This window comes from Dermochelys coriacea, chromosome 25 (genome assembly GCF_009764565.3).
Source record: "Dermochelys coriacea isolate rDerCor1 chromosome 25, rDerCor1.pri.v4, whole genome shotgun sequence".
Taxonomy (NCBI): domain Eukaryota; kingdom Metazoa; phylum Chordata; order Testudines; family Dermochelyidae; genus Dermochelys; species Dermochelys coriacea.
The window spans coordinates 3406638-3546483 of NC_050092.1; the positions used below are offsets into that span (position 1 = coordinate 3406638).

Below are 139846 nucleotides of genomic sequence, written 5' to 3' on the forward strand. Positions count from 1 at the left end.
GACGAATGCGTGGAGGCAGACAATGTCAGAGTGCAGGAAAGCAAAAATGACCGGGAGGAGAGGTGGTGGGCTGAAGAGAATAAGTAGCGGGCTGAAGAGAGGGCTGAAGCTGAAAGGTGGTGGCAGCGTGATGAGAGGAGGCAGGATTCAATGCTGAGGCTGCTGGAGGATCAAACTAATATGCTCCAGCATATGGTTGAGCTGCAGGAAAGGCAGCAGGAGCACAGACTGCCACTACAGCCCCTGTGTAACCAACCGCCCTCCTCCCCAAGTTCCATAGCCTCCTCACCCAGACACCCAAGAACGCGGTGGGGGGGCCTCCGGCCACTTGGACACTCTACCCCAGAGGATTGCCCAAATAACAGAAGGCTGGCATTCAATAAGTTTTAAAGTTTTAAACTTTTAAAGTGCTGTGTGGCCTTGTCCTTCCCTCCTCCACCACCCCTCCTGGTGCTTCTCTCCTCCACCACTCCTCCCGGGCTACCTTGGCAGTTATCCCCCTATTTGTGTAATGAATTAATAAAGAATGCATGAATGTGAAGCAACAATGACTTTATTGCCTCTGCAAGCGGTGATCGAAGGGAGGAGGGGAGGGTAGTTAGCTTACAGGGAAGTAGAGTGAACCAAGGGGGGTGGGGGAAGGGTTCATCAAGGAGAAACAAACAGAACTTTCACACCATAGCCTGGCCAGTCATGAAACTGGTTTTCAAAGCTTCTCTGTTGCGCACCGTGCCCTCCTGTGCTCTTCTAACCACCCTGGGTGTCTGGCTGTGAGTAACCAGCAGCCAGGCGATTTGCCTCAACCTCCCACCCCACCATAAACGTCTCCCCCTTACTCTCACAGATATTGTGGAGTGCACAACAAGCAGTAATAACAGTGGGAATATTGGTTTCGCTGAGGTCTAACCAAGTCAGTAAACTGCACCAGCGCGCTTTTAAGTGTCCAAATGCACACTCTACCACCATTCTGCACTTGCTCAGCCTGTAGTTGAACAGCTCCTGACTACTCTCCAGGCTGCCTGTGTATGGTTTCATAAGCCCTGGCATTAAGGGGTAGGCTGGGTCCCCAAGAATAACTATAGGCATTTCAACATCCCCAACAGTTATTTTCTGGTCTGGGAAGAAAGTCCCTTCCTGCAGCTTCTGAAACAGACCAGAGTTCCTGAAGATGTACCTCATGTACCTTTACCGGCCATCCCACACTGATGTTGGTGAAATGTCCCTTGTGATCGACCAGTGCTTGCAGCACTATTGAAAAGTACCTCTTGTGGTTTATGTACTCGCCGGCTTGGTGCTCCGGTGCCAAGATAGGGATATGGGTTCCATCTATGGCCCCACCACAGTTAGGGAATCCCATTGCAGCAAAGCCATCCACTATGACCTGCACATTTCCCAGGGTCACTACCCTTGATATCAACAGATCTTTGATTGCATTGGCTACTTGCATCACAGCAGCCCCCACAGTAGATTTGCCCACTCCAAATTGATTCCCGACTGACCGGTAGCTGTCTGGCGTTGCAAGCTTCCACAGGGCTATTGCCACTCGCTTCTCAACTGTGAGGGCTGCTCTCATCTTGGTATTTTTGCACCTCAGGGCAGAGGAAAGCAAGTCACAAAGTTCCATGAAAGTGCCCTTACGCATGTGAAAGTTTCGCAGCCACTGGGAATCGTGGTCCTACCAGTCTGTGCTTGTTTCCCAAGCCCAGAATCGGCATTCCACCGCATGAACCTGCCCCATTAGCACCATGATGCCCACATTGGCAGGGCCCATGCTTTGAGAGAAGTCTGTGTCCATGTCCTCATCACTCTCATCGCTGCGCTGACATCGCCAACTCGCCTGGTTTCACTTTGCCAGGTTCTGGTGCTGCATATATTGCTGGATAATGCGCGTGGTGTTTAATGTGCTCCTAATTGCCAAAGTGATCTGAGCGGGCTCCATGCATGTTGTGGTATGGTGTCTGCACAGAAAAAAGGTGTGGAACGATTGTCTGCCATTGCTCTGACGGAGGGAGGGGCGACTGACGACATAGCTTACAGGATTGGCTTACAGGGAATTAAAATCAACAAAGGGGGTGGCTTTACATCAAGGAGAAACAAAAACAACTGTCACACAGAATGGCCCCCCTCAAGGATTGAACTCAAAACCCTGGTTTTAGCAGGCCAATGCTCAACCCACTGAGCTCTCCTTCCCCCTGGTATTTCAAGCAGGACTGAATCTCCATTAAACTTTTCAAGGTGCCCCTGACAGACCTCACTGAAACGATTATTGGCCGTTGATTTCACGGAGGGAGGGAGGGAGGGAGGGGGGAAGCAAACGAATACAAAACAAATCTGGTGTATTTCTTGTTTTGATCCACCCCATCTATCTTTTACATCTTTGGCTGGCAGCAGACGGTGCAGTAGAACTGCTAGCCATCCACATCTCCTTCCTGCTTGCCAGAAGATGGTACAATAGGACTGCCGGCAGGACTAAAGAGAATGACCTATTTTAGTCCCTGCACCCATATCTGCCCAGGTGCTCCTGACCGACCTTACCGAGGCATCCAGGAGCACCTGGGACATGATGATGATGGTTATCAGGCCTATTGCACCATCTGCTGCCACAAGGCAATGGGTTGCTGCTGCTGTGTAGCAATGCAGTACCATGTCTGCCAGCACCCAGAAGACATACGGTGACAGTGAGCTGAACGGGCTCCATGCTTGCCGTGGTATGGCGTCTGCACAGGTAACTCAGGAAAAAAGGCGCAAAATGATTGTCTGCTGTTGCGTTCACGTAGGGAGGGAGGGAGGGCCTGACAACATGTACCCAGAACCACCCACAACAATGTTTTTGCCCCATTAGGCATTCGGATCTCAACCCAGAATTCCAATGGGCGGTGGAGACTGCAGGAACTGTGGGATAGCTAGCCACAGTGCAATGCTCCAGAAGTCGACACTAGCCTTGGTACTGTGGAAGCACTCTGCCAAGTTAATGCACTTAATGCACTTAGAGCATTTTGTGTGGGGACACACACAATCGACTATATAAAAACGATTTCTAAAAAACTGACTTTTATAAATTTGACCTAATTTCATAGTGTAGACACACCCTTAGATGCTTATTTCAGGTAGGGTTTTAGGAGAGGTTTTTTTCCTGCCTGGTCCCTCTCTCTGTCCCGAGAGAACACAATGAAGAGAGCACAAACAAAAACTCCGCCATGCAGATTTGAAAGTATCTTCTTTCCTTATTGGTTCTTTTGGTCAGGTGCCAACCAGGTTATTTGAGCTTCTTAACCCCTTACAAATAAAGAAGGGATTTTATGCTACCCTTAGCTGCATGTTTAAACATGTAACATATCTTTGCAAAGGTTATGTTCTACTGAATGTATTCATCCTATTTGTATGCATGTATCATTTTTATATCTGAAGTTATGAGCATTGGCTCTATGCTTGTATTTAAAGCGTTTGCTGTAGGAAGTACATAAGGCAGATTTGGGCAACATAGTGTGAAGGGGTTATTCAAGTAATTGGGAGCACTAAACTAACAATGGACCTTCAGAGACGACAATCCACATCTGAGCTTTCCTGGGAAAATTCAGACTAACATGTGGGCAATGGCTCAGCCTGTAGAGAATTGAGTCATGCATGGACATGTGACTTACCCATGTGACTCCAAAACTCCATCTTGTAGCTGTGATTCTACACAGGGGGTGTCAAGGTTCCTTCTCCACTCTGAACTCTAGGTTACAGATGTGGAGACCTGCATGAAAGACCCCCTAAGCTTATTCTTACCAGCTTAGGTTAAAACTTCCTCAAGGTACAAACTTTGCCTTGTCCTTGAACCTTATGCTGCCACCACCAAGCATGTTAAACAAAGAACAGGGAAAGAGCCCACTTGGAGATGTCTTCCCCCAAAATATTCCCCCAAGCCCTACACCTCTTTTCCTGGAGAAGGCTTGATAAAAATCTTCACCAATTTGTGCAGGTGAACACAGACCCAAACCCTTGGATCTTAGGAACAATGAAAAATCAATCAGGTTCTTAAAAGAAGAATTTTAATTAAAGAAAAGGTAAAAGAATCACCTCTGTAAAATCAGGATGGTAAATACCTTACAGGGTAATCAGATTCAAAACATAGAGAATCCATCTAGGCAAAACCTTAAGTTACAAAAAGACACAAAAACAGGAATATACATTCCATTCAGCACAGCTTATTTTACCAGCCATTAAACAAAAGGAAATCTAACGCATTTCTAGCTAGATTACTTACTAACTAACAGAAGCTCTGAGATCTATTCCCAGCAAAAGACAGACAAACCCTTTGTTTCCCCCCTTCTCCAGATTTGAAAGTATCTTTTCTCCTCATTGGTCATTTTGGTCAGGTGCCAGTGAGGTTATCTTAGCCTCTTAACCCTTTACAGGTGAAAGGGTTTTGCCTCTGGCCAGGAGGGATTTTATAGCACTGTATACAGAAAGATGGTTACCCTTCCCTTTATTTTTATGACATGGGGAGAGGGGGGTTTCTACCCACAAGAGAGAGACTATATAAGACCCTGGAAACCCCTCCATTTTGTCTTCAGCTGGCTCAAGAAATAGCCTCTCCACCCCAAAGGATGCCTGAAGGAAACTGGAACAAAGGAGAATAACTACAGGGAGCGATTGCTGGACCCAGACTAGGAGGAAGTCTAGTCTGGAAAAGAAGCTTATTGGAACATCTCTGAGGGTGAGATTTACTTGCATTTAGTTTCTTACTGTATGAGGCTTAGACTTTCATGTTTTGTTTTATTTTGCTTGGTAATTTACTTTGTTCTGTCTGTTATTACTTGGAACCTCTTTGATCCTCCATTTTATATTTACTAAAATCACTTTTTACTTAACTCAGAGCAAGTAATTAATTCCTGGGGGAGCAGACAGTTGTGCATATCTCGCTATCAGTGTTATAGCGGGTGAACAATTTATGAGTTTACCCTGTATAAGCTTTATACAGAGTAAAATGGATTCATTTGGGGTTTGGATCCCTTTGGGAACTGGGTATCTGGGTGTTGGAGACAGGAGCACTTATTAAGCTGTTTTCAGTTTAGTCTGCAGCTTTCGGGGGATGTGGTTCAGACCTGGGTCTGTGTTTGCAGCAGGCTGGCGTGTCTGGCACAACCCAGCAAGGTACTGGAGTCCCAAGTTGCCAGGGAAAATGGGCTTAGAGGTAGTCTCAGCACATCAGATTGCAGTCCCAAGGGGGTTTCTGTGACCCACCCCATCACAGGAAGGTCTTCAGTCCCTTGGTTAGAATGCTCCCATTGGTATAAGTACAGAGGTTAGAGCAGGGAAGAAGCAAAATGGAGATGTCTCAAGGGCCTTTTATAGCTTTTGCCATGTGGAGGGAAACTCATTGTTTCAAACAAATCCCACAGCACAGTCTGTGGAAAAATACAGCACAGGATGGAGTTCAATGTCACATGATCTAGTCACATGCCCTTGCATGCTTCAGTGAGTCATAACAGGGGCCATTACTCATATTCTAGTTAGAACATCCACATGAAAGTCCATCAGGTGGGGATAAGCTTCTTTCATGGCCCATTGTGTTTGCTGATGGCCCATCACTCAACTACTCCATTCACAATGTGCTGGCTAGACTCCATGTAAAATACCTCATGAGTATTACCACAGGAGCAAACACATTTGAAATACAGGTACATGGTCAATATTCATAACTTCAGATACAAAAATGATACATGCATACAAATAGGATAATCATATTTAGCAAACCATCACTTTTCCACTGACACCTTCCATGACATAAAACAGCATTTCTCAAACCAGGGTCCGCAGACCCCTGGGAGTCCGCGAGGGTACTGCAGGGGGCCCCACTGATCAACTCCTCCCCCTCCCTTCCTCAACTCCTGCACGAGCTGTTCCCCGGCGTGCAGGAGGCACTGGGAGGAAGTGGGAGGAGTTGGGACAGGGCATGCTCGGGGGAGCGGGCAGAATCATGTCTGGGTCTGCCAGCCCCACTGATCAACTCCTCCCCTTCCCTCCCAGTTCCTCTTGCACACTGGGGAACAGCTGTTCAGTGGTGTGCAGGGGGCACTGGGAGGGAGGGGGAGGAGTGGGGACAGGGTGCATTTAGGGGAGGGGGTGGAAAGAGGTGGGGAAGAGGAGGGGCAGGGATGTAGTGGGGCAGGAAGAGGTTGGGTGGGGCCTTGGGGGAAGTGATGGAGTAGGAGCGGGGTCTGGGGCTGAGCAGGGGGTTTGGGGCTCCGAGAAAAATTTTAAATCAAAATGGGGGTAGCTAAAGTTTGCAACCTGCTGATGTATGAGATGTGTTGCATTCATATAACAATGGTAGCAACAATGATCTACAGGGTCATATTTTAATCATATAATGTCACAGAGATCACTGAGATCATTTAGTCTGACCTGCCCCCAGATCATTTCTAGCGCTAGGAATTTTAAAAGGTATCCAGTCTTGATTTAAACAACTGTCAATGAAGGAGAATGTGCCCCGACCCTTGATAAATTGTCCCAGTGGTTAATTACCCTCTTGCCTTGTTCTGCGTGTGTACAGCGCCTGGCATCACGGGGTCCTGCTCCGTGCCCATGGCTCGGAGGTGCCACTGCAGGATAAATAACTACTAGTAAAGGCAGTTTGTGAGTGCAATTGATGATTATTCCTGTCTCTAAAGGCTCAGCCAGCCAATCGTTGCACTTTCTAAGGCTCTGCCCTAATGCCTCTCTGGCTGCTTGTTCATTAAAACCATTAAGAGGCCACTGAAATCTCACAGATCAGGGGAGCAGGTTTATTTCTGGTCTGCAGAGCGGATGATTGCCTGCATTTCTGTCCTGAAAGGGGGGCGGGGGTAGGCTGGACCTGTGGTTTGTAGGTCAGAGGGAGCGAAAGAGCAAAATGAAACTGCACATCAAAATCCAAACTTCCACTTGCTGTATGGAACACCGTGCAGCTGTGTAGAGGGCATAGCCCGGCCTGCATCCTGATAGGGCTGCTGCAGGTCTGTGGGGTGGGAAGCGAGTGCTCGGGCAGCTGCACTGGCTCCCCCAGGTGATCCCAAAGGCTGGGGGCTATCTGGCTGGATTCTGGAGATGTGTCCAGGTTCAGGGGCCCAGCATGTCAGCGCCCGTCTTCAGCCAGGATCTAAAAGGCTTCACAAAGGGGGTAAAAGACTGGTCCCCATTTTGGGGATGACGGAAACAGAGGCACAGAGAGAGTAGGGGGAAGGGACCCACCCAGCAAGTCAGTGGCGGAGGGGTGGAATAGGTCCCAGGTCACCTGGCTCCCACTCCTGTGTCCTGGCCCCTGGACAGCTGCTGGCAGAGGGAGGGGGTGAGCGCTGTTGAGGCTGGAGTATCGGCATGTGTGTGTGCCCCTCATGTGGGTGCTGTGACAAAGGACCAAATCAGGGTCTCCAGGCAGTGGATGCCACTGCCCAGCTGAACACATATGCAGCATGGTAGCTGGAGCCCAGACCCCTGCCTGCATGAGCTCGAGGCAGGTCTCCTTTAGCCACAGCACTCACATGACTTATCACCGGGGTGGGGGATGAGCACACTCCCAGCACTGCTGAGACGCAGGCTTGGTGGCCATGACCGGTTAGCACTTGCAGGAAGGTGGGGCCTGGTGTTATCAGTGGCACGGCTCAAGCTCTTTCCCACTGAGGATTTCTAGGTGCTTTATAATTATCCATTGATTGAGCCTCCCCCTAGACCCATGAGCCAGGTCAGAGCCCTCGTCCCACGTTACAGATGGGGAAACTGAGGCACGGAGCAGAGCCCTGACTTGACCAAGGCCAGCCAGTGGGTCAGTATCAGCGGCAGAGCTAGAACCAGTGTCCTACGTCTGGGTTGCTCTGCCCGCTGGGCAGTCATTGGCGGCAGTGCAAAGGGAGGGTCAAATGGGTGAAGAGCACTCCCTGGTCAGACAGGGAGCGTTTCCAGCCCCTTTGCCCTGGAGGAAGTGACAGCCCAGGGGAACCAGTCTCTAGCAGAGAATCTCTGAGTTTGCAGTGTAACCAGGAGAAGGAACTGCACTTATGTCAGGGGTGGGGTGGGGGGTTATACCAGGGGGAGAACAGAACCAGGCTTAGCAAAAACGTAGAACAAATGACCAGAGCAGGGCTGAGAGACTCCTTCAGTTCCTAAAGCTGCGAGCCCCCTGCCTGTGCTGCAATGAACATAGGAGCTGCTTCCCCCATACCCGGGAGCTCACCCCTACATGGGGCGATGGAGGCTGTATGTACTGCCCTGCTGTTCTGTAGGGGCCTGGGAATTACCCTGATGAAAACCCGTTTCTGGTCCAAGGTCATCCAGGCTATGTGAACATGCTGGGAGCCAGGCAGAGACAGCAGCTCGTCCCCCCAGTGCCAGGGTTCAGCCGGCGGCTACTGGAAAACTCAGTGCTCACAGATACATAGAGAGCAAGGCCAGATGGGACTATTCGCTCCTTGGGTCTGAGCTCCTAGCACAGGCCAGAAGATTCCCCCAGCTCTCCCATGTGGGAAACTGCTACCCAATGCCCTACTGGTGCAGGGGACGTGTCTAGAGTCTAGACAGTGGGCTCAGCACAGAGATTGGGCAGGGCACCAAATCATATGAACCTGACCAAATCAGGGACTCAGGCTCCTGGCCTTGGCAGGATCCAGGGAGCTGAGGGGGCCCCTGACACAGGAGAAAGTTACTGAGTATGTTACTAAGTTACCTGCTGTGAAATGCCAGCGATTGCACTAACTCCTCTGGCCCCAACAGCCTCCTGCCAGAGAAGGCTCTGATCTGACTGTCAAGGGGCTCAGGCGGGAACAGGGAAGCAGAAGTTCCAGGAGTCAAGAGGGACTCAGAGTTGTTTTGAAGGGGGCAGAAGGGACCCCAAAGTTCTGGTGGATCCAGGCCTCTCATAATTCCCCCTCCCAAGCCAGTCACGGACTGGATCCAATCTGCAGGACCCCAAACTCATTATCAGGTAAGGGAGGTGCGGTGGGATGAGGGGTGTGAGCCAGGGACTGCTGGTGCCCACTGGCAAAGGGCATGGATACATCTGGGTTACAGGGGTCGCCTGGGTCTGGGGTCTAGTTCACCAAAGAGGGTTGTGCTGAATGCCTGTGTTACACCGGGCCTCACGAGTATTGACATGTCTGTGCAGTGAATATGTGTGGCATTACAGTTCCATACTGAAAACTGGATTCTTAAGGCCTGTGGGCTGGGGCTGGTCACCAGAGGGTGATAAACAGTTTCCTTGCAGGCAGGAGCGTGCACGGGGTGGGGTTGGGGAGTAGGGGCACAGCCCCCCCGGAATAATCAATGGGGGCATGGAACTCGTCTGAGCGAGGGGCTGCGGCGGGAAGAGCGAGCTCCTCTGGCCGAGGGGCTGCAGCAGGGGTACAGAACTCCAAAAGCCATCAAATGTTTATTCCTGGGCATTCCCTTGGGAGATCAGGAGCTGCTCAGCTCCCTGGATGGCTGCTTGCAGGCTGAGCGTCAGACTGCACATTGAAAGAAAAGGAGTACTTGTGCCACCTTAGAGACTAACAAATTTATTAGAGCACGAAAGCTTATGTAGCTCACGAAAGCTTATGCTCTAATAAATTTGTTAGTCTCTAAGGTGCCACAAGTACTCCTTTTCTTTTTGCGAATACAGACTAACACGGCTGCTACTCTGAAACCTGTCAGACTGCACATTGGAAGCCTATTTATAGTCTGAGCAAAATGCTGATCAAGTGATTGGGGTTGCTCCAGGGGTGATTCTCAACAAAACCAGCTGTGGGGGATGGGGATGTTCCCCCATTTACAAGTGAAGACTATGATGGTTGGCGCAGAGGGACAGCCAGTTCACTGCGGGACGAGCTGCCAGCTGGCCTGGCTCATCATGGGCGATCTGGCTGTTTAATGTTGGCCCCAAACCGCTGGGTGAGCAGGTCTGTACGAGGCAGGGGAATGTCGTGTTAGCTGCAGTGGGGCTCTCGAACTGAGGGGGTTTGATTTACTGTGTAACCCTTTGTTTCTATTGATTTCACTTGCTTCTTCTCGGATCTATGCTCTGTGTTAAATGAACGTCGGCCTGAGGCGTGGTGACCCTGCTGTGGGCCTGGTCCTTTGGGAGGCCTGGGGGGCGGGGTGCTCCAGGGGACGCTTGGGGATTGGAGTGAGCCTAGTGATGCTTCAGGATAGGAGTGAGCTTAGTGCTCACCTAGAAAGAGCCCGCAGGGCCCGGAGCCAGAAGCTCGTGCTGCCCGTGGCCGGTGGAGTCAGGGAACTGACCCCCAGCAGGCACAGATGAGGCCGCCTCGTGCTCAGGGTGGGTGGGAGTGAGGTGCCCCCCAGCTCTGGGCACCCCTGGGAAATGTCCCAGCTGTTAGGTGGGAAGCTCAGGAGCCTGATCCACTGAGCCCACCTCAGCCCCCATCAGCCCCTGCTGGCCACCTGAGGGCAGTGGGGAAGAAAAGGACAAGGGGGAAGGGACTGAGACAAGGAGGGGGGTGGGGGAGAAAGAGGGGCTGAGAGAGGCTGGGGCTGAGGGAGTGAAGGGGCGGAGCCTAGGACAGAGGATGGGGGAGGGGGAGAAGGGACCCTCTCTAGTTATGTTACCCAGAAAGTTCCTGGTGGCCCCTATAACCCCAGCAGCCCCGTCGGGCTCCGCACCCAGTTGCCGTTATGTGGCCTGATGGCTGCTCACGACTCCAAGTGGAGAGTGTGGCTAACGCAGCTCAGGGCTCCCCCAGACCTGCTGGACGCCCTCCCCCCCCCCCAGTCAGGAACGTCAGATCCCAGCCCTAGGGCTGCCCACACGGCTGAGCCCCTGGAGAAGGCCGGGAAGGTCTGGGCCCCTGCACACCCCAGATACTTCGGGAAGCAGCTGAGTCGGCTGGAATCCAACTACCAGCTGCTTCTCATTAACCCAAGCTGGGGCCAAAACGCCAGCCAAACACAGAGCCGGGGCAGCCAGAGGGTGAGACCCAGGAACCGTGGGGCAAAACAATAAAGGAGCCTGGGTTATAATGGAGGGTAGCTATGCTCCAGACCCCTTTGCACCAACCACTATGGGGCAGTGATGGGGGTGGGGAAGCCCCAGGGGGGCAGTGATGGGGGGAGGGCTGAGGGGAGGGGACAGTGATGGGGGGAGCCCCAAGGGGGCAGCAATGGGGGGAGGGCTGAGGGTGGGGGCAGTGACGGGGGTGGGGGAGCCCCAAGGGGGCAGCGATGGGGGGAGAGTTGAGGGAAGGGGAGCAGTGATGGGGGGAGCCCCAAGAGGGCAGCGATGGGGGGAGAGCTGAGGGGAGGGGAGCAGCGATGGTGGTTGGAAGAGCCTCTCAGCCCCGACCCCTGTCACCAGAACCGTCCCACGCTCCCTTGCTGGCACCAGTTGTAACCAGATCAAGGCTAAGTGTGTCTGGGCTCTGACCCTGGGCTCTGATTACAGGCTGTCTACAGAGCTGAAAGGCTGGTACGTTAATCAGAGAGTCTCCGAAGTTCTTAGCTCTCTTCCTTCCCTGCAGCTGCTGCCCCAGCGCTCCCCAGGGGCGGCAGAAGCATTGCAGGAGGCTGAGGCACGGTGCGCATGGGACAGGGCCTGTGGGAACTGTTTAACGGTCCTGCTGCTGCATTTTCCACAACTTTGGGAGCTCCATGGAGCGAGGACAACCCCGCTGAGCCCCTGGGTACGGACGTGGGCTGCTAGGCCCGGCCACTGCCTGTGATGCCACGGCCCCACTGCTATCTGAACGTCTGCCTGTGCTGGGACTTGCGCTGCCCAGCTGCTGTGCAGACGTCCGCGCAGAGACAAGGGGCAGGGCAGAGACTGTGTTCAGTGTCCCCAGGCCAACGGCCAGTGTGTTACATACCATGAACCTCCTAAAGGTACAGTGCCCCACACCTCCTATTTCCAAAGCATCTACGAGCAGCTCCCGAATCCCCCCACTTAGGGCCAGTGCCAAGAAGCATTCTGACTAGCACCACTGCAAGGTCTGTGTCCTCTATTGATCCCTGCTCTGCACCGGGTACCTGAGAGCCTAGTTGGGGAGAGGGTAGGGCTGGGGAAGATGGCTGCAGAGATGTAATGTACTCTGTGAAGGCTTTGCCTGAGCTCTGCTCAGATTAACCCATTAGCATCAGACATATCAATATGGTGCATGTTAGACGGACCAAGAGCTGGCTGACCCACAGCCTCTGACAGTAGCTGTCAGGCGGGAATCGTCACTTGGACTGTGAGCTCGTGGGGGGTGGGGACCATCTTTCTGTGCTGTGTCTGTACAGCACCTCTGGGGCTCTGGTCACTGACTGGGGCTCCTAGTGCTACTGCAATACCAATAATAATTACTAATCAGCAACCGGGGGGGGGGGGGAATGGGAGAAAATCCCAGGTACTGAAGGGCTCGTCCATCTAGCAGAGGGGCAGAACAAGAAGCTGCTGCTGGATAGATTCCAACTGGGAATATGGCACAAATGTTTAACAGGGAGGGTGATCAAACGCCCCAGGGCTTGATGTCTCCAGCCCAGCCTGGCTTCCCTTCTGGAGGTGTTGTAGCCAGACACAAGCTGGGCTCGGTATGGAGTGCCGTGTAAGGGCCTGCGCTATACAAGAGGTCAGATTGGCTGAATTAATGGTCCCTTCTGCCTTTCACAGCTCTGAATTGGGAGGGGACCATTGAAATACAGTGGAAGTAAAATCCCAGCCTCATGTCCACCGAGTCCAGCCAGCCCTGTTGGCACTCCATTGCCTTCAGCTCAGTTAGGCGAGAGATGAACTCAGCCCTCGGTTCTCAGCTCTACCTCTGTTCATCGTTCTGGAGCCCCACAGCCTGCAGCTCTTCTCGCTCACCCCAAAGGAAACCAGGAATAGCCCCCCAGAAGCCAATGGAGTCCCCCAGGGACAGGTCGTCCTATGAGGCAGGCACTATTTGAGGTGAGAATTTTTCCCCTTCCCCTGGCAGGCCTGTGAAGGCAGGAAGACTCTAGAGCTAGGTCAGGGATCACAGTGACGTAGGGTTGCCACCCGTCTGGTTTTCACCAGGACAGTCTGGGTTTCGGCTTGTGTGGCCGTGTGCCCAAGCCCTGGTGGCCATTTTATTTGCTCTGTGGAAAAGGTGACAACGCCGAAGTGGAAGGAAGGAGGCAGTGTAGCAGCAGCTGCTGCCTCCGGGGCCAGGCTGTTCATGCGGTTCACAATGGCACTTGGCCCTGCGCAGCCGCAGGTGGTGGGCAAGGTGGCCTTGGTTGTGCTGGTGAAGACCCTGTGAGCGATGGGAGCGGGGCCTTGGGGGAAGAGGCGTGGCGGGGGTGGGTCCTTGGGGGAAGAGGCGTGGCGTGGCGGGGCCTTGGGGGAAGAGGCGTGGCGTGGCGGGGCCTTGGGGGAAGAGGCATGGTGGGGCGGAGCCTTGGGGGAAGAGGCATGTTGGGGGCGGGGCCTTGGGAAAGAGGCATGGCGGGGCGGGGCCTTGGGGAAAGAGGCGTGGTGGGGGCACAGCCTCGGGGGTCCAGTTACCAACCATTAGATAGGTGGCAACCGTTCAGCGACTGGACACACAGAGATGGTCTCCTAAGTTCTGAGAAATGTGAGGCCTCAAGACAGCACTCTCATGTGCACCTATCCATGCACCACTCAGCTCCTCGTGTGGGGTCAGCGCCTGCTCAGCACCCTTTGCCTGCCTCATTGCCTGGTCCCTTGCTCTGGTTCTGGTTGGTTTACACACCCATTCAATTCTGGACTTGCCATGCCGATTCCAGGCCTTTTGGCTGCCTGTCTGCTCCCTGGCTGGGTGAAAACTGGCTCTTGGCACCCTCTTTTCTCACCCACATGGGAGCCAATAAGGTATCAGAATGGAAAGAGTTAATGTGCCCCTCACACACACACACACCCTGCTTTGCCGTTCTACACTCCCACAGATGTTCACTGACATGCAAATTCCCAGACACCCATGTATACATCCACCTACACACAACTATCTGATTACCAGATAATCTTCATCCAAGAATATTAAAGGAATTGGCACCTGAAATTGCAAGCCCATTAGCAAGAATTTTTAATGAATCTGTAAACTCAGGAGTTGTACCGAATGACTGGAGAATTGCTAATATAGTTCCTATTTTTAAGAAAGGAAAAAAAAGTGATCGGGGTAACTATAGGCCTGTTAGTTTGACTTCTGTAGTATGCAAGGTCCTAGAAAAAATTTTGAAGGAGAAATTAGTTAAGGACATTGAAATCAATGGTAAATGGGACAAAATACAACATGGTTTTACAAAAGGTAGATCGTGCCAAACCAATCTGATCTCCTCCTTTGAGAAAGTAACAGATTTTTTAGACAAAGGAAACGCAGTGGATCTAGGTTTCAGAGTAGCAACCGTGTTAGTCTGTATTCGCAAAAAGAAAAGGAGTACTTGTGGCACCTTAGAGACTAACAAATTTATTAGAGCATAAGCTTTCGTGAGCTACAGCTCATGAAAGCTTATGCTCTAATAAATTTGTTAGTCTCTAAGGTGCCACAAGTACTCCTTTTCTTTTTGCAGTGGATCTAATTTACCTAGATTTCAGTAAAGTGTTTGATACCGTGCCACATGGGGAATTATTAGTTAAATTGGAAAAGATGGGGATCAATATGAATATCAAAAGGTGGATAAGGAATTGGTTAAAGGGGAGACTACAATGGGTCCTACTGAAAGGAGAACTGTCAGGCTGGAGGGAGGTTACCAGTGGAGTTCCTCAGGGATCAGTTTGGGGACCAATCTTATTTAATCTTTTTATTACTGACCTCGGCACAAAAAGTGGGAGTGTGCTAATAAAGTTTGCAGATGATACAAAGCTGGGAGGTATTGCCAATTCAGAGAAGGATCGGGATATTATACAGGAGGATCTGGATGACCTTGTAAACTGGAGCAATAGTAATAGGATGAAATTTAATAGTGAGAAGTGTAAGGTTATGCATTTAGGATTAATAACAAGAATTTTAGTTATAAGCTGGGGACGCATCAATTAGAAGTAATGGAAGAGGAGAAGGACCTTGGAGTACTGGTTGATCATAGGATGACTATGAGCTGCCAATGTGCTATGGCTGTGAAAAAAGCTAATGTGGTTTTGGATGCATCAGGAGAGATATTTCCAGTAGGGATAAGGAGGTTTTAGTACCATTATACAAGGCACTAGTGAGACCTCACCTGGAATACTGTGTGCAGTTCTGGTCTCCCATGTTTAAAAAGGATGAATTCAAACTGGAGCAGGTCCAGAGAGGGCTACTAGGATGATCCGAGGAATGGAAAACTTGTCTTATGAAAGGAGACTTAAGGAGCTTGGCTTGTTTAGCCTAACTAAAAGAAGGTTGAGGGGAGATATGATTGCTCTCTATAAATATATCAGAGGGATAAATACAGGAGAGGGAGAGGAATTATTTAAGCTCAGCACCAATGTGGACACAAGAACAAATGGGTATAAACTGGCCATCAGGAAGTTTAGACTTGAAATTAGAAACTAAAGGTTTCTAACCATCAGAGGAGTGAAGTTTTGGAATAGCCTTCCAAGGGAAGCAGTGGGGGCAAAAGATCTATCTAGCTTTAAGATTCTACTCGATAAGTTTATGGAGGAGATGGTATGATGGGATAATGGGATTTTGGTAAGTAATTGATCTTTAAATATTCAGGGTAAATAGGACTAATCCCCTGAAATGGGATTAGATGGATGGGATCTGAGTTACCCAGGAAAGAATTTTCTGTAGTATCTGGCTGGTGAATCTTGCCCATATGCTCAGGGTTTAGCTGATCGCCATATTTGGGGTCAGGAAGGAATTTTTCTCCAGGGCAGATTGGAAGAGGCCCTGGAGGTTTTTCGCCTTCCTCTGTAGCATGGGGCACGGGTCACTTGAGGGAGGATTCTCTGCTCCTTGAAGTCTTTAAACCACGATTTGAGGACTTCAATAGCTCAGACATAGGTGAGGTTTTTCGTACGAGTGGGTGGGTGAGATTCTATGGCCTGTGTTGTGCAGGAGGTCGGACTAGATGATCAGAATGGTCCCTTCTGACCTTAGTATCTATGAAAAAACTACACACACACAGGTCAGGGAAAGTGTGAGATCCTTACTGAACGGGGGAGGCAACCTAGTGACAAATGATGTGGAAAAAGCTGAAGTACTCAATGCTTTTTTTTTGCCTCAGTCTTCACAGACAAGGTCAGCTCCCAGACTGCTGCACTGGGCAACACAATATGGGGAGGAGGTGAGCAGCCCTTAGTAGTGAAAGAAAACGTTAAGGGCTATTTAGAAAAGCTGGACATGCACAAGTCCATGGGGCTGGATGCACTGCATCCAAGGATGCTGGGAGACTTGGCGGAAGTGATTGCAGAGCCATTGACTATATCTTTGAAAACTCGTGCCAATCAGGGAAGGTCCCGGACAATTGGAAAAAGGCAAAAATAGTGCCCATCTTTAAAAAAGGGAAGAAGGAGAATCCGGAGAACTACAGCCCAGTCAGCCTCATCTCTGTCCCCGGAAAAATCATGGAGCAGGTCCTCAAGGCATCCATTTTGAAGCACTAGTCAACATGGATTCACCAAGGGCAAGTCATGCCTGACTAACCTGATTGCCTTCCATGATGAGATAACTGGCTCTGTGGATATGGGGAAAGCGGTGGACATGATACGCCTTGACTTTAGCAAAGCTTTTGATACAGTCTCCCACAGTATTCTTGCCAGCAAGTAAAAAAAGTATTTATTAGATGAATGCACTATAAGGTGGATAGAAAACTGACTAGATCATCGGGCTCAACAGGTAGCAATGAATGGCTCGATGTCTAGTTGGCAGCCAATATCAAGCGGAATGCCCCAGGGGTCAGTCCTAGGGCCGGTTTTGTTCAACAGCTTCATTAATGATCTGGATGATGAGATGAATTGCACCCTCAGCAAGTTCGCGGATGACACTAAGCTGGGGGAGAGGTAGACGTGCTGGAGGGTAGGGATAGGGTCCAGAGCGACCTAGACAAATTGGAGGATTGGGCCAAAAAGAAATCTGATGAGGTTCAACAAGGACAAGTGCAGAGTCCTGCACTTAGGATGGAAGAATCCCATGCACCGCTACAGGCTGGGGACCGACTGGCTAAGTGGCAGTTCTGCAGAAAAGGACCTGGGGATTACAGTGGACAAGAAGACAGAAATGAGTCAACAGTGTGCCCTTGTTGCCAAGAAGGCCAACAGCATATTGGGCTGCATTAGTAGAAGCATTGCCAGCAAATTGAGGGAAGTGATTATTATTTGTTAGTCTCTAAGGCCCCTCTATTTGTCACTGGTGAGGCCACGTCTGGAGTATTTTGTATTCCCTCTGAGCTCTGCCGCCTGCCATGGGCCCTGCCTGTTTGCTCCTCTGACCCCGTTCACTCTCCCCACCGTCCTCTCTGGGCCTCTCAACTCTCCCCTACCAGCTTCTCTGGGCCACCCCCGTCTCCCCTAATGCCTCCTTTGGGCCTTGTGTGTCTGTCCAGGGACCTTCTGCTCACCCTTTAGCTGGGCCAGCTCCATGCCCTGGAGTAAGAGCTGGATCCCTTCCAGTCTCTTCCCAAAAACCCTTTCATCTCGCTAGACTTGGCTGGGGGTGGAAGGCTCATCAGGGAGCAGCTGGCTCCGGGGCCTGGTGCCAGGATCTCTTCCATCACCATTAGCGAACAATGCCAGGAATCATTATACACACACAGGCTCTGGCTCTAAAACACTCTTGCTTGGAAACCATTTTTCTGTTTTCAATTTCAGCTTCTGCAGAGTGACCGAGAGGAGCAGAGGTGGGGACAGGACAGTTTCCATATTGTCCTCAGACAGGCAGCCTGGAGCATTCAGAGAGGTTGGAACCATAGTAATTACGTGTCACACAGACGCTAACACCATCAGCAGCATGGGGATCTCAAAGCACCATACACACACCAGCCCCGGCAGAGTGGAGGAAATAGTATCATGCAGGCAACACCCCCATGATCACACACAGCCAACCACAGGGGCTCAACTCTCTCGTGCCTCTCCTAAGCACTCAACCATGTTCCCCTCCCCAAGCCGCAGCAGAACGCAGGAAACCTGGCTAGTGGTCCCCTGTCCTCATCACTAGTCACCTCCCTCTCCCTGAGCGGGGGCTAGAACCCAGCATGCCTGGCTCCTAGGCCGGGGCCTCGTCCCCAGATTACGCGTCATCCTGGTTACAAAACTGACACACTTCCAAAGTGATCACACCCAGCCAACCTCTCAGTCTGTGCTTCAAAGGAAACCTGCCCAACACCCTCAGAGATCAGCCTGGGAGCTTCGATTCCTACCTCTGCTAGGCGCTAAAACCATGGACCCAAAAGATACCCTGCTCCTACGGCGCATTACCCTGCTGCCTGCTGCCTTCATTGCCCACTTCACTGGAAGGGTCTCCTATAACATGGGTGAACCCCCCTCATGCTTAACAATTGGTCCCCCCTTGTATTTAAGTCGTGGTGGGCATCTGCAATCGACCACCAGACCAGGAGGAGGAGGTAGACGAGCCTTTCTTCGGACAACTAACAGAAGTTTCCAGATCACAGGCTCTGGTTCTCACGGGGGACTTCAATCACCCTGACATCTGCTGGGAGAGCAATACAGCAGCGCGTGGACAATCCAGGAAGTTTTTGGAGAGTGTTGGGGACAACTTCCTGGTACAAGAGCTGGAGGAACCAACTAGGGGCCATGCTCCTCTTGACCTGCTGCTCACAAACAGGGAAGAATTGGTAGGGGAAGTAGAAGAGGGTGACAACCTGGGCAGCAGTGACCATGAGATGGTCGAGTTCAGGATCCTGACACAAGGAAGAAAGGAGAGCAGCAGAATACGGACCCTGGACTTCAGATAAGCAGACTTTGTCTGCCTCAGGGAACTGATGGGCAGGATCCCCTGGGAGAATAACATGAGGGGGAAAGGAGTCCAGGAGAGCTGGCTGTATTTTAAAGAATCCTTATTGAGGGCGCAGGAACAAACCATGCTGATGTGCAGAAAGAATAGCAAATATGGCAGGAGACCAGCTTGGCTTAACAGTGAAATCTTTGGTGAGCTTAAACACAAAAAGGAAGCTTACAAGAAGTGGAAAAAAGAAAAGCAGTACTTGTGGCACCTTAGAGACTAACAAATTTATTAGAGCATAACCTTTCGTGAGCTACAGCTCACTTCATCGGATGAAGGAATAAGCTCTCTAACAGAAACGTGGACAGATAACTAAGGAGGAGTATAAAAATATTGCTCGAGCATGCAGGGGTGTAATCAGGAAGGCCAAAGCACAATTGGAATTGCAGCTAGCAAGGAGCGTTAAGAGTAACAAGAAGGGTTTCTACAGGTATGTTAGCAACAAGAAGGTATGGGAAAGTGTGGGACCCTTACTGAATGGGGGAGGCAACCTAGTGACAGATGATGTGGAAAAAGCTGAAGTACTCAATGCTTTTTTTGCCTCTGTCTTCACAGACAAGGTCAGCTCCCAGACTGGGCAATACAGTATGGGGAGGAGGTGAGCAGCTCTCAGTGGTGAAAGAACAGGTTAAGGACGATTTAGAAAAGCTGGACATGCATCAGTCCATGGGGCCGGATTCAACACATCCGAGGGTGCTGAGGGAATTGGCTGACGTTGGAGTAGGTCCTCAAGGAATCCATTTTGAAGCACTTGGAGGAGAGGAAGGTGATCAGGAACAGTCAGCATGGATTCATCAAGGGCGAGCACTGGAATGGGTTTCCTAGGGTAGTGGTGGAATCTCCATTCTTAGAGGTTTTTAAAGCCTGGCTTGACAAAGCCCTGGCTGGGATGATTTAGTTGGGGTTGGTCCTGCTTTGAGCAGGGGGTTGGACTAGATGACCTCCTGAGGTCTCTTCTAACCCTAATCTTGTATGATTCCATGATTCTATGTTGGCTCTGGATTAAAGCTGCTCCTGGGGAGGCTCACTGGAATCAGCATCTCAGTCTTTCATGAACCCAGGGATTACTCTTCTCTCTCAGCTCTGGGCTCCCTATGGCTTGTCACTGCAGACATGAGAGTGGCTGAAGGGGAGGGAGATGTGATGAATGAAGCAAGAGATGGGCTGATGTGATGAATGAACAGACCCTGTGTGGGGCAGAGACACCTCTTCAACTTCACTAGAGTTTCTGGGGCGAATCTGAGAGGATTCCAGGCTTGACTCCTCTCACGGAGTCTCTGGGCGATGGTCTGGAACTGCTTCCTACGAAGCCAGTCAGGACTCTGGGGAAGTCTCCTTTCTGAGAGCAGACTGTCTTCAGGACACACAGCTCACACAACTTCCACCTTCGTGGGTCTGACCTCGGAGCATTCAGCATCCTCTGCCCCTCTGTGCGCTTCCCACAGCAAGTCCGCTCAGGCTCAGTCAGGCGTGACTCTCAGCCAGTCAGTAAAACAGAAGGTTTATTAGATGACAGGAACATGGTCTAACACAGAGCTTGTAGGTGCAGAGAACAGGACCCCTCAACTGGGTCCATTTTGGGGGGCAGTGAGCCAGACAACCACATCTGTACTTCACTGCATGTCCCCAGCCAGCCCCAAACTGCCTCCCCCTCCAGCCCCTCCTCCTCTGAGCTTTGTCCCTTTCCCGAGCCAGGAGGTCACCTGATTCCTTTGTTCTCCAACCCTTTAGCTCTCACCTTGCAGGGGGGAAGGACCAGGCCATCAGTTGCCAGGAAACAGGGTGTCGGCCATTCTCTGAGTCCAGACCCCTGCACACACCTGCCCTCTAGGGCTCTGCAATGATCATACACCCTTATCCCACCACCTAGATACTTAAGAACTGCATAGGGGAAACTGAGGCACCCCCACAATATTCAGAGGAAACATTAAGAACAGTCCCGCTTCATCACAACTCCTCTGCTGGGTTCTCCAAGGGAAGCAAATGTGCTGAGACCTTGCATGGACGGGAGCTGACCCTGGGCCTCCTGGGCAGGATTTCAGCCCTGAGCATCCAGGATCATCTTGAGAGGGTCTCAAGTCCTGGTGGGCGCTAGGGTTCGGATTCCTTGGGTATGCATTCCAAAGTGACGAGTGATTTGGGGGGACCCAACATGAGATGCCCTCAGGGGACTTGAGCACCCACCTAGAGAGAATCAGGGTCCTTTAAGGGATCACAAGTTGGGCCTCCAAAACCACTAGTTGCCTTGGGAAACCTGGGCTACTCTGCCTGGACTCCAAACCCATCTCACTCCCATTCACCCCACCCTGAAGCCAGTTTCCCCAGCTGCGGCAATCAGCTCCTTACTTATCACCTTCGCCCACCCGTCCTGGAGCTGGGACCTCCTGGATTTATCAATGCCCAGGCCAGATGGGGCCAGCCTGTCCTTCTGGATTCCCCAGGCCGGAGAAGGCTGCCCAGTCGTTCCTGTGCCCAGCCCAGGGCTCGTGTTGAGCTGGAGCATATTTTTTTCAGTCAGTCCTCAAGTAAGTATCCCAATTGATGGCAAATCCCACACCTGACTAGGTGAGTCATTCCCATGGCTAATCACCCTCCCATGTAAAACAGGCCTTGGATTTTAGTCTCAACTAATCTAGCATCAGTTTCCAGCCCCTGGATCTCACTCAGCCTTTGTCTGCTCCATTAAGGATGCTCTGCTCTCAGAGATCTTCCCCCAGGTAGGAGCTTAATCTCGTCCCAGCCAGGAAATAGCTTATGCGTCTTCAGCTTCCCACCGTGAGGCAGGTTCTCCAGACCCCAAATTGTTCTTGTAGCTCTTCTGAACCCTCTCTGATTTTTCCACTTCCTTCTCCTCCCATTCAGAAAGGACGTATTTCAATGGTTTTTAATTAGACATCTGTCTTCTACGCTGCCCAGTGACTGAGCTCAGTGACTGAGCCACCAGTGTGTCCATAGTTCTTCTCCTCTGGCTCTGCTCATCTGCTCCCCTCCTCTGCCCCTCCGCAAGGCTCCCTCTGCCCTTCAGTCTCATCATGTGGAGAGGCTGAGCCAGATGGGCCAGCAGGGCTGGGGAAAATGCTGGCCCTTTTCTGGAGCCAGGCTGGACATGGTCAGAGTGGCTAAGCAAGTCTTTTCCGCTGTATGCGGCAGGTTCAGGGACAAATGTGTCCTCTGCTCCACCAGGGTCCCTGGCCATTAGCCAAAACAGCCCAGCAGCTCCCAGAGCCCACATGGATCTGCCTCGGATCCCATCGGGGCCTTGTCTGGTGCAAACCAAACCCGTGGGCTGTGGGGCGGGGGTGTGAATGAGCGCTGGGGAATCGTTGGAGGCAACCCTGTGTGAGGGGCTCTTCCTGATGAGCCTGATCCTACAATCCCCGCAGAGGAGATCACCCCCTCGGTCTGCTCACCTGTCCCGAGGACAGCAGGGTCAGCCCCATGCAGAATGATGCTTGACACGGCCTATAGGAGGTGCTCAAAGTCAGCTTTGTCCCCCATGGGCAGGTGGGGAAATGGAGGCACGAAGAGGTGAAGCCACAGGTCTGGGGCTAGAGCTTGGATCGTCTAGCAGCCCTGCTCCTGCATCTCAGCCACAGGGCTGCTTGGCCGTTCTCCAGTGAGCCCAAGGGGCAGGTGGTGGTGGTGAGTAATAGGCACACTGAGCACTTCCCTTTTCATTCCACCCCTGCGGGCACCTCCCTGCTAGTTGCTTCTCCTCTGGGCCCGGCTGCAGCAGCCAAGGGAGAACAGCTGGGAGTGAATGCACCAGCCCAGCGGGTTGCAGGCCAGGAAGTGTGGGAGGGCACCTGGGACAGACAAGACTTGATGGAAGCAGAGATCCCAGGCAGGCCAAACTTTGGGGCGAGGGAGCTGTGAGCACTGGGCTAGCCTGGGGGAACGGGGCAGAGAAAGGGTGAGGGAGGGAGCTCGGCCTGACACTAGGGGCAGAGCTGGCCAGGGGTTCAAGCCAGGCCCCAGGGGCTGTGAGTTGCTAGTGTCCTGCCATCTGCCACAGTATTGTAGGCTGCACTGTTCACACAGGCCCTGCTCAAAAGTAGCATTTCCAGTGGGGCTGGGCACCTTCAAAGCAACAGAGATCAAAGGGTCCCATCCATCTGCGCCAGATGCCTTGGCTGCTCGCAGCACTGACTTCTGGCGGGGGGCTGCAGAGTGTCAGACCTGCCAGATCGGGATGAGGGGAAACACCCCGGTTGCTAGGCCAGGCCAGATAAATAGGAGCAGCATCCAAAGCAGAGTGACCTAGAAAGTGGGTTGGCTGCATCTCCGGCAGCATCAGACCCCAGGCGCTGTGACTGTGTTGGGAGTCACACGCTGCGAAGGGTCAGGGCTGGTCAGGGCTTGGTTGGGAGAGTGCCATGGAAAGCTTGCAGAGGGGTGGAGCTGCAGTAGGCGCCCTCCTAACTTCTGATGTGGAGTTAGGGGGTGCTGTGGAGTCGTTCACTGGGGAGGTATTGCCCAGATTTGGTCATTAAAGATCCCAGGGCACAAGAACAGCGATGTTACGCCTGGGGTCCTGCCGAGTTTCCTCCAGCCTTCCTATGCACAATTCCCCTGCAGTTTCACTTGCATGCACTACTCTTCAGTTCCTGGCTTAAGCTGATGAATGAGGCTGCTGTTCAACACCTGACAAGTCCCACCCCAGCGGCAGCTGTATTTCAGTGGCAGGCACCGTGATTCCCCTGGTTTATAAAACCCTCTGGGGAGGGTGACATTTGCTATAAAATTGGATGCTACTACTCTAAATCTCGTAGCTATTGTTATTTGCATTACTAGCACCCTAGATACGAACAGTTGTGCTTGGTTCTGCAGGCTGCTCAGAATAGCCCTGGCCTAAGGGGGTGAGGAACACTCAGTCCGCAGCCCGGTGGGAGCCCAGACCAGCAGCGTGCGTTCTTCGGGAAAGGGCTTATTCCATACCGGCTGCCCCCTCTGAGCTGCAGTGGCCAGCTGAGCCTGTGGGGCCTTTCTTGCCTTCTTTAGCTGGCCCCGGGGTTAGTGAACTCGCTTGGGACACGGGACACCTGGGTTCACGTCTCTGTTTCACTGCGGACTCTCTCGGTGACATTGGCCAAACCACTTCTTCTCTGAGTTCCCCAGGTACACAATGGCCCTGCCCTGCTTCATAGGGGGCTGCGGGGCTAAAGGCTGTGGGGTGCTCAGATGCCACAGGAGTGGAGGCCAAATAAATACCTGTGCAAACCTGTTTTCCTCGCCCCTGGTAGCAGCAGCAGGTCATGCCTTCCTGCCCCTCAGAGTTCAGATCTTCATCGTGCTGGGGAATGTGAGTGTCAGGGCCCAGGTCAGCTGATTGGGCCAAATGCAATGGGGCTAGAAATAGTTGTGAATGTTCCCACTCGGGCTGGAGCTGGGCTTTGAGACCCTCCTCTTGTGCCATATTGCAAAGGCCAAGCTCCAGCCCAAGCACGCAGGGCTACACTGCTGTTCTAGCCCTGTATTGCAACCCCCAGGCAGCTGACCCTGTCTCTGAGCCTCGCTGCTGGGGGGTTTCTTTTCTTACAGTGTAGACAAACACCCCAGTCTTTTGCTCTTTCTCTAGGAGGGAGAATTCAGTCCCTGGGCTTAGGACACAGGGGAAAGTGATGCAATGCAAGGTGTGATAATGGAGGCTAGTGTGTATGCACACCACTGCTCACTAATGGACAGGACTAGAACTGCTGGGCTGTGTGTCACAGACCCCGTACAGCTAAGGGGGATTCTCCGTGAGTTCAGCTAGCTGGGACATGTGCTTTTGGAGCAGGAGGATCTGAGCTGTGTTCGAGATGCTGGGAAGACACAAAACAGCCATAGGATGTGTGTAAAACTCCCAAGCCTGGAGAGCCCCAGCTGCAGTGGCTTTCTGCTAGGGCAGTGACAGCAGGGGGACTCTGAGCTCAGACTGCCTCTGATGGGAAAGCCCCCAGTTGCATCCAGCAAACTCCCTGCTCCATGCCTCGCTGGGTGCAATGTGCAGTGAACTTGGCCAGGTTTGATCTGAGTGCCCTGGCTTGGGTAGCGCCGTGCCTGTGGGGAATGTCAACTTGCAATTGCTGGGGTAGCTCAGCTCCACTCCGCTCCCTTTGGGAAAGCAGTGCTTATAACTGCCTCTCTCCTTGGGGAGTCACTGCCCTGTTAGGAGAGGCAAGAAGCAGTGACAGGCCTCGCGTATAGTCTCAGTCCCAGGTACTCCTGGCCGCTAGGCATTGCTGCTGCCTTCCGGTGCAGCTTGGACCCTGACGGGGCGCGGGGTGGAGGGGCAGGTTTCTCCCAGCTGTGGGGCAGCTCCAGGACGTGCTGACCAATGCTAAGTCTGTTCCCTGTTCAGCCTGGCTTGGGGCTTCCCAGCCACAGTGACCTGCCTGCTGACAGCTCTGGCTGGTCGAGTCATCGTCTGTCATCTGCGGGTGATCTGGGACCAGCTCGCAGGGCCCGTGGTGTTGAGCAGGGCTAGGGATGGACTGCCCTGCCCCGGGGCAGTGGGATTCACCACATCATCAACACGTGAGGAACCAAGATTAAGATACCCAGCGCTGCTCACGTAGATTTCAGGAGAAGAAAAATGAGGGAGTGGAGGGGCGGGAGAGGGAGGCAAGGTTACAGCCAAGCTCTTTTGCTGGTAAATCAAAGTGATTGTGCATTATAAATATGAGTGTGAGATAAGCTACAATGTTAACCTGCCTAGTGAGCCATCCAGCCAGCATCTCTCTACTTCATCCTAGTCACCCATCCAGCCAGCTGCCCATCAGACACACTGCCCAAGAAGCTGTCTGCTCCTATTCCCTTGTCCACCCAGCTGTCCTGACTGGGGAGCTTAGGCTGGGTTTGTCTGGGGTTGTGGCTAACGCCCAGCAGTGCAACCCTGAAGAGCTGGGCTCTCTCCCTAGCTTGCTGGGTGATCTGGGGCAGATCAGGGAACCTCCTCGTGTCTCCAGCCTGCTCTGCACTTAGAACTTAGCTGGACATAGCTACGGTGCTCAGGGGTGTGAAACACCCGCATCCCTCAGCATCGCCGACCTACCCAGTGTCAGCACGGCCAGGCTGATGGCCACGCCCTTCCCTTGCTCAGGGAGGTGGTGTTACTACCGCCGCAGAAGGATCCCTCTGCCAGGGCCCGTTGGTCTCCAGCCCTGCTCCGTGAGGCACTCGGGTGCTAGTGGGCTCCGACCTGCCACCCAGTCACCCCCTAATGGAGCCAGAATTAGAAGTTCAACTCAGTCAGAGGGCTCCAGGCCTGGGATCTGACTGGAGGAGCTCCAGAGTCCTGACTGAGTCTCTGCTTGTATTTAAACCGAGCTCAGGAAATTGTCCATGCATCTGGGTTCCCCCTGCTTAGGGCTGCTTCCCCTGTGGTGCTCCTGCTGCCTGACCTGGCTGCCTCGTGGTCTGCCCTCTGGCCTGTCTCTGGATAACAGGATCTCCTGGAATCTGACCCAGCCCGACTCCTGCTCTGACCACTAGGTTGTCCTGGGCATGCCAACATGCGGTTACCTTGGAGCTATGCCACCATAACCCCACCATGCAGACAAGCAGCATCACCATCTAGAAAAGCGGGAAGAGTGACACGTTTCATTTACAGACTTTTTGTAAGATTCAGTTAATTCCTGTTTGTTAAGTGCTTTGAGATCCTTGGGTAGCAACAGACAGGCAATGTATTTATATCACAACTGAAACAGAGACACACCCAGAGCTAGTGTGTGTGGGTGTGTGTAGGTGTTGGGGGGTAGTGTGTGTGTGTGGGATGTCGGGTGGCAGTGGGGATGGCGTGTGTGTGTGTGTGAGTGGTGTGTGGGTGAGGATGAGGGATGGTATGTGGGTGTGGCCTGGGGTGTATGTGTGGGGTGTGTGTGAGTGGGGTGTACATGGTGGGGTTGATGGGGGGTGACCTGTGTGTGTAGGTGTGGGGTGTGTGTGTGGGGGGTGTGAGTGGGGTATGCATGGTGGGGGTGGTGGGGGTGTGTGTGTGGTTGGGTGGGGGTGTCTGGCTGTCCAGACACACACATATGCAATGTACGTTTGGGGTGCGGACACACAAGTTGATCAAAAGCGGAACAGTTCTGTCCCCAGATATGGCCATTCCGAACAGGTTCAGCTGAGCCTCCAGCCAATGGCACCTGTTAAATTAATGCCAATTGAAATGTGATGGGAGTGCCGGGTACCGGGCGCAAAACAGAGCAAATGCTCCATCACACACCCACAAGGGAATACTTTGGGGAGGTGGCTTGCCCAAGACCAAGTTGCTGGGATTGGAATATAGCCCTGCAGCCCTGCCCTAACCATTGGACTAAACAGCCTGCAATTGACAGCCTCTGCACCTACCTGTGATCCTGCTCATTTACCAGCTATGTCAACTGCGCTAACAGGGCCATCTTTGCCCAGCCTGCTGCCTTCCTTGGGGAGACCTTGATTGTCACCTTCACTACCTTAGCAAATCAGGGTGCCGGGGCTCACCTGCTGGGGGATGTGCTCAGTCGACAATTAGAGGAATTTCTGACTGATAAATTTAGCTGTAGGCAAACACTCTGCATCCTTCTTCCCATGCAGCTATAGCAATGAAGCCAGCATTATTCAGGGTGCTTGACCCAGCCAGATGGTCCCTAGAACAGAGACTCCAATCCCACCTGGAACCTGTCTCTTCATTGGCATGGAATCCATTCTGACGTCACTGAATGTCCTAGGCTGTGAAGCGCCTTCTACAGAGCGATCTCTCTTCTTCCGGGTAATTAGTCATTGAGCCGATTGTTGGTGCAGAAGGGTGGCTGCGTAATTCATGATCCTTAACTTGCTGAAATCATTGGCAAAACTCCCCTTGACTTCAGTGCAAGCAGGAGCAGGTTTCAATGTGATCATTTGTTTCCAACGTGGCAGGGCCTGGGGGACAGGAACCAGGACTCCTGGGTTCTGATCTCAGCCTTGCCAAAGACTCACTTTGTGACTTCAGACAAGTCACCTGGGGCCCATTTCTGCAGCCTTTAATCATCTGAATGATCCTTACTCAAGAGTTGCAGAATCAGGCCCTCAGCTGCTAAGTACCTCAGTTTCCCTTCTGCACAATGGGTTTAACGATACTTCCCTATCCCATGGAGGGGGGGGGCTCAGTAATTGGCTTTGAGATCCCTGGGGATTTGGAAGGCAGTACTTTGCTATGATTCCTTGCTTCATTAATTGCTTTCACCAGCTGCTTTTCCTGGGGGGCGGTGGGGGGAAATGAATGCCTCCCCTCCGTTCTGCAGGATGAGGTTTTCCAGTCTATGCAGCACACTCTGTTTCCATCCCACCCCCTGTTGTGCTCCAGATGGGCAACTATTTATGGTCTTGTGATGCTTGCAAGACGGTGCCTTTCTGAGTCATTTCCTCACTCCTCGCCCCCCAGGACCCTCCACTAGGGTCTGCCCAGGGGTCCAGCTTCCTTTTTGCTGTAGGCTGTGGCATGTCACCACTGTGGGACAGTCCCAAGAGTGCAACTGAGCCTTCCCATGCACCTCCCCACTTGGTCCACGGCTTCAGTTCCCAATTCTCACTGTCCCATCCTCAGCTCCATCGCTGACCCCTGAACCCCGTCTGCCTCGCTCTCTCAGGGGAAGGAGCCAAGACAGCAGTTAAAAAGCTGCAGCCTCTCTTGGTCTGTCTCTCCTCCCCTCTGCACAGTCATCTCTCCCCCCACTCCCCCATCTGTGCTTCCATCAGCTGGGAAAGAGGTTCTTCAGCCAGCCACCCGCCAAGCAGGAGCGCCTCTCCTTTGTGGCACCACACCCCTTCTTTCCAGGGATCCCCCTAGGACCTAGCACGCCAAAGGTATGTGGAAAATAAAGTTGATTGGCACAGCGGTTTGAAAAAGAAAAAGGGCTTTGTTTAAAAAGAAACTTTAATTGTGAGTTACAGCCGCGGTGTGTTAATTTCACCCAGCTCAGAAGTTAACAACAGATGTTTGTGGTGGGGAAATATAGATAGAAACCAAGTCTGTTTGAGATCAGAGACTGAACCCAAGTGTCCGTCTGTGTGTATGCATCCCCTGCCTGGCATCCCTTCCCCACCAGCTGTAAAGATCTTCCACTTTTCCCTTTTATGGAACAGAGAAAAAATAAATAGGAATTCAGCCTCTTTCAATCACTGCCCGCCTGGATATCAGCAGGGTCGCTCTGTCAGAGCAGGGATGAAATCATGTGAAATGACTGGGTTTGCGGGAAGCAGTTTGTGACCAGCCTGTTTGGGCTGTGCGTGTCACTCATCTCATGCACGCTAGCTGTAGCTGTCTCTCTCTAGCTGAATTAAAGATGGACCCAAGTGCATGGTTTGGATCTGGAGCCAATTCCAGACATCCACCATGTTCTGATATGCTTGGTTCTGGCCCCTCTCTCCACGGAATCAAACAATTGAAGAGGAAAAGGCCTATTCACGGTTATTCCCTATGACACGTTCCCTGGAGCTTTGTCAGCCTTTGTTATAAAAGTCACACCATGGTGATCACAGCCTCAGGACATTCGTCCTGGTATCAAGCCTGAATTTTCATTTGCTTAATTTCAGCCTTTAACCCTCCCTGAGCGTGAGCTGAGCCCTCTCTAGCTTCAGTGCTTACAACCTTCAAATACTTGCAGGCTGTTATCATGTTCCTTGGGGTTGTCTCTTAGCCAAACCATAAACATTTCACTTTTGTAATCTCTCCTCGTCCGTCAGCCCTCCAGCCCCATAATCAGTCTTGTTGCTCTCCTCTGTGCTTGCCCCTGGATCTAGGCGGCAATATGCCCTTGGCTGAGTATGTCTAGTTAAGAGGGCTGTGACTTTCCCTTGGATTCTGAGGTCAGCAGCTGCCAGCCGAGTGGAACGAAAGGGGCTGGTTTGTACTAGCGACCCAGTGCAGGCTTTGAAGTGGGCGAGGTGGCTTATTGCAAGCAGGCCTGGGGGGCGATGCATGGCGGGCGCTCGGGGGAGGTCGATGTGACTGCTGTCTGTGCTGTGCTTCTATTCGGCTGGTTGAAGGCCATGAAGCTCGTGAGGCCAGCCGCTGCCCTCTGGGGTATCCCTGGGATTAGCACAGTTTGGCTCAGACCAATGCACATGAGCAGGACACCAGCTGCTCTGGCTGGCTTACAAGCGGCAGCGAGTGCTACACTGCTCTGAGCCCACAGGGCTGGCTCAGCCACGCAGCCCAGCACGGTCTCTCATGCGTATGGCTTCTCTCTGATGCACCTCCACGGATGGAGCCATGGGCTACCGAGGAAGAGATGGCCCAGGCTGGCAGAAAGCCAGATTCCGGCATGTGTGAGATGCTGCAATGGCCAGGGCTAAAGGGCCCCAGGGTGGGAGGGATAGCTCAGCGGTTTGAGCTTTGGCCTGCTAAACCCAGGGTTGTGAATTCAATCCTTGAGGGGGCCATTTAGGGATATGGGGCAAAAATTGGGGATTGGTCCTGCTTTGAGCAGGGGGTTGGACTAGATGACTTCCTAAGGTCCCTTCCAACCCTGAGATTCTATGATCTATGATGCTATGAGTCCAAATCAAAGCCCCGAGCCAGGCCCCTCCTGCTTGTATGGCAGGTTTGGCACTTGGCAGTGCAAGACAAGCCGCACAAGAACCTGGGGCCGAACCCCCTGGGGTTTGTGGTTTGGTCCCTCACTGTTCAGCACATGACCCCCAAACGCTGGTTTTATCTCCTGCCCTGGCCAGGCAGCTCCTGCTGAGGATGTGCCACGCAGCAGGACTCCAGCCCATAGCAAGGGGAGAGGATGTCAAGTTGGCCCTCCCTTTGCGTCTTTATTTTTGGCTTGGCAGTGTAGGGCAGTGGTCAGAGCAGGATTGCTAAGGGGGGTGTCCCCCATCCCTCTGGTGAGGGCCCTGCTAGTGCCTTCCCTCCCCAAAGTGAGTGCCCGCGTCCTGCGCCCCTCTTAGCCACCAGGGCCCAAACACACATGCAGGATGGGAGTCCATGAGAAATTTCCCCAGGGGTGGTGGAGAAAATGCCCCCAGGACCACCTGCAGAAAGCTGGGGACAGAGAGCTCTAAGAAGCGGGGCATATACTTGGTGCTGGCTGGCCAAGCCCTGGAGAACATACTGTGGGGGAGAGGCCTGCATCAGCTGGGACAGCTGGGAGAAGGGGCCAGCCCAGCCTCTCCCCGGTTTGGCTTACTGCTCCTTAGCTAAGACCTTTGCAGGGGCCAGGGGCCAGATTCTCCTGTCAGTCACACTGGCATCGGCCTGGAGCTGCGCACTGGCCCTGCTCCCACTTTGTACCTGTGGAAACGAGAGCAGAATCTGACCCAAGATGCTTTGTCCTTTGAGACCCATGGAGCCTCCTGAAGTCACCATGCTGCTCAGCAACATTGCAAGGGACAATGAGGCACAAGAGAAACCAGAGATGCCGGCAGTGCGCCTACCCACGCTCCTGTCAGTCGCTTTGCCTACCCACGCTCCTGTCAGTCGCTGCCCATGCCCATGGCAGCTGAGTGCCAGTGGAACTAGTATAACCGCAGCATGAGGCATCCAATGCATCCAATGCACCCAACCAACGCCTTTATCGGGAGAAAAGTGATTTAGAAAACCACACGGTGGATGATAAAACAAACCTGAGTCTGTAAAAGCCAAAGGGTGCGTGCACTAAACTTGGCTCGCTTTCCCCCAACAATGTCAACAGCACGCTGCGCAAGGAGTTAACACCAGCTGCAGTGCCTTGAAAATTCACCCTGGCTGTGTGTTTTATTGGTGTTAGACAAACATGAAGCCCTGGCAGCAAAGCACCCACACCTCTGCCCTGGGCTGCTGAGCAACTCCAGGATCCAGAGAGCCACACTCTACTCCCAGGGACCCTGTTCCTGCAATCAGCTCCATGCAGGTGAAGCCTCGTGTTCGTGACATGGATCTGACACCAAGAGCCAGGCATAGTTTTTGTATTGTCTCTACCAGCCCTCAATGAAACACAGCTTAGGGCAGCCTGTGAGTTCCCAGCTGCAACTAATTTGTTCTCACTGCTGGCCATTTGCATGGACCGCATTACAATGAGCTGGCTTAATTATGTTCCAGAGAGGGGGGTGTGACGAAGCGGGACTGTTCTTAATGTTTTCTCTGAATATTGTGGAGGTGCCTCAGTTTCTCCTATGCAGTTCTTAAGTGTCTAGGTGGTGGGATAAGGGTGGATGATCGTTGCAGAGCCCAAGGGGGCAGGTGTGTGCAGGGGTCTGGACACAGAGAATGGCCGACACCCTGTTTCCTGGCAACTGATGGCCTGGCCCTTCCCCCCCTGCAAGGTGAGAGCTGAAGGGCTGGAGAACAAAGGAATCCGGTGACCTCCTGGCTCAGGAAAGGAACAAAGCCCAGAGGAGGAGGGGCTGGAGAAAGTTTCAGTTTGGGGCTGGCTGGGGACATGGAGTGAAGTGCAGACGTGGTTGTCTGGCTCACTGCCCCCCAAGATGGACCCAGCTGAGGGGTCCTGTTCTCTGCACCTACAAGTTCTGTTTTAGACCATGTTCCTGTCATCTAATAAGCCTTCTGTTTTACTGGCTGGCTGAGAGTCACGTCTGACTGTGGAGTTGGGGTGCAGGACCCCTGGCTTCCCCAGGACCCTGCCTGAGTGGACTCGCTGTGGGAAGCGCACGGAGGGGTAGAGGGTGCTGAATGCTCCGAGGTCAGACCCAGGAAGGTGGAAGCTGGGTGAGCTGTGTGTCCTGCAGACAGGCTGCTCCCAGAAAGGAGACTTCCCCAGAGTCCTGCTCCCTTCGTAGGGAGCAGTTCCAGAGCATCGCCCGGGGACTCCTTGACAACTGGTGGCAGAGGTGGGATGTACTGCAGTAAGTGACTGGGGAGCAGTAAAATGAAGGACCAGGCGTGCTGAAGGCTCAGAGAGGAGCGGTTTCGGGGGGTGGTTAACCCCTGGGAGTGTGTGACTAGTGAGAAGGACTGTGCAGTAATGGGGTCCCCCTGGGGACTGCGGTGAGCAGTCTCAGGAGCGGAGGAGCCTGCGGCTTGGCCCTTGGAGAGAGAAGGACTTTTGCAGTAACATGGTTCCCCTGGGGATTGCAGCAAGAGGTCCCAGGGGTGGAGGAGTCTGCAGCTCGACCCTGGCAAAGAGGTGGTGACCTCGAGAACGGCTGGCACACTAGGGGTTCTCCCTGGAAACCGTGGGGAGCTGAGAGCACACAGGCCTGAGTCCACAACAACTTGGGAACAGCGGAGTGATGGCCTGTCACCATTTCCTTAAGAAGGACATAGTGACCCTGTGCAGAAAGAGAGGGTTGAGCGTTGGAAAGTTCACCAAAGCACAGTTAATCGTGCAGCTGGAGGAGGATGACCGCTCTAAGGAGCAGATTCCTGACCCAAATGGGGCTATAGCAGGATCTGGGAGCAGCTGGAGTGGTAGCCAGGCATCCCCAAGACTCCTGTCCCCGACCAGACGTGGGTCTTCACGATCGGGTTTCCCATCTGGTGATCGGAGACGGACGGGATTGGAGCTGAGTCCGAGGGAGCAAGAGGACTGGGAGAGACAGCGAGAGCCCGAGAAAGAGCTGCAGAAGCAGCAGCATGAACAGATGATGGTGGAGCGGAGAGGCAGAGGGGACCTTCCAGGTGTGAGTGGGGATAGACCCCGGGGTGCCAGTTCCGCAGGAAACCTCGAGACTAAATTGCTTCCCCTGGTTAAGGAGGGGGGGGATGTGGATGCCCACCTCACTGCCTTTGAGCAGGCTGGCGATTTGAACCAGGGGGACCATGAGGAACAGCCTCGGTGTCTAGCTCCCTTGCTGGGTCCCAAGGCCATAAAGTCCATCAGCCAGATGGGTGGGGAGGTGAACAGACTCCGACTCCTGACCCCAACCGATATGTCTGTGTGGAGTGTCCTGGGATCAGGCCCCTCAGACCTCCAGTGGGAGCGGAAGGTGATGGTCAATGGGGAGACGTTCCTGGGGTGGCGAGATCCTGGGACAGAGAGAACTGTTGTCAGGCCCCTGGTGGTGCAGCCTCAGATGCTGAGGGGCTGTGTGAGCTGTGTGAGGGTACCAGGGATGAAGCCCCTCGCTCTCCCTGTGGACCAGATCCCTGTGCAGACCCAGGAGGGTTGGGGCTGGCTGGTCCTTGGGGTTCTCCAGGATACCAGCTGTGAGACCCTGTTGTGGGGAGACTGTGTCTCTCTGGAACAGGATCCAGGCCCTGCTCCTGTTACAGCCAAGGGTTTGAATTTGAATCCAGGGAACCAATCAGCGGAGAGGAAAATGGTCAGTGAAAATGCAGATGACCTGGCTGGCAGCGAGGAGGAGCTGCTAGGCTCAGGATACCTGCCTGCCTGTAACCAGACCCCTGGGGCTGGGTGGGACAAAGACATGCTCCCCGCCCCCTTGCACACCAGAGAGGGGGCTCACTCTGGCTCTGATGCAGTGTAGAAAGCAGCGAGCTCACTGCCTACCCCACTGGGACAGCAAGGGCAGCGCTGAGCACAGTGGGAGCTGTGACCCCAGCTGAGTGGGGGGAGACACAGGCAGGGCAGGGGATCTGTTGGGAGAGGCAAGGTGCTTGGTAAGGAAACTCTGGATGAGCCTAGGCAGCCTTGTGAGCTGTGGCTTTGTCTAGTCAGCAGGGTGGGAAGGCGAGGAGAGTGGAAGATGCGTGTCCCTGTATGTTACCTGTTAGCTGGGTGGAGAATTGGGACAGTGAAGGAAACGTGCCTGTGTCTGTCAGGGGAATTGACTTGCCTGTGGAGGGGGCTACCCCGGTCTCCAAGCAGTTGTCTTTGAACAGCCCTGTGTGTTGGGACCAGGGGAATGAGATCCCAAGCTGTGTGTCTGGGAAAGGAGAAAGTGTCTCCAGCTCTTCTTTGTCTGTGGAGCAGACAGAAGGGGCCTTTCAGCCTGTGATGGTTGAGAATAGTGCGGTTGTCTCAGAGTTCGTTCTGGATTCAGCTAAAGCCCAGGAAGGGAATGGTCCTAAGTTTGTGTCTGCTCGGGAGAATGGCTCTGTATCTAGGTCGCATCCAGTTACTGTCTATGCAAAATCCCAGCGCCCAGACAATTCTGGTGCTTGTATTTTGCCCGTTGCTAGTGTGTTGTTGGGAAAGTGTGTAGCAACTCTGTCTAATCAGAGTGAGATCCTAGCCAGGGCACAAGGAGAGCAGAAAAGTGATTTGATTGTGTTACCTACTGAGGGCATGGAAACCTGTAGCAAGAAGGAAAAGATTCCTGAACTTGTGTGTGGCAAAGGGAAGGAGAAAGCTTCTAACCTTTTATCTAGGAAGTTTGTAAGCTTGCCTGAAAGGGGATTGTGTAGGAATCCATCTGATGGGCCAGAGGTAATTCTGGATGTAAGTGAGACCCAGAAAGAGTCTGTTGTTGCTCAGGAAAGTGTTCCTCTAGAGCAAGCCCTACATGAAGAGGGTAAGGGCAGAATTTCTGTGAAGGGTGAATTGTTGCATAGAAAAGCCCCTAGGGAAAGGAATCCTCATGGAGTCTTTGCAAGCAGTTTACTGTAACTGAAGGGTGTGAAAGTGATTTAATCAAGAAAGTTTCAGTTCCTAACAGCCAGAAATTTTCTGTTGTGAATGGATCCACTGACTTTCCTGTTGAAGGATCCAGTGTGGATAGCTTTGAGAAGGTCTCAGATGAAGTAAAAGCTGTTAAGAAAGTTAGACAGTCCTATAACCAAGTGGCTGTGTTTGGCCAGCTTGTTGGGGACACAAGATTGTTGAGAAAGGAATGTCTCCATGCTAATTCTGTAAGTGAACAGTCTGTGGCCCAGGTCAAGATGGGGGATCTTAACCAAGAGAGCCCGAATTGCAGACCTCCAGACTGGAGCGCTGGGAGAAGACCCGATCCCAGTTTGACCCCCGGGGGTTTTGGGGTGGCAAAAGGGCACGGGCCGCATAAACCTTCCCACATGCAGCATGCGAGTGCTATCCACCACCCCTGATCTAAGGGAGGGCGTGAAACTGGAAGGGCGTAAAACTGGAAAGGCCTGGTGTAACTCCCACCAATAAATGGGAAAGATGCTGGGGCATCCATGGGAACGTTGGTGGCTTCGAACTTCCCCAGGTCACCAGCTAAAGTGACCCCGCTCAGTTCGGTCTCGAAGGGGGGAGAGATGTAACAAAGAAGGACTGTTCTTAATGTTTTCTCTGAATATTGTGGGGGTATCTCAGTTTCCCCTATGCAGTTCTTAAGTATCTAGGTGGTGGGATAAGGGTGTATGATCATTGCAGAGCCCTAGAGGGCAGGTGTGTGCAGGGGTCTGGACACAGAGAATGGCCGACACCCTGTTTCCTGGCAACTGATGGCCTGGGTCCTTCCCCCCTGCAAGGTGAGAGCTAAAGGGTTGGAGAACAAAGGAATCAGGTGACCTCCTGGCTCGGGAAAGGGACAAAGCCCAGAGGAGGAGGGGCTGGAGAGAGTTTCAGTTTGGGGCTGGCTGGGGACATGTAGTGAAATACAGACGTGGTTGTCTGGCTCACTGCCCCCCAAAATGGACCCAGCTGAGGGGTCCTGTTCTCTGCACCTACAAGCTCTGTTTTAGACCATGTTCCTGTCATCTAATAAACCTTCTGTTTTACTGGCTGGCTGAGAGTCACGTCTGACTGTGAAGTTGGGGTGCAGGACCCCTGGCTTCCCCAGGACCCTGCCTGAGTGGACTCGCTGTGGGAAGCGCACGGAGGGGCAGAGGATGCTGAATGCTCTGAGGTGAGACCCAGGAAGGTGGAAGTTGTGTGAGCTGTGTGTCCTGCAGACAGTCTGCTCTCAGAAAAAGAAAAGGAGTACTTGTGGCACCATCGGAATGCATCTGATGAAGTGAGCTGTAGCTCACGAAAGCTTATGCTCAAAAAAATGTGTTAGTCTCTAAGGTGCCACAAGTCCTCCTTTTCTTTTTGCGAATACAAACTAACATGACTGCTACTCTGAAACCTGCTCACAGAAATGAGACTTCCCCAGAGTCCTGACTGGCTTCGCAGAGAGCAGTTCCTGAGCATCGCCTGGGGACTCCGTGACAGGGGGTCCTAGTAACCCCAGCTAAAGAGGCAGAACCATGCATTTGCGTTAGCTTTCAATTACAAGTCACAATAAGAGTCGTTCCAAATGTGTCGCCAGGCCCTTGGCATGGGCTTGGCATGGCTAACCAATGTAAATCGCTAGTGCCTGGGGGACATGGCGATCCATCGGGGCCCTGCAGGTCTGGGCGGTTCTGGTCTAGCCCAGGTCACTGCGAGGAGCCACGGGGCCTGCTCAGCCACCTCCTAACCCAGCCTGCTGCGGGGAGGGAGCTGGTTCTCATTCCGTACTCAGGCCCACGTGGAGCTGAGCCGGGCTGAGGAAATCTGCCATGGTGCAGCCAGCAGGGCACAGGGAATGACACTCTGTGGGCATGTGGAGGTACAGCAGGGGAGTGAGATGGCTCCCATGGGGGCAGGGCTGGCCTACCCCATGCAGGGTTACGCGACCCACTTGTCATTGTCTGGTCCAGAGCCAGGGGCAGGCTGCTCTGAAGCACGAGGCCCGCTCTGCCATGGGTCTTGGCGTCAGGCCCAGGTTTTCCGCCTCCCAGTGTCACCTTGGGCAACTCCCTTAGCCCCTGGGCCTTCAGTTTCTGGTCTGTGAAATGGGGCTATGGATCCTGCCTCTGCCTGGCTGGGCGGTTTAGAGTGTCAGCAGTTTGGGGGCAGGGCTGTGTACTTGTGCAGTGCTGGACCAGGTGGTGGAGGGTCTGGGCCTAGCCAGCCCTGACCACTAAATAGGCACACCTGGTAGTCCCATAATGGGCAGAAGGTGGAAGCCCAGGAAGGTGGTAGAGAGTCTTCAAAAGGTGAGGAAAAGCTCCTGCGGGGAAGTTGCAGACCAGGGGTTGCCCCAGGCAGGGAGGTTGGGGTAGGAGGAAGGGAAACCTTGTCTTGCAAAGCCGTGGGAATGGATTTGGACTGGGATTTGTGACTCTTATTTGCAGTTAATTTTATATTAAAAATCTAGTCCCCAAGGAGAGGTATTTTTGACCAAGGGAAGTTTTACTTAAACAGTCCAAGAAAGGAAACTGAGGCCGACTGCCTGTAGCGTGACCCTTGGCAATGATTGGGTACATGGGAGGTGGCCGACTCCAGTTACAAGTGCCCAGCACAATGGGATTTGAATCGCCACCGGGGCACGTACTGAAGTGTCTATCCTGAGCCATGGCTGCGCTGCTACTGAGTATGCAGCTGGGGGGAGAGGTGGGTTTGTACTTGGGTGCCTAACCCCCAGTGCTGCCACCACACTGCTCTCTGTAGCTGCTAGCAGAAGCAGAGCTAGAGTGTGCCCGGCTCCCTGTGCTGGAAATGGCACGTCCTGGTAGGCTGAGGGAGACTTGGACCAGGTTGACACTTAAACGTTTTGCCAGCTAAAAAAACTCCCACCTCTGACTGACATAGCCCTGCTGGCAAAGCCCTGGTGTGGACCCAGTTACTGGTATAAGTGATGCCACAGACACCCTCTTGCCGCGTCTCCACTGGCAGAGCTTGCCAGGATAGCACCGTAGCACCGGACCTTGTCTAGTGTAGACAAGACGTTGTAAACGCCTGAACTAAACATCCCGATCTCTGTCACAGCTCATTGCATCGTCTCTGTGCTTCCGTTCTAGGGGTGACCACGGGCCATCCCCGACTGCCTGGTAGGAGATCTTGGACAAGAGTGTGCAATGTCCAATCTGTTTCTCTTCCCGCAGGCTCTTCCCAGAAAATTTGAGCAGTGGGGAGCACCCAGAAAAGCCCCTGCTATGGTGCTAATCAGCAATGACAATAACCTGGACCTGTTTATGGGCTGCGGCTGGCGGAAAGAGAGACGGGGCTGCAGAGTTTCTCTGCTGGAGTGATACAAACTCCACGTTCAAGTCCTGCTTTTTTTCTTTTGTAAGCTCTGAAGCTCTGAGGGCAGGAAGTGAGCTTGTGGTGGAGAAAACCAAACAAACAAAAACCCAGAGCCTTAAGAGGACAGAACCTGTTTAAATAGCATGGGCCTGATTTCCCTCGCAGTCAGACACAGCTATAATCACACAGATTTCACATCTTTGACTCCTGACTTACGCCGGAGTGGGGGAGATCGGACTCAAGCCGATAATTCTGCTGTAAACATATTTCTTCACCCAGGGTACTAGCACTTAGCAATTCAAATGGGCAGAATTTTAAAAATTTCAGTTACCTTCTCACTGGTCAAGCTGTTTGGTTTTGCATTTTCAGGTCAGGTAACTGTCAGTTTCACTTTAGTGTATGGTTAGTTTCACTTTTAGGCTCTCTACTTGGCTTGTAAATATCACAGGGGAAAGTTTGTTTGTTGAATAATAACCATTTCCATTGCCATAAAAAACAACCATTTCTGTTTGAGCTTTGTTGTCTCTTACATTCTTTCCAAAATGCAGATTCAAACCACGTTGGCCCTGACCATGTGCTATTAACTTAGGGACCACTGGAAAATCAAAGTGCCCTGTCAAAACCTGGTAAATCCCTTATGCTGTGAGTTTGTGGGCAGGCCCACACAGATGTATAATTAATATATATTGTTTGGGTTAAGTCACATTGTCTGAAGTCACTGCTCTTCCAGAAAATCAGTGCCTGCTAGTCATACCAGTCTCCTGGTCTGAATGGCCCCAGATCTAGTGAGAAGAAAATAGGCAGAGGAGTCTGGACTGAGTGGCAGTTCCTTCTGGTAAATGCCATGGCTGTTGTTGAACCTTACCCTGGAATTGCTACAGGAGCGGTTAAAAACACCCATAAAGTGCTGACTGTAACCCTGGTTTAGTTTCATATTAGAAGGGCTCTAGGATCCTGCACCTTGTCCTAGGCTTTGGGAAACCAGATGCCAGGAAGCTCAGTCATTAGCAGGTGGGAGGAGCTAAAGCTTTTGGCGTTGGTAGCTGTTTCTGAGGCAGCAGGAGGTCCCAGCAGAGCCAGCGAGCGCGGGGGTGTTTGGGCAGAGTAGGATCTGTGCCTCCTGGTAAGTGTCCTTTCTTTTGTTTGCATCTCGCACTTTGTGAGGTTGTGTTGGGGGCTAGGCACCACAGGCTGGGTCAGGGGCAGTCACTGACTGTCAGGGCTGGAACTGCGGCAGGGGCAGTTAAAGAACAACAGTCAAACAGGCAGACAAGCTCTGACTATAAAATGGGTGTTGCTGGGCTCTCCAAGCAAGGCTTCATAGTAGGGTCCTTGGCGCCAGGCTTCAGGAGACCAAGCTCAGGTCCAGGATGTAAGCGGGTGCGTGGAGTGAAGAAAGCTGGTGATCAGTGCTGCTCTGGCCCTTCTCGAGTGACCTGGGGGGGGGTCCCACATGGAGCGAACATGGGGACGTTTGCACTGTGTGGGCCGGGCATGGCAGGGAGGGTGACTCCGTTAACAGTTGAGTTGACTAAGGGATTGAAATCTGAACAATAATAAAACCCTTTTACCTGAATAACTAACAGCCCACAAATGATATCCGTCCCTGCTCTGTGCAGGGTTAAAGCCCAGTCTAACTGCACAGTGTGAAGACCAGCTGCAGACTAGCCATGGCACACGGCTTGTCTTGTGGCCACCTGGCTTATGTAAATACCTGGTGCAAACAACTCAGGGACCTCAGAGCCCAGAGGCAGCATCAGGAGGTCAAAGCTGCTGGCCTGAAGGAGCAGAGACTCCAGGCTCTTTATTGACCTGGCCAGAAGGGCATTGTCAGGACTAACTTCCCTGATTCTCCCGCTGGGGAAGCCAGTCTCCTGACGAACGGGGCTTAAATTTATCAGGCATCGGGGAACATTTTTGGGAAGGGAGAGCCTCTGCAGAAGGGCTGGGCTCCACCTAAGTCTAAGTCAGGGATCAGCAACCTTTGGCACGCGGCCCATCAGGGAAATCTGCTGGTAGGTTGGGATGGTTTGTTTACCTGCAGCATCTGCAGGTTCGGCCGATCACAGCTCCCACGGGCCGCGGTTCACCGTTCCAGGCCAATGGGGGCTGCAGGAAGTGGCACGGGTCGAGGGATGTGCTCGCCACTGCTTCCCACAGTCCCCATTGGCCTGGAACGGCGAACCGTGGCCTGAGGGAGCTGCGATTGGCCTAACCTGCAGACACTGCAGGTAAACAAACCGTCCCAGCCCACCAGAGGATTTCCCTGATGGGCTGCGTGCCAAAGGTTGCCAATCCCTGGTCTAAGTGGAACCAGACTGCTGACACATGACGTCACTCAGGAGGAATGTTTGACCCAGGAGCTGGTGGAAGGGTGGCGGGAGCTGAAGAGCTCACACATCAGAATGGTATCTGGGCATCCAATTAAAGGTGTGGTGTAAACTACACCCAAACTAGAGCAGGAACAGATACCAAAGCAGAGGTCAAAAGTTTGTAAACTCAGCGGGGTGTCAGACCAAAGGGTTAAATATAAACTGGCATCTGGTCAAAACTAAACCCTAGAAATGTCTGTGCGCAAATGCAAGAAATGTAAAACCAAACCTGGGGCCCTGGAATGCCTGGGAACGGACTCGGACCATTGCAGAGATGTGGCAGAATGACAAAAATACAGGAACTAACTGAGTCAGTTTGCAGCCGGGGAGATTTAGGTTGGATATTAGGAAAAACTTTGAAATGCTTAGGCTAGCTCAGCATTGCCCAGGTGACCAAGGCAAGTTGTAGAATCACCATTGCCTGAGGTTTTTAAGGACAAGTTGGACAAGCTCCTGTAGGGATGCTTTAAGTTGACTTGGTCCTGCCTCAGGGCCAGGGGGGGATGGATGAGATGACCTCTTGCAAGCTCTTCCAGACGGGCATTTCTATGAAGACCAATGGGCTAGGGTAATACCTGGTTACAAGCCGGATGAAGCCAAAGAGGTGGGGGCGCAGATCTGAGGCATAAAGAGTCCACAGTATTGAGGGAGAGTGGAATTCTGAGTGGAGAGGCCCGCCCAGTTGCATCTGTGTGGATATAAATCCCAAGTTGTAGGAGTGTGTCACTCCATCAGTGAGGCCGCATGACCGGGCTCCAAGTCAAGGAAAGGAAACTAGGGACAAGGCAGCAAAACCCAGCAAAACAATAGTAATGGAGGACTTCAGCTACCTGCCTACGAACTGGTCACACAGCCCAAGGGCGAGATAAACAAATCTTGACACTTTCAGTGATTCCTTCATGGAGCAGCGAGAGCCAAAACGTGAGAGGAGAGGCTGTGCTTGATGATGCCGAGGTAACTGACAGGAGCTAATTCGAGAAGTGACAGTAGCTGAACCACTCAGGAACAAAGACTGCGATATAATAGTCAACATCCCTGGGGCAGGTAAGTGCCAAACGGTGAACTCGAGAGAGGGTGAAGGGCCCAAAGCTGGAAGTAACAGAGTTGAATCCCTAGAGGTGGCCTGGATGCTACATAGGAATACAACTAGAGTCTCAGCAGACACGTGTCCCAGCAAACCAACAGAGCTACATGGCAGCATCAGGAGCGTGTTTCAGGCAAACAGAAATTCTGCCATATTTGATAGCCTGTCCCCGTGAAGCCAATAATCAAGAGCACAAAGTACCACAGGCGATAGGAGAGGGGGAAATCAGAGGGGCCAAAATGGAGTCTGAAGAGTAAATAGGTAAAGGTGTAAAAACCAGCCACGAGCAAGCCTTTAAGTCTATCAGAAGCTGGAAGACTGGGAAAGACTGGATGAGCCTGCTGGATCACCAGGAATTAATGGGAGCAATTAAGGGAGATAAGGATGTTGCTGAGAAGCCAAATGATTTCCTTGCATCAGTCTTCACTGCTGAGATGTCATGGGAATTCCTGCCCCGGGACTGATCTTCTCTGGCCACTACGAGAGAGCTGCTGGAGCAAACTGATCATTTAAAATGTAATACTGGACCAGACCTACGCTATGAGGTAGCTGAGCTGCTAAAAAAATGGCTAATCACTTATTAAAAACACCTGCTGTTCCAGAGACTTGGAGGGAGCAAATCTTGGACTTCTATTTTGAAAAGGCTCTGAGGTGCTCCATATAGACCAGTCAGCCTCACCTCTCAGCTGAAAAGCTAGTTAAAAACAGAATGACAAAACACTGTGGAGATCATGCCACGATAGGGTCAGACCAGGAGGGATTCAGCTAAGGAAAATTGTGTCTCACTGATATCTTAGACTTCTTTGCCCATGTTGGTACAGCAGTGGGTAGAGAAGAACCAACTGACATAATTTATTTATACTTCCAAAGAAATCTTTTTTAGCTGCTAAAGAAGCGAAGTCACCAGGGGGTGAGACGCAAAATATTGTCACGGGTCAAAAACTGTCTCAAAGTCAGAAAACAAAGACTAGGATTCAGTGGTGAATTTTCATCATGGCCGGAGGTGAACAGCAGGAGTCACATGAGTTCTGTGCTAGGTTGGAGTATCCAACATGTTTGTTAGTGATGTAGAAAGGGGGGTGAGCGGGAGGGAGGGTGGGAAATCTGCCCAGGACAATCAGTAAGTTAGGTGAGTCAGGACAAGAGAACATGGTGAGGGAACTTCAGAGAGGAACCCTGCATGGAAACAGGCCACACAATTACCTAGGGAGGTGGTGGAATTTCCATCCTTAGAGGTTTTTAAGGCCCGGCTTGACAAAGCCCTGGCTGGGATGATTTAGTTGGTGTTGGTCCTGCTTTGAGCAGGGGATTGGACTAGGTACCTCCTGAGGTCCCTTCCAACCCTGATCTTCTATAATTCTAATTACAAATGAAATTCAGAGTCAACAAATGCAAAGCAATGCACGTTGCAGGGGGGAAATAAATTACCCGTGCACCATACAGTGTCCAAATTAACTGTGTCAGCTCAAGAAAAGGGAGCCATTGTCGTCAGCTCAGTGGAGACTCCTGCTCAATGTGCAGCTGTAGTCAAAATAGCGAGCACAATGTGAGGCTGCATAAGGGAATAATACAGAGAATTTTCTAATGCCTTTATGTAAATCAATGGTGCAGCCTCGCCTGGACACTGCGTGCAATGCTGGTCACTGTGGCTCCACAAGGATATAGCGGAACTAGAGGGGGTTCAGACAAGGATGAGGAGAATAAGCAACAGCTTGGAAAAACCTCCTTAGAGGAGAAATTGAAAAGGCTGGGATGTTACCCCAGTAAGGAGACGAATAAGAGGGGACGTGATAAAAGTCTGTAAATAATGCCTGGTCTAGAGAAGGGAGCTCTGTTTTCCTTCCCTCACCATAGCACAAGAATAAAGGGACATTCAATGAAATGAAAAGATGAGAAATTCCAAACCAATCAAAGGAAATACTGTCTCATGCAATGTGTGATTAAACTGGGGAACTCACTGCCACAAGAATTTAACAAGATTCAAAAAGAGATTGGACATTGGGTGAAAATGATCATGACATTGATAGATTTCATGATTCAAAAGAAAGAAAGGCAGAATGTCTTTGTCCTCTGGGAGCCCTGCTGCCCCCCCCAGGCTCCAGGCTACTTGCTCCCAGCATGCTGCTGCCTGGGCTCCCCTCTTACCACTGGGAGCCCTGCTTCCCTCTGACTCCCCACTCTGAGTATGGCTGCCAGTCGCAGGGAGTTCCCAGAGCTGTCTGGGCGCAGCTGGTCTGAGCAGAGACAATAGCAGTGTGAAATGGACAAGGATGTCAATTTCTCGGCTGGTAGGCTCTGTGCTGTGAAATTGAGCTGGAGCAGGGCTACAGCAGGGGCTGTCATCCTAGGGTAGATGGGGGGCTCTAGTGGCTGTCAGTGCCCCACACTTGGCTCTCAGTGCCCCACAATGCCCCACTTCAGTCAATGCAAGTGTTCCTGTGTGGATGCACTCCACCGGCAGGAGGAGAGTAGGATGGACACCAACAGCCAATTGAATGACCTTAATTAAGTCAACCTAGTTTTGTAGAGTAGAGAAGGCCTAAGGCACATGAGTCACACGTAGCAAGGAAGATAAAAGGTAGTGAGAAGAGGTTATTTGAATATATTAGAATGAAGAGAAAGACGAAGGAAAGTGCAGGGTCCTCTCCTTAGTGGAGAATGGGAACTATTAACTGATGACATCAAGATGGCTGAAGTGTTTATTGCCTATTTTGCTTCAGTCATCACTCAAAAGATTAGTGGTAACCAGATACTCAGCACAATTAATATTAACAACAACGGGGAAGGAACACGAGCCAAAATAAGGAGAGGACACGTTCAAGAATATGTAGATAAATTTGATGTACTCAAGTTGGCATGATCTGATTAAATTCATCTCACTTTACTTAAGGAACTAGTCTGAAGCAATCTCAGAACCGTTGGCAATTAACTTGGAGAACTCCTGGAAGATAGATGAGGTCCCGGAGGACTGGAGAATGGCAAACACAATACTTGCCTTTAGAAAGGGGACCAGAGAGAATCCGGGGAATTATAGGCCAGTCAGCCTGACTTCAATATCTGGAAAGATACTGGAATAAATCAGTGAACCATCAGTTTGTAAGCACCTAGAGGATAACAGAGTTATAAGGAATAGTCAGCATGACAGAGCAGCCTAATTTCCTTCTTCAACTGGGTTACTGGCCTAGTGGATGGGAGGAAGCAATAGATGTGCTAGATCTGGATTTTATAGGGCTTTTAACCCAGTCCCACATGATATTCGCATAAGCAAACTAGGGAAACATGGGCTAAAAGAAATATCTGTAATGTGGGGGGGGCACAATTGGTTGAAAGACTGTAATCAACAATTAGTTATCAATGGTTCACTCTCAGCCGAGGAGGGCGTATACAGTGGAGTCCTGCAGCGGTCAGTCCTGGGTCCGGGACGAGTCAATATTTTCATTAATGACTTGGATAATGGAGTGGAGAGTATGCCGTGCAGATGACACCCAGCTGGGAGGTACTTTGGAGGCCAGGATTAGAATTCAAAATGACCCTGACAAATTAGATAATTGGTCTGAATTCAACACAATGAAATTCCATGGCGACAAGTGCAAAGTGCACTTAGCAAGGAAAGCAGGCGCACAACTACACAATGGGCAGTGACTGGTGAGGGGGTCCTACTGCCTCTCTGCTCTTGGCAAGTTTTTGCCTAGTTTTGCTTTAAGCCATAAGGATACATTTCAGCCTCATAAATGTATAAACGAAATTATAACCTATAACCTCACTATAACATTACTGTAACAATTACTATAACATCACTATAACAACCATGCTCAGTGCATTATGAGCCTTCCGAAGACACCCAACATGAGAAACTTTGCATTGGATACCACACAATCATGTTATAAAGATGAACATGGGGGTTTAGGATGTTCCCCTGAGGTACAGAGCGTCACACCCAGCAGCTTATCCCACATCTGCTCCTAGGGGTTCTTACATCTTCCTTACATCTTACATCTCAGGTTCCTGAGCTAGCTGGACCTGGGGTCTGAGCTCATCTGGCCCTCCCTCTGGTTCTGCAGTGGCGCAGGTTTGGGGGGCAACCTGTTCTGCCCCATGCTCCCAAGCTGTCAATCTGGCATCTTTCCCCAGCATGTAATTCACTTTCAAACACAGACAACTTGCTCCATAGCATGACAGTCTGACGGGGGATGGGAGGCAGATTTCCCAGAGAAAGATGGGACCTTGCTGTGGCATGTGTTTTTCCAGGCTGGAGCAGCTCCTGGCATCTGGAATGAAAACAGTGAATTCCTAGCATTCAGCCCCAGAGCCGACAGGGCTCCTGGGTGGACTGCAGAGCAATGGGATGGGACAAACCCTGCAAAGAAAATAGGGACTCGAGCAACATCATTTGGATCCAGTTCTCCAAGGCCCCAGAGATGGGAATGGTTTGGGCCCTGGGTTCTGGCCCCGCTCTGATTTAGTGGGGAAATGGTCTCTCTTGGGGGAGCAGAACTCTGGTGAGGCTCCAGGCCAGTGAATTCCTTTGCCGTGAATATTGATGGGGTTAAAAATGCCACAGGAATCTCAGCATGTAACTTACCAATAAGGCCAGTATATGCAGAAAGCGCCATCCCTGGGAGTAATCAGATTCCAGCATCCCCAATGGGCAACATGTCACCATGCCCAGCTAGCCGCATGCCATTGCTTCAGGCTGGCCTGGATTGGGGGTGGGGGGCAGACGGCAGTTTACTTGTCAGGGGATGGCGTTCACAGCACGTCTGCCCTTCTCCAGCTCCTGTCATGCAAGGAGCTCAACACATTTTACATGGCTGTATCATTATCCCCGCAGCACAGCTGGGGAAACTGATAAACCCATTGTTTCATGTTCTCTGTGTATGTATATCAATCTCCCCTCTGTTTTTTCCACCAAATGCATCCGATGAAGTGAGCTGTAGCTCACGAAAGCTTATGCTCTAATAAATTTGTTAGTCTCTAAGGTGCCACAAGTACTCCTTTTCTTTTTGAGGCACAGAGCAGGCTCGTGAATTGCTCTGAGGTCAGTGGTAGAGGTGGGAATGAGATTCAGGAGTCTGAGGCTGTGAGTACAGGGCCGGCTCTAGGTTTTTTGCCACCCCAAGCAAAAAAAAAAAAAAACAAAAAAACCCCCCTGGAATGCTGCCCCTGGAATTGTGCCGCCCCAAGCACATGCTTGGTTTGCTGATGCCTAGAGCTGGTCCTGTGTGAGTAAGCGTTTGCGTTAGGTTGTGAGGGAGGTTCGTGTGTTGTGTTTCCTTATCTAATGAGTGGGGCAGGCAGTCCCTTATGATGCTGTGGGTCCGGCCCTGGCAGTGCAGATGTGACAAGTGGGCCTTTGGATGCAGTGAAGAGGGGTCCCAGCATGAGGTGTTTCCTTACTGGTGAGGGTTGGTTGTGGGGTGGAACTGGGGAGGATGTCCTGTTTTCTTGATGCCTTTTTGTTTGTGTATCAACCAATCATACCATACACTGTCCTCCTCAGTAATAATCCCCCGTGGCACTAATATAGCACTTTCCGTATCAGTGTCCAAAATCTACTGTACAGAGGGGCATCGTGCCAGACACTCAGACACTGGCCGACAAGTTGCAGAAGCTGGGTTCCATCTCCAGTTCAGCTTCAGATGGGCTGTGGGATGACAGCCAAGTCACTGCCCTGCTCTGTGCCTCAGTTTCCCCACTTCTAAAATAGGGCTAATGGCACTGACAGGTAGACATCTGGCCTATCAGCACAGTATCTGAGCACCTCAGAGGCTTTAACAACCCCTCTGTGAGGCAGGGCAGGGCTATTTGCCCCATTTTACAATGGAGACTGAGGCACAGGGAGATTAAGTGACTTGCCTATGGGCATATAGGAAATCTGTGGCAGAGCTGGAAATTGAACCTCACTTTTTTGATTCCCAAACAAGCTCCCAAATCACTGGACCATCCTTCCTCTTTAGGGGGGCCCATGGATGAAAAGAACTAGACATGGTTAGCTCATTTCCCTGCAGGTGCATTGTATGCCTCTGTGAACTCTCTAGCCAGCTGCGGTGGTGCTGGGGTTTCTGGGATGCACGCAGAGAGGCAGCGAGGCGGACTGCAGCTCGCACGCATGTGTGTCCCTAGCCTTATCTTTCAAACAACATCAACTGTAAGTTCTGTGGCTGAAACTCTGCATGGAGCCATAGCATCACCAGACTTGGCAGCGTGAGACAGTTTCCTCTGAGAACCGTTCTAGCATCTCTGCCCTGCACACTGACCTTTTTTCCTATGAACTTTTTTATTACTTTTTTAAAAAGACAGAGAGAAAAAACAAGCAGAATAAAATACACATCAGCGGCTCATAATGTATTAACTAGGCGCTACCTAACCTTAGCTATATTTTAAACAGTGAGTTATAAATGATATGAATGGTTAAAATATAAATTAATGATCTGTATAACACAATTTGCAAACAAACACATTTGGCTTATAAAAATCCAGCCAGGTAAAAAAAACATTATTAAAATAAGATGTGACATTCTAAACCTTGGGGGAGCGTCCTGTAACCCCCACATTCCTCATTAATATACAATTGTAATATTGCATATAAAGCATGCCATGTGAGGTATCGGGGAGATGTTATGATCGGCTGAAACCCACTGTTCAATCTAATTTGTATATCTTTGGGGCATATGAAGTTACAGAATTGTGTTGTATGGTTGTCACTAAAACATGCAGGAAGTTGGGGAATCAGGTTAGATATAAGCTAAAGCTATAGGGAAATAAGGAAAGTAACCAATGCCCGGGCAGGTGTCAAAACAATCATCAACAACCATTCTCCAGCAAGGGAGTTACAATTCAATGACACCTGCATGATGCCACACCAAGGGAATTGCTCAACCTTGCCTGGGGACTCAGCAATGCCCCCCAGACATGCATTCTCCAAGCACATGGGACTGAGGATATAAAACAGAACACAGGGGACCCATGCTTGGCCTTTCTCCTGCCCCTACCTATACTGAAAGCAACAAGGAAGCTGAGAAGACCAAAGACTCCAACAGAGGAGACTGGCCCAGGTTTCAAGGGTGAAATTTATGTATTATGACCTGCAATATCCAGTGGGGTGAGAAAAACTGTTTAATCTAGATGTTGCCCAGTCTAATAGGGTTGAGAGTTTAGACTGCATGTTTATATTTTATTTTATTTTGGTAACTAACTCTGACTTTTTGCCTATCACTTAATATCACTAAAAATCTATCTTTGGTAGTCAATAAATTTGTTGAACTGTTTATCTTTACCAGTGAATTTGCCTGAAGTGTTTGGTAATCTGCTCAGGTTGCAAAGGCTGATGTATATCCACTCCACTTTCCATTGATTCCAGTGAACCAATTAATAAATCTGCACTGCTGCTCTTGAGATGGTATATTCCTGGGGTACAGGGCTGGGAGCTGGGGGGACTTGGCTGGTGCCTTTCTCTGTGTGATTCATGAGTGGCTCTGGGAGCATTCATGCAATCTAGCTGGCTGTGGGGCTCCACATACGGTTGTGCTAAGTGATCATAACGCCTGGAGTGGTTTGCTGCTGGTCACTAGCCAGGCACTGTGAGAGACAGCCCAGGCCAGAGAGAGTTCAGGGCGCACAGCAGTCCCACAGTCTCAGGCTGCACCCCGGGGATCCCATCACAGTGGCGCAGCGAGCAGAGTGAAATACACAGCTTGGTGTACTGAGCAAGATTTGCACTTCATACACCGGTGTAAAGATTTTAAGTGAGGCTTTAAGTGTGGTGGCTAAGGATAGTCAGGAGGAGGCTACCGGTTTGTTATTTTCTGTTTGCTTCGGTGGGGAGAGGGAAGTAGGAACAGAAAAGCAAATGAGTGAAAGCAGTGAAGCCATTGTGACATTGGAGCTTTTTAAACTGCAGCTTGCAGAAAAAGAAAGAGACCAAAGCCTATTGGAACTGAAAGAACTGAAGATAAAGGAGAAGCAGGAAGAAAGAGAGTGGGAGGAGAGAGAAAGAGAGTGGGAAGAGAGAGAGAGAAAGTGAAAACACCAACTGGACCTGCTAGAGAAGCAGAACCAGAGCCCAGTGATTCCCATCACTCCAAAAATCCGCAGTTGGGACTATTTATGTTCTGCATACAATGAGGCAGACGAAATTGCTGATTACCTTTGAAAGGTTGTGTGCAGTGCATGAAATCCCTGGTGCCAAGAGAGTTCCTACCCTGATTGCAAAAATTAACTGGTAAAGCTCTAAGTGTATTCAGTGAAATGCCTATTGAGGATGCTTTAGACTATTGTAAATTCAAAAACACTGTTTTGCAAAGGTTTCAGATTACCCCTGAAACATATAGAGTTAAATTTAGGAATCTTACGAGGGATATCGGTATGAGTAATGGGGAATATGTGAACAAAATGAAAGATTTGATGAGAAAGTGGGTGAGGGGCAAAGATGTTACAGGCTTTGGGGGAATGTTTGATCTTGTGGCTCAAGAGCATTTCATAGGCATATGCAAGGCTGATGTAAAGCAGTGTCTGTGTGGGACAAAACCGTAAAGTCTGTGGAAGAGCTGGTGACTCTAGCTGATGCCTTTGAACAGACCCAGGCATCTAAACCGTCAAAACGGGATTTTAAAAGTGAAGGGAAGGGAGGGTCCCATTTTATCCCTATTAAGAAGGAGGGAGGCTGGGAGGCTGTATACTCACCTCCCCAGAACCATGCCTCTAACCCTTGTCCCAAATCTCCTGTAAAAACAGAAGAGCCCCAAAGGTGCGATGAGTGTAATTCCACTGATCCCCTGAGGAATAAGCGCCCTGGGCTGGGAGGAAGCAGGCAGCCAATAGCCCATGTTAGCTCTGCTGCCCTCACCACAGAACCCCCCAACCCCCCCAAGCAATTGAAACCTACCCATCAGATTGGTTTTGGGAGATTAGCCTTCGCAGAACCAGATATGGAGCATGTTAAGTTTGTTGAAATTAGTGTCAGGGAGTAGTTGGGGCAGAGGGATACAGGGGCCCAGATCTCTCTGGTTAAGCAGAATGAGGTCCCAAAGGCCAGTGTGCTACCAAATGGCAGGGATTGTGGGGGTGGGAGAAAGCAGATTCCTCGTACCACTAGCTGAAATCGATGTAGTTTGGGAAGGTTTGGAAAGTGTTTTGACTGGGGGGGGGGGGGGAATACTGGAACACCTCCTAGTCGACCTGCTCCTGGGTAATGATTTTTTCTGTGTAGCTCAGGTTAAAGTGTTTGCCTGCAGCAGGAAGGAGTGTTATGCTGGGACCCCCGAGGGAAAGGAGAAGGTCTCAGGAACTGCTGAGGGAATGGGAGGGAGTCTCCTTGATTCTTCGGCAGCGAGGGAAGCCGCATGCTTCCAGGTGTGTGGGGGTTGGTGGGTTGAGACCAGCTCCTGCCCTGCAGCTGGAGGGAACATCACCTCAGGAAGGGAAGCGGGTGTGATGCCTGCAATGAGAGACCTGTCCTGGTTGTTAGCTGCCCACAGGCTGCAGCTGACCCAGAGACAAACCCCGCACTAGGGAGCACAGGGAAATGTGTCCTAGAGGGGAGCCCACAGAAGAGTGACAGAGGAATCCCATGCGCTGCTACAGGCTGGGGACCGGCTGGCTAAGCGGCAGTTCTGCAAAAAAGGACCTGGGGGTTACACTGGGCGAGAAGCTGGACATGAGTCAGCAGTGCGCCCTCATTGCCAAGAAGGCTAACGGCACATTGGGCTGCATTAGTAGGAGCATTGCCAGCAGATCGAGGGAAGTGATTATTCCCCTCTATTCGGCACTGGTGAGGCCACACCTGGAGTATTGTGTCCAGTTTTGGTCCCCCCACTACAGAAGGGATGTGGAGAAATTGGAGAGAGTCCAGCGGAAGGCAGTGAAAATGATCAGGGGCCTGGGGCACATGACTTACGAGGAGAGGCTGAGGGAACTCGGCTTGTTTAGTCTGCAGAAGAGAAGAGTGAGGGGGGATTTGATAGCAGCCTTCAACTACTGAAGGGGGTTTCCAAAGAGGATGGAGCTCAAGTGTTCTCGGTGGTGGCAGATGACAGAACAAGGAGCAATGGTTTCAAGTTGCAGTGGGAGAGGTTTAGGTTGGATATTAGGAAACTATTTCACTAGCAGGGTGGTGAAGCACTGGAATGGGTTCCCTAGGGAGGTGGTGGAATCTCCTTCCTTAGAGGTTTTTTAGGTCAGGCTTGACAAAGGCCTGGCTGGTGATTTAGTTGGGGTTGGTCCTGCTTTGAGCAGGGGGTGGGACTAGATACCTCCTGAGGTCTCTTCCAACCCTAATCTTCTATGATTCTATGATCTCAGAAGGGGGCTGGAGGGGGCTTGGAAGCCCCACAGGGGTGCTGGGGTTCAGGGCTCTGAGCGGCTCTGCTTGGTAAACCCCTGAAATAGCTCACAGTTCCCCAGTGGGCTGCGGACCCCCGGTTGAGAACTGCTGCTCTGTACCACAGGATTTTCTGCTGGATTAATCTTAGCCGGAGGCACAAGAAGCAGGTCAGAGCAATGGCTGAAATTTGTTTCCATTGCTTAGCAGAAAATAATCAGCTTAGTTTCTCCTTCATTTCTTTTTAGGGGATCCAGGTTTAGTTCAGATTTGCTGGCCCTGTGTGCTCATCGTGTGGCCACAGATCCTGGCAATCAGGGGGCTATTGGAGAAGTGAAAGCAGTTCAGGGAGTCCGGGGCCCTGCAGACTGTATGGAAAAGGCCTCTGTGCAGTTCCGGGGCCGGGGAGAGGGCAGATGGGGTTCAGCTAGGCCTGCCGTGGGGTGAAGTTTCCGCTCCCCCTTGCTGGGGCAAGAAGCTCTGTGGAAGGTGAGTGGGTTGCAGGGGGTGAGGCAGAGGAGGATTGGGCCCCACAGGGCAGCACTGCAAAGACAGCAATGCGAGGGGCAGAACTGCTGGTCTGGAGGAGGATGTTTCCAGGTGTCATGGAGCTGCAGGGCTGGAGGAGGCCCTTGCGCTGGCAGTGCTGAGATGGTGTGAAGGGCCAGAGTAGAGACTGGGGTAGAAATGGAGAGAGACCGGGGTGGGATTTTGCCTCCTGTTCCAGGGGCCCTAAACAGGTTGCAAGGGGCTGGCAGAGAATCCCCCATGTGCATGCACTGAGCCTGCCCACCCTCCCTTTTCCCCCTGCCATCTTGGGCTCTGTGTTAGCATCAGCTGGAACGTGGACCCAGGCAGGAGGCAGGCCTGTGGTTAGCAAGGTGGTTTGTACCATTTGCGTGTGTGAAAGCAAAAGCAAAAAAGTAGTGATCTGTGGCTGCACTAAACCAAGTGAGAGTATGGTGGGAGGGGAACATGAGATGTTGTGAGGTGAAAGTCAGCCAGCCGATGGTGAGCTAATCGCCTGGATCTCGCTTGTCAGGGCCAGGATCTGAATGCAGCTAGATCTGGATTTCGCAAAGTTCTCTCGGGTTCAGTCTGCCCATGGAGATGGCTTGAAGGAACCGTGAGGTCCTTTTCCCTTCTAACTTTCTGCCAGGCTCTGAACTGGCACCTGTCTCTGCAACGGGCTAATCAAAGCCCCTCTGATCATAGAATCATAGAATATCAGGGTTGGAAGGGACCTTGGGATGGTCAAAATCTGGCTCAGAGATTTGTGGCTAATGCCAGTCTCTAGTTGGGATGTCTGGGGCCTGCTTTTCCATTGCCTGGTCCCAAAGACTGCACAAGACGCAGGGCAAAGAGAGCACATGGCACTAGTGAGCCAGAAAATCACTTCCTTTGCCGAGGTGCCGGATGCCAGGCAGGGGCAAATTGGGCCCAGGTATTCTCTCCAAATGAGCTTTCCTGAGTAAATGCTGATTAAGAGCCTCAGGTCCTGGCCCGACTTTCGTAGCTGGATCCTTCAGGTAAACCCACTGCCAGCTGGACGTGTGTGCGGGGAGCAAGAGCGGCTTGTGCATTGGGGTCAGGTGAACGACAGGATAGGATACTGGATGAGGATAGACACAACTCAGTGTGACCAATGTGCTGGCCAACTGATGCTAAGCACCCGCTCAGCCTGCAGTTCCAGTACCAGAGCAGGAGCGGGCCCTCCATACCATTCATTGTCAGGGGGTGGCAGCCGCACTCAGAGGGTGGGACAAACGGCTGAAATGTGGAACCTCTGAATTTTGTTGCGTGACTCCCCGCAATTGACGGAGGATAAAGATTTTTAACTGGAGACCCCGTGGGTAAGGCTGTTTTCTCACTGGGTAAATTCAATCAGTTTCTTTTTAAAGAAAATTTAAAAGAACAAAGACTATCACCCACAGCCATGACACACACCTCCCAGCATCACCAGCCAGCTGTGATGACTAGAACTTCAACTTTCCAACTTGGACTGATACCAGGTGAATTACAGAGTATTTGCGAGCTTTGCTGGGGACCAGCCCTTAGGGCTGACTTACAACAGGCATTGCCAAGTGGGGTGAGCTCCTAAAATACTGGAGCTTGGAAATCCTGGGTTCTGCTGCAGGATCTCAGAGCAGCATGTGGCGTAGTGGTTTGATATGGCCTGATCACAGCACCTGTCTCTGGCATGCTCCGTCTGAAAGGCAGTGTAAAGCTTAGGTTTGCTGTGTTAGTGAGCTGCGTTCAGCTCCCGGCTCCGCCTGGAGTGATGTTGTGCAATCTCCTTGTTCTTGTAAAATGGGGTGGTAGCTGATCCTCTGCTGCCTTCCAGGGTTGTGTGTGAGCTCGTGCTCGTAAACAGGAGCTGTGAAGTGAAGGAAATACAAGCAGTGCTCAGCAGAGGTGACCCCGTGCTCTCTGGGCTTCCAACCCAGCAGCCCTTCCTGAGGCTCCATGGGGGGCCTGTGTCTGTCTCTGGGCAACAGTCATGCAGAACATCCCACAAAGCCTGGTACATGCGGGAGGTCTGGGGTCCTCTCCCCTCTTCGCCTCCAAGGCAGAGCTAGAAACCCAGAGCAGCCCCCACCCTGGTCGGGGCCTGGGACTCTCAGACCCAGATCTGTGCAGCTAGTTAGGCATTGCTGTGCTCGGCACTGCCACGCTGAACAGATTTAGGAAACAAACTCCCATTTTCCACAAGGATTCCAGCACTTTGGTGTGTACACACCAGACCCTGGTACAGCTGCTTAGGATGCAAAAACCCGCTCGCACTACTGCTGCCTCCCCCTCTGTCTGTTTCACCCCCTCTTGTATCTTGTCCTAGACCAAGACTGAGCTCTCTGGGTAGGGATCACCTTTGCGCGGCATCTTTGTAGAGCACATTGTGTGGCGTCTTTGTACAGCACCTTGCGTGGTGGGCCTTGAGCTAGGACTGTACTTGCGATGCCGATGCAAACACCCTGGGCTGGGTGCCAGACTGACACATGGAGCAAAAATGAAGCGACTGGTGTTAGTTCAGAGCTCGAAGGCAGGATGGAAACCAGCGAAAAGGCACCAGAATGAGCCAAAACCAAACCGCAACTGTCCGTCTGTGGAGAATACGGCCAGCGGGCTCCCAGCTCTTAGCCGAAGCAGGACGTGCAGGAAGGAAATGCCCATGGCACAATCTGCCCGGGAGAGGTGAACAGGCCCTTCCTGTCCTGTGACGCGAAGTATGCTTGGGACCTTATTCCAAAAAGTCGTGGAGATTTAGCCAGTTACAGGGGACTAGACACAGAGCGTCAGCATCAAGACAGACACGTGAAGTTAGACATTACAATCTGAAAATCAAGAGAGGAGCATCCGTGCCCTGGACTGGCACATTTGGGCTGGGGTTGGTGCCCCATGCCCTGGACTTGGGGCGTGGACACTGGGCTGGGGTCGGTGCTCCATGCCCGGGCTGGCACAATGGGGTGTGGACGCTGGGCTGGGATCTGTGTCCCATGCTGTGGGCTGGCATGTTAGAGTGTGAACACTGGGCTGGAGTCAGTGCCTCATGCCCAGGCTGGCATGTTGGGGTGTGCAGATTAAGATGGGAAATCCAGCACATGAGTGTGTCCGTGTTTTGACCCTGCCTGCATGTGCCCGTGTGGTCCCAGCCAGGATGTGGTCACTCACAGAAGGCCATGTGGGCGCCTGGCCTAATGGATCTGGGGATACTTTAGTACTGAGGCAACATTTGAACTAATCCCAGCCTATTATCAATGCAGTGAGGAGATTAGCGAGGTCTTTCTGCTCTAAACAACAGCAGCCGGCTGGCCCCTTGTCTGCCCCAAGCAGAAGTCATCAGCACCCAGAGAGCTGGGGATGCTAGCCGGGGGGGGGGGAGAGGGCTGGTGGGCAAGGATTATGGCATGGCCCATATGCCAAGGGCTGTAGCCCCAGGTGGTAGCTGTCCAGGGGTAGCCCAAAGTGAGTCAGTAGCTGCACTCGTCGCTCCTGCAGTGCCAGGCTCCCACAACAGGATGCAGGCGTGGGCTGGGGGAGGCTCCCAGCTGCTGGACTCAGCCTCTTCTGCAGGCGTCATTGCCCAAGGGCCAGGGCTCAGCTCAGCCTTCAGCCTGGATTCCTCACATTCCCCAGCTGTGAGCCAGATGACAACTTTCAGCATCGACCTCCCTCCGAACCAATTGGCAGCCCAGTGTCCTGGGCCGTTCATTCCAGGCGCCGTGCCAGGCTGACGAATTCCAGACGGGGTTGCTGGGGAATCGGAGCCGTGCTAATGGGGTGCCGCATCCTGGCCACGAGACGTTCGGGCACCTGATCCCTGAGCCTGGTTTTTATCCTGTGAGCGACGCACCCAGTGCCTGGACTGTCCCCTGGAGACGACTTCCTAAACTTATCTCTGCCAGCTTAGGTTAAAAACTTCCCCAAGGCACAAATTCTTCCTTGTCCTTGGAACAGTATCGCTGCCAACACGTAGTGAGTTAGACAAAGATTTAGGAAAAGGACCACTTGGAGTTCCTGTTTCCCGAAAATATCCCCCCAAGCCCCTTCACCTCCTTTCCTGGGGAGGCTTGGAGTACACAAGGTGAGCGCAGACCAACCCCTTGGGTTTTTAGGACAATAAAAACCAATCAGGTTCTTAAAAGCAGAACTTTATTATAAAGAAAAAGTAAAAGAAGCACCTCTGTAAAATCAGGATGGAAGGTAATTTTACATGGTAATCAGATTCCAAACACAGAGGATTCTGTTGGGTGTGGTGTGCACACCTGGCAGTCCCTGCCCCAAAGATCTCACTGGCCAAACAGCACCAGATGCTTGGCTGGAGGAGCTGTGAGCACTTTTCAAATGATGCTCATCCGTTCCTCCTCACGACCCCCCACGTGCCCAGAGAAATCACCATGCTCATCGGCTGCTATTTAGAGCTGGCCACAGGGAATTAAGAGTTTTGCTTAATGAACAGGATGAATCCGTGCCAGAGTCAAGAATAAAACCCAGGCATCCTGACCTGCATTCGCTCTGCTCTAACCATTAACTCCACTGCCCCTCAGTCCTGCTTTATGTCCATTTCCCAACATCTCCTGGGTGGGGATTTGGAGCTGGGGTCATAGGTAGAGTCTCAGCTGCCTGGGGAAGTTGCCAGCCTGGGCTGGATTTCAAAACCCTCCTGCTCAGGACACCTTAGAGACTAACAAATTTATTAGAGCATAAGCTTTCGTGAGCTACAGCTCACTTCGTGTAGCTCACGAAAGCTTATGCTCTAATAAATTTGTTAGTCTCTAAGGTGCCACGGGTACTCCTTTTCTTTTTGCGAATACAGACTAACACGGCTGCTGCTCAGGACAGTTCATCCTGCGAGAGACACAAGACCTGTTTGTGATCCGGCTGTCAGTGGACTTGCTCCCAAGTGTGCCAGATCAGAACCCGGGAAGCTGGGCTTTGAGACTTCAGGGCAGGGTCATCCCGGGGCTGGTGTGTGGTGTTGGGGCCAAATTGCGGCTGCATTTGCAGCTGCAGCTGTAGGGAATTTGCAGCTTCGGTGGCTCTGAATCATAGAACCTCAGGGTTGGAAGGGACCCCAGGAGGTGTCTAGTCCAGCCCCCTGCTCAAAGCAGGATCCATCCCCCATTTTTGCCCCAGATCCCTAAATGGCCCCCTCAAGGATTGAACTCACAACCCTGGGCTTAGCAGGCCAATGCCACTGAGCTGTCCCTCCCCCCTGAAATGTTTCATGGTTTCATGTCGAACCCGCCAGATTGTTTAGGTTGGAAACGCCCCCCCTCCCCCCCCCAGCTGAACAAATGGAAATGTTTTCATTATTTTATTCAAAAACTTTTCATGTCAAAATTCCCTTTAATCGTTTTTAAATGCTCACCTTGTCAACAAAATGTTTCCCGTTGAGCCAAAAGCGGTTTAAAATGTTTTGCTCTGTTAAAAAATGTTGTTTTTGTTTTGACCTCAAACAACTTTTGCCCATTTTTATGAAAAATCCCGTTTGTCCAGCACTCAGCTGCTGCTCAGCCTGCTGCCAGCAATCTGCTGCCTGTGTCTCCAGCAGTTTCTCTCCCTGCCTTCTGGGGGGCTTGCAGCGTGTCGGCGTCCCAACACCTGCCTGGATTCGGCCCACTGCCTTTACTGGAAGGATTTATTACAACAGCACCAGGATTTATTTTCCTTCCTGATGGGGGGGAGGGCCATAAATGGAAGCAGATGCTGCTCAATTTAAGGCAGATGCAGCTGAATGTGGTTAAAAGCTGGCTCCGCTCCCACCCTCACGGGGCCTGGTGTGTTGCACTCACTGAGCCACGGAGGGTCACCAAATGCAGGATGAGCTCAGGCTCAGGGCTGACACAGGGGCCCATTTAAACAGGCGGGACAGTTGAACCTTGACAGCGTTTGCCATCCCCTTTGCCCCCAGCTGTGCTGTGAGTGATGTGTCAGCAGAGCAGTGTGAGGACCCTTATTAGGAAGAGGGGAGTTAGCTGCTTTGTGCCTAGGTGGAATTCCCCCTGCGGGGCACTTGGATGCACCAGCCTCCTTCCATCTTCACTAGGCTGCAGTGCAGCGTTGCTGTGCTCTGTTCCAGCCCAGAGGTGGCTGCATGGTTGGGGTGCACAAAGTGAATCCGGCAGGTGCAGACCAGTGTCAGAGGTGTGCACCGAGCAGGGTCATGCCAGTGCTGGGTAGGAAAACCTGGGTCAATGTGGCCTCTAAACACTACCAAGCATCTGGAAAATCTGAACCAGTGGCACGGCACAGAACACAGGTCCCTGGGCCAGTCCCCTTCGCTGAGAAGCTGCTTCCAAAGATGCAGAACCCAAGAGTGACGTGTGCACAGCTGGTCTGATGGCCTCCCCAGGTGCCGTTCTGCTCTCCCAGCCCCAGGCCAACACCTCTGGTTGCAACAGGGTGAGTCCTGATTTACCGCAGACTCTGGGCCTCCAGGAAGAGTCGGCTAGTCCCACCACTGCAAACCACGGGAGAACAGTGCGCCTGGGGCAAGCTCCATCTGCAGTAGGGGGGCTGGGCTGGGCTGGGTTGGCTCGGCTCGTGGCTGCATCCTCGAGCCAGCAGAATGGCACCAGGGTGCTGGGCAGGGTGTAGAGGCAGCTCCTCCATGCCTCCTCCCCCACATGGCTCACACCCCAAGCTAGTGCATAACTAGGGCACTGCAATGGCTCCCTCAGCCCACTCCCCAGACCTTGTGCACTGGAACCCGTGGAGCCATGTCACTGTTAGGTCCTGGCGTTCTGCACATGGCCCTTTGAAAGGGCTCTGCAAAGCCAGGCTGCCATTGCACCCTGCGCTCAGTGCAGGTTGCTGCAGAAGAGCCGCCCACACGGCACTCTCCCCTGGCCACCTTCCTGTTCTCCTCCCTCCTCCGCCTAGTCTCTCAATCTGCAATGATAAGGTCGCTCAGCTGGGAGCATTCTTGGCTCTTTGTTTATGAAATGAAGGCATGGGGAGCCAGCATATGATGCTCAGACTCATTCGCAGAGGACAGTCAGAAAGATTCATGTATCCGGCAGAGCAGCCTCCAGAACAGCGCTCTCCCCAGAATAGCTGCTTCCAACGCCAACCCAGCCTGCCGCTCCCAGACAACTGGCTTTGAGAGACGCGGAGAGGGCAGGGTGTCGGGACCGCTGGGCGCAGGAGGACCTGATGAGCCCTGGATTGCCCTGTGAAGGGACACTGGGGTCTTATTGCCAGCCCGAGTTTGGCTCTGTTCAAGGACAGATTTACAAGACTGGGGTCGAAACTGAAACCTCACAAATGCAGATTAAAAATCCACTTAATGAAACTAATTGAAGAGGGGGGTTTTGTACCGATGTAAACCAGGGCTTGTCTACATGGGGAAATTGACGAGTATCGCTCCCTGTAATGAGATGCTGATTCCAGAAGTGGGTTAAGCTAAACCAAAAGAAGGCACTTGGTCTGCAGAATAAGTGTGTCCACATGGGGAGCTATTCTGGATTTGCTCTAGCAGTTTAAATTCGAACCCTACCTTAATGCAGATTAATTTCCCCAGGTTCCTGAATTGGATTTTAAAATGGAGAGAAATTCTGGGAGCCAGCAAAGATTTCTGCCCAGTTAGTTGCTCTCCATCTTCTTGTCCAGCCTTTAGCCTGGATTCAGCTCCTGGCTCAACTGATGGCTGCAAGGTCTTGGGCAAGTCAAGACTTGCTCTCTGCCTCAGTTTCCCCATCAGTCCTGATACTTGACTTCCTAGGTCATAGGGCTTTGCCAATGGATGTTCATAAAGGCCTTGTGAAAGCACGGGCAGCACTCTCCAGCATGTTAACTGGTCCGACCCTCCAGGGCCAGTCTCGGACCAAGCCAGGCGAGTCAGTGTCGGACTCCCATGGAGAGCCCAGGTTGCTGGTTGCTCAGGTGCTTCAGCAGGGCTCCCTGAACCTCCCAGTGTGGTCAGCCTCTGAAAGCTGAGCCCAGCAGGGCAGAGGAGTGAAGCCAAGTGTCCTCCTCCAGCCAAGAGCCCCTGAGGGAAGCTGTGTCACAGGCCATGGGGCTCGGGAACCAGAGCAGGCAATGAGCTGCACAGCTGCCGTGAGTAGGACTCCGGACGGGGACCTGGGTTTGCTTCCCCTCCCCTGCTGGGCCTGACCTAGTGCAATCGTAGGGAGCTGGGCTTGGCCCGAGCAGCACCCAGCACAACTGCTCTGGGCTGGGGCTCTGGAGCTAGTGCCAGAACCCCCCACCCCATGGACGGGTCCCACCCCAGAGCCCAGCTGCTCTCTAGCACCCAGCACTGTGTTGTATAAGTCGTGCCCCAGCTGCCCAGCACAGGCTAGAGTTAGAGGAGCAGCTCCATCCTGGCAGCCCCTGTGTGCAGGTGGGAGGGGTCCAGGTCCTGCAGATGGAAGGTCTCTGGCCAGACAGGCAGGAGGCCAAGTGTGACGCTTGCCATGTCCTTGAGCCAAACCCCAAGGGCTAGATTGGACCCATGCTGGGGGTCGGGGAGGGGACTGCCCAGGGAGAGAGCACTGGGCCCCTTCTCGGCTTGTGGGATTTCGAATGGACTCTAACCCAGCAGTAGCAGGTCACTGGTTGAGGATCCAGCCACACCTCTCCGGGAGTCATCACTGCTTGGACAAGGAGAGGGTTAAACAGGAGCAAGGACCCTCCTTTGGGCCCCGGTATTCAAAACCAACCCTAATATCCCATCTTTGCAGTTGTCTCCCGCTTACAGCCACTGCTCCAGTGCTGGGCAGGGAGGGCTGCGGCCACACCCCTCTTCTCTAGCTCATGGCCCCTATGTGGGACGCTGCTGCACCCACTGTCCCCCGGCGGTACTCACAGGCCAAACCCCCCAGCTCTGGGAGCCATGCCAAGGGCTACAGCCTGATGGAGACTCGCAACCTCAATCGCTCTGGCTGATGCCCCTCACCATGGTGTCTGGGTGCTAGACAGCCCCCCAAGCATTCGAATGCTGAATAGAAGATACAGTCTGACAAAGCTATCTCCGATCTGAGCTCCAGTCGGGCTCCTAGCTTTGCCAGGCGTCAGGCACAAATGGCTGAGCTCGGCATGGCCCCTGCTTAGCCCAAGCCCATCCATCTGAGGCTTGGTCAGAGCGCTCTGGGAACTTGGGCCTGACGCAATGTTCCTGGGGCTCAGGGAGGCCCACGGTGCAGTTTTGTGTGGCCAGGGTGTTTGATTAATCGACCGGTTCCTGGCAGGTGAGCTGACCTGCTCCCAACAGACTCTAAAATCCCCCCCCCCATAGATCCCCCTGGAGGATTGGACGTCCCACATGGACCTCCCCCACCTCCAGGCCCCCTCAGCCACACCCCTCTGCTTGCATCTGTCCCGGCTTTGGCCCTTCTGGTTACTCCCTATCGCCCCTTTCTAGGACAAATGGAAAGAAACAGCTTGTGAGCGTCCCGGGACGGGCGCATGAGCTCGGCCAGAATCCAGGCGTCCATCACAGTGAGCGGCCTGGATTATTTAGGGGCTATTTGACAGCAAATGAGCTGAAAACAAGTTTCTTTAAACAATGCACCAGTGGGGATTAGTGCAATTGTGTAAACATCCCCAAATGACTTTCCTTCAGGGAACGTGTTGCGTGCGCAGAGAGGGGGCTGCTAATGCAAACCAGCTGCTCAGCCTCTCCCAGAGAATCGCCATCTTCCCAGGAATGAACACATGGTGCCGGGTCGGTTCCCCAGCCCCACCCGGCCCATCAGCACAGGGCCTCTCTCTGGATCTCCTTCTCCAGGAGCCTGCCCAAGTGGGCCAATTGGCGGCAGTTTCCATGATGCTGAGACAAAGGGACTAGACTGAGACACCCTCCCCCAGACTCATCCCACATGGGCCCCCAAGCGGCCTGTTGGTGCAGGATTGGAACCAGCAAGCTAGAGGGAAAAGATGCCGTGTGCCTGTATGTCAATGCCCCAAGCAAGCCAGGTCCCCCTTTGCAATGTTTTTTCCTGAAAGCACAGATGCTCAGAACTCGCTCGTTCCAGCTGTAGCTCCCAGGGGCCTGTTACTGCTTTCTGATCTGACTGGCTAGCCAATCGTCAGGGTCCTTTAGGAGGGGAAATAGATGATGAAGGCAGGTGCTTCTTTTGTGCAATCCTGTTTATTTTCAAGAGGATGTAAAGTCCTGTTTCCCTGCACACTGCAGGAATCAGAATCATAGAATATCAGGGTTGGAAGGGACCTCAGGAGGTCATCTAGTCCAACCCCCTGCTCAAAGCAGGACCAATCCCCAGCTAAATCATCCCAGCCAAGATTATGTCAAGCTTGACCTTAAAAACTTCTAAGGAAGGAGATTCCACCATCTCCCTAGGTAACGCATTCCAGTGTTTCATCACCCTCCTAGTGTAAAAGTTTTTCCTAACATCCAACCTAAACCTCCCCCACTTTAACTTGAGACCATTACTCCTTGTTCTGTCATCTGCTACCACTGAGAACAGTCTAGATCCATCCTCTTTGGAACCCCCTTTCAGGTAATTGAAAGCAACTATCAAATCCCCCTCATTCTTCTCTTCTGCAGACTAAACAATCCCAGTTCCCTCAGCCTTTCCTCATAAGTCATGTGTTCCAGCCCCCTAATCATTTTTGTTGCCCTCCGCTGGACTCTTTCCAATTTTTCCACAACCTTCTTGTAGTGTGGGGCCCAAAACTGGACACAGTACTCCAGATGAGGCCTCACCAATGTCGAATAGAGGGGAACGATCACGTCCCTCGATCTGCTGGCAATGCCCCTACTTATACATCCCAAAATACCATTGGCCTTCTTGGCAACAAGGGCACACTGTTGACTCATATCCAGTTTCTCGTCCACTGTAACCCCTAGGTCCTTTTCTGCAGAACTTCAGCCGAGCCATTCGGTCCCTAATCTGTAGCAGTGCATGGGATTCTTCCGTCCTAAGTGCAGGACTCTGCACTTGTCCTTGTTGAACCTCATCAGATTTCTTTTGGCCCAATCCTCTAATTTGTCTGTATCCTATCCCTCTGTATCCTATCCCTACCCTCCAGCATATCTACCTCTCCTCCCAGTTTAGTGTCATCTGCAAACTTGCTGAGGGTGCAATCTACGCCATCCTCCAGATCATTTATGAAGATATTGAACAAAACCGGCCCCAGGACCGACCCTTGGGGCACTCCACTTGATACCGGCTGCCAACTAGACATGGAGCCATTGATCACTACCCATTAAGCCCAATAATCTAGCCAACTTTCTATCCAACTTATAGTCCATTCATCCAGCTCATACTTCTTTAACTTGCTGGCAAGAATACTGTGGGAGACCGTGTCAAATGCTTTGCTAAAGTCAAGGAACAACACGCCCACTGCTTTCCTCTCATCCACAGAGCCAGTGATCTCGTCGTAGAAGGCAATTAGATTAGTCAGGCATGACTTGCCCTTGGTGAATCCATGCTGACTGTTCCTGATCACTTTCTTCTCCTCTAAGTGCTTCAGAATTGATTCCTTGAGGACCTGCTCCATGATTTTTCCAGGTACTGAGATGAGACTGACTGGCCTGTAGTTCCCAGGATCTTCCTTCTTCCCTTTTTTAAAGATAGGCAGCGCATCCGGCCCCATGGACTTGTGCTCATCCAGCTTTTCTAAATAGTCCCGAACCACTTCTTTCTCCACAGAGGGCTGGTCACCTCCTCCCCATGCTGTGCTGCCCAGTGCAGCAGTCTCGGAGCTGACCTTGTTCGTGAAGACAGAGGCAAAAAAAGCATTGAGTACATTAGCTTTTTCCACATCCTCTGTCACTAGGTTGCCTCCCTCATTCAGTAAGGGGCCCACATTTTCCTTGACTTTCTTCTTGATGCTAAGATACCTGAAGAAACCCTTCTTGTTACTCTTAACATCTCTTGTTAGCTGCAACTCCAGGTGTGATTTGGCCTCCCTGATTTCACTCCTGCATGCCCGAGAAATATTTTTATACTCTTCCCTGGTCATTTGTCCAATCTTCCATTTCTTGTAAGCTTCTTTTTTGTGTTTAAGATCAGCAAGGATTTCACTGTGAAGCCAAGCTGGTCGCCTGCCATATTTACTATTCTTTCTACACACGGGATGGTTTGTCCCTGTAACCTCAATAAGGATTCTTTAAAATACAGCCAGCTCTCCTGGACTCCTTTCCCCCTCCCAGGGGAATCATGCCCATCAGTTCCCTAAGGTTGTCAAAGTCTGCTTTTCTGAAGTCCAGGGCCAGTATTCTGCTGCTCTCCTTTCTTCCCTGTGTCAGGATCCTGAACTCGACCATCTCAATCAAACAGCAGGAGACCGTTTCTTTGGTCACAGTTCCAAGCACCTCTTAGCCAGCACGCGCCCAAAAGCTCCATCTTGGCTTTCTGCCTGGGGCTTTTTGCTCCTCCTTGTGTTTCTGCTGCTTTTCTCTTGCACACAGCTGCAACTTAATCAGTCCCCCACTCTTGTCTTTTGTTATCTGACCCCTGGGGAAGCCCCCGGTGCATCTCCTACTCCAGCCTTCCCTGTGCTGTACTTTGGGTTGTTGCTCTGATTGTTTCATAAAGGAGCTTAATTGTTTCCTACCTTTCTCCTGAACGAAGGCAGCTGTTATGCCCACCAGTTTCAAGGAGTTTGCACCCAGCTACCAGCATAAGAGGCCTTTACAATGGCAGCCCAATACCATCTCCGCTGCACAGCGAGGAAGTGACTGGAGCGAGGCCACACAAGTGAACCCAGTCCCAGGCTGTGTGCAGCTGTTAGTACGATAGCACCTACGGGCCAGCTGAGGATGGAGCCCGTTGTGGCAGGCACTGCACTTACAAAGAATAGCTAGAGCTGGCCCTGGCATTGAAACAGACCCGACCGACCTGCGGAGGGGGAAGGGGCGTAACAGGCAAGCAGAGCGATGGTTGCAAATGTCATGTTGTTAGTGCTGGGATTTTGGGGGTGGGGGTCACTAGATGGGGAAGAAAGGAGGGATCAGGGCTGGGGAGAGGGAGGGAAGGCAAGGCGGGAAGTCGTGCCAGCAGCCAGTGAGCACAGGGAGAGAATGGCCTGTTGGAGCCACTGGATGGATGGCATCACCTGTGTACGAGGGTCCCTGCTGTAGAATTACTTCTAGGGCTTCTCTGGGGGACACTCCTCTGGGCTTGCTTTCTTCCCCAGCTCCCCTGGCTTGGGGCTCATGGGGAGCCCCTGAGGGTGGGGAGAAAGATGCTGCCTCCTTGTAGCTGGAGATGGTGGCGTCTTGGAGCACTGATCCACAGGCTGTCTGGAGTGACCCCAAACAGGAGCCATCTCCTGCGCTTCCAGCCCACTCCCCACCTTCCCCAGCACAACAGCCTCGCCCCTCCCACGCCCTCAGGGCAGCGACTTGCCCCCTGCACTAGGGCATCAGGGTACCAACGGGCACAGAGACAGGGGCTGCAGCTAAGGTTGCACAGAGCGTGAGTGCCAACACATGGAAGAGAACCCTATCTAGCTTTAAGATTAAACTTGATAAGTTTATGGAGGAGATGGTATGATGGGATAACATGATTTTGGTAATTAATTGATCTTTAAATATTCATGGTAAACAGGCCCAATGGCCTGTGATGGGATGTTAGATGGGGTGGGATCTGAGTTACTACAGAAAATTCTTTCCTGGGTATCTGGCTGGTGAATCTTGCCCATATCCTCAGGTTTCAGCTGATCGCCATATTTGGGGTCAGGAAGGAATTTTCCTCCAGGGCAGATTGGAGAGGCCCTGGAGGTTTTTCGCCTTCCTCTGTAGCATGGGGCGCGGGTCATTACTGGAGGATTCTCTGCTCCTTGAAATCTTTAAACCATGATTTGAGGACTTCAAAAGCTCAGACACAGGTGAGAGGTTTATTGCAGGAGTGGGTGGGGGAGATTCTGTGGCCTGCGTTGCGCAGGAGGTCGGACTAGATGATCAGAATGGTCCCTTCTGCCCTTAGTATCTATGAATGTAAAACCCAGGAGTCCTGACTGGCCCCTCTACCTAACCTCTCCGAGTTGACACTGGGACCCATAGCATGGAGCTCTGTAATGCACTGGCTGAGTGAGGTGGGGACCCAGCTGGTGGCTGGTCCCGCTAGAGAATAAGAGCCTACTACTTCTGCCAGTGAAGGATCTGTTCCGTGAGCTTGAGCGGCAGAGGCTTGTGCTTTTGGTGCCAAAGATCCTGCTGCCGGCACTTGACTGGGGGGTTCCTGACACTTTTACCCGATGTGGGATATCGACCGAACTGAGCCCCAGCCCTTGGCATCTAATGGCACAAGCTGGTGCTCTGGGAACCACTGCATTAGGCCAGCAGGAGCCACGTGGGGAGGGCACCGTGGGAGTGGTGCTGGGAGCTGCTGGCCGGGTGAGCCAGGTGTGACACTGACTTGTCCCCTTTCTCCCCGAAGGGCTGGCAGACCAACCTGGGTACCTCCTGCTGCTTCTCTGGTGAACGAGTGAGTTGGCAGGAGTGAGGCTGGCACGGGGCAGTGCCCAGCCCCCAGGAGAAGGCCCCACCAGGCTGTGGAGCCCAGCTATAGGGAAGCCTGAGGCTGGGCTGCAGAGATGCCGTGTATGTTGGGGGAGCTGCCCTGCCCGTGGCCAGGGATGGAGGCCAATGGCAGCCTGGCCAGCGAGATGGGCTCGTGCTTCCGCAGCGCCAACCTCAGCACCAACCTCAGCGAGAACGGCAGGAAGCTGATTGTCTCACGCTGGTTCTCCACTGCCTTTGGTATCATTGGCCTTGCCTCCAACCTCTTTGCCCTCTGTGTGCTGGTCAGCTCCTCCCGGAAGATGCACAGCCGCGCCCGTTCCTCCTTCCTCATCTTCCTCTGCGGCCTGGTGGTGACGGACTTCCTTGGCCTGCTGGTGACCGGGACCATCATCATCTCGTACCATTTCACCAAGTTCGACTGGATGGTGGTCGACCCTGCTTGCTACCTCTGCAACTTCCTTGGCCTCTCCATGGTCTTCTTCGGCCAGTGCCCGCTGCTGCTGGGCGCCACCATGGCCGGGGAGCGCTTCTTTGGCATCAACCGCCCCTTCTTCTACTCCACCAGCATGTCCAAGCGCCGAGCCTGGTTCATGGTAGGCATGGTCTGGGCCTTCTCCTTCTCCCTGGGACTCCTGCCCATCCTGGGCCTGGGGGACTATACCCTGCAGTATCCCAACTCCTGGTGCTTCATCACTCTGCTGCATGATGCCAAGAACGTCACCTTCTGCCTGATCTTCGCCCTGCTGGGCATCCTGGCCGTAGGCCTCTCTTTCCTCTTCAACACGGTCAGCGTGGTGACGCTCTGCCGGGTCTACCATGACCGCGAGCCAGTGCAGAGGTGGCGGGACAGCGAGGTGGAGATGATGGTGCAGCTGGTGGGCATTATGATCATTGCCACCGTCTGCTGGTTACCCCTGCTGGTAAGGCCCCCCACAGTGTTGGCTTCACAACTGGGTCACAGATGCATTCACCTGCTGCATGCTGCCTAGCTGGCGGAGTCCCCAGCCCCTGCCACCCTGGATCCCCCAGCTGCTGGCTTTCCAGCCAGCATTCGCTACCATGGGCCAGGACGCGAAGGGATCAGCAGGGCTCTTTATGGCCTTATTTTAGCATTCCAGTCAATCCCAACCCGCAGCCCCCATTAGCCCAGCTCTGGGCTCCCCCCGCCCCAGCTCTGCCGGTGCCCCTCACTCCCGACCGCAGCCCCCATTAGCCCAGCTCTGGGCTCCCCCGCATCAGCTCTGCTGGTGCCCCTCAATCCCAACCTGCAGCCCCCTGCTAGCCAAGTCCCGAGTCTACATGGCAACAAAGCCCCGAGGGCAGCACTTCTCAGAGCCTGGGTCACATGACTTGGGCTTGCGGGGCTGGCACACGCGGGCTAAAACCAGCTACCTCCATGTTCCCACTGGGGCTGGAGCTGGGTTGTGAGTCCCTCCCCCATCCCCAGGTTTCAGAGCCGGGCGCCTGCCTGAGCCCAAATGGCTTGGCCTCATGACAGGTGCCTGGCTGGTGCTGAGCGTCAGCGCCACGTGGGGGCGGAGGGGTTGCAGTGTGTGTGTGGTGGGGGGTTTGCAGTTCGGATGAACCCTTCGAGCTTGGCTCAATACACTGTGCCCTGGGTGTGCCCCCAAGCCGTCGGTGCCCCTTAGCCCGGCCTGCTCTCGCCAAGACTCCCAAAGCCCCCTCCCACATGCCCCTCACCCAGCCCCCCTGCAGCTTGGCCCCCCATCAGCCCTGAGCTGGGTTCTGCAGTAGGGATAAGCAATAATCAGCATCAGGATCTGGCTGCTCCTGCTCTGGCCGGTTCCCACCACCCCACCACAGCCACTACCTTGGCTTTAGCTCCCCTCTCCTCACTGGAACCCCCAAACTTCTGCAACACCTCCCCCCTGTCCTGTCCAACCTTGCTCCCCGCCTTCCCCCAGTCCTGTCTGACCCCCACCCCCGCGGCCTCCTTGACCCCGTCCCCTGGCCTGCTGCCCCATCCCTGTCTGTCCAACAGCTGCTCCCTTATCCTGACCTCACTAACCCCACCTCCACTATCCCACCCAATATGGACAAAGCTGAGCACCTGATGGTCCCTCCTGTGCTGTTCCCAACCCCTCCCTGGGCCCACAAAGTGATGATTCACCTCCCCTCCCCAACCCTTCACAGCCAGGCTGCAGCCCAGTTCCCCCAACAGGATCCCCCCAACACCTCTGTGCCTGCCTCAGTTACAGCAACGCCCCCCCTCTGCCCCCCGCTGCAGCTACAACTGCTAGACTCCCCTCCTGCCCCCCCCAACACTGCTAGTCTCTGCATAGCCCCCTGTCAGGGTTCCTTCCCCACTCTGAACTCTAGGGTACAGATGTGGGGACCTGCATGAAAGACCCCCTAAGCTTATTCTTACCAGCTTAGGTTAAAAGCTTCCCCAAGGTATAAATTTTGCCTTGGCCTTGAACCATATGCTGCCACCACCAAGCCTTTTAAGCAAAGAACAGGGAAAGAGCCCACTTGAAGATGTCTTCCCCCAAAATATCCCCCCAAGCCCTACACCCCCTTTCCTGGGGAGGCTTGAGAATAATCCTAAACAATTGGTTACAAAATCATCAAAGACCCAAACCCCTGGATCTTGGAACAATGGAAAAATCAGTCAGGTTCTTAAAAGAGGGGTTTTATTAAAAAAAAAAAAGGTAAAAATCATCTCTGTAAAATCAGGATGGAAAATACTTTACAGGGTATTCAGATTCAAAACACAGAGGATCCCCCTCTGGGCAAAACCTGAAAGTTACAGAAAACAGGAATAAACCTCCCTCTTAACACAGGGAAAATTCATATAAAACAAAAGATAAACTAACCCGCCTTGCCTGGCTTATCTATACTGGTTGCAATATTGGAGACTTGGATTAGGATGGGTTGGAGAAGATGGATTCCTGTCTGGCCTCGCTCAGTCCCAAGAAAGAACAACCACCTAAACAAAGAGCACAAAACAAAGCCCCCCCCCCCCCCGATTTGAAAGTATCTTGTCCCCTTATTGCTCCTTTGGGTCAGGTGCCAGCCAGGTTAGCTGAGCTTCTTAACCCTTTACAGGTAAGAGGATGTTGCCTCTGGCCAGGAGGGATTTTATAGTCCTGTGTACAGAAAGGTGGTGACCCTTCCCGTTTTATTTATGACACCCCGTCCCCAGCCATGCCAGCCTCAAGATCTCCACAGCATAGTTCCCCCACCACCAGCCCCCAGCACTGGGCACCTGCCCACTTGCTGGTGCTTGATTTATAACTACCCAGCCTCCTTGGCCACTGTGCCCTGCCTGCCTCGTCCAGCGAGGTGCCCCCCACATCCAGTGTGCTCTGACCCACTGCCCCCCCAGTGCGCCCTGCCTACCCCCATTTGCCCCCTCCCCCGCTGGGCCCTGCCTACCCCCATTTGCCCCCCATCTCCCCCCACCGTGCCCTGCCTACCCCCATCTGATCCCCACCCTCCCCGCCAGGGCCTGTATACCCATCTACACCCACCGCCGTGCCCTGCCTACCCTCATCTTCCCCCCCACACTTCCCCGGTGTGCCCTGCTTACCCCATCTCCCTCCCCCACAGTGTGCCCTGCCTGCCTTGTCTGGCTAGGTGCCCCTCCTACCCAGTGTGCTCTGCTTACCCCATCTCCCCCTGCCATACCCTGCCTACCCCCATCACCTACCCCACCTGGCTAGGCACCCCCCACCTCCATGTGCCTCAGCCCCTCAGGTGGGAAGGCATGGACAGACAGACAGATGCTGTGTGACCACATGTGGGGGGATGGACAGATGGACGGGCACTATGTGGCCCCAGGCAGGTGGCAGAATGGCCAGGACATGGGCCATGGGGCATGACACAGCCATGGTCCCAGGACCACTGAGCCCCCCAGCCCGCACCTGTTCCTCCCCCTAACCTCTCCCCTTCCCCTCAGATATTTATCATCCAGACGGTCCTGCAGGAGCCCACCCCCAGCTTGCTGCCCCGACAGATCCCACGGAAGACCGAGGAGATGCTGCTGATCTACATGCGCATGGTCACCTGGAACCAGATCCTGGACCCCTGGGTCTACATCCTCTTCCGCAGGGCTGTGCTGAAGCGCATCTACCCCAGCCTCAAGACATGGCCCTCCATCGTCTCCCTCTACCCCTATTCTCAACCCCTCGCTGCGCAGCAAGTTCACTCAGGAGTCCGTGCTGCAGTAGCGGAGGGCATCTGGGCAGACAGTGAGCAACGGGCCCAGAGTAGGCACTGCCAGGGCCACCTGCTCAGGGGGGCACGAGGGGGAGACAAGCCCCAGCCCTGGACTCAGCCTGCCCCAGGGACAGCAAGTTTGGGTTAGCACCTGCACCAATGTTGCCTCCAATCTCTGGACCCGGCTGCCTGGCAGCAGGGAGCTGTGGGGCTGAGCTTCCGTGCCTGTCCTCTGCCAGGAAGCATGAGGTTGGATGCCTCAGCCCCATCCTGGATGGTCCCAGCACCCACAGCCCATGGTTCTCCTTGGGGTGGGTACTGGGAGCCCCTGGGATGGAGATTCCCTCCCCCCGAATTCAACCATCCTGACTCTTGGCTTTATAACTTGGGCAGAAAAAGCTACTTTAAAAACCCACAATCCTTGGAGTAGGAGCCCCCCCCCCACCTGCATCCACCACCAGTGTATCCCCCCCAGACTGCAAGTGCACCCACTGGCGCCTCACTCACAGGCTCATCCCGGCTTCCCTCCCGGTGTCTGCTGACATGCTGCGTCCGCGCCAGAAGGGCTGGGTTACGGCTGGAATTTCCTGCCCGGGCCTTGGCTGAGTGTCGAACTCGGTCCGATGGACAACAGCCCCCGCTGCTGCTTGGTAGGGAGCCATTGTCCCTGCAGCCTGGGGAGGGCTGGGGGGGTGCAGGAAGGAGACGGGGCTAGCTAGAGGGGCAGGATAGGGATGGGGGCTGTCCAGAGGCAGGAATGGGACAGGCTGGCTGAGGAACGGGGGCTATCCAGGGACAGGATGGCAGAAAAGGCACAAGGTGGCTGGGGTGGGGGGGGCAGGACAGGGATGGGGCTGTCCAGGGGTAGGGGGCTGTTGGGAGGGCAGGAAGGGGACAGGCTGGCAGGGGGAGGGGGACAGGGGGCGGGAAGGGGAAAGGTTGGCTGGGAGGCCATTGATCACACTGGACCTTGGCATCCCCACAGCAATCCGCACGCTCATTCCAGCAATAAAAGCCTCATTGGTTCCACTCTTGGCGCCGGGCTCTGCCCAGGGAAGGTGCGTGGCAAACACCTGGGAGTTGCTTTTTAACAGGCTGTCCAGGCTCCGGGCCCTGAGCAACTCTGGCCGCCTGGAGAGTGGCCAGGCACACCCGGTCCTGGTGCTCCACATGGGGAAGAGACTTTAATTCACACTCCTTAAACCTCATTGAGGTTGGCGTGTCAGCGTTAACACTAGGGAGGAGAGAGCTCCCAGCCCCCCCAGCCCAGGCATTCTGTGGTCCTTCCCCCACCTGACAGGATTTAACAAACCAGGGGCCTTGTGCTTTGGGTTTGGGGCCCGTTAGGTCGCTTGCCTTCCACCTTTCCCACTGTTTCCCCCACAATCACAGGAGCCAGAAACTGACCTTTTTTGTTTGTTTTTAATGAACCCCCAGATTGTTCCACAATCCCGGCCAGGAGCTGGGGCTCTGAGAAACTCGTTGTATATCATGAGTTGTGAGCTCACATGGTGACTCCTCCCCGCTCCAGGCTCTGCGGAGCCCAGGACCGGCTCTCTCCCATCAGCTGCGGCTCCTCATCTCAGCCCTCCCCGTGCCCCGAGAGATGGGCAGCGAGACTCAAGGGGCCCAGGGCTTCCAGAGCAAACGAGCAGAGAAATACAGAGGCTTTGAACAAACCGAAACCATCAGGCTCTCTCCCCCAATCACTGCCAGTGGGCACGGCTCCTGCATCCGCCAGGGTAGGGCTAGGGCCTGCCCCCACCCCATGTGGAGTAGGCAAGGTGGCCAGTGTTGAGCAGCCTGTGGCCAGGGCAGCCCTTCACCCTCATGGCCTCCCTTGAAGCTGCCCCCCCAGAATGGCCCCCGCCAAGCAAGCCGGCTCCATGGGGCTGGCCAGCACCTGATCTGCGCCCCAAGGCAGGGCGGGTGCTGGAGCCTGCCTGGCCCCGAAGCCACAGGTCTCCACAAGAGAGGCAGCTCCCAGCAGTCCTGCGGAGCTGGCATCCCCACCACGATCTGCTTGGGGGAGGGGCTGAGTCCCCTCCCTCCCCCTGATTGCCCCTCATGCCAGCAGGGGCTGGCTGCTGCCTTCACACCACTCCCCACCTCTGCAGGGCCGGTGAGACAGGTCCTTGGGCCCCTTTGGTGCCAGACAGCCAGGAAGTGCCACAGCCGCATGAGGGCACCTGGTCCTTGGAATTCGCAGGGGGCTCCTGGCCCTACCCGCCCCCACCAAGCACCGCCAGCCCAGCCCTGGGAACGACCTGGGGGTCCTGGCCCTGACCCCCACCCAGAATCCCTGACCCAGCCCTGTGAATGACAGGGGGTACCAGTCTGGGGCACAGCCTGGGCTTGCTATGGGTCCTAGGGTGGGCAAAGGAGCAGCACAGAGATGCTTGGCCATGCAGTGGCCAACAAGCCCAATGGGCCCCTGCCCCCAGAGCCAGGCCCCTTTGCCACCCTGTCCCCTCAGGCCCCCCATCTCCCTCGCCACTAGAGCTGGGCCCCTGTCCCCTCGCCCCCAGAGCGGTCCTCTGCCCCTCTCACCCGCTGGCTAGTGGAGGGGAAGTCATCAGAGCAAAGGGCGAGGAAAGGGTCAGAGTCACACCAGCTCCACGTCCCCACATGAGTCCTGGACTGTCCCCCCCTCCCTAGGGTTTCCCCAACTGCTCCCTGGGTTCAGCGCCAGCCCTGGCCGCTGTGCAGAGAGTGGAGGAGGGAGGCAGCGATGGACAGTGGCTCCAGGGAAGGCCCTGAGGAGCTGCCATTACTTAGGCTCATAGCCAGGATGGGCACCGCGGCCTGGACTAGCCCCGGCCTGCAGGGACTGCTCCTGCCCCGGGCCCACCACCCCATCTGACTAGGGCCTGAGGCAGATCCTCTGGGTTTCCCGGACGGGCCCTTGCCAGTCCCTGCCCAGCTGGGCATGGGGTCTCTCTGGGGCAGGAAGACGGGGGCTGCTGCTGGGACAGGAGGGAGCCCATGGCCAGGGGGCAGACGTCACAGGCCAAGTGCTCTGCCCCCTCCCCTATTTCCTGCCCCCCTTGGCTCCGCAGATGGCGGCCCAGACCTCGGCCACGAACTCGCCCGGGAACGCGAACTCGCCCAGCACTGAGTCCAGGCTCTTGGCAAACTCCGCTGGGCTCAGGCACTCCCGGGCCACCTCCACCATGGTTGAGGCTATGGAGAGAGGACAGAGCTCAGCCGGGGAGTCAGGGCTATGGGCTGAATCCCGATGCCCCCGGGACAGGCCCAGGGGCCAAGGGACCTGCTGAGAAGGGCAACGAAGCACTGGCCCAGTCTGCCCTCCCCAACCCTGCCCTCCCCCGTGTCACCAGGGCCCAGCCCCGGCACTACCCCACGCCAGCCCTTGCCCTCCCCATGTCACCAGGGCCCAGCCCCGGCACTCCCCCACACCAGCCCTTGCCCTCCCCAGAACCCTGGGCCTGCCCTCCCCACCTCCCTGGGGCCTGGAACCCACCCCCTCCCCGCCCCTGCTTACCCAACTCCACGTCCCGGATGCCCATGTAGCTCTCCAGCAGGTCGTCCACCCTCCGGGCAGCCTCCTTCTCCCAAGCGCTGGGCTGTGGGCAGGGGCCAGGGCAGCAAAGTCACTGTTGGTTCAACCCTCTCAGCCCTAATTGCTGCAGGGGGCTGGATTAGAGGCCCTGGGCCAGGCCCTCCTGCCAGCCCGGTGACAGCCCTGGGCTCCTGGGCACAGGGGAGCCAGCTGGGGCACTGGTACAGGAGGTACCTTGGCCAGTTGAGTCCTACTGTGCATTGGGGGGGGGGGGTCCCCTGACTCAACCCAGACCAGCTTTTTGCTTCTTGTTAGTTTTGGGACCCCCCCAGAGTCACCCCCCCCACCCCCGGTGAGAGGGTGCTGCCAAGAATTGGGGGCCCTCTGGAATGGAGAGCGGCTACACTGCTCAGGCCCTGAACTCTGACCTCCAGGCGGATAGCGGGAGGCCAGGACAGGAAACGTCCCCTTTGCAGCACCAGGGTGGAGCAGGGAGCTGGTACCTGCCACCCCAGCCCTGCCTGGCTCTGCGGCAGCCAGCGAGTACACACGCGGGTCTGTGTGCACACACCAGGCGCACACATGAGCAGGGGCATCTCTGGGGCCATGCATGTTTGCACCTGACTGTGTCCCCACTGGCATGGGTCATGGGCGGTGACTGCATGTACAACACCATGCGTACATTGGACTGACTGCACCCACCCTGTGTGAGCACGTGTCACGTGTGCACATGCAATGTGTAGTCACTGCACCCGTGCCCAGTCACTGGCTCCCTCACCCTGCAGGTCCTGGAGCTGCCTTCTCTTGCTAGGACGCCTGGGTCCTTGGCAGAGCTCCTGTGAACAGTGATTCCAGGCACTCCCTGCAGGGAGCCAGAGCTGGGGGCTGGGCCAGGGGGAGGGAGTGGCAACAATCTGCTTTGGGGAATGGCCGTGTGCGCCCCCCAATCTCACAGCCCCCCCAGGGATTTCACTCCTTACACGCATCTTCCCCCTTCGCCTCCTCCCCCGCTTTGGTCCCTAACTTACCACCTCCTCCAGGCTGGCGGTGCCCCAGGTGCGCAGCCGCAGGGTCTCCTTGCCACTGGCCACCTTGCCCTCGCCTGGGCACTTGCTGCTCTTGGTCCTCTGCCCGATCATATCTGGGACACAGACGGGGATGAGGGGGCTGTTCAAAGCGGGTGCCAGGGCAGGCACAGGGTCCTGGTGTCTTTTCCTTGTGCCAAAGCACCATGCCCAGCTGGGGAGCAAAGACCCAGCTCCACCCAGGACACTCCCTGAGCCCCAGGCAAGCCCTGGGCAAAGGGGCCCTGTCCCAAACCCCCATCCTCCCCCACAGGAAGTCCCAGGAAGTGACTGACCTTTGGCAGGGCATGGAGGTGGATCGGGCCCACTGGAGTCTCTCTCACTCTGTGGGGCAGGAAGGGGCTCTGTCAACTGACCTATCCAAGGTCTAACCCCAGATGGGAGCCTGGAGGGACCCCAGGGAGAACAGCCCAAGCTCCGTTGAACATTGCCCCAAAACAAGCACAAGCCCTTCTCTCTGCATCACTGGAATGCAGCCACCTCTGGGGTGGAACCTGGCCACTGATCCACAGCAGCACATTGCCAAGGTTGTGTGAGGACCAAGTATCCCTTGGATGCCTGCAGCCTGCGCGTGACGGGGGCAGTGTGGAGGGCATATGGGGAGGGCAGTAGTGAGGCGTAAATCAGTGTCGGGGGACATGGACTATGGTGGGTTGTGGAGAGGCATGGAGGATGTGGGAGGGCAGTTGAGTGGTGGATGGAAGTGGGAAGGATTAAAAGCTGTAGCGAGGCTGAGAACGGCATTAACTCATTCTAGCGATTGCTCAGCCAGTGCAGGCAGCCCCCGGCCCCAAGGAGTGCACAGTTGCCTTGATCCCCAGGCTACGCAGTGGGTGGAAGCAGAAAGGCCCCGAGCCAGTCCCAGGCCTGAATTAATGGGATTCGAGCTCCTTCCCCAATTAATACAATTAATTCCCACCTCAAACTAGGGTTGCCCACTTTCTAATCACAGAAAACCAAACATCCTTGTTCATTCCCATCCTGAGGCCCCACTCCTGCTTCAAAGGCCCCTGCTCACTCCATCATTCACTCACTCGCTCGCTCATTTTCACCAGACTGGGGCAAGGTTGCAGGAGTGGGTGAGGGCTCTGGCAGGGGGTACAGGCTCTGGGAGAGGATGAAGGATTTGGGGTGCAGGAGGGGCCTCTGGGGTGCAGGGTGGGATCAAGGGGTTTGGAGTGCGGGTAGGGGCTCAGGTCTGGGGCAGGGGTTGGGCACGGGGGGGGTTCAGGATGCAGGCTCTGTGAGGAAGTTTGGGTGCGGGAGGGGGCTCAGGGCTGGGTACGGGGTTGGGGTGCAGGCTCTGGGCAGCGCTTACCTCGGGCGGCTCCCAGAAGCAGCCGGCATGTCTGGCTCCTAGGTGAAGGGACGGCCAGGGATCGCTGCGTGCTGCGTCCACCTACAGGCGCTGCCCCTGCAGCGCCCATTGGCCGAGGTTCCAGGCCAATGGAGCTGCAGAGCCAGCTCTCAGGGTGGGGGCAGTGCACAGAGCCCCCATGGCTGCCCCTGTGCCTAGGAGCCGGATATGCCGGTCGATTCCAGGAGCCACACGGAGTCACGACAGGCAGGGAGCCTGCCAGCCCCGCTGCGCCGCCAACCGGACTTTTAACGGCCTGGTCAGTGGTGCTGACCGGAGCTGCCTGGGTCCCTTTTCGACTGGGCGTTCTGGTCGAAACCCGGATGCCTGGCACCCCTACCTGAAACTAGGGGCCAATGGCCGGGCCCAGCCCCAGCCCCGGGGAGTCACTCAGCCCCCAGCAGCACCGGTTACAGGCCTAGCTAGGCTTCAGCCCAGGGCCCAGCCATACTGTCCATGCACCCCTAGTGGGAGACACTGACATGGGCCACCCAATGTTCCCCCGGGGAGCAGGAGAGAGGGGGCTGGCAGAAGCCGGTGGGGAGAAAGGGGAAATGGAAGAACACCAGGGCTGCGCCACGGCTTCCTGATGATCCAGCCCAGCAACCCGGCTTCCAATGCTGGGATTGCAGCTCCACACACATGTGCATGTGCACACGGCACTGCATAGATCTCCGACCAGCCCGAGCAGGTCCAGTCGGCATGTGGCTCTCAGGGGCACTCAGGTCGGTCACGCCCCTTGCAGGAGGGGCTACCCAGGGCGACAGCCTCCCCCTGAGGGGATACAGGGACTCGCTCACCCAGCAGCCTCTGTGCCAGGCCAGGCCCGGCCTGAGGAGTCACAGGGGCCCCATGGCGTCTCCGAGGGGCTGGGTTCGGTCCCTCTGGAAGCTCCTCACTGGAGGGAGGCAGAGATTCCTGGGGGGATCGCAGGGACACGCCCAATGCTAGCGTGTGGGGATGCAACAGGCTGAGCAGCAGCTGCTTGGCTTACTCTAACCCCAGACGTGGATCCGTTCCCTCCACCCCATGTCAGCAGCCGCCCATGGGGCCCCAGGAGCTATAACCCGGCTGCGAGCCCCGAGTGGATTCATCGTGTGACTGGGCGATGCCATCTCAGAGCCCAGATGACTGCCCGGTGCCCGACACTGAGTCCAACTACGTCATGGACCATCTCGCATGCGTGTGTGGAGGGAGGGGAGGGGGGGTACTTGGCGGGATCTGGTGCCGCGTGGCTGGCCTGATACAGAGTGCAACCCCCCAGGGGCCCGGGCCCGAAGATCAGAAGGGAAAAGAACCCAGGTGCGAGGCCCCCCACCTCCCTTCCCACCAGGGCAGCCCCCACGGCTCAGACCCAGCAGCCGCATTCGGGTGGCGGGGCCAGCAGGGCAGGGGGAGGCTTGGGCATGTCCGAGAATGATGCTGCCCAGGGTCCGCGATGAAGAGTGGAGGGTGACGCAGGCCAGGGCTGAGAGCTCTGGTAGATCTGGTTGGAGACCCAAGGTGAGAGGGAAGGAGGGGCCTGCGGGCTGGGAGTGAGTGGCATTCTCAGAGCTGCGTAGAAGCGTTTGGCGGTCCAGGCGGTAACTGTTTAATGTTCTCTGTACCGTTTGCTGGGAGATGGGCTGCAGGGGTAAAGGGCTTTCCCACCTCTTAACATCATGGTCCGACAAACCCAGGCCGGATGTAGGAGGGACTCATGGGGCAGAGGACTCTGAGCGGGGACCCAGGATTGGGGCTCAGTGCCCAGTTCCGCCTTAGACTCGCTGGACCTCAGACCACATCCCCTCCCTGCACCCATCTGACAATGGAGAGGCTGCTGCCACAGTCCTAAAGCCTGCCACAGTAATGCCCCTCACTCACGACCCACAGCCCCTGCTGTCCCAGAAGCCTAGGCTCCCGTCCAGCTCGCCAGTGCCCCTCACTCCCGATCCGCAGCCCCCTCCTAGCCCAGAACCTGGGCTTGCACAGCTCTGCCGGTGCCCCCACTCCGACCCGAAGCCTGGGGTCTCACTGACGAGATTCCCAGTTATTCTGAATGCTGGTTCTGTGATAAGGGCAAATCGCAGCAGATTGTGACGCTCAGGCAGCCGGTTTAACCCCCATCCCCTGGGGTCAAGGCCAGGGGCAGCAAACACTTGACCCTGCACCGCAGAGTGTCTGGTGTGCGCATGTGTGTGCGCATTTTTGTGTAACTCACCAAAGGCCCGTTTGGGCTGCACCAGCCGCAGGGTGAAGGGCTGGGCCCTGGGCAGCTCCCGCAGCATCTTGGCAACATCATAGTGGCGGCAGCCTACGATGCTCTGGTCGTTGATGGCCTCGATGCTGTCGCCCACGCACACAGTCTGGACGCAGTTCATGATGCTCCCGTCCTTGATCCTCTGGAGCGCGGGACATGCCGGTCAGTGGGGGCGGGGGAGCGTGGGACATGGCCGGCTGGGGGGTGGAAGGGGGCGTGGGGACACAGCAGGGCTGAGCTGCTCCTGGTCCTTACACATGGGGGGGTATCCATGCAGGTGCCTCCCAGCCATCAGGACCAGCGCTACTGGGCAGGGGGATGACCTTAGAGCTGCACCCTGGGCTGGGGCTGGGGAGTGACAACACTGGGATGTCCCTAGCACAACAGCAGGTGTTTCTCCAGCCCCCACCCCCAGTTTTGTAGGGCAGGAGGCACAGAGCGGTGCCAAGAGCTGCTTGTGAACCGCCTGGAGCAGTGACCGCCTGTCTGGTGTGACAAAGTTCCTGCTCTACCTTGGTGGGTCTTGCGCTTATTGGCAGATTTCCTCGGGGAGCTCATGGCAGCCCTCAGCTTGGCTGTTTTTCTGAATTCACAGTCCAGGTCAAATCCTCCTGTGTCTGACCAGGAGTTGGGAAGATTTGCAGGGGGAACCCAGGCCCGCCCTCTACTCTGGGTTCCAGCCCAGGGCCCTGTGGATCGCAGCTGTCTAGAGAGCCTCCTGGAACAGCTGCGTGACAGCTACAACTCCGTGGGCTACTTCCCCATGGCCTCCTCCCAACACCTTTATCCTCAGCACAGGACCTTCCTCCTGGGGTCTGATGATGCTTGTACACCTCAGTCCTCCAGCAGTCCACGTTCTCACTCTCAGCTCCTAGCACCTCTTGCTCCCAGCTCCTCACACACACACCACAAACTGAAGTGAGCTCCTTTTTAAAACCCAGGTGCCCTGATTAGCCTCCCTTAATTGATTCTACCAGCTTCTTGATTGGCTGCAGGTGTTCTAATCAGCCTGTCTTAATTGTCTCCAGAAGGTTCCTGATTGTTCTGGAACCTTCCCTGTTACCTTACCCAGGGAAAGGGGACCTACTTAGCCTGGGGCTAATATATCTGCCTTCTATTACTCTCCTATAGCCATCTGGCCTGACCCTGTCACACTGGGAACGATGTTGGGCTTGGCTCTGGGGCCGGGCAGCACCCGGTGCAATGGGGCTGGCTGGCATCTGGGGCCTCAGACCCTGCCTGAAATCAGCCCTGCTCTGCCTCCATGACCCTAGACTAGCCTGGAGAGAACCCAGCCCCTGGGAAGGGCAATGTAGGGGGGCTCCCCTCCCTTCTCTGCAGGGGGAAATCACCATGTCCAGCTGATCAAAGCTTCAGGCTACTTTCCCTGGGGGGTTTCCTTTTATGTGGGGGGGTATTTGCCCCTCTCCCCCCATCTGCAGGGCTCTGACCCCCTCCCCCAGCTGCAGGGCTCTCTCTCAGAAAAACTCTCTCCCCGCATATTTTTGTCTTCAGCTGAATTCCCCAGCTCCTCAGGTATCACCCTGCTGGCCCCACCCAGCCAATCTCCTGGCACCAGCACCAGCTGCTTCCAAGGAAGGTGCGAGAATCCCTGCAGGCAGCTGTACAGTAACTGGTCCTGGGCCCTGCTGACCCCCCCACCCTCTGGCTAGAGGCTGGCTCGTGCCCTGAAACAGGGGGACTGCAAGTTGAGAACCACTGCTCTGTAGCCATGTCCACGCCCTTTTCTGAGTCCTGCCACGCTCTTGGACTCCCTGGTATCTTGTGGCAGCGAGTTCCACAGGCTGCCAGTGGGATCCACAGGGATCACCTTGGATCAGTTTCAAATCTGTTGCTTTTCCATGTCATTGCCTGACCCCTGCTCTCACCCCATGAGAGGGGGAGATCAGAGGCCCCCACTTTGCCTTCTCTAGAGCAGCCCTGCTCTCCGAGCCTTTCAGCAATGCTCTCTCAGCTGCCTCCTCAAACGAGGCAGTCTCTGTTTGGTACCATTTCTTCCATGTCCCCACTCATCCCCATCTGATTCCATGTCCTTGTAGCCTGCCCTGGGGGATTCCCTGCTGTGTGCAGTGAATGGGACATTTACATTGTGTGGGGAGGTGATTTTAATGAGAATAAACATCTGTAAACTCTCTGCTCCTGGCTCAGGAGTCCCAGGGCCAGAGTGCGTGAGCCGCCCGATGGGCCATCTCCTGGAAACCAGCCTTCCCTGCCCCCTGGACCACGAGCCCCGCCCTGGACTGTCTGACCTGAAAAGTCCCCTTGCTCTCACCCCTCCCCCCAAAGTTTTGATTTTTCAGCAACAAACAGAAAACAGAAATATTTTGATTGAGAAATGCCACCTGGTGCCTCATGGGAGTTGTAGTTCAGTGTTTGTTGTTCCCACCGTCCTTTATGGGCCAGCCTGCCAGGTTGGACTACTACTTCCACGATGCACCAGGCTCTCCCCTCTTGGTGAGACATCATGGACTCATGTCAGAGTCACAGTGCATCATGGGAGATGGAGTCCAGCTGGGGAGTAAGGAGAATGAGAACACGAAACACCCAAACTGCGGCTCCTAGGAGGCCCCACGGCAGGGTTCCCAACTCCAGACAGTTTGGGTGTTGGGGGTGCAGTTTTTTTAACAAACACTGGAGGTTTCCCACAAGAAGCCGACAGCCACTTTTCACCAAAAACCCAATTTTCCATTTAAAAAAACAAACAAAACATAAAATCACCCTCCTGAAGGATAATTCTTGGCTGTCCCTGGCACAATCCCCCCCCCCTCCACTGCGGCCCCTCCAGCCCATGGCCCTCACCCACCTTGATGAAAGCGTAGCCTGCCCCGTTGTCAGTGATGGTCAGCCCCAGTGCATCCTCCGTCTTGGTCACCTCCACCTCCTTGGTCTCGCCCCGCACATGTGCGAAGATGAAATCCTCCAGGCCGATCTGGCCCCCTAGCAGCTTCTGCATGTCCACCTTGTGGGTGTTGAGGGTGCAGAAGAGGATCTGCCGGAGAGCAGCTGCCTCACTGTTCTGTCCAGCGGGGTTGGGAGCTTGGAACACCCTCCACCCAACAGCTCAGCGGGGCAGTGGCTGGCATGCACCAGAGGGGCACAGAGCACCCAGCACCATGATACCCCCAAATGTGGGTGGGAAATGTACCCCTTTTTACCCATTTTGAGTTGCCGACCCTGGAATTCTGCTTTTTGCCTTGGAGGGACAAGTTGGTTCTGGGGCTTATTTTATCTATTTTTGTGCATTGATGATCACGTGAAAGGTGTTTGCTTCAAGGAAAGGGAAATGGGCCAATCAGGGAAGTGAGCCTTGCATTTGTTGGAGACGTTCCCATTCCCTACTGCAGCTGTCTGTGAAAACGGAGGCCCACAACCACACATAACAACCCTGAATTATTATTGATCATTGCTTCTGTCATGGCAGCGCCCTGAGCCAAAGGCCTTTTGGGTGATCATCACTGTGCAAAAATAAATGAATAACCCACAGAGCTGAGCTGTCCCCACCCGGCCTTCCTTGGAACTCCAGGGTCTGCAACTCAGAATCGGCAAAATTAGGTGCATTTTCAAACCACAAACATGATGGGCTTTTGTTGTTTTGTTAAAAGAAAAGGAGTACTTGCGGCACCTTAGAGACTAACAAATTTATTAGAGCATAAGCTTTTGTGAGCTACAGCTCACTTCATCGGATGCGATGAAGTGAGCTGTAGCTCACGAAAGCTTATGCTCTAATAAATTTGTTAGTCTCTAAGGTGCCGCAAGTACTCCTTTTTTTTGCAAATACACACTAACACCGCTGCTACTCTGAAACCTGTTGTTTGTTGTTACAGAAGCAGGTTGGCTGTCAGTGAATTAACCAGATTGGACTCAGTACATTTCCTTACCCTGGGGGACCTCAGGCAAATTTCTTAGTTTCCCCATGCCTCAGTTTCCCCATCTATAAAAATGGGGATAACCATCCTTCCCTGTCTGGCTTGTTTAGATTTCACACTCTTTGGAGACAGGGCCTGGCTGACAATGTTTGTGCAGCGCCCAGCACAATCAGGGCCCTGGGTTTGTTTGGGGCCTGTAGGATGCACTAAAGAATAACTAGGATGAATTTCTGAGACATGGATCTGGTCTCCTGTACACTATGTTGCTAGAGCTACAGCTGAGGTCGCAAGCTTGACCCCGACAAGATGGAGGGGCAGAGGCAGGCTCTCTCCAGCCCAGGGCTGCCTGCAGAGGGCACCTGCAGCAGCACGGATTATTGTGGCCCTACCCAGGGTCGTGAACTGAGCACGAACAGGAACACACAGGAGCTAAGGGGCAGCCCCAGCTCTGCCCACACGAGAGCGACAGAGACTCACTGAACCGGTTTCATGCAAGCCACTGAGCAGCATCAGATGGTAACAAGTGAGAGTCACAACTCGCCTGGGCTGGATCGAACCATGTTAAAGGCGACAGGTCCAGCAGCCCATTACTGATCCCCCAGGCCACCAGCACCCCGACAGGACAATCCGTGGAATAACGTGCCTCTCCCTAGCACCATTCAGCTGAGGATCTCAAAGCTCCCAGCCCCATAGGGGAGGCAGACAACCACGGCATAGGTAAACCTGTGCCAACTGGTCTGGATAGCCCAGGTTTCTTGGCTAAGGAACAAACCAGCCAGAGTTTCTTCATCACCCCTACTGATTGCACAGCCACTTCTAGGCGCAGATCTTTTGAAAGGCGGGTCAGATGGGAAAATTGAGGCACTGAGGGGAGATGTGTCTTGCCCAGGGTCACAGAGAGAGTCAGGTGGAGCTGGGACTAGAACCCAGGGCTCCCGCCCACCGCGGGCTTAGTCATGACGGTACAGGAACGGCATGTACCAGATGGACCCTGGAAGGCAGCCCAAGCCCTGGCAGATGCTATGGCACCATGGAGGCAAGCCCTGCAGCTGTACCCAGAGAGCTTGGCCTTAACCCTGTGGTGACCAGAGCCGGCCAGCTGGAACATGCAGGGCTCCAAAGGCTAAACAGCAGACTCCTACCCCACCCCACCCCAGATCGAGGGCAGAGGGGAGCTTTGGCACTGGCACAGGTGTGTCAGGCTCAGGTATCCTGGCTCTTCGGTTGGGTTAGGCACTGCCCCGCCCCCCACCCCATGCTGCTCCTGCCTCACCTCAGTGGGGGAGATGTCGAAGACCTCGGCGATTTTGGCATACAACTCCTTCACATTGGTGAAGCCCTCGATCTTGCCCGTGGGGCTGCCGTGGGCCAGCTGCGTGTGGAAGACCAGCCTGGGCCGGACCCGCAGGGATGGCTGCGAGCAGGCAGCGGGGGCACTATTCCCAGCTCTCCCCACTTCAGGCGGGGCCTCCGTGGCCCCCTGCTCTGGGGACACCCCGTTCTCCATGGGCTTCTCCTCCTCCTCTTCCTCGCCTGCCTTCTTGCTTCGCCAGCCTGATCTCCGCAGCATCTTGCTGCCCTTCTTTCGGGGCCACAATGGCAGCTGCCCCTGCTGAATTATAGATCTCCCCAGCTCTCAGCCCAGGGAATCTGATCCCGTGAGCGCAGGTAATTCAAGGAGTGTCAGATGAGCTTCCCTCCACACAGGCAGAGCTCCAAGCTGCAGGGACCTGGGGAGCGGGAAGAGCCAGCAAGCAAACCCCTGGGAAGAGCAGCTGTGCTGAGGGGTTACAAGGGGCAACAGGGGTTTGGCTGTTCCACCATCGCAGCTTCCAGCTAAAGGCCAGTGTATGTTTACCATCAGGAGAGCGACCCTATAAAAACAATACCTTCTTAAGCACTTATGATGGGTCACTGATAGGGACTGAACCAGCAATTTGGGGATGTATGTGCACAAGCTTTTGGCACCTGGGCTGTGGTCACTCCAAGGAAGTAGCATCTTACACACCTGGAGGGGAACAAAGGACCATGCTAGGTTCCCAGCGATTACATACTTCTGCTGGCCAGGGGCACGGCAGCCCAAGCACCGGAGATGGACAGCTGTTCAAACCCCACTGCCGGTCCCGGTCCTGGCCAGGAAATGCACAGGCAGCATTGGGCCGCGAAGCAGCCTCCACTCCTGGTGCTCCAGAGCCATAGAATATCAGGGTTGGAAGAGACCTCACCTAGTCCAATCCCCTGCTCAAAGCAGGACCGACCGCAATTAAATCATCCCAGCCAGGGTTTTGTCAAGCCAGGCCTTAAAAACCTTTAAGGAAGGAGATTCCACCACCTCCCTAGTGGACCCATTCCAGTGCTTCACCACCCTCCGAGTGAAAAAGTTTTTCCTAATAGCCAACCTAGACCTCCCCCGGTCTGGCCAGGCCCGAGGCAGTAGCAGATTCCTAAGCCTCTTACAGGGACCAGCCCCTGGAGGATGTCCCCGACCCCTGGCCAATGTTAGCAGGTGCAGTGTGTGGAAGTTATGGCTTTCGAGGAGTGAGTTTTGTAAACAACCCCTCTCCCAGCTGGTTTCAGCCCACATGGTGCCCTGCCCCAAAGGGGACTTTGCCTGAATTGCTTGGCAAGAACAGTGGGTTCGGCTTTTCACCTCAGAAGCACGGAAAAGCTGCACTGGTCTCAAGGTTGAAGTTATCTGCATCAGAAGGCGGCGTTCTGGTCCAGCGCTGGGGTTTCTTCTTGGATGGGAGAGCAGCAGCTGAGCTCTCTGCAAAACTCAGACCAAGGAAATCTAAACAAGAACTTTGAGTTCCGGTGGGAATTTTAATGATAAGGCAAATATTTCACACGGCTGTGCTCTGTCTCTGCCCCTTTCTGTGTCTTCATGACAGACCTGCAGCCTTGGCTGACACCACCAAGTCCTTGGCCCTGCAGGAACTGCCTGGATGCAGGACAGCTAGAAGGATTCTGTTCCCTCTTGTGCACCAGAAAAAGGGACAACCAGGGTCCAACTGCAGAACCAGCATTGCTGGGGCTGCTGAGGGAGGCAGGGGAACCCAGCTTGACCTTCAGATCCTTGGGAGAGTTTGGGCAAAAATAAAAAGGCTCTTCTGCCATGCGAGTTGAGTCGCATTGATCTGGAATCGTGGAGACACCAATCCGTTGACCCAAGGGGACATTTGTGTTGCATCAACAGGACAGCCACTTAGATGGGGTCCCCGCCTACCAGGGAAGTTTTAAAGTCATTTACTCTCTCTCTCCAGTTTCCCCACATGCAAAGTGGGCAGTGTGAGGCCTAATCCACTCAGGGAGCATGGAACTCCCGTGGGAGCAAACTCCTGTGAACAGCAGTGGCAGAATTGGGTGTTGGTTACCGGTTCTGTGACACTTTGAAGCTCTATGGATCTGTGTACTAGGGGGCACTTGTCCCTTCACTATCTCTGCTCTAGAATCACATGCTGCTCACAAACACTCCACTTCCCTCACCCTGATCTTTGTCCAGCAGCCAGGTCTCTAATCTCAAGTCATGTGTCTTGCCCAAGGTCACACAGACGTCTGTGGCACAGCCAAGGAGGGGCCCAGATCTGCCAATTCCCAGTCCTGGGCTTTAGCCACAAAACCTTCCAGCCTCTGGGATGCTCATCTTCAAAGCCCTTCGCAAATATTGTCATTCACCTCTGAAAGAAGGTTAGTCAAGCTAGACACATGCTAGAAGCCTCATTGCTTGGGATACTGAACGCTAGCTCAGAGCAAGCACTGCTAAGAACGACTGGCTGATTTCTGGGTGTGCACCATCCTTCCAAAAGACACTCTTGGTGCAGGGCTCCGGGACTAGAGAGAACGGCAGCTACAGAGCAGCAGCTCAGGAATGGGGCCTGTGATGGCTCTGACTGTTTGTAATCTAGGGCAGGCCCCTGCACCCCAGATTTGCACCATGCCAAAGGAGGACATAGCCAGGGGCTGAGCTTCTTCCTGGTGTCCCTGCCGAAGTCAGGAGACAGCAAGGGGTTCGGTTGTTCCAGTAGCTAGGTGTCACTCGGTGACCATGCAGGGACCACGGCTGTGCCGCTACAGCCACTTACCTAGGGTGACCAGATGTCCCGATTTTATAGGGACAGTCTGAATTTTGGGGTCTTTTTCTTATATAGGTTCCTATTACGCCCACCCCCGTCCCGTTTTCTCACACTTGTTGTCTGGTCACCCTACACCCACCCAACGCACTTTGCCCATGAACCACTTTCACTCAGGGCAACAGATTGGGTCTCCACCCCATTTTTATTTGTATCAAATGTCTCCCTGGCCGTTCCCAGGCACTGCAGGCTGCAGCCGAAGTGGCGTGACACGGAGAGGCTTACATAGACCAGAGCAGTTCTGGCTGTCGCTCCATAGCGGACAGCATTAGCTCCAAGGGAGAGGCTACTGTGAACTGGAAATTGCACTTTTTTTACGTGCTAGTAAGAAAATAATCTCTCTAATTACATGATCCAAGATAAGTGACTAACCCCACTTACCAGGGTTCACTGAGTTAAGACACAGAGACCCAGAGCTCTGCAGAACTGGGATGGGCACTGCAGGCCCGAGGGCAGCTCCTGCACAAGGGGAACTTTTAAGCCACTGACCTTACTCAGGTGATGTAGAATGAGAGGCACTGAAAATGCTGCTTGGCAGGACCCAGTGGGTGCAGCTCCCAGAGTGCATTCAGACCCATCACTGGAGTATCTCAGCACCCCACCGAGGCTGGGGAATCTGGCCTCACAGCCCTCGGGAGGCAGGAAAGGGAGCCACTCTCCCCTGTAGAGATGGGCCCAAGGTCGGTGGGAGAGCTGGGAGTTTTCGCAGAGCTCCCACGCCATGGCCCATCCCCTTGTAACTGAGAAGCTGTTCTCAGCCACGCAAGACCTGCTATTCCAGGGGTTTGCAACCTTTTCTCATTTACAGACTCCTACAAAATCTTGAATGAAGGTGCAAACTCCTTTGGAAATCTTACCCAGTCTGTGGACCCCTGAAAACCACCGTGCTATGGTAACGGCACCCTTTCATGGACCCCTTAGACATAGTCGGTGACTGCCCAGGGGTCCGCGGAGCATAGGTGGAAAAGCACAGTGTTACTGGCGGAGCAGGGCTGGGGCTGGAATGCTGCCAGGTGCCATGGTTGGGGACAGGCATTTCTAAGTGGTAGCACATACAGATGGTACGTCCCCAGGGAAGGACGGATCCTGCCACATCCCCGCAGTGCACAGCGCATACCACGCTCCTTGCAGACGAAGCTGCTGCTCGCTGTGACCGGAGCTGGCAGTGCCTGGCGCTAGAAGCTGCAGGCAAGTTGTCAGCATCACCCTGGCACAGCAGTTTGGTCCCTATTCTGACCAGCAAAATGCCTGGAGAGGGGCTGGGATCAGATCTAACACCCTCAGCCCAGAGCGTCACACTCCAGCCCCATCTCTCACGGGCCAGACCAACAGAGAGAGGGATTAGCAATGTGCGTCCCGAAGCAAGAGGGCACCATGTGGGGTTCACCCATCGGAAGGAGGCTCCGGGAGGGAACTGAGCGACTCTTCTCTGCTCACCCAGAGGTTTAGTCACAGTCAACTTCAGACTGGATTAAATAACTTCTTTGTAAAAATAAATGAAATGTCCGAGCCGGGACGGGCCCCCTGCCCCAGCTGTGAGGGCGTTTGGAGCCAGACCACATCTCTAGTCTTTATGGCTGACTGGCAAGTGTTAAGAGGTGATCCCACGTCTGCACTGCAATTAACAACCCGTGGCTGGCCTGGGCCAGCTGACTTGTGCTTGCAGGGCTTGGGCTAAGGGGCTTTCGGGCTCAGTGCTCTGGGACCCTCCCACCTCAAACATCTGCACCACAATTACACAGCCCTGTAGCCCAGATCCCGTGAGCCCGAATCAGCCAGCATGGTCCAGCTGTGGGTTTGAACTGCAATGTAGACATGCCCTCAGTGGCCATCTCTGGTGCGGCGTCTGCAGGATTAACCAGGATGGAGTGGGGCTCCCACCCTGTCCATGCACAGAGAATGGCGCCCTCCCGCCAGGGCACAGCTCTCTACACCGCACTGTCCCACCTCCCCAGAGCTCCGGGCACCTACTGGGCAATTAAATGGGTGCTGTCTGCCCACCCTCAGCAGCATCTGCCCCTCCCAGCCCCTGTGGGCTCAGGACAGGATGGCAGGGAATTGAACACGATAACCCTGGAGACTCATGCCTACACTTCGTGGGGTATGACTACACTGCAGAGTAACACAGGTGATCTGCACCCAAGTCTGAGCCCAGGCCAGCCCAGCCAGGGCGAGTAGCACCTGACCTGTTACTGTGCCCGCAATGGCATGGCTCTCACCTGGGTGTCATGAGGACATCAGGGGCTTTTTCCAGGTGCTTTGTGCTGCAGTGAGCTGAGCCACTCTAGGGATCTTTCCCAGTGAAGCGTGGGAGAACTTGTCTGTCCTACTGGGCACACGGGGGGAAACTGTGTGAAGTCGCTAGAGGACTGTCAGCACTGAGTGATTTTGCCTGCGTCCCCACTGCAAAGCGGGCAGGTTCCCAGCCGAGTGAAAGCAGCACCCGGGCCAGCAAGCTGCGGTTGAAAGCACCACCAAACTCAGAGGACAGGATTGTGTGTGGACAGGAGTGGGCTGAGGTTCCACTGGAGTAAGAGCTTTGGTTAACTCAGCAGTGAACACAGACCCTAAGATTAGATAAGGGCCCATCTACACCACAGACTCAAATGCAGACAGGGACCTGTTCCGGGCAGCAGGACTGTAACCAGACTGATCAGGCTGGTCCCGGCACAGTTCTGACCGAGCTGGTCCCATCCACACTACAAACATGCCCCTTAGCTAACTAAGGCAGAGGACCCCATGCTGAGAACAAGTGAGCTGGCCTGACCCTGGCATGCAGACATGGCTTCCCCAGGCCCCCTTGGGCAGGGCTCAGCAGGGCAATTCCCATAATACTCAGCCATGCTATTTTAGGGGTAGGGGAGCAGAGCTCCCACCCCACTACACAGTGCCAGGATCACAGCGCTCATCAAAGAGCAACAGCCCTCATATGACTCAAGTGTGAGCGCCTGAGTCTGTAGACAGCCTGAAACAACTGCTCCAAGGGGGTGAACAGCCCCATTCACTGCAATGGGTTAACTCTGAAACCTAACAATGGTAGTTTCAATGCCAACACTGAACCATTTCACTGCTGATAGCTTGGGCTGGGTCTACAGTAGACTTGTTTGTGTGGGGGGGAAGGAGGAACCCATCTATTTTTGCCCAAATATTGATGCAGCTCTAGGGGAGGTTGCACTAACGTAGGCAGGACAGTGGCATTATCATTGTTGTGTCCTCTTCTGCTCAGCATAGGTCTAGGTGACGTGGGTAAGGGCAGCAGTGCCTGGTCTACACCAGCACCCCCCCAGCAACGAGCACTTCTGCCCTGCCTTGGCAAGACAGACTCCTCCATCACCTTGACAACTGGAGGGTGGGGCCAGCCCGAGATACGCCTGATTTACTGTCACAGTGAGCGGCCAGGGGCAGCTTCTGGTCAGCTTTAAGGCTGTGTGGTTTAATTTAATGCAACTGCTGCAGGATTTTCAGCATTACTGAACAATCTTGGGGCCTCGCTGGAGAATGGAGGGCCAACTTGCAATGGGGCACGCGGAGCCTGCAGCACATCCAGTCATACCACTGGGGCGCTGCACTAAGCCCTAGCCCTGGCAGTCAGCGAGCCAAGGGCTCAGGAGGAGCCAAAAAGTGACCCTGCAAGCTGCCTTGCTGTCCCTGCTTGGCAGCCTGCCCCCCAAGACCCCACAGAGGCCTGGCCCACAGTTCTCAGCTGCACGGAAGGACCAAGAGTTACTCAACCCGTTCAAAGGCCTTCTCCAGCAAAGATCTGTGCAAGGCGGAGGTGCTGAGCCACAAGGCTCCAGCGGATTCCAGGTGTCAGGGCGGGTGGGAGAAGGTGGCTGAGGGTCCCAGTCTGAGTCAGCGCTGGGCCGCAGGACACATCAGGCCTTTCATAAGTGTTCACTAAAAACAGGAAGGAAAAACACGGCCTGCTTAGGCACTCGCAGCTCATTCAGCAGCTCAGGGGGCAGGGGACAGTGGTGTGGGGCCAGAGGGACTGTTCCTCCCCAGAACAGGCAGTGCCCATTCACTGCCACATGAGCCTGCCTCCAGCCCACCCTGGGGATGCCCCCGCGGGAGACAGGGAGATTTCGGTCTCCATGGGACTGCCCACACGGGTGACAGTTCACTCCAGGGGCAGATGCTGCAATGCAGACACCTGTGCCCAGGAAACTGAGTCAGAGCCAGCAGCCCACTTCACATGAGTCACCGAGCAGCTGTGGGACAGTGGCCAAGTCCAGACCCTGCCAGGCAGTGCTGGGCTCCAGCCAGCGAGCTCAGGACAGCTCTAGCGGTCAGCATGCAACTCCCTGGGCCCCAGGTCAGCGAGATGGGGAAGAGCGGGGAGGAAATCCCAGCAGGGAGAGGGACACCAGGACATCCCTCCCCCACACAGCTGCCATTTAAAATGGGGGCCTCCCCTGGCCACGTGAGCCCCAAAACATGGAGTTACAAGCACCATATATGGACCCTTCCAGTCACAGATCTGCTCAGCTCTGAGCTGGTCTGCGGGTGCACTGGGGGCGTTTGGGCTGCTCTGTGTCCCAGGAGGGGGTGGTTGGCTGCGAGGGGCTGTCAGAACGGGCTTGGGGCTTAGGCAGAGTGCAGCCATTCAGCGAAGATCTCCCCGCAGCCCCTGGCACCGGGGTTTCCCAACTGGCACCACCACAACAGGGTGTGGCATGCTGTAGGGGACCCACATGCCTCCCTCATCCCCCAAGAATGGTCCAGGGAGAAGCCAAGCATCAGGGCAGCCTGGGTCAATCCCAACACATCCTGCTCTCACCTGCTGAGACCTGGCTCTCCCCCCCCCGCCCCCACACCCCAATTCTGGCCTCACCCACAGAGTTCTGGGTACTGAGCACCTGCCAGGATCAGCCCACAGCTGCCATGGCCAATGCCCAGGCCAGGCAGGTCCCAGGACCTCCAGTCACCGAACCCTGCAGGAGAACCCCAGCCCTCCATCCTCAGGCCCGGCAGGAAAGAGTCCCCCGCTCACCTGGCTATCCGGGAGAGGATCTCCTTGATGCGTACGACCAGCTTCTCGTGCTGGAGCGGGTTGCTCTCGATGGCGCTGTGCAGTTTGGCCATATAGAAATCCAGGGTGCCCAGCGTGGGGGTCTCTCCAGTGCCTGGGGACAGGGGCCCGGTTAGCAAAGCGCAGGAGCCCGGCCGGAGTCCCAAGCCCAATAACCCCAGAGGCCAGCTGCAGCGATGCACCGGCAGCCCTGTAGTGGGTTAGGACTGGTACTCTACAGAGGGGGGCAGGATGCTTCGCCTGTGGCCCTTTCCAGGGCGTTTCCATACTGGGTGGAGAGCTCAGCTCTGAGGCCCAACCCCTTTGTTCCCTGCAACATCTGGGTCAAAACCCAGTTGGCCATTCACCCCCAGAGTGAGTTTACCACACATGGGTGTGTTGGGGAGACCCCCACGCCAAGGCTGCGTCTGCTCTGACACAGACACTTTCTCCACCCTCTGCCCCCACCTGCTGGCTGCGTGCTGAGCCAGCCACACTCCAGCCTGGGGGGATGGGGGGGCTGCACTGCCACAGTCTCTTTTCTTCAGTACCACCATGGGGTGCTTTGGGATCTTTTGAGACTAGAGGGAAAGGGAGGGAGATTTCTGAGGCCCCAAGCCCCATCTCCAGCCACCCCCCATGTGCAGAGTATCAGACGCCCGGGCTCCCCCTTCTAGTGACAGCCCAGCCGACAGCCAGTGGACTGCTCAGGGAGAGGCTCTCTGTAGGCAGTGTTCCCATGATCCTTCTCTCTCTGCCTCCTGGGCTCACCTGGGATGGGGAGGGAAGCAAAGCTGGTGGTCAGAGCCTGCCGGATGGACTGGAGCTGCTGCTGCAGGGCCAGCGTCTGCCTCTCCTCCAGTGCCAGCTCCTGCTCCAGCTTCTCTTTGGCGCAGCTCATGCTCTCTGTGTGCTTCTGCAGAATGGCGTTCTGCTCCTCGAACTCCGTGTTCATCTTCCGCAGGCGCCGCAGCTCGGCCTCCCGTGCTGCCCCACCGCAGACAGGAGGGCGGATCAGTGCAAAGGAAGGGGGAGAGCCCAGCTCCCCCCAACTTGAGACAGACCTGGGGCCAATGCAGGACTCGCACAGTGGTGCCATCAACGACTTCGGTTACGGCAGAGCCCAGAGGCCCCAGCCAGGATCAGGGCCCCACAGTGTTAGGTGCTGCCCGTGTTCTTGGCTCATCAGCCCCTGCACCTGGCCCCTGCTGGGCCAACTGAGGTGGAAGTCGACTCCAGCCAGGAAGCTGGGATCAGCGACTCTGTTCTGAGGGCTGCCTGGCACCCTGCCATGAAGCTGACAGGATCAGCAGGCAAATCCACAGGCTGCGACCCTCCCACCCCAAACTCGCCTTGGGGCATTAGGGGTCTCGTTTGGCTTGCTGAGAAGGATCAAGCATCGACCAGCCACATGGGCCAGGGTAGGATCAGCTACTGCAAGCGCCAGGGGTCTATTTACACCAGGGATCCTGGGCCTGCCCCCTGCTGGGAGGTGAGAGCACTGGGCACCATAGTCTCTAGCCTCCCCCTCCCCTGGCCTGGGCTGTGTCGCTGATAGTATTCTAGGGAACCCCACTGTGCTAGGCGCTGTGCAAACAGAATGCAGGACGGTCACTGCCCCAACAAGTTAAATCCTCCCCTCCTCTAGGCTCAGTACCTTTGTTCTGGTCCAAGAACTCCTCGGTGAAGATGGGCACATCAAACGTGGAGAAGCCGTCCCCGCAGCAGTCCCCGCCCTGGCCGGGAGCGATGCAGGTTAACGGCCAGTGGCCAGGACAGATCAACTCTAGCCCAAGGGATGAATTTCCCTTCGCCTGGGAGGGGTTCTTGCCCACCTTAGGTCCACACACCCGGCCCCTGCTCTGCTTCAGCTCAAGGATGGGGGAAGGCAGCGGGGTATAAGGGCTCCTGCCAGTCCCAACATATGGCCCTAGAGGAGCTGGTGGGTCCCACATGGGCCGGGCGATAGTTCCGGGCTCCCCACAACTGGCCAGGCCAAGCCACAGTCCCCAGCCTTGGTAGCTGGAAGAGGAATTTTAAAAGATGCACAATAATTCCAGCTGTTACAGGCTCAGCTCCACTTGCCTCAGCTGAGTAGCTCTGTCTAATCCCAATCTGCAGCCAAGACCCCCTCATGCCCGGGCAGGGTCATATGCAACAAGTCTGCCAATGGCCTAAAGAACATTAGGAAGGTGGCAGGGTACAGACAGGCAGCCCCTGGCCCAGTCAGCGGGTGTGTGGGCACAGGGTGGGACAGACATGGACTGAGCAAGCAGCATCACCGGGGAGGAGGAGGGGGCATGAGACATGCACTGAGCTAAGGGCCATACAGCACCAGCCGGACACACGTCACACCAGCACGGCACTGCCCGGCATGGAGTCAGGCCCCACTTCACCACTGCCACCCCGAGCCCCTGGCAGAGCCCATGCAGCTGGACAGGATTTACCACCTCATGCTCTATGAGGGACTCTGCGCTCCTCAGCTTCACTTCCCCCAGCCTGCACCTGGCAACCCAGCCCTCCCCTGGGCACTGCTGCCCTCACAGAGAGCCGCCAGGGTCCCTACCTTGTGCGGGTGCCCGTTCAGCAGAGTGTTCACAGACACAGAACCAGCATCCTCTGGGGGCACAAAGCAGTCAGAGGTTACTTACCTCATCCTGCTGTGCCAGGCCCACCCTGCCAGCCCACAGCATCGAGGGGGACGCTTCCAGCCTCTTCCCCACCCGTGTCAGTGGGGGGCAGGGCAGAGCGCACCATGCTGTGCTCAGGGGCCCAGCCCCACACATCCCCAGCACCAACCTTTCTTGATTTTCTTCTCCTGGATCTTCTCCGTGCACATCTTGTAGGCCTCTGACTGCTGGTACTCCCGCAGCTCCTTCATGTACTGCTGCTTCTCGCGCTCCGCCTCATCCAGGTACCTCTGAAACCACTCGGGGTCAGATGGGCACGTCCCACAGCGCATGGAAGCGGGGGCGAGGTGCAACCCTAAACATCACCCCAGAGGCTGGATTCCAGCGAGCTGCCCAGCAAGTATTCAAGGGCGTGACTCCAGGTGTCAGGGCCCTGCTCCCTGCTTTCCGAGCAGCCAGTCAGGGGGCTCAGTGTATGCCCTGCAGTTATGGAATGGACCAGACCCCAGACCCACAGCACAGCAGCCAATTAGGGTACGCCCTGCAGACCCTGGTCCAGCCTCCCTCGGACGCAGCCTATCCTACTCGAGGTGCAACCCTCAACCGGCTCAACAGCCCAAGCGGGTCTGGAGCACGGCTGTGACCCAGGTCCCAGCTGGATGTGGCTGGGCTAATGCAAGGTGCGTCTCCCCTGGACACCCCTCCACCTCCCCCAGTACCTGTTTGTCTGTGGGCTGCAGTTTGCTCCATTCGGCTCCTAGCATCTTGGTGATCTCTGGGAAGGGCAGGTCAGGATGCTGCATGCGGATCTGCTCACGGCGCTCATTCAGGAAGCGGACATAACCAGTCACTGGGGCCTTGGGGCCGTTGGGCAGAATCTTCTTCCTCTTCTTCCCTTTGGGCCAGCCCCTCTTCTTCACTGGCTGTCATCCCGTGGCAGGGGAGGGAAAGAAACCAACCAACATGCTGGACTGGATCTCACTAAGTGACTGTGTCCACAGCAGGAAGAGAGGGACAGAGCGCCATGCAGCCCCGTCATTAGCCCTCCCGAGCCCAGGGCTCCTGGCCTCTCTTCCCAACCCCGTGCTGCAGCCACAAGGCCCCAGCACCATCTGCGGCAGCCTAGCACGCTGCACAGCTACACTAGGACTATTGCAGGGTAAGCGAATGCATTTCTATGGAAAGGACTACGCACAAAACCCCAGCAAAGCAGCTCCCTGCAGTGCTGTAAACCCAGCTGTCCCAGCATTGTGCGGCTGCATTTGAGCCACCGCAGGGGTCCTGTGCTCAGGGCAGGCTGGGAAAGCAGAAGAGCCAGATTACATCACAGAGGGGCTCACCTCCTCCTCGCCATGGGGCTTCTCGCTGCTGGTCCGGGGAACTTCCCCCTTCTCCTGCTTGATGGCGACCAGGAAGTTTCCATGCTGGCCTTTGCCGGTGGCATGTCTGCAACCAGAGAGCTTGTGTCACATTCAGTGAAGGAAAAGGCTGAAGCGCAACTGCAGACACACTACTGGGCTGGCATTGCTGGTGCACACTGCTACGCCCATCAGCACCTCCTGCCGGGAGGGCCTGGGAATGCAGGAGCACTGAGCTTTCCACGCAGCCAGCGCTCTCCACAGCCCTTCACAAGGGTGACTCCTACCGGGGGAAGCTGGGGTTGAGGTAGCAGATGGCGACTCCCTCCCAATGCCAGAGCTCCCACACCCTTCCCCACAGAAGCCCTTGCTGGGAGAAGCTAGAACTGTAATAAATAAGGGGCTCCACAAACCCCACCAAGACCAGCATGGCACAGGGTAATTTGGGGTACTCCTGCACACAGGTTACAGCCCAAGTCACACAACTGAGAACTGGATCTGAAGTTATACTCCTCTGGGTACCAATTCCAAGGGCCATCCATCAGTCCTTGTAGCCAGCGCATCCACTAATCTGTGGCTGGAGACAACATTCCACCCTCCCTGGCATAGAATGGAGAGAAGGAAAGGCCTGGTACTGGTGTATCATAGAGGAGAGTTTTGCCTTCATCTGGAGCATCTTACACAAGCCACAGCCCAAGGCAACCCAGCTCCCGCAATCAGATATGCCCCGAGGGAACCCCAGTGGTGCTCCACCTCAACAAATCCAGCTACAAGATCAGGAGGAGTGAAGGCAGGAATTAGAAATCAAAAAGCAATCCATAACAAATGCAAAAACAGGGAAGTAAATAGCAGCAGTTATAACTTAGCAGTTATGAAGTACAGAAAATTAATAAGGGAAGCTAAAGACATCAGGGAAAAAACCATGACTGGCAAGGCTAAGGACAATAAGAAGGAATTTTTTTAAGTATTTAGGGACAAAAGAAATCCTAGCAAAGGTACAGACCCATTACTAGATGGAGAAAATAAAACTGTTAATGATGATGCAGAAAAAGGCAGAAGTGTTCTGTTCTGCATTTGGAAAGAGGCAGTAGGATATCGTGCACCATATGAGCATGATGAAGTACTTTTGAGTCCCTTAGTAACTAAGGAGGATGTTAAACAACATCTGCTGGGATAAGTATTTTTAAATAAGCAGGCCTGGCGAACTTGCACCAAGAGTCTTAAAAGAGCTGGCTGATGAGATCTTGGAGGAGATGTTAATTTTTAGTATGTCTTGGAATACCAGGGAAATTCCAGAAGACTGGAAAAGAGCTAATGTTGTACCAGTATTCCAAATGTGCAAGTGGGATGAATCAGATAAATATAGGCCTGTTAACCTGACATCAATCCTGGGCAAAATAACGGAAAATACAAAATGATTTAATTGATAAAGAACTGATGGCTGAGAACGTAATTAAGGCCAGTCAGCATGGGTTTATGGAAAACAGGTCCGGTCAACAAGCCTGATTTCATTCTTTGAGATTACAAGCCTGGCTGATAAAGGTAATTGTGTAGATGTAACAGACTTTGGTGAGGTATTTGAGTTTCTACTGCTTGACATTCTGATTGAAAAACTAGTAGGCTCCACTATGTATAATGCAATAAATGGATTAAGAACTGGCTAAGTGACAGATCTCAAAGATTTCAGAGTAGCAACCGTGTTAGTCTGTATTCGCAAAAAGAAAAGGCGTACTTGTGGCACCTTAGAGACTAACAAATTTATTTGAAAAGGAGTACTTGTGGCACCTTAGGGACTAACAAATTTATTAGAGCATAAGCTTTCGTGAGCTACAGCTCACTTCATCGGATGCATTCACGAAAGCTTATGCTCTAATACATTTGTTAGTCTCTAAGTTGCCACAAGTACTGCTTTTCTTTTTGCAAATACAGACTAACACGGCTGCTACTCTGAAATTTGAGTATCTGATGAAGTGAGCTGTAGCTCACGAAAGCTTATGCTCAAATAAATTTGTTAGTCTCTAAGATCTCAAAGAGTAATTGCCAATGGGGAATGACCATCAAACAGGGGCGTTTCTAGTGGGGTTTCACAGGGACTGGTACTAGGCTTGATGCTATTCAACATGTTCATCAATGATCTGGAATTAAATATAAAACCAGTGCCGATAACATTTGCAGATGACACCAAGATTGGCAGAGTGGTAAGTAAAGCAGAGGACAGGGCAGTCATACAGAGCGATCTGGAGCACCTGGTAAGTGGGGCCCATTCAAACAAAATACATTTTAATACAATCAAATGCAAAGTTATTCATCTAGGAACAAAGAAAGCAGTGTCTGCAAAAGGGTTTAGGGGTCATAATGGAGAAGCAATTCAACATGAGCTCCCAGTACAACACTATGACAACAAAATCTTTGATGCGATCCTTGGCTGTACAAACAGGGAGTAGTGAGCAGGAGCAGGGAGTTGATTTTACCTCTGTATGTGGCATTGGTGAGACCAACACTGGAACACTGCGTCCAGTTCTGGGGTCTACATTTTAAAAATCTCTTGAAAAATTGGAGAAGGTACAGAAAAGAGCCACAAAAATGATCTGGAAAAACGCCTTGCAGTGGGAGACTTAAAGAGCTCAATCTGTTTAGCTCATCACAATCAAGAACTGCCTTGATAACAGCCTACATGTAACTGGGGCGAAAATACCAGGGACTAACGGGCCGTTTAATCTAGCAAAGAGGGGCAGACCAAGAACCAGTGGCTGGAAACTGAAGCCAGACAAATTCACATTAGAAATCAGGCCCAACGTTTTAACAGTGAGGGTGATTAATCATTGGAACAAACTACCACGGCAGCCTCCACTTGTTGATGTCTTCAGATGAAGGCTGGCTGCCTTTCTGGGAGATGCATTAGCCAAACAAGCTATTGGGCTCAATCCAGGGGTAACTGGGTAAAGGTCTCTGGCCCTTGTTATGCAGGAGGTCAGACTAGATGATCTAATGGTCGCATCAAACTTAAGCTCTGTGAATTCATTACCTAGATTTGACTGCTGTCAGGCACTGTGGGGCCTGTCAGCATCACCATGACCACAACAACAGTCAGCCTGTTGCAGTCTGGTAGGGGGAAAAAACCTGCAACACTTACAAGATCCCAGCGGCCAGCTGTTTTGCAGCATGCGACATGACCAATTTCTGCAAACACCAGCTAAGAGCACCGGGAAATGCTCAAGCAGCTCAGACCAGGCCACCTGTAATGCGCAATCAAGTTTCATTATGGACATTTCAGCAACTGAGAAGCAGGGAGCAAATCCCAAACCCAGCAGCAACTGAGCAAGCTACAATCCTGCCGAAACAAGGTCCCAGTGCCCACCTGGCACATCCCACTCAGGAGGAAGTATTGTCTCCTGCTCTGGTGGCTCAGGACTCTTGGGTTCTATTCGCAGCTCACATACTAGCTTATTGTGTGACCCTGGACAAATAACTTCCCTTATCACCTCTAGAAACAAAATGATAAATGTGCAAAACAAAACAAGGCTATTTAAATTGGAACCTTAACATTGCACAGAAAAGATATTCCAGAGATACAATAATTTAAAGCAACATTGGCACAGCACTGCATACTTAACAGTCTGACTAGCAGCTGCTTTTCTGTGGATGTTGCTTGGGGAATTTCCCAATTGATTTATTTCAGTTTATATAATAAAGGATGCTCATTTGAAGCTCTAGGTGCCCTGATCCACAACCCTACTAAAGTTCACAAGCGTAACACTCTAATGTGAATTACAAATTGCACTCTCAAAGTGCTTCAAGGGCTTCTTAAAGCTGGGGAAACTGGGGACCGGAGGCATGGAATGACTTGTGCAAGGTCACCCAGTGAGTCAGTGGCTAAGGCAGAAACAGAATCCAGGCATCCTGGCTCCAAGCCCCTGCCGTGAGCAGGGGACACAACTGGTCACTGCAACAGGAGAGTCAGAGACACACCCAGGAGAGGGGAACTGGGGAGACGGGGGGGGGCAGAGCTCCCCATCCCGCCCGTCTTATACACCTTTATTGACTAACAAGGTCAGACTAGGGGAAGAGCACCCAGCACTGCCCCCCCTCCCCCCCGCACCATCTGCAGCAGCTCCATCCCCAGGGCTCCTTTTAGCCCCCAACCCAGGATCCCCGTTCTCCCGCCAATCCCCCCACCTCCTCCCAGTTCTACCTCCAATCCCACAGCCCCCCCACCCCCAATCCCCCACCTCCTCCCCAGCCCCCCACCCCCAATCCCCCCGCCTCCTCCCCGGCCCCCCCCTCCAATCCCCCCACCCCCAATCCCCCCGCCTCCTCCCCGGCCCCCATCCCCCCGCCTCCTCCCCCACCCCCCTCCAATCCCCCCGCCTCCTCCCCCCCCCCCCCTCCAATCCCCCCAGCCCCCCTCATGGCCCCCCCCACCCCTCCAATCCCCCCACCCCCAATCCCCCCCGCCTCCTCCCTGGCCCCCCACACCCCTCCAATCCCCCCGCCCCCAATCCCCCCACCTCCTCCCCGGCCCCCCCTCCAATCCCCCCGCCCCCAATCCCCCCACCTCCTCCCCGGCCCCCCCTCCAATCCCCCCACCCCCAATCCCCCCGCCTCCTCCCTGGCCCCCACACCCTCCAATCCCCCCACCCCCAACCCCCCGCCTCCTCCCCGGCCCCCCCCTCCAATCCCCCCACCCCCAATCCCCCCGCCTCCTCCCTGGCCCCCCACACCCCTCCAATCCCCCCACCCCCAATCCCCCGCCTCCTCCCCGGCCCCCCCCCTCCAATCCCCCCGCCCCCAATCCCCCCGCCTCCTCCCCGGCCCCCCACACCCCTCCAATCCCCCCGCCCCCAATCCCCCCACCCGTTCTCCATCCAATCCCCCGCCTCCAATTCCCCGGCCCCCCACCTCCTGCCCGTTCTCCCCCCACACCCCCAACTCCTCCCGCCTCCAATCCCCCAAACTTCCCTGACTCAGCAAACCTGTCCCTCAGGTTCAACCGCCCTTCCCTGCTGCCTCCGCCCCGCCCGCCATCGTTATGTTAATAAGCTGCCCACAGCTAGGACTTGGATTGGTCACCCTGGAGGTAATATGCAGATAAGGCAGACGGTGATTGGCCGGAGCGGCCTTCGTCAGAGTCAGAGGGCGGGACTACGGCAGCGCGCGCTGGCTGCGTCAAGTTCGCTTGCGCGCGACAGGGGCCCCAACCAATCAAGAATCGGTTTCCGGAGCCTCAGCCGGAGGGAGGGTCTTAAAGGGCCAGTTACCAAATGTAATGGACTCACCTCCCCCTTCCCCTGCGCAAGCCCCAGCCAGAGTCTGGGACCCGCCTCTCCCAGGTCACGGGGGGGAGGGGTAGCTCCGTGGCTTGAGTATGGGCCTGCTAAACCCAGGGTTGTGAGTTCAATCCTTGAGGGGGTCATTTAGGGATCTGGGGCAAAAATTGGGGCTAGCTCCTGCTTTGAGCCGGGAGCTGGACTAGATACCTCCTGAGGTCCCTTCCAACTCTGATATTCTATGATCTCCCAGCCCTCTGACACACAGGGCCTGTACCCCCCCCCGGCAAGGTCTCCACCGACACCAGCCAAGATCTGTACCTGCTATCCCCCAGCCAGGGTTTGTACTCTCCTCCGCCAGAGCCCTCAGACAGGACCTCCCAACCCCCAATATGCCTTCCCCATACAGCCAGGACCCCCTAAACTTGAAGAGACACAACATTTGCTTGGTTCTGGACAAGCCTCCAGCATTTTGTGAACCTGCCTCAAACTGCACATGACAGTCTGCCATTTTTGGCCTTGGCTGAGAGTCAAAGGAGCCCCAGAAAAGTTAAGGCAGGGGGTGCAAACCTCACAGGGTGGGAAACGGGCACCAGAAGCTCCTGGGCATCCCCGAGAACCAGAAGCACAGAGCTGTGCACAGACACAACGTCAATACCCAATGGCCGCAGTGGATCTGCCTCCAGGGCTCTTTTTAAAACCATCTTCAAGGCACAGATACAAAATACTCACTTGGTCAACGTCTCGTGCCGTGCTAGTAACACGACAATGCCCCAGCCCAGATGTGATCCTTCCCGGGAGGACCTAGGTCTGGGAGGCTCCTTGCTACCACCTGCCCTTAGCGCGAGGAAGCCTCGTCAGTGCCTGCTGGGAGTCAAGTCCACAACTCTCTCTCTCCCCAAGTTAGCGACTGCACACTCCAACCCCCTGCGCTCTTCAAGCGTCTCCCTGGAGCCTCCAGCACCTGGTTCACTGGATAATTGCAGTATTCACAGATTCACTGCTTCCAAAGAAACAGTTTCGCCTCAGATCACCAGGTTCGCTTTGGATCACCGCTCTGCTTAACACACAGCTCTCAGATCTGTTTACAGTGAAATCAGGCCTCGGGTTACTTAACAGAGCCCAAAAAGAAAAGGAGTACTTGTGGCACCTTAGAGGCTAACAAATTTATTTGAGCATAAGCTTTCGTGAGCTACAGCTCACTTCATCAGATGCATTCAGTGGAAAATACAGTGGGGAGATTTATATACACACACAAAGAACATGAAACAATGGGTTTTATCATACACACTGTAAGGAGGGTGATCACTTAAGATGAGCTATTACCAGCAGGAAGGGGAGGGAGGAGGAAAACCTTTTGTGGTGATAATCAAGGTGGGCCATTTCCAGCAGTTAAAAAGAAGGTCTGAGGAACAGTGGGGGGTGGGGTGGGGGGAGAAATAACATGGGAAAATAGTTTTACTTTGTGTAATGACCCATCCACTCCCAGTCTCTATTCAAGCCTAAGTTAATTGTATCCAGTTTGCAAATTAATTCCAATTCAGCAGTCTCTCCTTGAAGTCTGTTCTTGAAGTTTTTTGGTGAAGGATAGCCACTCTCAGGTCTGTAATCGAGTGACCAGAGAGATTGAAGTGTTCTCCGACTGGTTTTTGAATGTTATAATTCTTGACGTCTGATTTGTGTCCATTTATTCTTTTACATAGAGACTGTCCAGTTTGACCAATGTACATGGCAGAGGGGCATTGCTGGCACATGATGGCATATATCACATTGGTAGATGCGCAGGTGAACGAGCCTCTGATAGTGTGGCTGATGTGATTAGGCCCTCTGATGGTGTCCCCTGAATAGATATGTGGACAGAGTTGGCAACGGGCTTTGTTGCAAGGATAGGTTCCTGGGTTAGTGGTTCTGTTGTGTGGTGTGTGGTTGCTGGGGAGTATCTGCTTCAGGTTGGGGGGCTGGTCTGTAAGCAAGGACTGGCCTGTCTCCCAAGATCTGTGAGAGTGATGGGTCGTCCTTCAGGATAGGTTGTAGATCCTTGATGATGCGTTGGAGAGGTTTTAGTTGGGGGCTGAAGGTGACGGCTAGTGGTGTTCTGTTATTTTCTTTGTTGGGCCTGTCCTGTAGTAGGTGACTTCTGGGTACTCTTCTGGCTCTGTCAATCTGTTTCTTCACTTCAGCAGGTGGGTATTGTAGTTGTAAGAATGCTTGATATAGATCTTGTAGGTGTTTGTCTCTGTCTGAGGGGTTGGAGCAAATGCGGTTATATCGTAGAGCTTGGCTGTAGACAATGGATCATGTGGTGTGATCTGAATGAAAGCTAGAGGCATGTAGGTAGGAATAGTGGTCAGTAGGTAACCAATATAGGGTGGTGTTTATGTGACCATCGCTTATTAGCACCGTAGTGTCCAGGAAGTGGATGTCTTGCGTGGACTGGTCCAGGCTGAGGTTGATGGTGGGATGGAAATTGTTGAAATCCTGGTGGAATTCCTAAAGGGCTTCTTTTCCATGGGTCCAGATGATGAAGATGTCATCAATGTAGCGCAAGTAGAATAGGGGCATTAGGGGATGAGAGCTGAGGAAGCGTTGTTCTAAGTCAGTCATAAAAATGTTGGCATACTGTGGGGCCATGCGGGTACCCATCGCAGTGCCGCTGATTTGAAGGTATACATTGTCCCCAAATGTGAAATAGTTATGGGTGAGGACAAAGTAAAGTTCAGCCACCAGGTTTGCCATGACATTATCGGGGATACTGTTCCTGATGGCTTGTAGTCCATCTTTGTGTGGAATGTTGGTGTAGAGGCTTCTACATCCATAGTGGCCAGGATGGTGTTTTAAGGAAGATCACCGGTGGATTGTAGTTTCCTCAGGAAGTCAGTGGTGCCTCGAAGATAGCTGGGAGTGCTGGTAACGAAGGGCCTGAGGAGGGAGTCTACATAGCCAGACAATCCTGCTGTCAGGGTGCCAATGCCTGAGATGATGGGACGTCCAGGATTTCCAGGTTTATGGATCTTGGGTAGCAGATAGAATACCCCAGGTCGGGGTTCCAAGGGTGTGTCTCTGCAGATTTGTTCTTGTGCTTTTTCAGGGAGTTTTTTGAGCAAATGGTGAAGTTTATTTTGGTAACCCTCAGTGGGATCAGAGGGTAATGGCTTGTAGAAAGTGGTGTTGGAGAGCTGCCTAGTAGCCTCTTGTTCATATTCCAACCTATTCATGATGACAACAGCACCTCCTTTGTCAGCCTTTTTGATTATGATGTCAGAGTTGTTTCTGTTGTTTATGCTCAAATAAATTTGTTAGTCTCCAAGGTGCCACAAGTACTCCTTTTCTTTTTGCGAATACAGACTAACACGGCTGCTACTCTGAAATCTGAGAGTTGTTTCTGAGACTGTGGATGACCTGGGACTCAGGTAGTAGCAAGTAGAAATATTGGAAACAAATGCATCCGATGAAGTTTGCTGTAGCTCACGAAAGCTTATGCTCTAATAAATTTGTTAGTCTCTAAGGTGCCACAAGTACTCCTTTTCTTTTTGCGAATACAGACTAACACGGCTGCTACTCTGAAACCTGGAAACAAATGGTTACATCCAGAGGTGAGCTGGAGCCGGTTCTCACCAGCTGGTTGTTAAATTTTGAACCAGTTTTAGAACCGGTTGTTAACCGGCTTCCCTGCAGGGGGCGCTGAGGCTTTGCTGGGCTCCGGCCGGGAAGTAATGTAATTCCTCCTCCGGCCGCCGCGGGCGCTGCGTTGCGCTGCGGGCTGCCGCCTGGCCCTACCCACGAGCCCTGGTGCTGCTGCTCCCCAGACCCCTGGCCCGGGGGCTTCCGCTGCTGCTTGGGGGTCCCGGCTGCGTCCTGCTGCTTTCCCCGTGAGCACCCACCACCGTGCCCGCAGCCAGCCCCCGCCACCAGCCGCACCTGCCCTGCCCGCATCCAGCCCTTGCTGCACCCCCTGCCCTGCCTCCAGCCACCCCTGCCCGCATCCAGCCCTTGCTGCACCCCCTGCCCTGTCTGCAGCCACCCCCTGCCCTGCCTACAGCCAGCCCCTGCTGCAACCCCAGCCCTGCCCGCAGCCAGCCCCGCACCCCCTGCCCTGCTCCAGCCAGCCCCGCACCCCCTGCCCACAGCAAGCCCCTGCTGCACCCCCTGCCCTGCCTCCAGCCACCCACTGCTGCACCCCCTGCCCTGCCCACAGCCAGCCCCGGCCGCACCCCCTGCCCTGCCCACAGCCAGCCCCTGCCCGCAGCCAGCCCCGCACCCCCTGCCCTGCCTCCAGCCACCCCCGCATCCCCTGCCCACAGCAAGCCCCTGCTGCACCCCCTGCCCTGCCTGCAGCCAGCCCCTGCCCACAGCCAGGCCCCACCTCCAGCAGCACCTGCCGTGCCCACAGTCAGCTCCTGCTGCACCCCCTGCCCTGCCTCCAGCCAGCCCTTGCTGCACCCCCTGCCCTGCCTCCAGCCAGCCCCGCACCCCCTGCCCTGCTCCAGCCCCCACCTCCAGCCGCACTTGCCGTGCCCACAGCCAGCCCCGGCTGCAACCCCAGCCCTGCCCGCAGCCAGCCCCGCACCCCCTGCCCTGCCTCCAGCCACCCCCGCATCCCCAGCCCACAGCAAGCCCCTGCTCCACCCCTGCCCGCATCCAGCCCTTGCTGCACCCCCTGCCCTGCCTCCAGCCACCCCCGCACCCCCAGCCCGCAGCCAGCCCCGCTGTACCCCCTGCCCTGTCTGCAGCCACCCCCTGCCCTGCCTACAGCCAGCCCCTGCTGCAACCCCTGCCCTGCTCCAGCCAGCCCCGCATCCCCTGCCCACAGCAAGCTCCTGCTGCACCCCCTGCCCACAGCCAGCCAGCCCCTGCTGCACCCCCTGCCCACAGCCAGCCAGCCCCTGCTGCACCCCCTGCCCTGCCCCCAGCCAGCCCCTGCTGCACCCCCTGCCCTGCCCACAGCCAGCCCCGCACCCCCAGCCCGCAGCCAGCCCCACTGTACCCCTTGCCCTGTCTGCAGCCACCCCCTGCCGTGCCTACAGCCAGCCCCTGCTGCACCCCCTGCCCTGCCTGCATCCAGCCCCTGCTGCACCCCCTGCCCTGCCTCCAGCCAACCCTTGCTGCACCCCCTGCCCTGGCAACAGCCAGCCCCTGCCCTGCTCGCATCCAGCCCCTGCTACATCCCCTGCTCTGCCTCCAGCCACCCCCGTACTCCCTGCCCGCAGCCAGCACCCACCTCCAGCCACCCCTGCCCACAGCCAGCCCGTCTCCAGCCACCCCCGCACCTCCTGCCCGCAGCCACCCCCGCACCTCCTGCCCGCAGCCAGCCCCCGCCTCCAGCCGTACCTGCCCTGCCCGCAGCCAGCCCGTGCTGCACCCCCTGCCCTGCCCGCAGCCAGCCCCTGCCTCCAGCCAGCCCCTGCTGCACCCCCTGCCCTGCCCGCAGCCAGCCTCGCCTACAACAACCCCCTGCCCTGCCTGCAGCCAGCCCCTGCTGCACCCCCTGCCCTGCCTCCAGCCACCCCCGCACCCCCTGCCCTGCCCGCAGCCAGCCCCTGCTGCACCCCTTGCCCTGCCCGCAGCCAGCCCTGCTGCACCCCTTGCCCTGCCCGCAGCCAGCCCCTGCTGCACCCCCTGCCCTGCCTCCAGCCAGCCCCTGCCCACAGCCAGCCCCCACCTCCAGCAGCACCTGCCGTGCCCACAGTCAGCCCCTGTTGCACCCCCTGCCCTGCCTGAATCCAGCCCCTGCTGCACCCCCTGCCCTGCCTCCAGCCACCCCCGCACCCCCAGCCCTCAGCCAGCCCCGCTATACCCCTTGCCCTGTCTGCAGCCACCCCCTGCCCTGCCTACAGCCAGCCCCCGCCTCCAGCCGCACCTGCCCTGCCCACATCCAGCCCCTACTGCAGCCCTTGCCCTGCCCGCATCCAGCCCCTACTGCACCCCTTGCCCTGCCTCCAGCCACCCCCGCACCCCCTGCCCGCAGCCGGCCTCTGCTGCAACCCTGCCCTGCCGGCATCCAGCCTCTGCTGCACCCCCTGCCCTGCCTGCAACCAGCCCCTGCTGCACTCCCTGCCCTGCCTGCAGCCAGCCCCTGCCCACAGCCAGGCCCCAACTCCAGCAGCACCTGCCGTGCCCACAGTCAGCCCCTGCTGCACCCCCTGCCCTGCCTGCATCCAGCACCTGCTGCACCCCCTGCCCTGCCTCCAGCCAGCCCCTGCTGCACCCCCTGCCCTGCCCGCAGCCAGCCACTGCTGCACCCCCTGCCCTGCCTCCAGCCACCCCTGCACCCCCTGCCGGCAGCCAGCCCCTGCTGCACTCCCTGCCCTGCCGGCATCCAGGCCCTGCTGCACCCCCTGCCCTGTCCACAGCCAGCCCCTGCTGCACCCCCTGCCCTGCCCACAGCCAGCCCATGCCCACAGCCATCCCCTGCCCTGCCCACAGCCAGCCCCTACTGCACCCCCTGCCCTGCCCACAGCCAGCCCATGCCCACAGCCAGCCCCTGCCCTGCCCACAGCCAGCCCATGCCCACAGCCAGCTCCTGCCTCCAGCAGCACCTGCCGTGCCTCCAGCCAGCCCCTGCTGCACCCCCTGCCCTGCCTCCAGCCAGCCCCTGCTGCACCCCCTGCCCTGCCTCCAGCCAGCCCCTGCTGCACCCCTTGCCCTGCCCACAGCCAGCCCCTGCCCTGCCCACAGCCAGCCCCTGCTGCATCCCCTGCCCTGCCTCCAGGCACCCCCGTACTCCCTGCCCGCAGCCAGCACCCATCTCCAGCCACCCCTGCCCACAGCCAGCCCGTCTCCAGCCACCCCCTACCCTGCCCACAGCCACCCCCGCACCTCCTGCCCGCAGCCAGCCCCCACCTCCAGCCAGCCCCTGCTGCGCCCCCTGCCCTGCCCGCAGCCAGCCTTGCCTCCAACCACCTCCTGCCCTGCCCAGAGCCAGCCACTGCTGTACCCCCTGCCCTGCCCACAGCCAGCCACTGCTGCACCCCCTGCCCTGCCTCCAGCCACCCCTGCAGCCCCTGCCCGCAGCCAGTCCCTGCTGCACCTCCTGCCCTGCCTCCAGCCACCCCCTGCTGCACCTCCTGCCCTGCCCACAGCCAGCCCCTGCTGCACCTCCTGCCCTGCCCACAGCCAGCCCCTGCTGCACCCCCTGCCCTGCCCACAGCCAGCCCCTGCCCGCAGCCAGCCCCTGCCTCCAGCAGCACCTGCCGTGCCCACAGCCAGCCCCTGCTGCACCCCCTGTCCTGCCTGCTGCCAGCCCCTGCTGCACTCCCTGCCCTGCCGGCATCCAGGCCCTGCTGCACCCCCTGCCCTGCCCGCAGCCAGCCCCCACCTCCAGCAACACCTGCCCTGCCCGCAGCCAGCCCCTGCTGCACCCCCTGCCCTGCCCGCAGCCAGCCCCTGCTGCACCCCCTGCCCTGCCCGCAGCCAGCCCCTGCTGCACCCCTGCCCTGCCCGCAGCCAGCCCCTGCTGCACCCCCTTCCCTGCCCACAGCCAGCCCCTGCCCACAGCCAGCCCCCACCTCCAGCCACCCCCTGCCCTGCCCGCATCGAGCCCCTGCTGCATCCCCTGCCCTGCCTCCAGCCACACCCGTACTCCCTGCCCACAGCCAGCCCCTGCTGCACCCCCTGCCCTGCCCGCAGCCAGCCCCCGCCTCCAGCCGCACCTGCCCTGCCCGCAGCCAGCCCCTGCTGCACCCCCTGCCCTGCCCGCAGCCAGCCCCCGCCTGCAGCCACCCCCTGCCCTGCCCGCAGCCAGCCCCCGCCTGCAGCCACCCCCTGCCCTGCCCGCATCCAGCCCCTGCTGCACCCCCTGCCCTGCCCGCAGCCAGCCCCCGCCTGCAGCCACCCCCTGCCCTGCCCGCATCCAGCCCCTGCTGCACCCCCTGCCCTGCCCGCATCCAGCCCCTGCCCACAGCCAGCCCCCACCTCCAGCAGCACCTGCCCTGCCCGCATCCAGCCCCTGCTGCACCCCCTGCCCTGCCCGTAGCCAGCCCCTGCTGCACCCCCTGCCCTGCCCGCAGCCAGCCCCCGCCTGCAGCCACCCCCTGCCCTGCCCGCAGCCAGCCCCCGCCTGCAGCCACCCCCTGCCCTGCCCGCATCCAGCCCCTGCTGCACCCCCTGCCCTGCCCGCAGCCAGCCCCCGCCTGCAGCCACCCCCTGCCCTGCCCGCATCCAGCCCCTGCTGCACCCCCTGCCCTGCCCGCATCCAGCCCCTGCCCACAGCCAGCCCCCACCTCCAGCAGCACCTGCCCTGCCCGCATCCAGCCCCTGCTGCACCCCCTGCCCTGCCCGTAGCCAGCCCCTGCTGCACCCCCTGCCCTGCCCGCAGCCAGCCCCCGCCTGCAGCCACCCCCTGCCCTGCCCACAGCCAGCCCCTGCTGCACCCCCTGCCCTGCCTGCAGCCACCCCCACACTCCCTGCCCGCTGCCAGCCCACACCTCCAGCCACCCCCTGCCCTGCATCCAGCCACCGCCACACCCCCTGCCTGCAGCCAGAGCCTGCTTCCAGCCACCACCTGCCCTGCCCGCAGCCACCCCCACAACCCCTGCCTGCAGCCAGCCCTGCCCACAGCCAGCCCCTGCCTCGAGCCACCCTCGCACACCCTGCCCACAGCCAGCCCCTGCCCACAGCCACCCCCCGCACATCCTGCCCGCAGCCAGCCCCCGCCTGCAGCCACCCCCGCACCCCCTGCCCGCAGCCAGCCCCCGCCTGCAGCCACCCCCGCACCCCCTGCCCGTAGCCAGCCCCCGCCTTCAGCCACCCCCGCACCCCGTGCCCGTAGCCAGCCCCCGCCTGCAGCCACCCCCGCACCCCCTGGCCGCAGCCAGCCCCCGCCTGCAGCCACCCCCGCACCCCCTGGCCGCAGCCAGCCCCCGCCTGCAGCCACCCCCGCACCCCCCGGCCGCAGCCAGCCCCCGCCTGCAGCCACCCCCGCACCCCCCGCCCGCAGCCAGCCCCCGCCCGCAGCCAGCCCCGCAGCCAGCCCCCGCCCGCAGCCAGCCCCGCAGCCCCCGCCCGCAGCCAGCCCCCGCAGCCCCTGCCCGCAGCCAGCCCCCGCAGCCCCTGCCCGCAGCCAGCCCCCGCCTGCAGCCACCCCCGCATCCCCTGCCCGCAGCCAGCCCCTGCCCGCAGCCAGCCCCCGCATCCCCTGCCCGCAGCCAGCCCCCGCCTGCAGCCACCCCCGCATCCCCTGCCCGCAGCCAGCCCCCGCCTGCAGCCACCCCCGCATCCCCTGCCCGCAGCCAGCCCCTGCCCGCAGCCAGCCCCCGCATCCCCTGCCCGCAGCCAGCCCCTGCCCGCAGCCAGCCCCCGCATCCCCTGCCCGCAGCCAGCCCCCGCATCCCCTGCCCGCAGCCAGCCCCCGCCCTGCCCGCAGCCAGCCCCTGCCCTGCCTCCAGCCAGTCCATATCCAGCCACCTCCTGCCCTGTCCGCAGCCAGCCCGTCTCCAGCAACCCCCTGCCCTGCCCGCACCAGGCCGTCTCCAGCAACCCCCTGCCCTGCCCGCAGCAACCCGTGCCGCACCCCCTGCCTGCAGCCAGCCCGTCTCCAGCCACCCCTGCACCTGCTGCCTGCAGTCAGCCCCTGCCGCACCCCCTGCCCTGTATCCAGCCAACTCCTGCCCTGCCTGCACCCTCTGCCCTGCCCGCAGCCTGCCCCTGTCTCCAGCCAGCACCACACCCCCTTGCCTCCGGCCAAGCCCACACCCTCCTTTCTCCAGCCAGCTCCGCATCCCCTTCCCTGCCCGCAGCCAGCCCTGCACCCCCTGCCTCCAGCTAGCCCTGCCCCATGCCCCTGTCTGCAGCTGGCCCTACGTCCACTGGTGCCCTGCAGTTCCCAGGGCAGTAACCCTTCACACCTGCTTCAGTGAGGGAGGCAGGGAGCAGCTGGGACCCACACACGTGCACACTCTAGGGTGACCAGACAGCAAGTGTGAAAAATCAGGACAGGGGTTCGGGGGTAATAGGAGCCTATATAAGAAAAAGACCCCAAAAGCAGGACTGTCCCTATAAAATCGGGACATCTGGTCACCCTAGCACACCCCCAGGGAGTGGCGGGGACCCACACATGTGAAACGGAGCTCATCTCTAGTTCAGGCCTATCTTTTTAAAAAAAAAACTTTAGGCAGGGTTAACATACATCCGTATTTTCCCGGACAGGTCAGGCTTTTTGGTTTTTAAATCGCCATCCGGGAGGAATTTTTAAATTTTGAAAATACAGACATACGGTAACCCTGTTGGTACAAAAAATACATACTTGGGCACATCCCTTAAAACAGAACTTTTTATAGGGAACCAGTTGTTAAGATTTTGGCAGCTCATCACTGGTTATATATAAACCAAAATGCTAATAAGCATTCTAGAGTCTTGATCTCCTTAACAAGATACTTTCATAGCCCGTGGAATATTGCTCACCAGCGTGTTCCAGCCAGGCTGGCTGTGACCCTCCTTTCATAATACAAACACTTGTTGATTTGCCTCCTGGATGGAGGAGCCTGTGTTTCCTTTTGCCCTCCAGATATACTTTAACAATCCTGTGTCTTTAGTCATAAAGAGGATACTCCTGCTATTTGGTTTATCCTGTGACGTTCCTCTCTTGTAGATTTCACAATCTTTTCTTCTGCCTAGACCTACACTGTGAGGTGTACAGCAGACCATACACACATGAGAAGACTCGGAGGTGTGCCTCTGTTATGTCCTGCCTGAAAGGAACATGTCTGAGACACATCACCTTCTGGTGACCTGCCTTAATTTTCAATATAGATACTAGGGTTGTCGATTAATCACAATTAACTCATGTGATTAACTCAAAAAATTAATCACGATTAATTGTTGTTTTAATCGCACTGTTAAAGAATAGACTACCAAGTGAAATGTATTAAATATTTTGGATGTTTTCCTACGGATTCATATATATTGTATTCTCTGTTGTAATTGAAATCAAAGTGTATATTATTTTTGATTACAAATATTTGCACTGTAAAAACAATAAACAAAAGAAATAGTATTTTTCAATTCACCTCATACAAGTACTGTAGTGCAATCTTTTTGTTGTGAAAGTGTAGCTTACAAATATAGATTCTTTTTGTTACAAAACTGCATTCAAAAATAAAAAAAGTGTAAAACTTCAGTGCCTACACGTCCCTTCAGTCCTACTTCTTGTTCAGCCAATTGCTAAGACAAACAAATTTGTTTACATTTGCAGGAGATAATGCTGCCCTCTTCTTCTTTACAATGTCAGCAGAAAGTGTGAACAGGCATTTGCATGGCACTATTGTAGCCGGCATATTTACGTACCAGATATGCTAAACATTTGTATTCCCCTTCATGCTTCGGCCACCATTCCAGAGGACATGCTTCTATGCTTATGACGCTCTTTAGAAAAAAATGTGTTAATTAAATTTGTGACTGAACTCCTAGGGGGAGAATAGTGTGTCTCCTGCTCTGTTTTACCCACATTCTGCCATATGTTTCATGTTATAGCAGTCTCAGATGATGACCCAGCATATGTTATTCATTTTAAGAATACTTTCACTGCAGATTTGACAAAACACAGAGAAGGTACCAATGTGAGATTTCTAAAGATAGCTACAGCACTCGACCAAAGGTTTAAGAATCTGATGTGCCTTCTGAAATGAGAAGGACAAGCTGTGGAGCATGCTTTCAGCAATCGTAAAAGAGCAACACTCCAATGCAGAAACTACAGAACCTGAATCACCAAAATAAAATAAAAAAAAAAGGAGTACTTGTGGCACCTTAGAGACTAACAAATTTATTTGAGCATAAGCTTTTGTGAGCTACAGCTCACTTCATCGGATGCAAAAAAAAAAATCAAAAAGAAAATCAACCTTCTGCAGGTGGAATCTGACTCAGTTAATGAAAATGAACATGCTTCGGTCTGCACTGCTTTGAATTATTATCGAGCAAAACCCGACATCTGCATGGACACATGTCCCTTGGAATTGTGGCTGAAGATGACGGGACATATGAATCTTTAGTGCATATGGCAAGTAAATATCTTGTGACACCGGCTACAACAGTGCCATAAGAGCACCTGTTCTCACTTCCAGGTGACATTGTAAACAAGAAGCGAGCAGCCTTATCTCCTACAAACATAAACAAACTGGTTTGTCTGAGTGATTGGCTGAACAAGAAGTAGGACTGAGTGGACTTATAGGCTCTAAAATTTTACATTGTTTTGTTTTTGAATGCAGTTTTTTTTTACATAATTCTACATTTGTAAGTTCAACTTTCATGATAAAGAGATTGCATTACAGTACTTGTATGAGGTGAATTGAAAAATACTATTTCTTTTGTTTTTTTACAGTGCAAATACTTGTAATCAAAAATAAATATAGAGTGATCACTATACACTTTGTATTCTGTGTTGTAATTGAAATCAGTATATTTGAAAATGTAGAAAACATCCAAAATATTTAACTAAAAGGTATTCAATTATTGTTTAACAGTGCGATTAATCGCGGTTAATTTTTTTAATTGCTTGGCAGCCCTAATAAATACGTAACTTCTTTTATAGCAGCCCTGCATACATTTCACAATGATTATGATGGGTGGGCTACTGGATCTCAGTAGAGATCTCACATGCCACTCTTTAGTGACCTATTATGCATATGTCTGACCCAGGGACCCCTGTAGAACCCCATGCACTCCGTCCCCGGGTTACTTGTGCCCACCTCCAGGCTTCCTCCTTTCCTGCCCTCCCATTCTGGCTGTTGAAATTGACATATTAGACAATAAAATTAGGTTGTATCCCCTCCATTGAACTGAGCCTGGATTCCTCCAAAACTCGCCTGGATGAGAAATGCTCTGCTGAAATCCTCCAGGATGCTTTACAAGTCGGGATGTGTATGTTCTGGCATCCACAAAGCCTTTCCAAGGATAAATGAATACAGTCGCATCTGAAAGAAGCGATGGAAACCAACTCCTGGATTTTTAAAACCTCCAGTCAGGTTAAATTTGGTGCTTAGATCTTACTATGATAAACACTATATGCAAACCTAAGATAGATCTGAATAACTCATACTAAGCCTTCACAAAATTTGGCTCAGAATATTCCTAAATATTGAGGCTGCCCAGACATAGATCCAGGCTCACGCGTTTGTGACATCTCTAGTTTGATCATAATGATATTTAAACCCATTACGAGTTGCTGGAAGGATTTTACCTTTGTCAGCACAAGTGCTTGGTTTAACTCAGTGTGCTCTGCAGATCATGATACTTAGCGCTTTATAGCAGTTCACATTTCCAAGGGCTGCACAATCTCAATTCATTAATAAAGCTGACAAGGCTTGTATAGAAACAAATATTAAGTGCAAAAATATCTGGCATAAGAGATACACGTCATTCTATTTAAAGATTCACTCTGTACTATTTTTTTCTTTATAATTACAATCCATATTTTGCTTTCCAGGGTACTAAACATGCTTTCTCTGTATATATATTGTTCCCCTTTTGATCCAAGTGGGTAGCCAACATTCAGGGACTTCTAAGTTGTTTTGGCTAGAAGAGAAAATTGATGAGGGAGTCAGGTGTTACTTTGGTGAGGTCCTGTTTATTTACAAAGCAAATTTAAGGTGGAGATGAATTGTGCACATCCCAGTTTCTCCAATAGCTTATTTGCGTGTGGCATTGGATAGTTCTCTGGGCAAGTTACAGCATTTAGCTTACGGTAGTCAATGCAAAAGCGGATTTAGGTGTCTGGTTTGGAACCAGAACCACTGGAGAGGCCCATGCACTCTCAGAGGGGCAGATTACACCCATCTGTAACAGATCCTTGTTCTTCCTTTCTATCGCCGTTTTGGCTTGAGGAGCTTAGGCTCTAATTGGGGGAGCATCACCTGTGTCAATGGAATGGAATGCCCGTTCTGTCCGTCCTGGCGTGGTTGAAGACATTGGTGCGAAGCTGGTGCACAGTTCCTGGATTTGCTTTCCCATCAGCTCCTTCTCCACCACTGCACGGTCCCGCCTCCTCCACCCAGTGCACGGTCCGTCATGGTCCCTCCTCCTCCACCATCTCAAGGTCCCTAATGGTCCTGCCTCCTCCAACACTGCACAGTACCTCATGGTCCTACCTCCTACGCCACCGCAAGGTCCCTCATGGTCCCTTCTCCTCCACCACCATACAGTCCGTCATGGTCCTGCTTCCTCCACCACTGCACAGTCCCTCATGGTCCTGCCTCCTCCTCTGTCACTATCATCTCTCGTGTCCCATCAACTCCTCCTCTCCCATTGCACCGTCCCTCATTCTCCCTCCTCCTCCACCACCACACGGTCCCTCATGGTCCCTCCTCCTGCAGGAATGCAACATCCCTCATCGTCCTTCCCCCTCCACCACCGCAAGGTCCCTCATGGTCCCACCTCCTCCACCACCGCAAGGTGCCTCATGGTCCCACCTCCTCCACCACCGCAAGGTGCCTCATCGTCCCTCGTCCTCCAACGCTGCAACATCCGTCATGATCCTACCTCCTCCACCAACACACGGTCCATCATGATCCCTCCTCCGCCACCAAATGGTCCCTCATGGTCCTTCATCCTCCACCACCTCACGATCCCTCATGGTCCCGTCTCCTCCACCACCGCAAGGTCCCTCATCATGCCTCCTCCTCCACCACCGCAAGGTCCGTCATGGCTCCGCCTCCTCCACCAACGCACAGTCCCTCATGGTCCCACCTCCTCCACCACCGCAAGGTCCCTCATGGTCCCGCCTCCTCCACCACCGCACGGTCCTTCATGGTCCCTCCTCCTCCACCGCCGCACGGTCCTTCATGGTCCCTCCTTCTCCACCACCGCAAGGTGACTCATGATCCCTTCTCATCCACGGCTGTAAGGTCCCTCATGGTCCCGTCTCCTCCAGCACCGCATGGTCCCTCATGGTCCTACCTCGTCCACCACTGCAACGTGACTCATCCTCCCTCCTCCTCCACCACCGCATGGTCCCTCATGGTCCCGAATCCTGCACCACAGTTCTCCAGCACTGCAACGGCCCTCATGGTCCAGCCTCCTCCAGCACCGCAACGTCTCTCATGATCCCTCCTTCCCCACCACCACACGATTCCTCATGGTCTCTTCTCCTCCAGCACTGCAACGTCCCTCATGGTCCCGCCTCCTCCGCCACCGCACAATCCCTCGTGGTCCCACCTCCTCCACCACCGCACGATCCCTCGTGGTCCCGCCTCCTCCACCACCGCACGATCCCTCGTGGTCTTGCCTCCTCCAACACTGAAACATCCGTTATGGTCCCTCCTCCTCCACCACCGCAAGGTCCCTCATGGTCCAGCCTCCTCCAGCACCGCAACGTCTCTCATGATCCCTCCTCCCCCACCACCACACGATTCCTCATGGTCTCTTCTCCTCCAGCACTGCAAGGTCCCTCATGGTCCCGCCTCCTCCGCCACCGCACAATCCCTCGTGGTCCCGCCTCCTCCACCACCGCACGATCCCTCGTGGTCCTGCCTCCTCCACCACCGCACGATCCCTCGTGGTCCCGCCTCCTCCAACACTGAAACATCCGTTATGGTCCCTCCTCCTCCACCACCGCAAGGTCCCTCATGGTCCAGCCTCCTCTACCACCGCAAGGTCTCTCATAATCCCTCGTTCTCCACCACTGCAAGGTCCTCATGGTCCCTCCGCCTCCACCACTGCAATGTGACTCATCGTCCCTCCTCCTCCACCACTGCAAGGTCCCTCATGGTCCCTCTTTCTCCAGCAATGCAATATCCCACATGGTCCCGCCTCCTCCACCAGCACACGGTCTCTCATGGTCCCTCCTTCTCCACCACAGCAAGCTCACTCATGGTCCCGCCTCCTGCACCACGGTTCTCCAGCACTGCAACGTCCCTCATGGTCCAGCCTCCTCCAGCACTGCAAGGTCCTTCATGGTCCAGCCTCCTCCAGCACCACAACGTCTCTCATGATCCCTCCTTCCCCACCACCGCACGATCCCTCATGATCCCGCCTCCTGCACCACGGTTCTCCAGCACTGCAACGTCCCTCATGGTCCCGCCTCCTCCACCACAGCATGGTCCCTCATGGTCCCGCCTCCTGCACCATGGTTCTCCAGCACTACAATGTCCCTCATGGTCCCGCCTCCTCCATCACCTCACGATCCCTCATGGTCCTGTCTCCTCTCCCACCGCAACGTCTCTCACGATCCCTCCTCCTCCACCACCACACGGTCCCTCATGGTCCCGCCTCCTCCACCACTGCAAAGTCCCTCATGATCCCTCATCCTCCACCACTGCAAGGTCCCTCATTGTCCTGCCTCCTCCATCACTGCACGGTCCTTCATAGTCCCTCCTCCTCCACCACCAAAAGTTCCCTCATGGCCCTGCCTTCTCCACCACGGCATGGTCCCTCATGGTCCCGCCTCCTCCAGCACTGCAATATCCTTCATGGTCCTGCCTCCTCCACCACTGCACGGTCCCTCATGGTCCTACTTCTTCCAACACTGCATGGTCCCTCATGGTCCTGCCCCCTCCAGCACTACAGAATCCCTCATGGTCCCGCCTCCTCCACCACCACATGGTCCCTTATTGTCCCGCATCCTCCACCACCAGAGGGTCCCACATGGTCTCTCCTCCTACAGGACTGCAAGGTCCCTCATGGTCCTGCCTCCTCCACCACTGCACGGTCCTTCATGGTCCCGCCTCCTCCACCACTGCACCGTCCCTCATAGTCCCGCCTCCTCCACCACTGCACCGTCCCTCATGGTCCCGCCTCCTCCACCACTGCACCGTCCCTCATGGTCCCGCCTCCTCCAGCACCGCATGGTCCCTCATGGTACCTCCTCCACAAACACCACACGGTCCCTCATGGTCCCTCCTCCTACACCATTGCAAGCTGCCGCACAGTCCTGCCTCCTCCAGAACTGCATGGTCCCTCATGGTCCTGCCTCCTCCACCACCGCACGGTCCATCATGATCCCTCCTCCGCCACCGAATGGTCCCTCATGGTCCTGCCTCCTCCACCATCGAACAGTCCATCACGGTCCCTCCTCCTCCACCACTGCACAGTCCCTCATGGTCCTACCTCCTCCACCACTGCAAGGTCCCTCATGGTCCCTCCTCCTCCACCACTGCACGGTCCCTCATGGTCCTGCCTCCTCCACCACTGCACGGTCCCTCATGGTCCTGCCTCCTCCACCACTGCACGGTCCTTCATAGTCCCTCCTCCTCCACCACCGCAAGGTCTCTCATGATCCCTCCTCCTTCACCACTGGAAGGTCCCTCATGGCTCCGCCTCCTCCACCAATGCACGGTCTCTCATGGTCCTGCCTCCTCCACCAGCGCACGGTCCCTTATGGTCCTGCTTCCTACACCACGGTTCTCCAGCACTGCAACGTCCCTCATGGTCCAGCCTCCTCCAGAACTGCAACGTGTCTCATGATCCCTCCTCCTGCATCACAGCACGATCCCTCATGATCGCTCCTCCTCTACCACCGCACGGTCCGTCATTGTCTAGCCTCCTTCACCACCACACGGTCCCTCAGGGTCCCTCCTCCTACAGCATTGCAATGTCCGACATGGTCCCTCCTCCTCCACCACTGCAAGGTCCCTCATGGTCCTGCCTCCTCCACCACCGCATGGTCCATCATGATCCCTCCTCCGCCACCGAATGGTCCCTCATGGTCCTGCCTCCTCCACCATCGAACAGTCCATCACGGTCCCTCCTCCTCCACCACTGCACAGTCCCTCATGGTCCTACCTCCTCCACCACTGCAAGGTCCCTCATGGTCCCTCCTCCTCCACCACTGCAAGGTCCCTCATGGTCCTGCCTCCTCCACCACTGCACGGTCCCTCATGGTCCTGCCTCCTCCACCACTGCACGGTCCTTCATAGTCCCTCCTCCTCCACCACCGCAAGGTCTCTCATGATCCCTCCTCCTTCACCACTGCAAGGTCCCTCATGGTCCCGCCTGCTCCACCATCGCATGGTCCCTCATGGTCCCGCCTCCTTCACCACCTCACGATCCCTCATGGTCCCGTCTCCTCTCCCACCGCAACGTCTCTCATGATCGCTCCTCCTCCACCATCACACGATCTCTCATGGTCCCGTCTCCTCTCCCACTGCAAGGTCTCTCATGATCCCTTCTCCTCCACCACCAAATGGTCCCTCATGGTCCTGCCTCCTCCAGCACTGCAATATCCCTCATGGTCCCTGTGACGAAGCGAGACTGTTCTTAATGTTTCCTCTGAATATTGTGGGGGTGCCTCAGTTTCCCCTATGCAGTTCTTAAGTATCTAGGTGGTGGGATAAGGGTGTATGATCATTGCAGAGCCCTAGTGGGCAGGTGTGTGCAGGGGTCTGGACACAGATAATGGCCGACACCCTGCTTCCTGGCAACTGATGGTCTGGTCCTTCCCCCCTGCAAGGTGAGAGCTAAAGGGTTGGAGAACAAAGGAATCCGGTGACCTCCTGTCCTGGGAAAGGGACAAAACCCAGAGGAGGAGGGGCTGGAGAGAGTTTTCAGTTTGGGGCTGGCTGGGGACAAAGAGTAAAGTGCAGATGGGGTTGTCTGGCTCACTGTCCCCCAAAATAGACCCAGCTGAGGTGTCCTGTTCTCTGCACCTACAAGCTCTGTGTTAGACCATGTTCCTGTCATCTAATAGAATAAACCTCCATTTTACTGGCTGCTTGAGAATCACGTGACTGGGAAGTTGGGGTGCAGGACCCTCTGGCTTCCCCAGGACCCCACCTGGGTGGACTCGCTGTGGGAAGCACACGGAGGGGCAAAGAATGCTGAATGCTCCGAGGTCAGACCCAGGAAGGTGGAAGTTGTGTGAGCTGTGTGTCCTGAAGACAGTCTGCTCACAGAAAGGAGACTTCCCCAGAGTCCTGACTGGCTTCGTAGGGAGCAGCTCCAGAGCATCGCCCGGGGACTCCATGACAGTCCTGCCTCCTCCACCACTGCACGGTCCGTCATGCTCACTCAGCTGCCATGACTCACTCCTGATGGCTCCATCACAGAGCTGTGAACACGGGCGTATACCTAGGACAGTTCAGCCCATCCCACAACTCCAGGACTAGCTCTAGGGACCAGGAAAGCAGCTTGCCATAGTCCCTCCTGTTCCATGAGCTCCTGCCCCATGGCTCTTCCCTACCCCTCTGCATTAGAGTCTGGCAGATTCCTGCTTCCCTACCATGGAGGGCACAGAACAGCCTCTCCAGTCTCAGCTCCAGTGCCCAGGCCCCGAGCATCAATTGCAGGGAAAGCCCTGCTCAGCCCTTGCATCTCTGGGAAGGAGCTTGCTCAGTAGCTCTGTGATCTCTCCTCCACATGATCCCCCATTGTCCCACCTCCTCCAGCCCATTCACAGCTGGTCCCAGTGGGAGCTGGAGAAGGGGGGTGGAGCATGCCCATTGCAGATGGAATCTGCAGAGACTTTGGCTGCCCAATTCTAACACGGCTCTACTGAGCGTGTGCAAACTGAGATTATTCAGAGGTTTTGGACTTGTCCAGATTTGAGCACGTTTTCACAAGGAATTTATCATGGCAACCCCCTTACAAATGTCAGGGTCCTGCCCCAAAGCATGGGGGCACCAGAGCTTCTCAACAAAATTGATAATTTTTTTAACATAGGCAAAAACAATTTATTGTTTCTGAATTTCATTGTCAGAAATGGCTGAACTCTTTGAGCTGAAACTTTCCAGAAAAATTCAGCCAGAGGCAAACACCCAGCATAGGAAATTTCAGCTCAAATGATTTATGTTTGGCACCTGAAAATGGGATCTTATAATGGGAAATATCAGTCCACATTAACTGCGGACATTGTGACCTGTTCTGCCTATAATATATAAATGAGTGTCACCTGGTTCAAATACTACATATCACTCATGTAGTGCTTCCACTTCAACATGCTTAATGAACAGCAGCTAATTAACTCCCCTCATAACCCACCTGAGTAGGTAAGCATAATTTCTACTTTACTTTTCAGATGGGAACCCGAGGCTAGTGGTTAGCATTTACAGGCTATGATAGGAGGCTACACAAGCACTAGGAGGGAAGGAGGAAGGCGAGAATTTAGGCTGAAGATCAGCAAAAATGTCTGCCAATGAGATGTATGAAGCTGTAGAACAGCCACGTTCCAAGGGAGGCAGAGGAGACCTCATCAGCTGAGACTTGACTTAACTAACATTAAGAAGATGCACCACAGGGCAGACTCCTGCCCTGGCTCTCGGCAGGTGAACAGATGCATCTTTTTCATCTCTAATCTCAATGAGCCTCAAGCTTTTTCTCATTTCTTTGGCTTAGATCCCAGTGTTGGATCAGTTAATATCCATTGCCTCTTCTCTCTGGGGCAGTGACAGGACTCAGTGGACCAACAGGGGCTGTAAGTAGTGTTACCATGGGGGGGGTGATGTTGTCAATTCTGGGTCGGGAATATAATTGTCTAGTTATACGTGCGTTACTACTGGCAGAAGTGGCATCTGGTGAGTTGTCGTGTGTGACCTGAGAGAGGCCAGGGCCACGTGCTTACACAGAGCTCTCACAAATGACCTCTGATCTGGAAATCCTGCCTTTTATTAAGTCCCTCCTAGAACATACCATGGTCCATTCCAGTCACTGGAGGACAAAGAACTTCACAAGTTCAGCTAATCCCATGTTTGTTGATCCAAAGGTGCTTCTAAGGCCCATTCCCACAGCATATCGTGTCAACAACCCCAAAAGTTCAAAAAACACAAATCAGGCCTCCAAAAATCATGAGTCTGTCTTAAAAATCACAAGATTGTTCAATTTTAGGTTCTTTTAATTCGCCTACTGGTTTTTGACAGTGGGGGCTCTTGTTTTCAAGCTTTTCTCTGCAACCCTCAGAGCTAGCAATGCACATGAGTCAAACAAATGCTGAGATTTTTGGTAATCAGCCAACTCCATGAGCTGAGGCTTTAAGGAAAAAAAACACTAAATATCAGGAGATTCTCTAGGAAGTCAGGAGAGTTGGCAACACTGCTGCGAGGGCCCCAATCCTGCAGAGACATGCCTGCTTCACACATGAGGAGTTTCGATGACTGCAGCGGCACTGCTGACATGTAGAGTTGCCGACATAGCAAGGGTTTGTAAGATTGGGGGCTAGCGGGCAAGAACCATGTTTAAAAGGGCATTGTCAGCTTACAAATCATACTTCTGGCCTGATGTCAGAGCACCTCTGAATGCTCTGACTGATAGAGATGAGAGAATACAAACATTTCTCGGGTTTCTGTTTGCTCACTGAGAGGGCGTTGTGCACAATCAGTCTCGTTGTTCGCCCTGTATAACCAAGTCACTCTCCCTTGTTGCTGTTATTTTTATTATAGCAGCACTGGAGGGCCAGCAGAGAACAGGGCCCCTGTCAAGGTTCCTTCCCCACTCTGAACTCTAGGGTACAGATGTGGGGACCTGCATGAAAGACCCCCTAAGCTTATTCTTACCAGCTTAGGTTAAAAACTTCCCTGAGGTACAAACTTTGCCTTGTCCTTGAACAATATGCTGCCACCACCAAGCATTTTAAACAAAGAACAGAGAAAGAGACCACTTGGAGACGTCTTCCACCAAAATATCCCACCAAGCCCTACAGCCCCTTTCCTGGGGAAGGCTTGATAAGAATCCTCACCAATGTGTACAGGTGAACACAGACCCAAAGCCTTGGATTTTAGGAAAAATGAAAAATCAATTAGGTTCTTAAAAGAAGAATTTTAATTAAAGAAAAGGTAAAAGAATCACCTCTGTAAAATCAGGATGGTATATACCTTACAGGGTAATCAGATTCAAAACACAGAGAATCCCTCTAGGCAAAAACCTTAAGTTACAAAAAGACACAAAAACAGGAATATACATTCCATCCAGCACAGCTTATTTTACCAGCTATTAAACAAAAGGAAATCTAATGCATTTCTAGCTAGATTACTTACTAATTTAACAGGAGTTGTAAGTCTGCATTTCTGATCTGTTCCCAGCAAAAGCATCACACAGACAGACAAACCTTTTGTTCCCCCGCTCCAGATTTGAAAGCATCTTGTCCTCTCATTGGCCATTTTGGGTCAGGGGCCAGCGAGGTTACTTTAGCTTCTTAACCCTTTACAGGTGAAAGGGTTTTGCCTCTAGCCAAGAGGAATTTTATAGCACTGTATACAGAAAGGTGGTTACCCTTCCCTTTATATTTATGATGCCCTCTCTGTGCAGGGCACCGCACAGAGTTATAGACAATCTCTGCCCTGGAGCACTTCCTGTTGAAATAGACCAGACTGACCCCCAGGAGGCCGGAGGGGTGTAACTGACGAGCAGAGTGATGGTTTCAAATGTCATGTTAGTGCTAGGAGCTAACTGCACCTGAATTTCCTCTTCGTGGGCACCCACGCCAGGCTCCCAGCTTCTCAGCCATCACTTCTCTTGGGTGCAGACCAGCATCTCTCTCTCCTTCCCTCCAGACCAGGGTTATTCCAGGCTACACAGTTCCCTGCCTACACTAGTTCCCCAGCAAGTCAGAAGGCCTAATCCGGCCACTGTCTGCGCTTCGCTTACTCCCTTCAAAGGCTAGGAACAAAGGAACTGCCCACAATGATAAGCTACCACCTAGCTTTCTAAGAAAACACATTTATTCTTAAGGTGAAACAATAAAAGAACCCCCAGAGCTCACCCCAGCTCCAACAAGGACTCTGCTAGGAGTCAGCCCTTCAGACCCACCAGTGGGGTTTTCTGTGATCATGAGTTCATAGCAGCTTGTGCTCTGAACAAGAACACACACACCTAGGTCAGTCTTTCCTTTACACCATTGGGGACTCTGATCTTCAGAGTCTGCGGGAAGGTAATGGGTCTCTCCTCAGGGTGTATCTTCAAAAGAGTGGGACCTGAGGTGGAATTTGCATATTTCCCCCTCCTCTCCCCCCAGATATTTCCTAGGAAAACCACTTCACTTTGTTTGTCCCAAAAGTTCCTTCTTGTCTGGCACATTGCTTCAAACAACGTTCCATGCTCAGAAGACTGGTCACATCTCCCCCAGAGAAGTCACAGGCAACCCCCCAAGAATACATAAACTTGGCCTCCAAAACTATTTCAACTAAATTCAAGATTTCCTAACGATCTTGCAGGAAATTGCTATGTCTGTCCCAGGGGGGGATTCACTAGACAGGGAGACAAAGGGAGGGAGTGGGGCAGTGGGAGGCAGTTGGGGTGAGGGGGGCAGGCGGGGAGCACACCGGGCAGGGGAAGTGAAACTGGGCAGGAAGGGTTGGAGCCAGCCAGTCAGTACAGAGGTGAGAATAGTGAGAGTCAAAGCTGCCTGGTGCCAGGATCTCTGTTTCTCTGGCTGTCCCTCGCTGGAATTTTTCTTCCCCAGAGTTGGCCACATGTTTCAAGGGAAGAGGGCACTGCCTGGTCCTAGTGCCCCCCAATAGGAGTGTGGGGGGGTGTCACCATTCCACAGCTGTGGGACCAGCAGGTGTGTGAGGTGGCCCCAGCTGAGGGTCCCTCCAATGTTGCAGTCCCTCTTGCGGCTGCCCCTGCTCCCGTTATTTGATTGGGTCTTTCACACATCAGGGGAGAGAAAAACCCTACGTAGAATGTGGGACTGCAACACCCACACAAGCTGGCAGGAGGACGTGGGTACCAGTCTACATAGTGCAGTAGCACCTCGGCGCCTGAGCCATGGAGCAGTACCTCACTGTGCCAGGTGCTGCATGGACACGCAGCCCTAGACAGCTCACAAGCAGGAGCAGAAACTGCTTGAAACTCCTCATGTGGGACTGACTAGGGGGCCTGTCTCTTCCAGCCGGTTTGTCCAGGTTCAGCCACATCGCTGCAACTAGGCTGGTGCATGCAGAGGTGGATTAAGGTTTCCTGGGGCCCTAGGCCAAAGCAAGTGGCCCCACCCACGGCCCCACACCTTTCTGCCCCTTCCTTGGGCATGCTGCCCCTGTTCCACCCAGGGTCCCCCCTATTTGGCCCCCCAGTGCAGACTCACAACCCTTTTTGCTCCTTTCTGCCCACCCCACTGTGGCTCCAAGACTGGAGAAGCTCTGTCCCTATGCCACCCAGGGCACAGCGGGGAGTGAGGACTCCTTCAGTCCCAGGGCCCCAGCAGGGGTCCAGATGCTGGGGCTTCCCCCACCACCCCTCTGCGCTTCTGTGGGGGACCAGGGTCGGGCACAGGGGCTTCCTTTGCTGCCCCCCGGCTTCTGCTGGGGATGGATGGCAGGCACTGGGGCTTCCCCCGCCCGGGGATATCTGCTGGGGATGGGATCGGGAGTCACTGCGGGGGCTTCCCCCATCCCGCAGCTGCTGCCAGAGATGTGTCAGGGGCCACTCAGGGTTTCTGGGGGCCTCCTAGTTGGCTCTGGGCACGGGCCCCATTAGCCCACTGGCTAATCCACTACTGGGTGCACGCCCCTGATGCACCAGTCCGCAGCGGGTCTTCTCCTGGGGTGGGCTATAAGGTGTAGCCACACCTGCACAAATTCCCTAATGCACACAGGCCCTGGGCTTCACACTGCCAGTGGTCCCTTCCCCGGGGGTCTGCGGAGGAGGTTGAGCTGTTGAGCAGATTCTGCCTTAGAAAGGAGACAAAATGTTGTTTCTGGAGCTTTGCAATTCACAAGGCTTCTCTTGGGTAACTGGCTGGGGGCATTTCCTACCTCAGACTCAGGGGAGATTTCCCAAGATACCCTGGCAGTCGGGCATCCATCAAATGTCAATGGGATGTTAGAGCCCCCCTGGAAACTCTTCTGTTTGCCTGGGGCTTGTCCAAGGATGGCATCGTCTGAGGCGTCATCCATGCTAGAAAAACTTTGCCGCTGTAGCTATCCTGGTGAGCCCTCCTAGCATCTGTAGGAAGACAAATGAGCCACTGGCTCGTAGCTTCTTATCAGGTTCCTTCAGGCAACCAGCTCAGCTGGAGAGCTAAGAAATCGGAGGCTGCTGGCCAGCAACACGAGGAGCTGTCACCCACAGGTGGATAAGGAGCAACACGCACTAGCTACCCGGGGAATCACAAAGCCTGGCCCGGAGAGAAGGGAAACGCCAGAGGTCAGAACAGACTCACGCACAGCAGACCCCTTTTGGCTGACGTCAGTTACAGCCCCACGAGGGAACAATGCAGACAGAGGGGAAGGTTTTCCATATCTCAGCCCCATGGGTTGCTGTTCATTCCAGAGGTGCCACTGAGTCAGGAACTTGGGGCTTCCCACCAGCATCCCTGTAAGACCTGCCCTTGTGGGTTTGTTCCCAGAGGCAAGGAAAGAACTCCTGCCGAACGTTAAACTTTAACACCCTGAGTCTTTAGATGGGGAGCTGATTTCTCTAGCCTGCATTGCCAGATTCACCCTGTTTTCACATTTACCCTTGTGCAGCAGATTAGCTGAGCAAATGATCTAGAGCGCGAGCCTCGCCTAATGATCAGTGCAGGAAGCAGTGCATCAGGAATCCTGGGTTCTAATCCCAGAGGTGCCACTTTGGTAAAAGAGGTTGCTACAAGGTTGCTCCAGGAAATCCTGTGGTTGGATTTTACTTATTAAAGGGCTGGATAATTTTATTACCTCTAGTCATATTTCAGCTGTGACGGCAGTGAGCAAACATCATGCTCGGGGAACAGGCAAGTTATCTGTAGGGCTCGGGCAGGCAGGAAACCTCAGTTTACTCTGCTATAAAACCATTATAATATCACCTACTTCCCAAGGCAAAAATGAGGTTATAGCCCAGGCTACAGGTAAAATTGAGGTCAACTGACACACCCATGTCACTCAGGGGTGTGAAAAATCCACCCCGAACGCTAGGTCAATGGAGGAATGCGTCCATCAATCCAGCTACCATCACTTTGGGGAGGTGGAGTTCCTACAAAATCGGAAAACCCCTTCCTTCACCGTGGGCTGCATCTAGACTCTACACAATGGGGTTATGCCACTGTACACCCCATAGGGTAGACATGGCCTTAGTTAATTGTTTATAAAGTGCTTTAAATTAACAGCTTTGCAATCTGCAGGCCAAGGGAAGTTTCTCTCTGATTTCTCTTTAGTTTTGTTCTCTAGAAGCTATATTTGTCAGAGCACTGTTTTGTTTTCGCTTCCTTCTAGGTTCACTGATTCAAGAGCCTTCCTCAAATGACCGACGGAAACTTTGAGCTGGCTGATGCAATGTCTTGATGAACTTCTTTGGTAATCGTGGGGGAGTTTCTGCAAAAGTCATAAGACCTGGTGGTAATGAGAATTGTTTTCTCAATGACTCAGGGGCTCAGTCAGCTGCCCTGCAGAGCCTCCAAGAAATCTACCTGGCAGAACACAGGTAAACTAATATAAAAAAACCTGGTAATGTGTGGCTATTTTGAGCTTCACTATAGCAGCTGGCAAGAGAACCCATATTAGGAGTCACAGCCATTTGAGCTAAAGGAGAATCTCTGATAGTGTTATAGGGCCTATGACACGCAGCTGAGCAGTTCTGATTCCACACAACGGAAGACAGGGGTGCATACACACACTGTTGGGCGCTTTACCATATGTTGCACGTCTGAAGGACTTTCCACCTGACAGGCTCAAAGAGCTTTACAAACATGAACTAATTAAGCCTGAATGCAGTATGTGTGATTGCCTGCCTTACAGGCAGGTGGCGTATGTGTGTATTCAGCACAAACAGCTCCTGGCCCTCGGAGACCAAGTATGGGCTCTGGAGACCAGAGTGACTGAACTGGAGGAACTAAGGGAGACAGCCAGGGACACAGACCAGGCTTTACAGGACACAGCAGAGTGGGCCCAGCCCCAATCTGGCAGCTTTTGTGCTATGGGGGGGGGGAGGGTGAAAGTCTCGGGGAAGGAGAACAGAGGGAAACTGAGTTCTGTAGTTGGGACCCTCTTTCCAGAAGACGTCGTGGTATCCTCTCGCACGGAGGACACCCCTCCAGGGGAGGGGACCCTGTTGTTAGGAAGAGACAGGAGACAGTAATGGGGGTTTGGTTATTAGAAGTATAGAGAGTTGGTTTGTGATGACCAGGAGAACTACACGGTGAATTCCTGCTGGGTGCGAATGTTGTGGATCTCTCGAGACATCTAGACAGACTTCTGGGCAGTGCTGGGGAGGAGCCAGTGGTCGTGGTACATGTAGGTACCAGTGACATAGGGAAAGGCAGGAGGGAGGTCCTGGAGGCCAAATTTAGGCTGCTAGGTCAGAGATTCGAGTCCAAACCCTCCCTGAGAGCAGTCTCTGAAATAGCACAGGGCCAGTAAGACAGACAGAACTCCAGGGCCCCAACGAGAGGATGAGACGATGGTGCTGGGAGGAGGGTTTAGGTTTGTTAGGACCTGGGAAACCATGGGAGGAAGGAGGAGCCTGTACAGGAAGGATGGGCTCCACCGAAGCCAAAACAGAACCAGATTGCTGGCATGGAAAATTCAAAAGGTCATGCAGGAGTTTTTAAACCAAGGGTTGAGGGAAAGCTGAGAGATACGGAGGAGCACATGGTTCAGAGACATTCCTTAAGGAAGGATTTATTAAAGGGGATTCTTTATATCCGAGCAGAGAGGAGGGGATAGAGGTTGATAAAGTGCAGGTAGGAACTACAGAGAAACAGGCAAATGAAAAAGAGTCCCATTCAATTACTTCACATGAAAGAAGACAACTAAATAGCAACAAATTTTATATGTGCTTGTACACAGATGCTAGAAGTCTAAATATTAAAATGGGTGAACTTGAGCACCTGGTATTATATGAGGCTATTGATTTAGGAGGCATCACAGAAACTTGGTGGAACGATGATAATCGGGACACTGTAATACCTGGGTACGAAATATACAGGAATGACAGAGTAGCTGTGTTGGTGAGCGAGCAGCACTGTATGTGAAAGAAAGCACAGAGTCAAATATAGTGAAAATCTTAAATGAATCAGATGGTACCAAAGAATCTCTGTGGATAGAAATTCCATGTGTGAATAATAAAAGTAAAGCAGTAGGAATGTATTACTGACCACCTGGCGAGGAGGGTGTGTGTGACTGTGAAAGGTCAGGGAGATTTGAGAGGCTACAGAAACAGAAAGCCCAATAATAATGGGGGATTTCATCTATCCCCATACTGACTGGGTACATGTCACCACAGGACAGGGTGCAGAGATAAATTTCTAGACACCGTTAATGACCGCTTCTTGGAGCGGCTAATACAGGAACCCACCCGGGGAGATTCTTGATTTAGTCCTAAGCGGTGCATAAGACAGTGACCATAATGTAATTAAATTTAACACCCTTGTAAGGGGGAAAGTACCGAGGAAACCCATCACAGGAGCATTTAACTTCAAAAACGTAACCAGCACCAAAATGAAGAAGCAAGTTAAACGGATATTAAAAGGAACAGTCACAAGAGTGAAATGCTTGCAAGCTGCATGGAAACTAATTAAAAACACCATAATAGGGGCTCAAACTAAATGTATACCCCAAATAAAAAAAAACAATAAGAGGACCAAAAAAATGTCACCATGGCTGTAGAGTAAAAGAAGCAGTTAGAGGCAAAAGGGCATCCTTTAAAAATTGGAAGCCCAATGCTACTGAGGAAAATAGAAAGGAACATAAACTTTGGCAAGTCAAGTGTAAAAAAAAAAAAAAAGTAAAGCGCAACTAGCAAAAGACACAAAAATTAACAGCAAAAATGTTTTTAAGTACATGCAAATCAGGAAGCTGCCAAACAACCAGTGGGGACACTGGACGATGGAGATGCTAAAGGAGCATAAAGGAACACAAGGCCATTGTGGTGAAGCTAAAGGAATTCTTTGCATCGGTCTTCACTGCAGAGGAAGAGGGAGATTCCCACACCTGAGCCATTCTTTTTTAGGTGACAAATCTGAGGAAATGTCTCAGATTGAGGAGTCAATAGAGGAGGTTTTGGAACAAACTGATAAATTAAATGGCGATAAGTCACCAGGACCAGGTGTGAATCACCCAAGAGTTCTGAAGAAATTCAAAATTATGAAGCTATTAACCGTGGTATGTAACCTGTTGCTTAAATCAGCCTCTGGACCAGATGACTGTAATGTGAAGCCAATTTTTAAAAAAGGCTCCAGAGCCGATCCCAGCCGTTACAGGCTTGTGAGTCTGACTTCAGTACAAGGCAAACTGGAGCAAAGTACAGATTTATCAGACACACAGATGAACACGATAGGTTGGGGAAGAGTCAATGTGGCTTTTGTAAAGGGAAATCCTGCCTCACCAATCTACTAGAATTCTTTGAGGGGGTTAACAACCATGTGGACAAGGGTGATCCAGTGGATATAGTGGACTTGGACTTTCAAAAGGCTCTTAAGCAAACTAAGCAGTCATGGGATAAGAGGGAAGGTCCTCCCAGGGACAGGAGCAGGTTGAAAGACAGGATACCAAGAGTAGGAATAAATGGTCCGTTTTCACAGTGGAGAGAGGTAAATAGCAGGGTCCCCCAAGGATCTGTAATGGGACCAGTGCTGTTCAACATATTCATAAATGATCTATGAAAAGGGGTAAACAATCAGGTGGCAAAGTTTACAGATGATTCAAAATTACTCAGGACAGTTAAGTCCAGAGCAGACTGTGAAGAGCTACAAAGGGATCTCACAAGACTGGGTGACTGGGCAACAAAATGGCAGCTGAAAATCAATGTTGATAAAAGCAAATGTAAGCAGGGGAATAGTCCCGCTATTGTGGGGAACTTTCCTGGCTTCTGCACTACCCCGGTGAAGTGGGCTAGCGAAAGGATCTGAGTCCTCGCTCCCACTTCCTTTACCCAGTGGCCACCCTGCCCTTGAGGACTCCCCTTCCACTCTCCTGTCTGGCAGAGTCCTCGTAACCGCAACAAGGCTGGGCCCAGGATTCCTGGGGGGCTCTAACCCCATCCCTGCTGTGGTCACCTAGGACAGGGGCTAGGGTGTCCCCACTCCGGGGTACTCTCTCTGCATTGGGCACTTCTCTGACCCACTGACCATTACATACAAGTTAAAGCAAATGCAACTTATTTAATCAACAATTAATTTTAAAAAGAATCAGGAAAAATGGGAAAGGTTAAAGGAAAGACATCAGCCCGCTCTGTGGCAGGGAACATCACAGACAGTGTCTCTGGGATGTCAGGGCAGTTCACAGTCTGTTCCTTGTAAGTCTCAGGCCTTCTTCTCAGGCCCTGGCTGTGCTGCAGGGATGCTGTGGGTTGGATCCTCGCTCTGGTGGTGGCCACACGCTCTCAGGCTCTCAGCGGTAGGACCCTTCTGCCCAGTGTTGCCCCTGCCCTGTCGGGGTTACGATCCAAGCCTGGCCTGCAGAGCCTCTTGGCTGAGGCGTCTCCCTGTGCTGAGCCTGCTGCCCAGGGTCCCCCTCGCTCTCCCCAGCTGCTCACCGCACCCAGCTCGGGCTGCTCCAGCCCCAGCTCTACCACTCGGTCTCTGCCCTGCTGCTGCTGCTCTGCCTCCAGCTCCTTGGGCTGCTTCTTTGGCCCCTCTGGCTCCGGTTGCTGCAGCTCTGCTCCCAGGGCAAGTCTGCTTTCTCTGGGCCGTGCCTCTGGCTCTGGGGCTGCAGCTCTGCTCCCAGGACAGGGTCTGCTCTCTCTGGGCTGCTTTTCTGGTCCCTCTGGATCTGGCACAGCTCTGCCCCCCAGCTCAGCTTGGGCCCCTGCTTTCTCCTTAGCTCGGCCCCTCTGTCTGACCTAGGCAAATCCATCTCACCTGGAGGACGGGACCTCCCTGGCCTCCTGACTCCCTGATTGGCCTGCTCACCCTGTCATTCAGGCTGACCTGGGGACTATCAGTCTCAGGGTCCTGGTTTCGCATAGATCCTTCCCCTTTTAGTACTGGGAGCTAGCAACTAAAACACCCCCACTGAATGTTAGTAAGGGGGCACCAGTCTCCTTACACAAAATAATGCACAATGGAAAACACGATCCCAAGCTAAGTTCCCTTTAAGCCCCACCAGAGCTGCAGTGGCCCAGGAGAGCTAGCCCCTCCCCGAGCCCAGCTCAGCCTCGCCGGAACTGCTGCGGCCCAGGAGAGGCGCCTCTCCCCCAGCCCCAAGCTGCTGCAGTGAGACAGGGCTGAGGGGAGTCCTCTCTCCTCGCTGCAGCCCTGGGGCAGCCTGCACCCCAAACCCCTCAGCCCCAGTCCCACCACAAAACACCCCTGCACCCAACCCTCTGCCCCAGTCCTAAGCCCCCTTCCATGCCCTGAACCCCACATCCCCAGCCTCACCCCAGAGCCCGCACCCCCAGCCAGAGCCTTCACCCCCCTGCGTCCCAACCCTCTATCCCAGTCCTGAGCCCCTCCCACACCCCGAATCCCTTGGCCCCACCCCCACCACACATCACCTCCATACTGGTGCACATAACAAAATACATTCTGCATATGAATGTAAAAAATTCGAGGGAACACTGATCCCAAAGATATATACAAAAAGATGGAGACCAAATTAGCTGTTACCAGTCAAGAAGGAAATCTTGGAGCTATTGTGGCAGAGGTGGATTAAGGTCTCCTGGGGCTCTGGGCCAGAGCAAGTGGGGACTGGCGCCAGAACGATCACCCCACCCCTTCCGCCTGTGGTCCTGCCGCTGTTCTGCCCCTTCCCCCACGGCCCTGCCCCTGTTTTTCCCTCATGGGCCCATTGGATAATCCACCACTACATTGTGGAGAGTTCTCTGAAAACAACTGCTCAATGTGCAGCGGCAGTCAAAAAAGCAAACACAATGCTAGGAACCATTAGGAAAGGGATAGGTAATGAGGCAGAAAATATCATAACGACACTATATAAATCCATAGTATGTACATATTGTGAATACTGCATGCAATTCTGGTCACCGCATTTCGAAACATCTATTAGAATTGGGAAAAGTACAGAGAAGGGCAACATAAAACATTAGGGGTTTGGAACAATTTCCAGATGAGGAGAGATTAGAAAGACTGGGACGGTTCATCTTAGAAAAGTGATGCCTAAGAAAGGATAGGCTAGAGGTCTATAAACCCTGACTAGGGTAGAGAAAATGCATAATGACATGTTATTTACTCCTTCACATAACACACGAATCACAGGTTCCCCGAATAACATTAATAGCCAGAAGGTTTAAAAGAAACATAAGAAAGTACTTCACACAGCGCATAGTCAATCTGTGGAATTCATTGCCAGGGGTGTTGTGAAGGCCAAAAGTATAACTGGATCTAAAAAAGAATTAGATAAGTTCATGGAGGACAGGTCTGTCAATGACTATTAGCCAAGAGGGTCAGGGATGCAACCCCATGCCCTGCATGTCCCTAAGCCTCTGACTGCCAGATGCTAGGACTGGATAGCAGGGGATGGCTCACTTGATAATTGCCCTATTCTGTTTGCTCCCTCTGAAGACAGGATACTGAGCTAGATGGACTGACCTGCCATGCCATTCTTATGTTCCATTTTGTGGATGGGGAAACTGAGACACAGAGTGGTTAAAGGCCTTATTTATAGTAACACAACGAATCAGTGGCAGAGCCAAGGCCAGAGCTCAGGAGCCCTGACTCACAGTCCTGTGCTTTAATCTCAAGACCGCCCTCCATCTCAGTTGTGTCAGCTGATCAACCCTGTGGATAGGTGGGCAGCTCAATAGGCTGGCAAAGCATTCTCAGCCCACACTGTTTTCCTGGGACAGTCCGCTTTTCAAACAGAGTCGCCACTATCCTGTCACATGCTAACAGTCGGATGTCCTGCAGGGGCCAATACCAGATGGTCAGGGCTGGATTAACTCTCTTGTGGGCCCAGGGCTATTAGATTTTGTGGGGCCCCTGTATACTAGTCTTTTTCCTAATTTAAAACAAAATGATCAAAATTATGGCATTGAGGCTATTAATGCTATCCTAAACTTGCCTTTTAATTAACATAAAGCCATTCTGTGGTTACATTTCAGTCTTAAAACATGTAGAATATAGTTAAGTTAATTCAAAATAGCCTACTTCTTACTTAGAACAGCTGTTATATTAGTTTATTTCTGGGAGGGAGTTTGGGTGCAGGAGAGGGCTCCAGGCTGTGGCAGTGTTGGGATGAGGAGAGAATCATTGAATATCAGGGTTGGAAGGGACCTCAGGAGGTCATCCCATCCAATCCAACCCCCTGGTCAAAGCAGGACCAATCCCCAATTTTTGCCCCAGATCCCTAAATGGCCCCCTTAAGGACTGAACTCACAACCCTGGGTTTAGCAGGCCAGTGCTAAAACCACTGAGCTATCCCTTCCCCCAAGAGGGCGAGGGGTGCAGGCTCCATCTGGGAGGTGCTTACCACAGGTGGCTCCCAGCCAGTGGTGCAGCAGGGCTCAGCCATAGCCCCACGCCGCTTCCGGAAGCTGCTGGCTGCTGGCACCTCTCTGCATGCCCCTGGGGGGAGCAGGACAGCATGTCTCTGTGCACTGCCCACACCTGCAAGCTCTGCCCCTGCAGCTCCCATTGGCTGGTTCCCAGTGCTGGGGGCAGGGGCAGTGAGTGGAGCCACCTGGCCGCAGAGGTGTGCCAGCAGCAGGCCACTTCTGGGAGTGGCATGGGGCCACAGCAAGCAAGCAGTCTGCCTGAGTCCTGCTGCACTGCTGGACTTTTAGCAGCCCGGAGATCGCAATCGACTGGCAAAGGCTCCAGGTTCGACCAGTCGATCATGATCAATGAGTTGGTGACCACTGAATTATATATAATTATGGGTTTATTTTTGTGGGACCCCCCTTAGCCCGAGGCCCTGGGCTGCACCCCCTAAAGCCCTTGTGTTAATCTGGCCCTGCAGATGGTTAAAAGGAGGATAACACCCCCCCACGCTCATGAGTACCTGAAAACACATTCCGCCATACCTGTACATGAGGGAAGAGACATTCCTGTCTGATCATACAGGTGATTGGGTTATGGCCCAAAGTACAAAGGGTGAGCACCCCATCATTATCAGCGCTTGTAGAGCTGCAGTTCCAAGTAGCGTCCTTTTTAAAGTTCAGCCCTGCTGTTTGCCAACACAACCTCCTGTGGCAATGAGTTCCATAAGCTGCCTTCAGACTGCACAACCGAGCTTTAGCCCTCCCATCTACACTGCCACCTATGCCCAGGCTCAAACTGAGCTGGGGGCTGTGTTTGAGCCAGGTGCCCAGATGTGGTTGATTTGGGGGGTGTAGACAGCGCTGAAGTTAGAGGTGAAGGAGGCAGCTTTCAGTAAAAGGCGTGTGTTTCTGTGTGTGAGAGAGACAGAGACATCCTGTGTGCACTGCAAAAATGAACATAGCTGCAGCCAAAGGATGTTACACATGGTTTATTCTTGCCTGTGTGGACATGCTATAGCCAGGTTAGAGCCTCGGTTTTTAGTCTACGTGCAAGGCAGGTCATAGCATGGTCTTTTGGATGGAAAATAACATGAAAAACAAACATGCACAGAGAGCATCCATGTTAATATCAGGATGTCTGTGCAGAGTAAACAGGATCTGGGAGGGGGAGGGTCCTGGTAAGTGGGTGGGAGGGGGAGTTAGACAATTAAAGTGGGTTGGGGCTGTCACCCTATAGAGCATGGGACCTCCAAAGCCACTGTGAGGAACCAACAGAACACCATGTTTCTTTCTTCTGCATCTGCTGGGCAGGGTTTCACATGACCTTGGGCTAGCAGAGAAAAGCCTTCCCAGCCTAGGGAGATTTGTCCCATGCCCCGAAAGGGTTAGAGGGATCCAAAGGTCAGAGCAGCAGCAAGAACCCGAGCTGGCCGCATTCCTTAAAAACTGAATGACACTACCACTGCTGTGAATGGTGAAATCCAAAGAAATCTCTCAGTGCCTCTGGAATCAGGTAACTTGGCTCAGCTAGACCAAGGCTAATTAAGCCAAACAATCCCTGGGACATGCAGGTTCCTGGCTGCTGCAGGGAAATGTTAAAAAGTGAAGCCTGCATTTGCACACCTGGGTGTCTCAAAGGCAGCCAAATCACTTTTGACACTGGTGCATCTACCCAAGGGGTGTGCACTGGTGCAAAACCCTGAGTACAGAGAAGCCATTGGATGCCTAACAATGGATTTAAGTGCCTGATTTTAATAATACAAATAATACCTCGCTCTCATGCGGCCCTTTCCATCTGTAGGCACCCATGGTTGAAAACTGTCCTTAACATTTTTTAAATGAAATTAAATCTTAGATGTATTTATTTCGGGCCTGATCCTGCAAACATCGGTATGTAGAGCTCACTCCCATCAGCTGTCTCATTGAACGCAGTACAAAAAGAAAAGGAGTACTTGTGGCACCTTAGAGACTAACAAATTTATTAGAGCATAAGCTTTCGTGAGCTACAGCTCACTTCATCGGATGCATTTGAACGCAGTACAGTTACTCACTGTGGTAAACATGGCCCAGGCCCTCAGCAATAGTTAGGTGCATAAGGGAATTAGGAGCCTAAATACCTTTGAGGATCTGGGCCCAGATGCCTGGTAGTGTTTCCAGGACTGGGCCCTTAGATTGTAACTCTCTTGGAAAAGACACATCTGGCTTGATTCTTGTCTGCCTTGCACCTTGTGTAATTTATACCAGAGTCAGTAGGTGTCGAGTGCTGGTGAGAGCAGGGAATCCTGCTTCGGTGTTTAGCACTCGCTTCACATGGATGTACAAAAATTAGGGCAGGATCAGACCCCTTGTCTCTTTGATTGTGCCCTTTCTCTCTGCTGTTTTCTGTGCATACCTCTGGCTCTGGATGAATAACAACCGAGTCATAGTGCATAACAATTACTCATTTAATTAGAACCGTTGTGCCATATTTTTTTCATTGCACAACCACACTCCTATCAAGAGCCCCCTGCTCACATGCAGTACCGTGGTAGGGCCTAAAATTATCCATGTGTTTGCAGGATCAAACATTAGTCACTTGAGTAACTTGACTCATGGACTAGTCACATTGATTTCAATTAGGTTAACAGCTTCCATAAGTGCTTGAGAGACAGGAGCAGTTAGAGTTTGACATTTACAGCCCGGTTTGCAAAGCAGTGCTGTGGGTGGCGTGTAGCCGCCATCTTTAATTCAGGAGCAATGTAAAGGGGACATAAGAACAGCAGGAGCAACTAAAATAGAAGGCACACAGACATTCCTGAGTAACAGCTCAATGGAGGAGGTCTGACCAGATGATCACAGTGGGCTCTTCTGGTCTCAGAATCTGTGCATTTAAGATGAACACGTGGGCTGAAGGGTTTCAAATGCAGAGGCTGCGGCTCTGAGTGAAGGGACTGTTTTTGTCTGAGGGGCACAGACAGACCAGGAAGACAGGCAGACATTAACAGAAGCGCTGGTAACATGGTCCCAAGAGGAAGGTTTTGGAGCACAGTGCTAGCTGCAAAAACTGGCTTGGAACAAGAAAGGGAGTACCTGTGTACAAGTACTCCTTTTCTTTTTGTGGATACAGACTAACACAGCTGCTACTCTGAAACCTGGCTTGGAACAGTGAGCAATAGGAGCTGTCCATCTTCTGCTGCTGTGTTCAGGGAATCAGAATCTCAGGGTATGTCTACACTATGAAATTAGGTCGAATTTATAGAAGTTGGTTTTGTAGAAAGCCTTTTTATACAGTCGAGTGTGTGTCCCCCCACACAAATGCTCTAAGTGCATGTAGTCGGCGGACTGTGTCCACAGTACCGAGGCAACTGTCGACTTCCAGAGCTTTGCACTGTGGGTAGCTATCCCACAGTTCCCGCAGTCTCCACCGCCCATCTGAATTCTGGATAGAAATCCCAGTGCCTGATGGGGCTAAAAGATTGTCGCGGGTGGTTCTGGATACATATCGTCAGGTCCCCGTTCCCTCCCTCCCTCCGTAAAAGCAAGGGCAGACAATCATTTTGCGCCTTTTTTCTTGAGTTACCTGTGCGGACGCCGTACCACGGCAAGCATGGAGCCCGCTCAGCTAACCGTCACCATATGTCTCCTGGGTGCTGGTGGACGTGGTACTGCATTGCTACACAGCAGCAGTTTATTGCCTTTTGGCAGCAGACAGTGCAGTATGACTGGTAGCCATTGTCGACGTAGTCCTGGGTGCTCTTTTAACCAGGCGCCTGGGCAAACATGGGAGTGACTTAGCAAGGTCATTTCCCTTGTCTCGTCTCATGGCGATTGAGTCCTACCAGCAGTGCACTGTCTTTTAATCTGCAGCCAGCAGAAGATGATGGCCAGCAGTCATACTGCACCGTCTTCTGCCGAGCACCCAGGAGGTGATGATGGCTAGCGGTTGTACTGCACAGTCTGCTGCCAGCAAGATGTACAAAGATAGATGAAGTGGCTCAAAACAAGAAATAGACCAGATTTGTTTTGTATTCATTTTCTCCTCCCTCCCTCCCTCTGTGAAATCAACAGCCTGCTAAACCCAGTTTTGAGTTCTGTCCTTGAGGTTTTGAGTTCTATCCTTGAGGCAGCCATTCAGTTTCTCGCAAAGCCACCCTCTTTGTTGATTTTAATTCCCTGTAAGCCAACCCTGTAAGCCATGTCATCAGTCGCCCCTCCCTCCATCAGGGCAATAGCAGACAATCATTCCGCGCCTTTTTTCTGCGCAGACACCAGAGCACGGCAAGCATGGAGCCCGCTCAGATCACTTTGGCAATTAGGAGCACATTAAACACCACACGCATTATCCAGCAGTATATGCAGCACCAGAACCTGGCAAAGCAAAACCGGGTGAGTAGGCGACGTCAGCACAGTGACGAGAGTGATGAGGACATGGACACAGACTTCTCTCAAAGCACATGCCCTGCCAACGTGGGCATCATGGTGCTAATGGGGCAGATTCATGCAGTGGAACGCCGATTCTGGGCTCGGGAAACAAGCACAGACTGGTGGGACCGCATAGTGTTGCAGGTCTGGGACAATTCCCAGTGGCTGCGAAACTTTCGCATGTGTATGAAAGTTCCACTTTCATGGAAC

At 54.1% G+C, this 139846-nt stretch overlaps 3 protein-coding genes and 1 long non-coding RNA gene across 6 annotated transcripts; 2 read left to right on the forward strand and 2 right to left on the reverse strand.

Moving 5' to 3' along the window:
* Positions 1 to 39422: 39422 nt before the first annotated feature.
* On the forward strand, positions 39423 to 71711 carry TBXA2R (thromboxane A2 receptor). The gene is given in 4 exon segments (XM_043502490.1): positions 39423 to 39779; positions 67283 to 68288; positions 71291 to 71503; positions 71505 to 71711. Coding segments are annotated over 3 exon segments (1119 nt in total). The 5' UTR covers positions 39423 to 39779; positions 67283 to 67439; the 3' UTR covers positions 71562 to 71711.
* Positions 71712 to 74063: 2352 nt separating this feature from the next.
* GIPC3 (GIPC PDZ domain containing family member 3) lies at positions 74064 to 86402 on the reverse strand. Its single transcript, XM_038384124.2, has 7 exons — positions 86292 to 86402; positions 84915 to 85649; positions 82579 to 82764; positions 79716 to 79896; positions 76102 to 76214; positions 75056 to 75137; positions 74064 to 74733 (listed from the first exon to the last, which is right to left on the reverse strand). The coding sequence occupies exons 2-7, from the start codon at positions 85209 to 85211 to the stop codon at positions 74582 to 74584; spliced, it is 1011 nt and encodes a 336-aa protein (XP_038240052.1). The 5' UTR covers positions 85212 to 85649; positions 86292 to 86402; the 3' UTR covers positions 74064 to 74581.
* Positions 86403 to 86444: 42 nt separating this feature from the next.
* Positions 86445 to 101813, reverse strand: HMG20B (high mobility group 20B). Of its 3 annotated transcripts, none has more exons than XM_038384135.2 (10): positions 101730 to 101813; positions 99904 to 100006; positions 96753 to 96858; positions 96132 to 96335; positions 95582 to 95702; positions 95349 to 95401; positions 94440 to 94518; positions 93554 to 93769; positions 92765 to 92897; positions 86445 to 91668 (listed from the first exon to the last, which is right to left on the reverse strand). In XM_038384135.2, the coding sequence occupies exons 2-10, from the start codon at positions 99939 to 99941 to the stop codon at positions 91656 to 91658; spliced, it is 963 nt and encodes a 320-aa protein (XP_038240063.1). In that variant the 5' UTR covers positions 99942 to 100006; positions 101730 to 101813; the 3' UTR covers positions 86445 to 91655. The 3 variants fall into 3 exon arrangements, with proteins under 3 accessions (XP_038240063.1, XP_043358426.1, XP_043358427.1); XM_043502491.1 differs by lacking the exon at positions 101730 to 101813 and adding an exon at positions 100129 to 100813; XM_043502492.1 differs by lacking the exon at positions 86445 to 91668 and having other exon boundaries at positions 92761 to 92897.
* Positions 101814 to 128086: 26273 nt separating this feature from the next.
* On the forward strand, positions 128087 to 136145 carry LOC122457455. The gene is made up of 3 exons (XR_006276977.1): positions 128087 to 128284; positions 129802 to 129803; positions 136135 to 136145. It is a non-coding gene; the product is annotated as an uncharacterized LOC122457455 (long non-coding RNA).
* Positions 136146 to 139846: the final 3701 nt, after the last annotated feature.

Excerpts from the sequence above, each read along its gene's own strand:
- HMG20B (XM_038384135.2), bottom strand. The coding sequence starts at position 99,941 with ATGTCGCATGCTGCAAAACAGCTGGCCGCTGGGATCTT. Across the intron at positions 96,859-99,903 it reads CAGCTGGCCGCTGGGATCTT|ACATGCCACCGGCAAAGGCC; the intron begins GTAAGTGTTGCA and ends CTCTGGTTGCAG. Across the intron at positions 95,402-95,581 it reads GGAGAAGAAAATCAAGAAAG|AGGATGCTGGTTCTGTGTCT; the intron begins GTTGGTGCTGGG and ends TTGTGCCCCCAG.
- GIPC3 (XM_038384124.2), bottom strand. The coding sequence starts at position 85,211 with ATGCTGCGGAGATCAGGCTGGCGAAGCAAGAAGGCAGGCGAGGAAGAG. Across the intron at positions 79,897-82,578 it reads CAGGCTACGCTTTCATCAAG|AGGATCAAGGACGGGAGCAT; the intron begins GTGGGTGAGGGC and ends CCCGCGCTCCAG. Across the intron at positions 75,138-76,101 it reads CCGCCAGCCTGGAGGAGGTG|CCCAGCGCTTGGGAGAAGGA; the intron begins GTAAGTTAGGGA and ends CCCTGCCCACAG.